The sequence below is a fragment of the Perissodus microlepis genome, chromosome 2 (genome assembly GCF_051167445.1).
Source record: "Perissodus microlepis isolate ML-2025 ecotype Zambia chromosome 2, ASM5116744v1, whole genome shotgun sequence".
NCBI lineage: Eukaryota > Metazoa > Chordata > Actinopteri > Cichliformes > Cichlidae > Perissodus > Perissodus microlepis.
In genome coordinates this window covers 15,861,857-16,006,035 of record NC_140462.1, presented here as the reverse complement: position 1 = coordinate 16,006,035, position 144,179 = coordinate 15,861,857, and the positions used below count along the sequence as shown (strand labels likewise).

General features: G+C 38.4%; 1 protein-coding gene across 4 annotated transcripts; it reads right to left on the bottom strand.

The window, feature by feature from the left end:
- Positions 1 to 51,466: 51,466 nt before the first annotated feature.
- fgf13a (fibroblast growth factor 13a) lies at positions 51,467 to 140,664 on the bottom strand. 4 transcript variants are annotated; one of them, XM_084950152.1, is made up of 7 exons: positions 140,093 to 140,664; positions 139,658 to 139,814; positions 99,361 to 99,528; positions 73,090 to 73,200; positions 68,012 to 68,115; positions 57,854 to 58,052; positions 51,467 to 53,439 (listed from the first exon to the last, which is right to left on the bottom strand). In XM_084950152.1, the coding sequence occupies exons 2-7, from the start codon at positions 139,704 to 139,706 to the stop codon at positions 53,303 to 53,305; spliced, it is 768 nt and encodes a 255-aa protein (XP_084806278.1). In that variant the 5' UTR covers positions 139,707 to 139,814; positions 140,093 to 140,664; the 3' UTR covers positions 51,467 to 53,302. The 4 variants fall into 4 exon arrangements, with proteins under 4 accessions (XP_084806278.1, XP_084806283.1, XP_084806287.1 ...); XM_084950157.1 differs by lacking the exon at positions 99,361 to 99,528 and having other exon boundaries at positions 140,093 to 140,662; XM_084950161.1 differs by lacking the exons at positions 99,361 to 99,528; positions 139,658 to 139,814; positions 140,093 to 140,664 and adding an exon at positions 78,009 to 78,252.
- Between the last annotated feature and the right edge of the window lie 3,515 nt (positions 140,665 to 144,179).

The window sequence follows — 144,179 nt, the reverse complement described above, 5'->3', positions numbered from 1 at the left end:
ATCATTTGATGTTACTGTACTGGCAAATGATTGAAGGTTGCCTGAGGCTAAAGGAGATTTCGTAGGGAAAGAAAACTTAAACCGTGGCTGACTAACTGTAGCCACGGTTACTGCTTTAAAAAGCCCAGCTGAGTTTATCACAAGTGTTGCCATGCCTAAGTTCAAGTCTATGGTTGTTCAGCCTCAGCACCATATATTACCTTGTTATTGTATGCCTAAGCACTGAAGGCCAGGAGGCAAAGAGGGGGGTTTACTGCCTCTCTATCATTGAAGAAACAGGGTTTCTTTCTGTTTTTCCTTTCAAACATCACACGGGGAAATTATTATCCCTGACGTACTGCTGTAAAAAACTGATATTTAAGCAGTGATGAATCCAGTATGGTACAGCTGAGGCCACCACTTTGCTTATAAGAAGAGAGAGAAAAGAAAATTGGATCCTGCTTGAAACCCTGGCCACTCACTTGATACTTGATGAAAGCCATTTCCTTGGAAATTTATATTAATGCCCCCAAAGACTGTATGAAGATGAGGGAAAAATATGTCACAGTGGCAGGAAATGATTCTCAGACTGTAACTGCCAACTGCAAGATAAGACATTTTTCTTTGTCACTTCTGCTTAGGATAGATTCCTGTAACAAACAAAGAGAGAGAAAACGATGGAAATCGTATTGATTAGAGAAAATAAGTGAAATGTCAAGGACTTTTCTTTATTGCCAGAAAGCTCTTCTCTAAACTCCTCCTGCTGGATGAGCTTTTGTGAATGGGCTGTAGCTTTCATCCACTATCCTATGCAAACAAGTTGTCCAAGTACCACATTGTTTCAAAAGACCTTGTGACACACAAAAAAGCGGGCAATGTCTTGGACACACATGCAAGCCCAGACTCTTTCACACCCAGGCTAAACGTTTAGCCACCCTGGCTAATTAACTGCTGTGAAAGAGTATGCATCAAAGGGAGGCGGAATTTGAAGTCTCTCTGACCAACCCTCAGGTCCAGAGGTCAGCCCTCTGCAAGACAGAAGTTAGGACGTCCTGGCCCTGGACCTCTGGACGCTAACCCTTAACCCCTGCTGGAGCATATCAAAGCCTCGGCAGCAGAGGGTTGCACAGACGTCCCCCAACAATAACAGGGAGACATCAAAGAGCTAGTTGGAAAAAGACGTGAGGAAAAAAAATAAAAGGGAGCCAATATCAAATTCCCTCTTATTCTACAGATATTCCAAAAGATGAATATAATTAATCTCTCCAAGTTGTCATGGGTCTAAAGGGCCCTTGCTGTGCTGCAGCCTCCTTGGGGCACTTGAGGAGAATTATGTGATTAAACAGACCTGTGAATTCTGGACACAGGCGGAGAGAAGAAAGCTTCAGTCCTCTTCATAATGCCCCTAATGAAGTGGCTGGTGGCTCCGTCATCCCTGGCTGGGCCTTGTGCAGCCTGTTCACAATCTGTCTAATGACAGAGCGGGGGCTGCAGAGCGCACCAGTGCTTCCCAATGAGCCACAAAGGGAGATCACAGGCTCCATTGTGACTATGCACAGGAGCTTAGCACTCATCAGACCCAATAAACCTGTCTCTAGTCAGTATAGGACACACCCCTCCGCTGCCAGCCAACAGCCCCTCTCAGCACACTCCTTCAGTTGTCAGTCGTGCAGTCTATCATTATGACATCGTCATGTCATGGCCTCATCACCTACTGAAATGCAACTTGCACTCTTTGCCACTACTGTTTATATTTACTTGTTGACATTGGAATAACAGGCCTTTTTTTCTCTCTTGGCCAGTGGCGGTTTGTGCACTGTAGTCCAGATAATGTATGGGTATGTATCTGCATACACTGAGTGTTTACTTGCCTGCCCTTTTGCCTCCATTTTAAACGGGGCCGCTCCTCTTGGCCTGTGCTGCCTCCTGGAGCTCCTGCCAAACGTATGCAAATGAGCATGTCCACAATGGTGCCCACAGCTGCATGCAGTCAGCCAAAGACAGAGGACAAGGCAGCCATCCCTTTCATCCGTAACCCCTGATCCCATCTCAGTGATACGTCATTTTCACCCCAACATTGTTCCCCTCCAAAGAACCTTGTCGCCTCACAGCCCAGATACCCACTCCCTACAGCTTTTCTGTATACACACTGACGAGCCTTTGGCCTGGTTCTTAGGAACACGGGACAAAGTGTCTAGAATCTGCTCAGACATTCTGCATCCTGATTCACATACCTCCACCCCGTCAATGGCTCTTGAACCTTTGTGAGGCCAAAGTGAAAAAGGAAATGTGGGGAAAAGTAAACAACTTGTGTCTTTTTTTGGTCTCCACTTTTTGAACAGGCTTTCCTCTGGGGTCATTATTTGGGCTAAAATTACTGTGCAGAGCGGACAAGGACAGAGGGAGGGAGGAGTGAGGAGGAGGTTTATCCAAAAAGAGTGGGGGTAAAGAACCTGATTGCTTTAATCTCAGTGCTCGCGGCGCACCCCTTTTCATAAAGCTCTTTGGCCGTGTGATTCAGACCCAGGCCCCAGTGTTCTGCGCCCCACTATTGTTCTCACATGAAAATCAATTCCCTTGAAGACCCTCCTTAATCCCGTTTTTGGCGTCAACAATGGCCACTTGTGCACGGCCCTGATAGACTAAGAGCTGGGATGATGCGGCTGTCTGCTCTGATTCCAGCCCATTCAGGTAATGGCGGCCTGCATCACTTTGTAGTGCCAAGCGCAGGACTCGACAGGAAGACGTTTACGATCATAATTTCCTGCAGAGCAGAGGCCCGGGCACCCTACACACCCACAAGACTTTTAATTAGGGCAGACAACCACAGAGATTAGAGATCTGCCTGTAACAATGACTGTCCCTTTGAACGGGCCTCAGCCTCTGTCCCCACTGAGCCCATATGGAGGGCATAGTGCCATGATCAGGCTAATAACGATCACTTTAGCAATAGCACACAGCAGTGGTCTCCACACTGGACCATGTGTTATGTAGATCGGCACAGTACTCTATATATACTAATACATACACCGAAAAATAATTATGATGTTGGCAGTCAGACTCAGCTAAACTTCTAAATAAAAGAGTAAAATAAAATAAAACTTAATTTCTTTTTTCATCAAAATAATCAAAAGGAAATCAAAGCTTCTGAGGAGTCCTAAGGGCAACTCAGAATGGCTTCTGTTCATAACTCTGTTTTCAGTTTCAGGTAGATTTTCAGATGCTCGACCCTCTTTTTTTTGTCTCGAAGACAAAAACAGTCATGTCTCGGCCTGTCAGGTGCTGGTTTTCGACAAGTTCTGATGTCCGCTCATCTTTTTATTGGATTCATACATCAAAACAGTGCAGTTTCCGTGATTGCTGGACTTCAGATATAAGCTTTGATGCAGCCTTCCTCTAACTCTCCAAAGACCAACAGGGAAGGCAGCAGAGAGCAGCATCACAGCAACAATCCCCCTTAATTACAGTCAGGGCTATATCTAAAAATCCTGATGAGGGATACAAAGGCCTAAGTCTACAGAAGAGATTTCATTACTCGTTCTTCTCCTTACCTTTTCTGTGTTTGGCAAAAAAAAAAAGGAACAAAGGAGGAACCCTACTGATTGAAAACTAGCAGAACAGTGAAACAACAGGACACAACTGATCGCTCATGCATGGCTGGGATTAGGATAAAAGTAGAAAGAGCATGGAGAAGAAAGCACACAACAAAAGAAACAGGGGACTGACAAACTTTTTTTCTTTTTCTTTTGTGGTGAAAAGGATGGAAAAAAGGTCTGGTCATATGAAAAGATAGAGAGAGAACGATTACCAAACAGAGGCGGTCCTTTTCAGCCTCTGTACGCCTCCACTCTTGTTCCTTTTAACCAGCTACATGAAAGATGACGCTCAGGTCTCTGGTGACCAATATGACACAAACACAGCAGATAAAAATGAATTGTTTATCATGATATTAGTATTAATCCATTCATTATTTGTTTAAAGGCAAGCTGGTTGCATGCCAGCTATCTTCAATGTGAATTTCTAAGAGCAAAAGAATGGGACATTGTGATTCCCATTGACCAACTGGCTTGTGAAAGTTGTTCATTGCACACTAACTAACAAGACAGCAGTCTTTTCAGCCCCTGCCTCCACTAAGTGGAGATCATCCAACAATACTCTGAGTGCCTCCCCTGCTTTTGGACTCCGTTCAAATTGTATTCTATTCGTTATTTATCTCCCTCAACAAAAAAGGAGGGGAAGGCAAGTGATTAGAATTTCTGTCTTTGACTTCTTCTCATTTAAGGGGGCATTTGTGAATGTGGGGAGGTGATGGCTACGCCTTTATTTCAGCCGGCTTGTTTTAAGTGGTGCACCACTAGTCCTCTCTCAGTTTGGACTAAGGGTGAGTGCGAGGGCACAGTTAACTTGTCTGAAGGTGAATGAGGTCATATTCCAAGAGTGAAATGAAGCACAAACTTTCGAGATTGGCTCTGGAAATCTTATGGCAATTGTGTAGACATAAGTAAAGCTTTAACTCACAGCTAAACACATCGGAGTGGCTGTTGTGTGGCATTCAGCGAAAGGTACAGATCCTAAAAGAGCGGGTTAAAGTGTAGTTGCTCCTTTGTGAGACTAGCTTTAGTTCTGCAGCTTTTAAGGCACTGCTGCAAGTGTAAAAGCAATAACTATATTTGGACTTCTTTTTCTCGTTCCTGTTTATTTTTCTCTTTTCTTCTGACACAACATAAAAAAATGATGTGGCAAACAATGCTCACATATTTGGCAAAGATGTCAAAATAAAGAAACCACTATTCATCTTTTATTGCAAATTGTTCCTGTTTGGTAAAAAATAAACACATTATACATTTCAGCTTTTTAACTAATTTGCTGAGGAAAAGTATTAAGGTGATACACAATCATTCAGCATGTTTTCCAGCTGCCGCAGAAGCCTCAAGCTCTGCAGGAACCAAAACAACACATTACATTTTCTATACCACACTGAATTAAGACAGTGTGGCTGCATTTTAGTTCAGTCGTGAGATGTGAAATGTTGTCTTCAGTAAGCAGTACACAATTCAAATTACCACACTTCTGCAAATTTGTTGCAAAAAGTTTCATCATATTGTTTTGGGAAAATGGCAAAAACTAAAAGAATAGGGCCTAAGCTGAAAATAACGAGAATTGAATATTGTAAGTTAGCAGAATTGTGAGCACTGATGGATGTGAAATAAACCTACAACAATAAGAGAACTAAAAATTGGTTTGATAGATATTGTGTGCAGCACCACACCAGTGCGTCTCTGGGGTGCACTAAAATCCCCAAAATACAGCTCAGCATAAATGAAAGAGATGAGTCTTTAAGTGGCTGCTGAGGGAAAAGACTCTGTTGCATTGACCAGCTGTGCATGTAAAAGCAAAAAATAAATACAGCAGTGTGAAAGCTGTATACTTTGTAACGAAAAATAATAACCGTCTACAAAAAAGAAATCTAATCTAAGGCTTTTAGTTTGCTCCCCAATAGACTTTTCATTCTATTTGAGTCAACACATTTTATAATAAATATTTTATTCCATTCATCTGAATGTTCACAATTCTGTAAAAAGAAACATTTAATCAGTGCAATGGGATCTTACTTAAATAATTTTTGATGATATAGGTTAATATTTTTTTTTTATTTCATTGGTTTTAACCAATTGAAGAAGTATGTTTTGCCAAGAAAGTCAATGTTTTACTTCGGTTTTCCTGCAGCACTTGAAAAATGAACAATATTTCTAATACTGGAGGACAAACAGGTTAAAAGACAGTATTTAGCATACACAAATGTGTAATAATTAAACACCACAGAGGCCTCAATTTCATATGTATGCCTGAACATAATCTTGAGATCATTTCTGCCAGTCGTCTTATGTTCAATTTACAAAAGATGTTGAGCTTTACAAAAGCTTCCCATTTGTAACTCCCACACGTGCAAGGTATAAATCTTGATTTAAATTCATAGTATCGGGTTTGCGAGTTGCCTTTATATTATGCAAGCTCAAACAGTGGTTATTCAGGAGAACCTGTGGACCAATTGAGAAAAGCAAACTTTTTGGGAGAAGAGATGTCAGCAGTGACAGAAAAGTCTAAAGCCGAGCAACTTTGAATATTTTGACAGACTAAACAGAGTAAGGTGCACCATCCCCACAAAAACAGTGAGAAAATCAGGTTGGGCCCAGCCATTGTTGAGAGGTAAGACCACTTCTATGTCACATAAGGTATATTACTAACTTATATGTCAGTTGCTGCTTAAATTAGGATCAAAATCAATCATGAGTCCATTTTATAAACGAGGCCTCACACCTTTAGGTAGCAGCACAGACACTGTTGCCTTTATTCATATGTTTACTTAAGTGCTCCTTTGTCTTTTGAGGAAGTTCTCTCTATTATAGTGAAATATAAAACACACGTGTTGTCAAAGAGGCGTTTTGGAAAACAATAGTGTCTGTCCTTGAATGCATGGAGTCTATGGGGGATTTTTTTTTGTGCCACCCCCGATTCTCTCGCATCTCGTAGATGGCTCCTCTAATCGCCATGACTGACTGACCTTTAGGCCGGTCCCCTTCTGGGATTTACAGCTTTCACTGGCTTGACCTTTGCCACTCAACACTCCTACAGACACTCCCTTCACATGAATTCAGCCTCGAAGCTGGACAAGAGCTACTGCTGGCTGACGTGTAGGCTGCCACTGCTACCTCAGCATGTCAAAACCTCTCTAGGTGGTATGATTCAGTCAGTGGTTCATTAACCCCCACCTCCGACCACCCCATCTGCCCCCCACCTGCATAAAGAAAGTTTCCCCTTTGGCCTGGAGCTAGGTAGATCTGCTTAAAGCTAGTCCTAATGACGTGTGCCATGGTAGGAGAGGCTAAATGCCACCGCCACATGTGGGGATGATTACAGGAAGTGGTTCAGAGTTCCAGGGGACCTCAGGACTTTGAGGGTGGGAGTGGGGGAACTCAGTTGGGGCACAGAGGCAGTGAATTCCCAGAGGCCATTGTATGGAGCAACTCAGCAAAAGCCTCATCTTGGCCAGGTCACGCAAATTTAGGAACCAATAAATTGCAGGTCTGATGGGGGTTGTGCTTTCTTTATTCTTTAATTAAACAACAGCCGTGCTTTGTCTCAGCAGAATTCAAGCTAAAGCTAACAAACAAACAAAAAAGGAGCCTGTGCTCTTCTTGGAATGGTCAGTACTTTTATAAGCTGCACAAAACTGCAGTTTCCAGGGTTTTGAATAAAATTCACCAGACTTAGGGTGACCCTTATTTGATAACCCTAGTCAGCATAACCCTCCTATTTCTAGAAACACAGTAGCTAAAGCAATACAGCATATCCTCTTCTGGGGAGCAGTTAATCACCCCTGGGCAAACATGTGTACTGAAGCGTGAAGGCCCCATTTCTTGCACACTTCATAATGAATCTTGTTTTACTCCGCTGCTATTCTTCACCACACTGACCAGCACGGCCAAATCAGAGATGGTATTTCTGTGATCATCTACAGTCACTAGAAGAAGAAAAAAATGGACAGAGGGACAATATGATAAAACAATAAGAGTAACAGATTTGCCCTTTGCCCAGCAAACTGTTTCAACGGGCTGGAGAAGCATCTATGTCAGTTTTTATTTAGACTTGCCAGAATGAAGCTCATTTTTCCCACTTCTCAGTCTGTATACTTCAAAGGTCACAAGTTATTATTTATTGCTTTGTTTGACTGCGGCTAATGAAATCCCTAGTGCCTTAATAAAACAAGTTGGTAACCTCCTTCCCAATGAAGAGGTCGTTTCTCTCTTTTCTCACAGACAAACAAAAACAAAACAACAAAGAGAGGCGGTACATAAAGGAGCTTTGGTCAGATGGGTCACATGCTGTCCATTGAGTCTCCGGTCCATCAAGACCATTCAGCAGGCACTATAAAACTGGCAAGCTGCTTAAATACCTGACAGTAAGAAAAGAAACAAAAACAAAGAGAAAGAGGGGGGGCAACAGATAAAATAAATAAGACAGCCCCTGTTACTGATGTGTATAGATGGTGCCGGAGAGTCACTGACAATTCAAGAAATGTGGCAGTGGCTACAAAAGACGGCTGGAAAATACTGAAGGAGCTTGCTGGGCACATTTTTTAGTCCTTTCCCACTTGGACCCCCTTTTGAGTCTTTGTCTATGCTCTGAGCCCATGAGAAAAGTCAATCACAGACACTTGGGTGAAGATTCTTGCTTTTCCTTTCCTTCTGGCAGTTAGTTCCTCAGTATTAAGCCTAAGCCAAGATACTCAATGTTTACATAACTAATTAAAGATGTGGATCTCTATTCCAGCAAAACAACAATTAAAGGAAATACTAGAAATACAGTGATTTTCCTGTCATAGCCTGATTAAGATGTTACTCATATTTTAGCCTGAAAATATGGCAACATCAAAAGATGAGTGGAGAAGAAAGATAAATACTGGGCAGTCATTAAAATCCATATTTATGCAGCCCAATTTTCCTTGTGAGGGAATTCAATGTGTTGGTTAGTTGGCTCCATTTGATCCGTGCTGAGAAAAGAGATGTCTGAACCTCCAGGGCTTGCGATCCCAGGCTAATGCATGGGCAAAAACAGTCAATTATATTGTAAATTACGGGGAGAGCGGCATCAAAACGTTTGAACGACAACGTTTTTTTTTTATTTCTTTTTTTATAGGTTATAAAATCTCTGGATTGCAAAGAATCGTGGAAATAAACAGGTTGGACCAGTGAGCATTTGGAGAATGATATTTATCAACAACGACGTTTAATCGCAGCCAGGTAATGAACAATTTGTGCAGTAATGCAGCACTGTTCAAGAAGACAAACACACAAAATATCATCAAGTTAAAGTACCTTTTAAACCCACACACCACACGACAGGGACACAAGAAGTTTTTCGGAAACTATAAAGAACAAAGTTTACATCAGTGTCTCTTCAATCTGTTTCTACATCTGTGACTCTTTTTCTTGCTCTCTAAAAAAAAAAGCTAAACAGTTGGATGTTGCTTAGCCCTTTTATTTCCCAATTCCAGCCGAGTAAATACACAATAGTATACACTCCCCCTTTTTCAACAGAGCCCCACAAGAATTCAAGATTCTGCAAAACTCTCAACAAAGACTTTCTTGCCTGCAAACGAACACTAGTATTAAAGTTTACTCTTTATTTGAATGGGAAATGGCTTCATCTTCAAGCCAAGGAATATATCTATGTTCCATTTTTTGCCATTTTTAGCTACAACTCGGGATGCATGTGCATTTGAGTTGTGAGGCGTGCATTTGTGCGTCAACCTGCTCAGTCTATGTCTCCAACCCCATTCTGCAGGTCACAAATAATAACCTTAAAACAGTCTGCTGACCTTTACACACTTCTGACCGGCATGGTGTGACCCTCTAAAAACAAACAATTCACGCCTGTAGTCTTACCACTATATTGTGAGGCATAAACCAAATTTTTCACGCTATTTTTCAAAAGTATCTCATATTACATGGAGGAAAATATAAATTGTTTTGCAAATTAATACTGAATGCAATTGAAAAATTTGGATCTTATAAATACACGCCATGCGCCCCATGCTAAGACAAACGATAATGTGTGCACATTTTCATTGATCTGGGTACCCTTCGCATGTGCATTTCAAAATTGAAATTCCACTTTGTCACTGAGACCAGTGGGCAAAATCTAAATACCAGTTAATTCTCTGCTTGAGATAGCATATAGATGAGTAATCATCTGTCATAATCTTAGCAATGTTTCTTTCTGTAATGGAATAGATATTATGCTATTTCTTGCATGATGAGATGTGGTCGGCTCTCCCTTTGATCTTGTGCACTCACTAGGAAGAGGCAGATTAAAAGGTTCATGAAATCAAAATAAATCTTGGATTGGTTTTTAGTAAGGTGCTAAAATAAAAAAAATGTGAAAAAGCTTCATGCAAAACAGTGTACATGTGGTGGCAACACCAACATCTGTCTCACGCTCATATAACCTGGTATATTTCTAATGTCCTCATTTGAAATGCACTGCCAGCCAGCATGCTGCAGATGCATTAAGGGATCACATGCAACCTGAAAATCTACACTTTTAGATTATGCTTTAACATGTGCCCAGAGATCACAGTCTATAAAATAATAAGCATGTCTTTGGTGATATTGCTGTGTGGTCAGAGGAAAGATGAGGGCTCCTTTTAGTGCTGGGCTAAATTCAGGGGGGTGGCTATTTGAAGTGTACACAGAGAGCTTGGTTTGATTGGAGAAATCTAGGGCTTCACAGAAGAGCTGCCCCTGGTACAGGAGGCGGAGAGTAGATATATTTTTTTTTCCTGTGGCATTTTTCCCCCATATAAGAAAAAAAAGATGGGCACTGGAGCTAGGCTGGAACGTGATCATAGGCCAGCACCAGACCAGAGAGCTCCCCATTAAGGTTTTGGGTTATAAACAGCATCTGTTTCAAATGGGGCTAAGACTAGAGGAGCTCTCATTCCCTCTTTCCCTCTGCCTGTACCACAGATCTGGCACAAACCATGAAGTCTCTCTATTCTCCCTTTGCTTTTCCCATCTCATCTCATTGCGTCTCTTTTCTCTTTCCTCTTTCCTCTTTAGAGTTTTTATATGCCTCCTGCTCATTATGGTCCTTTTCTTTTAAAGAAAGGGATTTATTTAGTGGGTGGAGGTGCGGGGAAGCTGAACACAGTATTGGCATGCATACTGGTTCGAGTATAGTGCAATAACTTAACTGCTGCAAAAGTGACAGTAAAAACCACAAAATCACCAGTTTTCTGAACTGGCTTCTGTAACCTTTTCCTTATTATTCCTGGAAGGAGCATTAAGAAGGAGAAGGTCATTTCAGAAAGAAAAGAGAATTCCATGTGGTCTTGAGGTGAAAACAGTCCACACAATTTTTTCAAATCTTAGGTAAATGGCTTGATATTATAATTAATAATATTTTACCTCTATCTTAAACTGAAAAGAGTCTGCCAGCTGAGGCCACTTTTCTCACAAGGACAGTCAAAAAGGCAGTGTGTTGCCCTCTGCTGGACAAGATATAAAACAGCTTGCTGAGACGTTTCACTTCACAGTGAAACAGTTTTCTTTATTAATCAGATTCTAATGTAGACATCACTGTTTTTTTATTCTTTATTCTGTTGATCTATTGATCTATTGGTGTATAATTGAAGTGGTCAATGGCACATCGGCCTGGTTGAAGAGGTTGAAGCTGCAGCAACATTTGTAGTATGAAAAACAACTGCTGCTTGAACCTGAAGAAGGCTACAGGCCAAAACACATCAGTCAAGCAATAAAGTTGTTTTTCATACTACAAATGTTGCTGCAGCTTCAACATCTTGAGACTTGGAAGCAGGTGAACTTGTGCCAGAAACCTCTACAGTATTTCCAAAGAATTTGGTCCGGTTGTAAATGTTTTAGAAAGTCAATTTCAAATACACAGATAATTACCTTTCTGTCAGATGTTTTGCATCTATCTTAAGACATTACAAAACCTGAGACAGGTTCAAGTATCTTATGCTCAGAGCAAACAGGACGTGTGTTATATTTACACCAAGACCACAGTAATCCTTTATGTGTGGACTGGTATTAGAGACTAGCATGAAAGGATTCTTGGGACATGCATTTTTTAACAGACATGGACATTTAACTTTTATTTATTAGAAATATATTGACTATTGCTGTTCTTTGGACTGATACACTGAGAAAAAAAGAAATGTCACTTCATTAAAATCCAGCGTGCCTTTGTTGGTAAGTGATAAGGTGGCTGATTTCAAGTTGAAAGACTGGAGAGAGGGTGGAGGTAGGTCTTTGTTCCCAGCTTGATGAGTGTGTGTGCAGAGCTCTAAGCTGCACGCTGAACACTGTGTATTAAAGGTTACGGCAGATTGAGGTGCCTGGAGTAAGAGGGGGAGAAGAGAGGGAACGGGGTGAAAGAAAGGCAGAGAAATAAAGACTTTTTCTCAAAGAAAATCACTACTTTCTTCTATTCAGTAATGACATGACACAAAGTTTCTGCTTTGTTTCTCGCTTTTTACAGTGTGACAGCTGAGCTGAAATAAGAATTTCAGTTGGGGGAGTACGTATGTACACTCAGCCGCTCTCTTTCTGACATCTGTGTCAAAATAAGCCCTTGGAAAACATATTTTTACCCGTTCCGTTTCCTTCAAATCATCCAAGAGAGAGAAATTAAAGCATGTCAAATGGCTCACTGTGTGATTTAAAGGACTTTCTGACACAACAGTACTACACTGTAATAGACTGTCCATGATGCTTGGAATGAAAGGTGGGTGAGCACTGGCTTACACTATCATAGGACACTGTCTGGACTGAGACTGCCAACAGATGGTCACCTGGATTAATGGAGTCAATTAATTCATCCCATTATGTAATTAAGGCTGGGGTAAAATGAGCAGAGAGGGTCAGCCTTAGCTTCCTCAGAGGTATCTGTTTATCTGCTTTAAGTCCTGAAAAACTAAACAAAGCAAAAACAACAAAGCAAACTAGGAAATCCAACATTTATATTTTGCTGCATTCCCTGTATCTCACAGCTAGCCAGATATAATCATGTGCCAAAAATGTGTTCAAAAATCATGACAAAAATTCACTTAATAAGTGTAATTTCATCCTACATTTAGGACTGCTTTTTCCTTTTTGCTATGGCACACCCTCAAAAATGGCAACGTGTCTATAGATGTTGATGCAAAGGTCTCATTTTTATTATTTTAATAATGAACATTTTAAAACTGAAAAAAATCAACTGCATTCAAACAATAACTTTATGTCCCATACAGTAAATACTCTATCTATAACGTAGTAAATCTGTTGTCATGACACCTCTTTGCAGTAACCTGTTTGTGTCCACTAGAGGGAGATCTAGTGTAAAGGTAGCAACTCCCATTTAACTCTGATCTGCTCCCGTGCACACACTGACTTGCTGAGAGGGGATCTGAGGTGAAAACACTGTTTTGAGGGCACAGCTGATGAAATGTTGAATCACAGTGAGAAAGGGATGACATGAAAGTGTTGACATCTTACTGTTCACTCCCTGCCTTCCTCCCCTAAGATCCGTGAGCACATCCATTACATCTGGATTCAGACAGAATTAAGTAGTCTTCATTATGTGGCTTCCTGCGTTACTGCAATAGCTTTTTCCAACCATCTGCAAGTCTGCTTGCATATTTAAATTTGCTTTATTGTATAATAAATCCTCTAATTGCTCATGTGGTGAGAATGCATGAGTATCGGGGCTGAAAAAAGTCAATGAATGATGCAAAGCATTTCCTGTCAGGATCAATACATCTAGACTTAGGCTGCCACCAGTTACCTCATGTTTCAATTATAAACCTTACTTCTATTATGTTGAAAGCTCCCTTACAACATGTGTACCGAAATGCAAGATGAAAGAGTACAACACTTCATGAAGAGCATAACAGATTATCTACTTGAGCTTTAAGCCACTCAGTTCATTCCAATCAGAACAAACTGTTCTGAAAGCTAAACACTTGTCGTTGGATGGTATTTAATTCCACCATTTATATTAGGGTATCTTACAAAAGTGACATTGTGTTAATTTGGCTGAAAGGGCAAAGATAATAGCAGAAAACCTCTCAAATAGGGACTTCGGAAAGGCATTTCCCAGTGGGAGGCATGCTCATTGGGGGGTATGTCCGGCTGGAGACCTCCTGTGCACTTGGGGGTGAAACACACATACACACAAGCACACACACACACACAGATACGACCATTTTGTAAGCTCACCTACTCCTATTAATTGCCACTGTGTAATCTCCCAGGGTCTCCACACATATTAAGAGCAGTCCCTGTGCTCATTTAATTTAATGTAGGTTAGGAAGAGAAGATAAGAGGCCGGACAGTTAAGCTGATCTTTCTTGCTGCCCCCTTGCTTGGTATCTTATTGAAACCCCAGCCCAGCCAGAAAAGAGGATGTCGTCTAAGACATGACTAATCTTGGTAAAAAAAATCCTTGTCTGTTCAGTGTCTGAAAACAACATCATCTGTGAATCCATTGACCTTTCTGTCTGTTTGCCCTAAAATACTGTCATTTGGGAGCTGGTGGATTAGACTACCTGTTTATGGGTTTGAGGAGCCTTAAGGTCTGAGTGATGCAAGAAAATAGCATGGACATCAGTGTGGCCAGTGGGGTGTCTCTTATTGCCCTTTGCTGGATTGCATTTGCTACATCAAAGAACCTTGCATTCTCAGTGCTTACACCAGAGCAAAGCTATCCGGTTTGGAGATTAGTTCTCACTGGGAAGCTTGAGAAAATATTGTTGGTGCAGCTCACTTATGGTTAGAGTAGGTTAGAAGGTAGAGTAGAATAGACTAAAATAGAGTAGAGAGGCGGAGGCGAGAGCAGAGAGAAGAAGACATGAGGTGCGATGAGGTGACACCGTATTTACTCATTATATTTTTAGCTTAGAATTTTCAAAGTCAGCCTGTGAGGTGCTGTAATTAAACATTTCAAACTTCACTTGGAACTTAACATTCCTCAAATAGAAACATTACTGCACTGTGAAAGCTTTTACCCAACGTAAGTGGAAGAGCTGAAGGACAAACCTGTCTCCCTATCTCCTTTGATCCAAGCGAGATATGACAGTCGGGTGACATGAGTAAGGAATGTGCCTCTCAGGTGTTAATACTGTGCTGATGTCATGTCTTAATATGCAAATATACATAATATTAAAACCCCCTCCCTTATACTGTGTAGGTCCCCGAATCATTAGGTCCCATGAATTGCAGGGTGGGGCCTTCATGGATTAAGCTTGTTCCAGTGTGTCCCATGGATGCCTGATGGGAATATAATCTTGGGAGTTTGGAGACTGGATTTGGCCATGCTCATCAAAGCCATTCCTAAACAGTTTTTCTGTCTTGGAGGAAGAAGGTTGCTGGTGTTAGGATGTAGCTTTGTCCTATGTATGTAGTGTATGTCAATGACAGGGCCTGGTGTTTCCACGCAACAGATTTCATTGTAGCAATGTTCATTTAACTCATCAGGGGTTTTAATGCTTTGGTTAATTGGTGTGATCTGTTATATATCATCTTAAACATAAAAAAATAATAAAAATAAAAATAAAGGTCTGTAATTTAAGAGTAAAAATAAGCAAGTCTGCATTTTTTTTTGATTCACAAACATTCCCTTTGTTTTGTTTGAACCAATTTGTTCATTTGTCAGCAGATGGCAGCATTGCACAGAAAATGCAGCCCAGAATTCAGAAAAATGTCACAGGGGCCTTAATTAATTCCATCTCTTTCCTTGATGTATTTATATCTACTGAATTTTTGCTCTTATTGGGAACAGTTGCTTTTCTTGCTGCCACATTTGCTTTTACTGGCATAACAATGACAGAATGCACAAGAGCATGTTTTGACAAGAGTCTCCTGAGGCTGTTATGATGTGCACCTAGGTCACTCTTATGATTTCTCTGCAATACTATCTGTTTGATCAGTGAAAATGAATGGACAAGTTGAGTTCCATAATAAAAATATTATTTAAAAAAAGCTTTCTGCTGTCTTTTTCCCCCCAAAAGAAGTACAGATATGTTAGAGATTCCTTCCTGCAAAGAACACAGCAAATAGCTTGTAGTGCATGTAAGTAAGCTGTTCTGTCCCTTATCATATTTCCACTTGAAGCAAACTTACTCGAAGCTTGTATCTTCCACATGGAGCCCTAAGCCCACTTAGTCGTAAAGAGCCTTTACTTGCTCCCGTATCTTATCACGGGGCTGGTTAATGACTATGCAGAGTAAAATGGATCAGCCTAACAGGCCGTGGCTCTACTGGGAACATTTCCACTTATGAGTGCTAACCTCTAGAGCCACTTTGTGTAAGCACTAATACAGTTTGTGGCTGGCTGGCTGTGGACCCGTAATGCACCAAAAAGGAAATAGAGGCTGAGTGAAATCAGGACATTGGTGCAAAAATGAGATGATGTGATATGACTGAGGAGGAAAGAGAGGAGGATGGCTGGTGCACTGAGTCAGTGGAAGAGATGTGAAGCTGCTAAGAGAAACATGACCCCGGGGCATTTTCCCCATTGCAAAGAACTGTGTAAAGTGAGATTAGCTGGACTGCAGGGGGCATTAACACTGGAGTCTCTAGCGCAAATAGCTCGTTTATCAGAGTCTCGAAAACATCCCTTGACAAGATAAGGTGTGTGGTACTTTACCACGCACACTGTAGCTGGCAGTATTCTCTAGACTAACTGGGCATTAAGAAAAATAGTATACTTGTTCATATGGTCTTTCTTCTTAAAGTGTAAAACAATAATCCGCAACCTGCCAATCCATTTCTGTTTTGCAGAAATCCAACGAAATCTTTTGGAAGCCTATAGCATGGCTAAAATTACTCTCAAGAAAATAACAAAACAAAAAAACTGTTACTGTCTCTGAGGGCTTTCTCCCCAAAACAAATGGCAATAGTAGAATAAGCCTTTTGTAGCCAAAAATAATGATAATAATGATGAAAAAACATTTTTATGTGAGTTAGTATGTGTGTGAGGAAGGAGGATTTTAAGTTCAACATTGTTTGTTGCTGGTTATAAGAATAGTCATATTAACAATCAACTGCAAACAGAGAAAAACATTTGTCATTTTCATTTTGTATATGCCAGTATTCATTTTACCCTTGAAGAAGATGAAAAGTAGCTGCTGCAGCCTTGTAACACAGCTACCCACCACAGGCAGACATTTGTATGACACTGTGTTTAAAAATGCATTTTTCCACAAAATCTTTACACGACTCTGATCTTCTTCCTTCTCTTTCACAATTTTTCCACACTGTTAAATTAAGGAAGGGCATACTTTTTCTCTCCTGCTCAAACTTTTCTTGACACAGAGGTCTTGCCTTGGCCCAGTTCTGTTTCCTTCACGTCTATTAGGCATCCAGGGTCTTCAGCTAAAATTAGCATTTTCTTATTGAGCTGCCTTTGATCAAGGCATGGCATATACCCTACCTTCTTCACACCTGCAACCTCCGAAAGAGTCTAAATTTATCTGAATGACCAACCTTGTTTATAAGATGTAAACCGCTCTCACAAGCTCACGCTTTAAGGTTTATAAAGAAGATCTCTATCTGCAGCCTGACATCCAACGCTGTCAGCCTCCACAGACCAGGCATGCTGCTATTACATAACCACAATCTGAATATGGGAGAGAAGACAGGAAGAAACAGACATACTGTACTGATGATAATTATCTAGCACTCCATCCCAGTGCTGTAACATCCTGATAATACTGAATGTACAGTAGATCAAAGACGCAAACTTCAAATTCAGATTTCTCTAGATGCTTTGAAAAGTGACTAGCTGTTATCTCATTCGTGAATGGCATTTATACTAAAATAGTCTCTGTCATTGCAGAGAAGAATTTCTGTAGTATTTAATATCTTTTCAAATAATGGCTAATTAAATGTTGATTATTCTGTAATCTGACTTCACACCAGTTAATAAGTGATATGTCCTTAATAAAACAGTGGGCAGATAATTTAAATTACATTACAAAGATAAGGACAGTCTTCATTTCTGTGTCAATTAAAATTCACACAGCTGCAGTTTAATAAAGCAAAGACTAAGTTGAGATGTGACCTAGACATCAAAGAGGAATAACTATCTTGATGAAGATATCTTATCAAACTCAGCTATGTGGACTTAAAAAAAAAAAAAAGATGGATGTGCTCTATTGATTTTCTGGCCTGAGTTTTCTCATTTCTTTGAGGTACAATGGTGCATTTTTGTTTACTCTCTATTGATTGATGACAATAGCTTTCCCATCTAGCTTAGCCACCTGCCATCTGGCTGAAGTAAAAATGAGTTTGTGACGTTGTTGTGGGAGAGAATTTCTCTTTGTTATTTGTGGAAATGCCAAGTGTTTATACAGTGTGAACAAATGTGAATACAACCCTTAAAGTTATCTCTATTATTTAGCAGAAAAAGGACAATCTTCCTGTCTCCTAACGTTTACATAGAATTTGTGAGACATTTGCTCCATCACGGTTTGTATTTTGAGGTCTTACTGTGTCTGATTATGATGTTGCGTCCTTATGGGAGCAGTGAAGTTAGGGTTAAGTGCTGTCAGGGGTTAGGTTAGGGTTAAGGGCATGAATGGCATGATTGGACTTGTAAATCAAATGAAGGGGGAAATGAGGCAGAGAGAAAGTGAATGTCAGTCTGTTTGGAAGGAAGTTCAGCATTTTATTTTCCCTGTGATACATCTGAAACTTTGTGACCAAAGGCTTCTTGGTACTGAAACAGCTCAGTGGGCCAGATGGAAGCCTAGAAAAGAGGCGTTGCCCTCCCATGTGTCAACAAAGAGTGGACAAGACAACCGCAGACACGGAGTGCTTCCCCTATGTCTCTACAATACAACAACATAAATGCACACCAATAAAGACCACATAGAGCCTTATTATCCTCACAGAGCACTTTACTCTCACACTGCATGCTTTCTTGTGGTTCCTTTGAAAGTACAATTGGAGCCAGAGCCCTTAGACCCTCCATTATGGAACCAGCTCCCAGTTTGGATTTGGGAGACAGACACTCTTTTTATTTTTAAGATAAGAATTAAAACCTTCCTTTTGATAAAGCTTAAAGCTAAGGTTGGATCAGGTGACCCTGAACCCTCCCTTAGTTATGCTGCAATAGCCTTAGGCTGCTTACTGTTATTGCACTGAGCACTTCTTCATTTAATTATTTTTATTCCCTGTATGTTCCTACACCACTACTGTATGTAATCATCAGTAATTATTAACTCTGGCTTTTTTCTCCCATGCAGCTTTCCCCGAGCGTAGTTGGTTGGATCTTTCTTTCTGTTAAAAGTTTTTCTTTCCCACTGTTCATATGAATATCATGTGATTCTTGGTTTCTTTATTGTAGTGTCTTTAATTTAACTTGTGATAAAAAGCACCTTGAGGTGACTTTTGTTGTGAACTGGCGCTATATAAATAAAATTAATTGACTTGAATTAAAATTTTAATGGAAGGGTTCTGAAGTTAGAGACTGCTATCTAATTAAAGTTAACAAATTAGTTACCTTTTTCATCACTCATGGAAATATAAATATTGCAAAGTAGTAATTTGCACATACAGTGTGCATGTTTGTAAAAATGTTGTAGTAATAGGTAATACATTGTGTTCATGACTATAAATGCACCTTTGGTTGCACAGCTATATACAAAATGTGTATGTTACATGTTTGTGTTTGCAGAAGCAGTCGAATATAATAGTCTAAGGAGCTTGGAAAGAAAACCATCTGGACTTGAAGACGTTTCACCTCTCATCCGAGAAGCTTCTTCAGTTCTAAGAGCATCTGGTGGAGAGTCCCAGATTTTAAGCCCTATGGGAGTTTCCCAAGAGGGTCATGGACCCCCTATTGGTCCTCTTCTTAATCACACGAGCCAAGGTGTGAAAACGGGTGTGGGTCATAATCTGAGCATTCCTTGCTCACTTCTCAGATGAGAGGTGAAACGTCTTCAAAGAGACTTAAAGAAATCCAGACGCTTTTCTTTCCAAGCGCCTTAGACTACAATGATCTGGATGACTGAGAACCTTCACAAACTGTCAGATATAATGTTTACGTACTTTATTCTACACTAAAATGGCTGATTGCAACCATCAGGAAGCTAAATGAAAATTTATAAGCAGTGCAAGTACAAGCAGTGGAAAGCAAGGCAAACTTGCTACACTGTCATTTGTTTGCAATATAAAAATATATATGTATATATATATATATATATATTATATATATACATATATATTTTTGCTTGCATGAACAGTAAAACGTTCTGTAGAAAATGGCTCCTGAAAAAGCACCAATTTCTAGCTTTTATCAAGTCTCTATTAACAACACAAACAACTGCAATGAAGTCTAAAACATCTTCCCTTGTAGCATAACTGATTAACTCTGGAGCAAAAAGCAGAGTACTTCTACAGTTTGTCATAGAACATTAGACGTGTTGTTTGAGATTTAGCACCCTGCAGTAGAAAAGAACAAAAGGTTTCAGCTCATCCACATGATGTCATATTATTCTGTCAGATGGGCTGGCTTTAACAGTGTGACTAATTCAGAAAGGGTAGACTCTCAGTTTAATATTTGCAAGAACACTAATCAACTGAAATGTCACAGTCATATTTAACTATTATAACTTTCAGCATGACACTTTCTTCCTTAGTTCCTTACAAATAATGTTTGTGTCCATCTGACTATTTGACCATTGGCGCATTTTTCTTTCCTATTGCCTCGAGGCCTCGATCTCCCGGTCAATTTTCCCAACTTTCCATCCCCCCTGTACCTCCTGATCTACCCACAGGATCAGTCTCTTTCTCAGTGTCTCCCAGTGTGGCTCCTCAGCTGCTGTGCACGCTGTCCTGGGTGACATGAATTAATGATAACAGCAGCAGCTTCACAGAAAAGGCTCTTCGATTACATAATCCAGGCAGTTCTGCAGCAAATCCACAGTTTTTTTCCATTTAATCCAGAGTACCTTCTACGAATGACCCTTTTCACCTTCTTTTCCCATTGCCAGTGCCTTTATCACTCCATACAACAACTGTTGCAGCAGGTATGCAAGCATATAATCTATCTATTGAGGCAACATAAAAAGGCATAGTCTGATTTCATTGTTGTTGAAATTCTTTTTACTTTTTTACAGTTTTTTTTTTTAAACTAAAATCAAGTCAAATGATGTATTAATGTGCTTTCACAGAGGTAGGCATCTTTCAATGAATAATTTCAGGGCAGAAATCTTAAGTGCTATCAGGAGGCTGTTGTATATGATCTCAAATTGAAAATGACCTGCCTCAACATCGCCAGAATGCCTGAATAGCATGAATATCCTCTACATCATGATCTCATTATGCATTTTCTGCAAAGCTACACAAAAGATTGTAACTAGACACTCTCCTCTATTAGGCTTTTGTTAGAAAGCCCTTTCAAAGAGCAGGTGAGTCACGATAACACACCCTCAAATCTATTCGCAGAGGTATTCAACAGTAGAGGTTTCAACATAAAATGGGTGCAGAACCTTCAGAACTGTGCTACCATCAATCTAAAAATTGTCCCTTCAACTTTTCACATTGTAGGCGCTAAGATGGCTATTACTCTTTACAAAGTGATGGTATCCCAGTGAATTACCTAACAGTTACGTAAGGTAAGTACAAGAAGTAAACACAATTACTGTTCCAAGATGGGATTATCAATTTATTATATTAAAAAATAAAATAAATTGATGCAGTCATGTTAATGTATAATGAAACCACATATCATATATGTTAAAGGAATGAGCTGTTATTATTTGCACTACTGATAATCCCCCAGTAATATAACAGATAAAAAAAACTGTTGTTTCCCTATAGAAAAACAAAGAAACAATTTATTCTTTAAAACTCATGTTTGACATTTAAACTTTTCATGTCGCAGTATGGTTTCTACAATTAAAGCAGGCATTAAACACAGCTGAATTTCACAAATAAACAACCTACCTGACATGGACACCACAGTACTGAGTCATTTACATAAAAAAGACAGTTGCACTTGCTATAGTTTACACTCTTTTTTGTTGTCGTTGTATCTTTGTTTATTTGTTTGCAAAAATCCCAGTTTCTTCTTACTGAGTCCCCTCTTAAAATCTTTCACGTGCCCCTTTTACTTGTCCTCATGCCTGTCCAACCTCCACAATTAAAGTTTGCCATTTAAACTGTTGGGAAAACAATTAGCAATGGTTTAGCTGTAATGGTTACGTTTCCTCTCTCTCCTGATGCAGTTATCGCCCAATCAGATGGTATAAAGTTCTAAAAATAGGCTGTTTCTGTCATTGTATCGATACATTGTGCTGCACTGAATGAACTGAATTTCATTTACACAATTCTACTATTTTACAGAATTACACAAATTACAATTGTGCCAATTTCTTTGGTTAATGTATTCTGTGTTGTAATTACGATATCCAACATGGGTTAAATGCTACAATTGTACTGCAAATGCTGTTGATGCTACTCTTTTTTTGTCTCTCTTTTTTGTGCAGTTATGCTTTGTGGCCAGGGTGAAATATCTCCAGAAACTCCAGCCTTAATGTAGTGGCAAAAAGTAATTCTAATCCCCTCTGACCTCTGCAATGATGGCAAGTTTGCACAGCTGTTAAAAAGTAGTGAGAAGCAAGAACAAACACAGTTGCTGTAATGGAAGTGCCATGAATAGTTCATAGCAGTTTTCCTGTAGGCAGCAGCAGCATACCTTGAGGCCTCTGAATTACTGCTTAGCTTTACAGTGGGAACTCCTCCAAAATTACATAATGCAGCAGTAGTGCACTTTGTTTGCCAATATGCTGGAACATGATGGTGCTCACATTAGATTAAATTGGGATTCTTTCAGTGTTGAACACACAAACACTTTCACCACATACACAATAGATACTGTTTGCTTATACCTACATCTACATATACATACATTACTGTATAAACTAGACTTTCCTTTCCTTTAATTTCACATCTGAGAGTAATTACTTACTTGCCTCTTGCTGTTTAAAGGACAAAAACACGTGGACATTTGTGCATGTTTGTGAAAGTCGATTGAATTGATTTATCTAACCAATAATCCTGATTTGTGATAAAGATATTTGCATATGATCACAGCTTAAATGCTCACTTTAGAATACATTTCATCTCTCTGCCTGCTGGAAAGACATCATGGAATCTAAGCTGATTAGCAGAAGACAGAGACCCTATATTGTAAAGGAGAACAAACCTTGAATGAAGCAGGGACCTAAAATGGAGGCTTAGCAGGAACACAGCTACTGAGCATGTAACCCTAAATCCCCTGTCTAAATATTTCCATTAAACAAGCCTTTATTTAGACATCATTAGGGAGGTGCCTTTCAGTGTTTGGCTCAATGCTTATTGTAGAATTGAATCAAAGCTGAGTTTGAAAAGAGAAGGGCTTTTGGGAAGAAGAGGGTTGCATTGAAACATTGCCTCCGTCATGTCTCGCTGCTTTTGTCTTTTATTATTGCTGCCACCACCGAATGGCCATAAACAGCTAATGAGACTGTTCAGGAAAGGAGCGGAGTAATATGAAACCAGTACAAGCCAAGAAAATGTGATTTAAAGTGACTAATCATCAAGATGTACATCTGGAGCCTTAACCAAACTGTGACCTTTAGTGCCTGCGTGGAGTGGCTGTAATTAGAGTCGAGAACTTTAAATCAATACAATGATGCACTACAGATTGTATCCAATGTGTCACAAGACTAGATTGATGAGGAAAGGCCTTTAAACCTCTGGGACGTGTTGTACGTTACTGTTGTGATGAAAATCTAGCTAAGTGTGAGGTGCTCTATTTACCAACTAATCTATGTACTAGCTCTATTTTTGACTGCAAGTTATTACCCAGAGAATGCAATTTACAAAATTAAGTATAATTGTCAGGTAGCTGGCAAACCCCTAAAGATCAGAAGCCTTGATCTTGATTAGGGTTCCCTTTGGAAGATACATTGTGGAAGTATTCTTAAGTGGGAGAAGCCCAAATCCAAAACATATTGGAGGGAATTTAAGTTCCATTTGGCCTACAAACTTCATGGAATCCTCCATGAATACAGAAAAAAGATATTCTAATAACCCACTACAAAACACAAATAAGATATATAACATGTGCAGCTGCAAAATAATGAGCAAGAGGTTAAAAAAATACAATTTGTGAACATTTTCCTTTAAATAGTCCAGTCATTGGCTGATCCATATTAAGTAGACCTTTACACTAACATTGCTCCCAGACATTGCTCAGAGAGCTTATTGATTGTGGTGGACAGCCAGACACAGCATCCTCACTCACAAATAGAAGAATTAAACATGTCCTTACAAGACCTGGGTATCTGGTACAAGTTTGGAGAGGGATAAACAATTTTTTGTAGAGAAAAATGAGAGAAAATACGATAAGAGTTTGGCCTTCACCCTTACAGTGCTACTTATGGTGAATTGTTCTTGCCTGTGGAAAGTGGACTGCAGTATTTCTGCATGAAAGAAAGGCCACTGAAAAATATCACAGATTCACTGCTTATGTCAGGCTGGAAGATACTGAATAAGCATGGCCTGTCCGAACTCACAATAGTCCGAAAAATCACCACAGCCAGAACGCTGTCATGTTATATCGATCTGTCCATGTAATATTTTGCAATTAATCTCATCATGCTGACATTTTCTTCATGAGACATTTTTTTTTATCATTATTTACTTCATCTGTTCTCCTTGCAGCGATGCTTTTCTGTGATTTTTGATAATAAGAACATTCTTGTTTATCTCTGTGGTATGACAGCTACAGTGCAGAACAACTTTGAGGGCTGCTTTCTAAATTCCAAGCTACATGCCACACATGACTGCACCCACTTCATGAGGCTTGTTTTTCTTTTTAATCCAAAAATGTGTCAACCAAGAACCTGGTTATTCTCCCCCAGACCCTCTAGACACTGATTAAGTATGATCAACCATATTCATCACTATTCAAACAATATCTATCAGCCTTTGTGAATTACCTTGAATTTTCTCCATTTAGGACCACAGAATTGGGTTCAGAGTTGGCCATGTTTACATTAAAATATGTACCTATGAAGAAAGAGTTAGCTGACCCTGTATTTTGTATAACCTGAGTGTAAGTCTATTTATTACAATAAGCTACTTTAAATAAAGTTCAGTCTATCAGGCCAACATGCTGGGCACTCTGTGCAAATTACATCATCCATGTAACTTTAACATATAAAACATCAACAACATGCTCAAGATACTACATATCAAGACTGAAAAAAATCTGAGGAGTCAACTGCAGTCTCCATGACAGCGAAATTCAAAGGTGGGCGTCAAACTGTTCTCCAGGGACTGGCCCCCGCAGTGTGACCCTGATCACAGAAATTTAAGGAACTGAGCTACTCGCCTTTGTTGTCCTGACCTGAAACCAGGCTGTCGGAGGCCCGCACTTCTGCTCTTGGCTATAGCATTCTTAAAAGCATATTAAGTCTTAAGATGCTTTATTAAGGAACACAGTCGATACACAATTATAGCAACTTGCATAGTTTTTGGTGTGGACTGCCAGTGGGAAGAATGTGTGGGACTGGATCTGCATACTGTATTTGGCTTTCTGTGTATGAGCACGATGTGGTTAAAGACGCTTAACATATAAAACATGTATTTGTCATAAGTAGGTCATGAAATGAGGAAGAATTGGTGGGCTTACAGATGCATTTGCTGCATGCATGTACTATGTGGGTGTGTGCATGAATGTATGCAGGAATATATCTTTTTAATGCTTCCCTGTTCAGAGACTGACTTCAAAGTTTGCCAGGACAAAATTGATGTAAATATGGATATAATTGTACATATATATTAACACACTTAAAAAATATTTGTGCACTTAAATAATCTAACAAAAACTCCAGGGACAACGATGGTTGTGAAACACTGTAATAAAATGACTCTAACTGTAAAATTCAGGAAAGATTGCTAGCCAAACAAGCTATTCTGTCGAAGTTGTATGATCGACAGGGGTACATTTCAGCCCCCTGTTGAGGCGCAGCGGGTGAATGTGTAAAGGTGGAGTACTCGGTCTCATAGTCCACAATGCAGACCCCCTGGGAAGGGTAATCACCATGAGGCCAGCAACAGTCAGCACAGCAGTAGCCCCTCGCCACAAAGGCACTCCTCTACAGAAACATGGCTGTGCTTTTGTGCTCCCCTTCTCCCTGAGTGTGTCCCACTCCAGGGGGCTTGAGAGGCACCACAGGGTGCCCATTAAACCATTAGTAGTGGAGGACAGCCCTGACAGCCTGATATACAAATACGCACACACTCACAAATACACAAGCATTCAAGATCTACACATGTACTGCAAGTATGCAAATGTCCCAAGCTGGCAAAGCCAAAGTATTGTTTATTTAACATCACTGTCAGCTGTTAAGAGCCTTAATTGCAGAATAATCTTTCATTTTTATTTGTTCCCTCTCTCATTTGTCAGCATAATAGCTCATTGACTTTTTCATTTACTGGGAGACTTGCTTATTGAATGCACCATTCAAGTTCAGTTGTTAACTGCCATGCTCCACACGTTAACTGAGATTTATACAAGCATACATCACAATAAATTATAGGAAAAAAAGAGAAAAGTTCAAAGCAGCACAATAATCATCTCTATAATAATGGCAACAGTGATAAAAACAAACCATAGAATGTTAATGATACTTTACAATTCATCACTGATTGTTAAGACTGGTTTAAGGGGATGGATGGTTCATTAAATCTGGAGATTCAGATTCAAAACTGAATGTCTCATCTAAAGGCTTGTTGTCCTAATTATAATAGTTTCCTCAGGTTTTTAATTAAGAGGCCATACCAAGAGGAAAGAGAACATTTTGAGAGTTAAGAGACAAACCTTAAGAGGTATATGCCATCAAAGTTTGTCAGCATATTGTCTTTTTAGACCAGCTATGTAGTCACGGTATATATTTGACAGAGCAGAATTCTGTCATCAAGTTCTGACATAGTAAAACTTTGTGGCCATTAAGAAGATGTGATGGAAGTGGGGTTGATTTAAATACATTCAAACTGTCGAGCATTGCATTCCAGCCTGGGCTTGGTAGATTACTAATGTCTGCAAGCTTTCATACCTTTCATATCTTTCTACGGAGCTTAATTGTTGCAGAAAGTTTCAGTTTTTGCAGTCTTTTGAAATTTATAGTTCAGACATTACCACTAAAAACTAATGCTGTTCTACACCGCTGTTTTGTTTTTAATGCGATCTCTCAGCCATGACCATTAAGGTAGTCATGACATTGTCATTGTTTACAATAATGTCCTCTCACTCAGTCTAAGAAGGAAAAAAATCTGCCCATGACACCTGGCATGCTGAAGGAATGCTGAAGTGTTTCTATTCCTCAACACTTGCCACAAAGATCACTTGCTTACTCACTAATTTTAACACACAACATACATTTTTTTTAATCTATCATTAACAGTAACAAAAGGATCTCAAGTCTACAAAATAACGTGTATCAGCAACATCATATTCATTCAAGTTAGATTCACTTTATATACTTCCCCCTGTCTATTACGTTGTTGACATCATGTCAAAATAATGGGTAGGTACAGGAAAAGAAGACAGCTTCCAAGATGCGATGACATATTCTAGACAGTTTCAAACTGCTGAGGGTGTCTATTAGAGTAAAATAGCTGTGATATTATTAGAAACAATTCATTATACGCTATCTAATTAACTGAGCAGTTGGAACTTAAATTATTTTTCAGTTCCAAATTATCTGTAATTAATGAGTGTTTCTAGAGAACAATGATAGCTTTTCTTTTTGACCATAAAAGACAAAACCCGGAAATGAACATACGTGTTGTGTAGTGGTGGGATTGAAATGTTTGTAGAAACTTCACTATGCGTCTTTCTTTATTTATTTAGAGTCTTTGCATTCTGAACATTCTGAACTGTCAAAAATATTTCACTGAGAACACAGTGGAGAAAGACGACTACCGGCACATATCTCAGAGATAGTTGGGAAGGACCAGTAAGATATTTTTCAACACAAAAGGAATAGCATATTGGACTGGTGACTATCATTTGAGTCATGCTGTCATCAGAATGATCTATAAAAGTGGCACAAAGGCTCGCTATACTAACACTTGAAACTGTTGCCAGAAGAAGTAGCCTATAGGCGAGCAGCTATTATTGGTCATGGCTTCTGTCACACTCCTGAATGTTGTTAGAACTCAGGACTTGTTTATGAAAAATCCAGTGAATCTTTATAGTGGGGAGGTTTTTGGTAGAATTATATTCTGGTGTTACTGCAGATTTATTTAAAACCTGCTTGTGTCTGTCATGAAGTTTTATGATGTGACATGAGGCGACATGTCCATATGGTGTTGGTGTTTGTACGTGAAAAAAAAAAAGAAAACAGGATCGTGACAGTCAGAATTGCTTTCACAAATACGCCTCATGTTAATGTTAATGCAACTTCTCCACACGCTTTAAACTGTCCAAGTTACTTGCTTGTGGTGGCAGATTTGTCTCCGAGCATCTAGATAGTCAGCTAACAGGATTTAATATTGTATATGTATATGAAACATATATGTGGTAAATATTCTATACAGGACTGAAGTAAAATATTCTCTTTAGTTATGTTTTTGAGGTCCATCAAGACTTACAGTGCACAAATCATGAGAACAAAAGGAAAGGCTCTGTTTCTAATTAAAATTTCATGACTTTAAGTTTTAAAAAACCTTTCACTGCATTTTTCAGCATCACATGGTACAACATACCAAGTTCAGCATAAATAGAACACAAACTATATTATATTCAATATATAATATTCAACAAACTTTCATAGAACACATCTCATCTATTTAATGCTCTTTTTCAACACATAACATTTATTTCTTCCTGTTTGAACTAAAAATAGCTATACCTGACATAAGGGTTCCTCTGTGTTTAAGGTGAGTATTGGCAGGTGGACCGCAATGTTATTTTACACATGCATACATGCAATGCGGTAGCCTTTACTGCAGTCACTGTGTAGAATAGTCCATATATTTTAGCGGCAGCTGGTAAATGCATATCTCATTGTGTTTCTCCTGTTTCCTAGAATCTGCTGAGCAAAGAAGTGGGATGCCTCACATGCTCAGGATTATTAAACAGTTAAAATTTAACAGGTGTAATTTTTAACCTTTTTTGTGGACACAAAACCTTTGAATGTGCCTGTAGTTTCCTGGTATTGTGTTTTCAGATAGTTCTTTAGTTTGGGTCTCTCCAGGCTTTGAACACAACTCATGTACTCTGTTTTTTACTAAGAAAAGCAAACAAAAAAAAAAAAACAGCTGGCAAATTCATGAATGATTAAAAGCTACAGCTATTCAAATGGTGAGGTACAGTGGATTGGTTACATTAGCATTCTATAACTTTTTAAAGACCACAGAAAGACACTTTAAAATAAACTTGTCATGGCTGTGTGCAGGCAGGCAGAGAGGAAGGACCCAAAATGCAGGACTCACGGAGGCGAAAATGAACTCGGAATAAACTGCTTTATTGCAGGCTGCTGATAGAACAGAAGACTAACTAAACTGGAAAATATAAACTAACAAACAAGCAAAACAGGTAGCAGAACACACAGTGTAAACTGAAGGTGATTAGACATTAACGACGCAACAGAGAACAAAGGAAACACAGGGCTTATATACACAGGGGAGTAATCAGGGAATGGAAAACATGGCGGAGACACAGCTGGGAGGGATTGGGCTAATGAGACAGGAGGCAGGTAAAACTGAACACACCGACACCAGACACGGACCTTCAAAGTAAAACAGGAAGCAAGAAACAATTTACAAGGACACAGACAGACACTGAACTTAACCTAGAATAATAATCAATAATATAGAAACATACCAAAATATAAGAAACTGAAAAAGCTGGGTCAAAATGACCCAGAACCGTGACAAAACTCATACTTCAGTCTCTATTACTCCCTGATGTATCCATTCCTATTTTTCTTTAGTGATGCTCACTCCTGAAATCATTAACAGGCAAATGGATCACTGAATGTGCTTGTACACCAGGGTTTTTAATAGTTTTGCAATTTTCATTAGTTTTTTTTTTTAATTTATTTTAATAGGTAATAAAATAATATCACTACAGTAATCAAATATGACAATTTTTTCACCTCAGCATAATGCAGCTGGTAGTAAAAATTGCTCCGGGTCTTGGCAAACCTCTGACTGGTTCTCTGTGAGAACACAAATTTTGCCTATGGATACAAAGTTTATAGTGGTTCTGATGCTGCAGCTCACACTCCAGTATTTTGTTGGCAATGTATCAACTTTGAATTTATGTAATGAAGCACCTCCTAAATCTGAAATATATTTCTGCTGAATTAGCCATAAACAAGCTTTGAGCTTGTTTAGCAATTCACTTGAACCAAAATTACGAACACCCGGTGCTGCAAGAGTTAATAGTCTCATTGGGGCCAAGACATATCTTTTATAGTTGCCTGGTATCAATGGTTGTTCATCTGCCCTAATTTTTAAAATTTCAGGTTATATGTGTAATGGTGAAATGAGGTATTTTAGTATTGGCTTGACTGCAGATATCTAAAATAATGAAATGGGTTTGAAAGTTAATAAACATGGGTTTGGATATTTTAAGTGCAGTGCCTTAAAGGATGCATATACTGAACAACCACACAGTGCACTTCATAAAAATACACACATAAATACACAATAAAACAGAAATTATAACCCTGATTTTGAATATAAAAACCCCAATATTGCTGGATCGTTGTCTACCACGTGTCAGTGAGAGTCAAGCTACAGCTCACGCCACAGCTCAAGCTACAGCTCACGCCACAGCTCAAGCTACAGCTCACGCCACAGCTCAAGCTACAGCTCAAGCTACAGCTCAAGCTAAGTCAAGCGTCTATTTGTGAATATTGTTACTCATTCTTGTTTCCTCGTCTACAGACCTCCTGGATTACCTTCCCCGTGTGAATCTGTGTGTCAAGTGTGAGGAAAGGAACCGCGGTCGTGTATGTGGAAAGTTGGAGAGCAAGTGATTCCCCCCTTTGAATTTCCCTGGAACCCCGTCCCTTACATTATTGTATATAGCACTGCCCTGCACTTCCTGTATATACACCTGGTGAACTCTGTGAATAAATCTTTGTGTTCAGCTGATTCAGGAGTCCTGCATTTGAGTCCCCCGCATTGAACCTTAACAGTTCTTTGCTTTGACTGTATGTTTAGTTATATGTTTTTCCATGTTGTCTGACCAAGGTGTCTCATCTCCCCTTCCTGTTTACATGCCTCCTCCTTGTGCTCTGTTTCATGTCTCCCCTGTTTGTTATGTTTGTCCGTGTATGTTTCTTCATCCCGTCATGTCTCGTCCCCTCTTCCCGCATCCCCTGTGTTTAAATCTCCCTCTTTCTCTCCTGTTTTCTCCCTCTGGTTCTCCCTCGCTCTCTAGATATCTCGTGTCAAGCTTGCGTGTCCCAGGTTACGTCTCCCCTTGTTTCCTGTTTCATTTTAAAAGTCTTGTGTTTCCATGTTCAGTGTGTTTAGTTTTGCTTCCCCTGTGGCGTCATGTTCATTTGTGTCAGCTGTGTTCCCCATGCATTTCCACTTCCCTCATTACCCTTCTGTGTATTTAAGTCCTGTCTCCCTTTGTTTAGCGTTAGGTTGTCTGTTATTCTCACCTCATGTTCCATGGATGTCATGTTTCTCTAGTCTCTGTATTCTCATGTTCTTGCCATGTTCATGTTTAGGTTAACGGTTATTGTTAGAGCTTTTCCATGTCCCGTCTTAGTTTTTTCCCAGTTTAGGTTATCGTTTAGTTTTTCACCTCTGTTCGCCTGTGCTTTTGTTTTTGTGGTAGTTATCAGCCAAAATAAATGCCTCGCTTTTTGTTAAACTTTAGTCCTGCCCCCCTGTATCTGCTTTTGGGTCTGCTCCTCAGACACATCGGCCATTCCAGCCATGACATCCTCCAGGATTTTCCTACAGAATATTTTCCCAAAAGTCTTGGGGATCATCAAGACATTTTTTGGCAAATGTAAGACAAACCATTGTGTTGTTTTTGGTCACCTTGGTTGGGTGGCTACTTCTGGGGAGGTTCACCACTGTTTTCAAGTTTTCACCAATTGTGTATAATAGCTCTTACAGTGGTTCGCTGGAGTCTCAAAGCCTTGGAAATGACTTTGTTCCCCTTTCCAGACTGATGGATCTCATTGACTTTGTTTTCCTGTTGTTTCTTTAGAGTTTTTCATAATGTGTTGCTTTTTTAGATTTTAGAACTTCTTATCTTTGTGCATTGTCTTGATTTGACAAGTATAGCAGTAATCAGACCATGTGTGGTTAGTTAAATTAAACTCAGATTTCCAAAAGAATGTGGTTAATCACAGTTAATTAATGATTTAACAGTTTTAACAACACTGTACATATGCTCTCTTAGCATCCTGGCACTTGGAACTGTGCTAGGTAATGAGCTCTCACAAAGTGTCTCCATACACAAGTCAATCAACCTGATATCACAACAAACCATGTAATAGATGCACCAGTCCATGTCCGTTTGATGCTTTGACACTCCAAAATGTGAAATGTACACGCATGCAGAAGTTGCAGTAAGTTGCAATAATTTGCAGTGACAGCAGAAGGAGATTTTTTTTCATGAAAATAATCACGGGGAAAGCATTTAAACAGACATTATTAACACATTTACATGGGTATACATATCAGTTGCCGAGCTTAATTGATTCTGACAATTAAGGACGTTGGAATGTATTTAATACATTTTTTGTTTACTACCGACTTTGTGGCTTTAAACATATTATCTCCCTCTGCTGGTAATGCAATTTGTGCATGCGTGTCCATAGACTGGTGTATCTATTACATGTATACTATACATGTATACCATATACATTTATACGAGTGTTTATTACATCGATACCACAGACATTCAATGTTTTATTTTGGCTCTTTGAATAACTCTGTCAGGTGACGCAAAAAGTCCTGCCATTGACCATTAGAGACCATGATTTATAGCCGTTTGGGAAATGCTAGCATTCTCCAGAAATGAATTACCTGCTGCATCCTTGGGAGTGGATCAATACATTGAGTTCATGGACTGGTGTTGTAGTGTGTCGCACATGTGCAGTACAACTGATTAAGTTTTGCATTTACCAACTCTTCTCCATATGCTCTCATTCTTGCTCTCTGGTAAAGTGCAGTTCAGCTTAGCCTAGCAGCAGCCTTACGCCTGCGGTGAGTTTCTTAGCTTAATTTCACTGGCCTTCTCCATCTCTGTCATCAGAGGGCTGTTTTTGGACCTGGCTAGCACATTATTAATAAAGCTGATACATTCTCATTTGGCCAGCCATGGGAAATGAATTATTCTAATGGGTGTAATTCCACTGTCACTTCAGTTCCCCCTGCTTTGCATGTGGGCAAGATAGATGAGATGTGTGATTGAGTGGAACAGTGACTTTGATACAGCTATTAAATGTTCTTAAGCTGAGTGAACAAGACTCAACTGTCTGTGTGGGGTCTGTAAGAAAACGCTTTCTCAGAAGCATATACGGTATTTTATCAGGGTTTTATTTAAGCAAGCATTGTAAGACATGCAATGTTCAGTGTAGGGAATCATTTAAAGCAGACCTTTTCTCATGTGTAGCTCTATATGTGTATTTATAGGACTCAAAGACTAGGATTCTAGTTTGTGTATAGTAACACTATGTTGCTCTATATTTATTCCACCATGCCTTAGCATCAGTGAATTCTTTCTTTACTATAAGTTAACCACAACCACATTGACAACTATGAAAATCTTCTGCTATCACTTGGTTCTCTCTCGCTCACTCACTCTGTCAGTCATATGTTCAGTTTAACGATGGTTGTGAAGCTTAATTGCTTTTATAGTAATATCAACTTTATTATTATTATAATTGATGTGAGTGTAAGATATATTCGCAATGAGAGGTCCACCAGATCTTAATTTGGCCACTCCAGAACCGTCTTTTTTCCAGCCATTCAGAGTTGGAGTTGCTGGTGTGTTTCAGATCATTGCCCTGCTGCATATCCCAAGTGTGCTTGAGCTTCAGGGTTTATTTAAGGATTTTTCAGGATTTTCTGCTCTCTACCATAAAATCCTGAAATCAGATATTCTCATTTCAGGATTTTATGGTAGAGAGCAGAATTCGTGTTTCCACCAATTACGCAATTTGTCCGGGTCCTGAAGTGGCAAAGCAGTCCCAGACCATCACACTACCACCACCATACTTGAATGTCACTATAATGTTCTTTTTATGAAATGCTGTGTTAGATTTATGCCAGATGTTACAGGATGCTAAACATTCCAAGTAGTTCAACTTTTATCTCATTTGTCCACAGAATAATTTCAGTTATGTTTTCCGACAATGGTAAGACAAGCCTTTGTGTTCTTTTTGGTTCAAAGTGGGTTTCGCCTTGGAACTCTCCAATGCACTGGTAGTTAAAATCAGAAGATAGCCAAAGACCTGGTATCTATATTGTACTGGGATGGGAAACCTTTTTGATGATTGGTACATCGTTCTGTGTATTGGCCTACATCATTATTGGAAACTATGGCTGTGTTAAACTGAGAATTCATTTTCATTTTTTAAAAAGTAAAAAAGGAGATACATAGGTCCACTTTAATTCTTTTTTTTTCTCTTTTTTGTGTCCCGTTTGGATCTTTAGCCATCATAATTGTTGTCTTAAGGCCAAGAAAGATGCCAAGCGGATTTATTTTACCAAGTGGATCATCATGGCCTTGCCATATTACAGACACAGACAGTCGCACTCCCCAAACATACTCTATATCCCAGGTCCAGGTACCCCCGCCCTCAGAGGGGCAAGCCACACCTAGACCCAGGAGATGTAACCCTTCTCTCTGGGGTGGAGGCAAGCGGACCACCTCCTGGTCCACTTTAATTCATAAATTTATATATATATATATATATATATAGTAGAAACTGTGTATACAAACTCACCTCTCTCCACAAAATCTTTTGGCTGTTCATTCATTTGTGGGAGGTCAGTCAAGCCAGTACTGCCCAAATATGAAGAATGCTGTTTGTTTATTGTGATGACTGCTCCATTTCCACTATCACCCTCTCCAAGCCAATCAGTGCACTGTCCATCTCTTTCTCTGTATAGCTGTCTGTGTCTGTCTTTCTCTCCGCTCATTTTCCTGCCAGTGTTTTGGTTTAGAATAATTCAGCTCTTCTACACCCAACTTTGACGAATGCGCTGTCCGTGAGATATATTAAAAACCCAGCAACCAGTTGGCATTGCTTAGTTTGGTAGAGAGCCATATTCTAATTGGAAACAGTGTCACCATGCTGGACTCTAATTATGGTTTCCATAGAAACTGCAGAAAAAAGGATTTCTACAGTAGAGGTGAAGAAAAAAATAAAGGCTGCACAATATGGTATGCTATCATCTGTGCTTCTCTTGCTCACATACTGTCATATTTTGTGTGGTTACAAAGAATTAATGCCCCATAGTAAGGAGATGGTAAGTTCTTTTCTGCATTTCATACTGCATGCTGTCTCACTATGTTTAGACATGTCTTACGAAGGAAGATAGCACAGGACTGCGAAGTTATTAAAGTTCAGAGTCGTGGGCTCAGTGATCCTCTGGTTATTGTTTTCAGCTTCCACCTCTGCTTATCTGCCTTTCTAAACTTTCTCAGCTAAAATAACGTGATGCACACATATGGAATCTTAAAGCACAATGGAAGCATCTTCCAATAATGTGCATTCAAATTCATAATTTAGCAAATGTAAACTGATGCAAAACATTTATGATCCTAAAATGATCAAATAAGATAGAATTATATCATCAACATCCAAAAGAAGTAATGCAGATGGTCATTGGTATCTAAAACCAAAATGCATTTCAAAGGTGCATTTTCTTCCTAGCGAAAAAAGTACTTTTTGGTCTGTATTTCTTGCAAAAGTTCTAAGTCTACTAATCGAAATCTCTACTTGTATGTAGTTGACGTCATTATGCTTTGGTGACGAAGATGCTGTCACATAAAAGGCTAAGAGTCTGCTAAAATCAGTCACAACTCCCCATGGAGTAGTGTGATGTGTGTAAATGTGTGCATGTGAGTCTGTGTGTCTGTGTGAATAGGATAATGATGACGGGGATGATATGACACATAGGCGAGGGACAGCGCCTGTGTGTTCCTGGAAACGTGCTTTGCTCCATCTGCTGCTGTTAGGCAACCAGCTGCCTGCCTCCCATCGGTCCAGCAGCACCAGGCACAGCTACTCTGAAACCATGGCAACCAACTCTCTTCTGTGTGCTGCCCAGGATGACCCTTCTCCTCTTTCCCCCTCTTCTCATCCTCTTTTTGCAAATAATGTCAAGGGTCTTTAATTTCTAAAATGATTTGTGAACTCTTCCTGCTCCTCTTGTTTAAAATGTGCTCTTCAGATGTTGAGAAATGCAAAGCAATGTTGTTACATGTGTTGCACTGTAGTCCAATAAAATCCATGTGCTGTTTATATACAGTGGCACTGGGACTGAACATAACCTAGTGCAACCAAGTGCACCCACTTGACACACCCACATACACACAGGCACATTAACTTTGAAACAAACTATCATTCTCTTTCCCTTGGCCTGGAGGAGACACAACAAAATAAAAGATTTCTTCCAATTACTAGGGGCCTTTCTCAATCTCCTGTTGAGAGATTGATTATCAGCGCTCACAGTTTCAGGCACCTCCCATGCTCACCATCTCTGTTCTTACCATCATCATCAGACATTTTACATTACCTATTTTGCTTAATAGTCATGAAAAGAAAAGAAAGCAAAGAACAGGAAAATACACACAACTATATGGATAAAATTCAGAATAATTCATAATCAGTGAGTAGAAGAGTTATCCCTGTTTTTATACATGATGATGCATTAAAGGCTAAAATAATAATAATAATAATAATAATAAAAAAATTATTAACTACGTTGTGGTTCCCAACCTTACTTGATAACTCCCTGTTACTCCAGGAAGATTTGGATGAGTATTTTCCATGAGCATGAAGTTCCGATGCCAAGAATGCCTGATGTTACGTCTCAGCTTCCATTTACCAAAAATAATTCATCAGCTATGTTTTTTCCTCTCATTCATAGTGAACTACCGGTATAAAGTGCTTGGCTTTGGGTTTTGCTAAACTGCAAAGAGTCTTAAATATTACATTTTACACATCATAACTGTTGATAATTCCCATGTTTACATCAAAATAATACAAATATCCAAAGAATTTGGTTATCATTTGTTTATATTGATACACAATGTATTGCTTAGCAATAGTTCAGCAGCAATATCTTAATGCTGATTAAGACAGCTGTTTGCTTAAGCTGCAGTTACTGATGTGCTGATCTCGTAACAAATTAAATTTTGAACAGGGAAATGCAGAAATTCTCTTAATCATAAAATCAGCATGCATTTTTTTGAAATGAACATGATTAAAGTACATTTGTTTACATAAGGAGCATAAAGGTATCCTTGCAGGCCTTTTAACGAGCTAATCATTAATGATTTTAAGTTATTGCAGTGCCTTGTTAACAGAAGTTACATATATATTATTTGGATAATATAAATGTGTACAAATACAATCTCCAGTCACGAATCCTATTTTTAAACATGCATTTTTCCACATTTTCATTTTGTTACTTAACCACAAAAAGACGAAATCAGTAATTCCATCAATAATGACTAATGCTAACTAAACCTATCTTGCTTTGATTGGAGGAGACAGGGGTGTCTATTTTCCATCAAACTATTTTTTTTTTTTAAAAAGTCATCATCCATCTGGTTTATGTGTTTATGCTTGCCATGTATAGATGCACAGGTATAGGTTGTTTCTGACAAATAACGAAAAATTCAGAAAGTGCACCATGGATGTTGTACAGCTATAGTGACACATGTCACTAAAAAAATCTACCAAAAAGAGGGCAGAATCATTTCATCAGACTTGAACAAATGAACAGCTGTCACTGCTTAAACATCTGCTGTTATTTCACTGATTAGGATGTAAGTATACTTGAAGCATGCCTCATTTTTAACACCATAGCGCACACTCTTGCTTTTCTGCCATATGTGCCATGTAGTGTTTAATTGCTTTCTTTAACACACCAAGAGAACAAAAGAAACATTAACAGCAGAGAACAGGTTCTCAATCCATGGTGACAAAAGTTTTCACTCAAAAATAAGTAGGCTCTGCTATTTATTTATTTAGTTCTTACTTTAAACATGTATCTCTACAGTATATGCTATGTAACTTTGTGTGTGTGTATTTGTGCTTTTCTGTATTTATTCTGTAGACTCATATTACGAAGGGGTTTTACTAAATGGCAATGTTGGAAAGTCTTGTGTTTTTGTGTGGGCCTGTATTTGCAAATCTTTGTGCACAAACATACATATGTGATGCTGATTAACAGCGGGCGACGGAGATGCCTTCTTCTTGCCAGCTCACCCAGTGATACTGGCAGACAGAACTGCCTCTTGGTGAAACAAGCTAAACTCTCTGCTTCCCAACGTAAACACTGAATGGCATTATGCAAATACAAGATCAGATATTTCACTAAAAACATATTCTATGTACATATCCTGTGTAAAAAAAAAAAAAAAAAGAATGGTTCAGCGGGATTAAGCTGCCATCGTAGTACTGAGGTCATTGATGTTTAGGATTTTCAAAGGGCCAACTTAAACAATAAGAGTGTGATGTCCATGTAAATTAATATTAATATATTAGACTAACTGATATTTTTAGTGGGATATCATGTAATTAAATCAGCTTGGTTTATATTAATTAAGTAATTTAGACAGTAAATTATTTAATTAGTTATTACATTCCTTCAACATGGTTTACATTTTTACAAGTTCTCAGTAATAGGTGTCATTTTGAAACAAACACTTTTTTTGTTTTTTAAATACTGACCATAACAATTTTATGTGAGCTATTTATACTGATTGTTAGGCATTTTTTTGTGTGTTATTTGTAAAGGTTGAGCTACCTAAAAATCATAAGCCTAAACAGCTTGATTACTGCTATGTTACTACAAACTTTGATTTCAAGCAATGTTTAAAACTACACATTTACTTATTTTAACATTTTGGCACAGGTGAGACATTTTAACCCTCACATCAATAATAGAGACATGATAAATAACTGAAAAGGCAAAGGAATGCTTGACTTCAAAGTCATTTGAAGCGACTACTTTCAGCATTTTATATATTTGGAAAGATTTTCCCTCTCACTTTCCCTCTCAAGTTGATGAAACAGTCATTTTACTCGATTATCATCGTGCAGGCACACGTTAGCAAACAGTGTATGGCCTCAGATACACCATTTAGGAGTAGCATTTAAACCTTGTGCCTAAAATTCTGTAGTTCCCCCTTGTGATATCAAAACAAGTTCTCAAGCCAATCCTGAATCATTTTTGCCATGCAGCATGGGGTTTAAAGAGGCTCCTGCCTTTGGGGAACGCCAGTGAAACTCAAGGGATTTGTATGGGATCTGCAGTTTTCTATGAATATGTCACACTAACATTTCCATGAAAGCAGAAAACTGACTTTTCTAGCAGAACATCATCCTCAGTCATGCTGCCTTGGGTCACTTGTTTCCTTCCCATAGTGCATTTTGCTGCATCTCTTCCACAGATAAATGCACATGGCTGTCAGGATGATGTCAAAGAAAATGTGATACAGCCATGGTCCGTAGTCTAGTGATGACGTTTGTGTACCATTTAAAAGCATTTTCAGAGCAAGACAGGGGTCAGCCTGAGTACTCTGGCTAGACTGTTGCTTCATAGATATACTTGTACCGCCATTTGCTCCCCATATGCATTAATGAGCCCATGACCCTTCAGCTGTCCGTATTTAACCACTTTTTGTAGGTACTGACCAAACTCTGAACCCCCCTTTTTTGTGTGTTAAGATATATCAACCTCATGCACCAGCTTTATCAATCACGTTTGGCTTTGCTTTTCAGTGACATCTGGTAAAATGGAAAAACACTAGACTCAATAAGATGGTCATTTTGATTCTTTTGGCATTTTAAAATTATGTAATTCTGTTAGAAAAAAACACTATCATGTATTTTGTGACTTTTTCTAAAATGGGTTTATTCGTCCTCTGGTGAATTTTGGGTCTGTGTGGGTTACAAAGAAAAAAATGACAACGATTTGATGACAGTCATTTTGACCTTCATAGAAATTGATGTAAAAGCTCTGCTCAGCCGTCACAGCAAGCCTGGTTGCTCAGCAACACGTATAGTTTAAACAAATTTAGAAATGAAGGCCACTATATCATGACCCAGTGCTAGCTCGATGTCATTGATAGATAAATATATAGGGCTAGAGTTAGATAATGGACAAAAAATTATTACAGGGCTGAATGGGTCTGGGATGGTTGGGGAAAAGTCGAGCAGAATGGAAAATAGGAAAGCGGACAGGTTGCTGTCTGTACAAAGCAGTGGGGAACCTTAGTTCAACCAAGCACAGTACAGACTGTGGGAAACTAATCGAAAGCAAGTAAAGGGTGAAATCCAGAGCAGACCGACTGAATCAGGCCTCAGAAGCAGAGCTAAGAAGGTGAATGGCTGAAGACTGGGATGGAGCAGAGTGGATGAGGGATGACAGAGGCCATCAGTCTGGTGATGGTGAGGCACTGATGTACAGTGGGAAAAACCTTCACTCTTCTAATTTTATAATAGTTTTTAAAAATGTGTCCCTTATTTTGTTGTCGCAAACTATAATGTACGTTTAAAAATGTGGTCAATGACCTATTCAGTCTGTTTCACAGTGAAATTCAAATGTATGTTTTTTGTTGTAAGCCCTGTGATCTCATTTGTATGTGATAAAAACACACCACAACAACGTGATGGTATACCTGCTACTAAACTGATGGAACTCATCATTATACCATGGTGTTAGTGTGTGTAGCCATTTACCTGGCCATTTGCCAGGTTTCAAAACTGGCGTGTTTGATTCTTGCAAAGGTGTTGCTCTCATGACTTATTCAGTGACATCGCTCCCCAGCCAATCAGTGGCATGCAAGCTGTAGATGTCACATTCTCGGCTCAACTCAGGTCACTTGGAACACCAGCAAAGTAGATACTAAAAAGTACCTGGTACCAGGTACTACCACCTAATTTAAAACCATAAAAACTGAGTGTGGTCAAGCTGAGCCAAACAGGTACTAGTAGAAAGAGGCCTCAAGTGGCAACACCTCAACAGGTACCAAAGAATTTATATTTAAATAAATAAATACAGTAAAACAGTAATGAAAGGGAAAAGACTAGTAGTTTATTTCATGTGAGCAGTTTTGCAAGACCAAGTTACTGTGTTTGCATTGCAGGATCAGTTGTCAGATATAAGATGCTAACCCTAAACCTACAACCCTTAAAAATCTAACCCAACCCTTAATTCCCTGATGTAACCCTAACCCTAAAGCCAAAACTTCTATAGGCAAACAGTAAATATCTCTATTTATATTTTACAATTAAATTGATTTTTCTCCCTCTCAGTTATAGCTAGAATACCATATGGAAACTTTACAAATTTATTACATTATTTGTATTTTTTAGTGTTGAGGAACAGGCCATTTATAGCCCAATGTTTGATAGCGCTGAAGTTTGGTTATGCGTTTTGGCAAAGCAGTGTGTGTCTTAATTAATTCTGCAAATAAATACATCCACTTTATTATAATACTGTTACAAGGAACAAAAGTAACTCATGCACAAAACTCAGTACTTTACAAATCACTTGCAAAAACGAACACTGCATTCAAAACAATGTTATCTCTTTCAAGATGAAAACCCATAAGAGTAGACATGTCTAAGAACACCAGTGTTGTTTTTAGAAAATACTAGAAAAAACAAGACTGATAACCTTATCAGCAGGCCTTTAATATCTTGCTGTAGCCTGTGGTAAACTTGTTTCATATTTAAACGATAGAACATATTATTTCCAGAAATGTCAGCAAAGAAGTTGGTTATGTAAAACATCATTTATATAGCGATGAGTGAAATTTATAAAAACTCCATCTACATCATCTCATTACAATGTAGCCACAGAATCCCCCAGAATCACAGGTAATTCTTTTCCTGGCCAAGCAGTGATGAAAGTATTGCCTGATGTAACAAATCCAGCCTTAGTATGCTTCAGTAGTTAAATCCCCTCATTGTTTGTAGGAGTGGTATGCACTCATGGGGATTGTTCCTTCCAGCAGAATGCTGAAAACTTACACTCAAAAGATTTGATAAATTGCAAACATGCTATTGAATGAAATACAGGACAATGTGCATAGCCGATGAACCAGATATATAGTAGAACAAGCTGGGAAAGAGTTAACCTTTAATTCCTCTAAAGTTTATATTATATAACATAGTTAAAGAACATGGGCTATCACAGTAGCTAGGCTAAGAAGAGAGAGCAAAGAGAGAGCAGAATTATGGCTTCATGTTGAGAATGACCACCACAGATGTGATGTTTCCTTTGAGAGTGTTGATGGAGAACTATAGAGATTAGTGCCAGGGATGACCTGTGACAGAAGGATAGCAGCAAGGCGGGAGGAAATGGGGAAGACTACGTGGATGTAGTGAAGTAGGATATGCAGAGGGTTCACGTGACAGAAGAGAGTGATAGAGATAGGGTGAAAGGGAGGTAGATGTCCTACTGTGGTGACCTTAGGGAGCATCTAAAAGAAGAAGAGGAGGTCTGAGTATGTGCATAACTATTCACTATCTAAGTTCATCATTTATACTAAGTCCCACTGTTGACAAGACAAATCAAAATAAAATTATCAGTCAGAGTGATAGTGTGAAAGCTATTTCCACAGCAGTACACCACTTGTATAAGCAGAGACAGTCACTCAGCGAGAAAAGAATAATATGAAACAGAAAGCACAACAAAGCTGCAATTGGAGGGAGAGAGAAAGTGATTGTGCATAAGAGATAAGAGCAGGAGATAGCAGAGAAGAGAGCCATGAGAGAAACTGAGAAGTCATTGTGACTATGTGAAAAGGGGGGAGGGAAACAGTGTAGAATATTGAGGGATGAAAGAGCTCAAAATAAATGGGTTGGAAAGACTGTCATTGTAATTTTTTGGATCAACAGTACTAATAATCCAGGCATCATGACTGGACCAAGCTTAAGTATGGGCTAGCTATTACTCACAGTTACTAAAAAGTGTAACTGTTACATCCTGTTTTAGTAATTTCCCATTATTAAAGTGAGTACTTTACCTTTAAGTTTGGGTTTTGATTTGATAACTTTAACCAAAATATTAAAAACATCAGCGATATCCAAAATCAAGTAAGTATTGCCAATGTAAGAAGGGAAAGAGAATTCAGTGGAAAAATCTGTTGATGAAACTCATCAGCAGTAAGAAGGCACTACTTGAAAACTGAGAACTACTTTTTCTTTCTTGAAAGGTCATAGCTGTAATGAGAGTCATACTGAGTTAGTATTCTCTTTCATATCTATAGATGTGTTTGTTTTCCTTTCTTAATGTTCTTAATCTTTTTGGTGGACACATCTAATACCAGTACAGGGATTATGATGGTACAGATACAGCAGATTTTTTTCTGAGTTGGGAAACCAGCAATATCCTTGCTGCCTTTACAGAATTCTTTTGATTCTTATGGCCAGCCTGTGATTAAAAAAAGAGGATAACCTTGGATGTAGCTTTATATTTGCCCATTTTTCACTGTAAACCCCCTCAGCTTTCATGTCTTTAAATCCTCACACCATTCTCCTACCATATATTTGATGTCAAAGCCACGTATCTGCAAGGATATTATATGCAGAAGAGGAAATAGATATCACAAACTGTGTTTTTTTTCTTAGCCTATTCCACCAACATGATAAGGGCAGCAGTATTGATTAATTCCCTGACCTCATCTTGTGCATGTCAGTCCTGCAGGATATTAAAGCTGCACTTTTTTTTTGACTAGGACACGCATCATAGATGGCATCTTCAGCATCTTCTGTTTTAGTCTTGTTGTTTACCACTGATAAATGTTCAGTGTGATATCAAAACATTATGACACATTTAATGTGTCCTCACTCTGTGATTTTTCTCAGATATTCTGAAAATATCCACTCACATCTGTCTGATCAGGCATCTTACAGTTAGATTGGATTAGTTGTCATTACTTTTTGCTTTTTTTTTTTTTATTCCTTATGTCTCATATATAATTTGATAAATGTGCTCCATGGTAATAGAAGTAATGGAGGACCAACAAAAACATCCTCACACAGCTGTTTACCAAATGCTGTGCTATTAAGTAGCAGAATAGAGGAAGAATACATTTATGCTGCAGGTTTAATGCATATTGGATGCAGCTGCTCCCTGCATGCCAATTCTTAGTCTCTTATTATTGCTGGGCTGCATTATAAAAGAGGTGAGTGCTGCTTGCCTGACTCGCTCACTCCTAGTTACATAACACCTGACCTCATCCACTGCAGTGAGGCAAGAGTTGGGATTCCCTCCTGCACGTGGAAATAAGCAGTGGGGAGAAAGGAGTGAGACAGAGAGGAGGAAGGGGGAAAACCATGTTGCATAAAGAAAATAAGGGTGGTCACTGATGCAAGGAGAATGTAAAAGAAAGGTTTACTCACATCCCTTCAAAATGCAGATTAAATGTCATCATCCTAAATGGATTCTGTTAACTTAAACAACACCAAGAAATGAGTAATAGTTGATTCTTGACTCTAATGACATCTTTAATATACTTTGTTCTGTATGAGTGACTGACCGTGGAAATTTAATAATAAGAAGGGGTGATTCACAGTGATGGAGATGACAAAGTGAGTAGTTAACCATGGGAATAGTGAGCCAAGTGTTTCCTATGGTCCTGAGGGCTCGGCTTGGCTTTCTATGACCGGTTTGATTGATGTGTGTTTCATTGTACTGAAGCAACTCCAGCTGGAACAGGTAAAGAAGTAGTGACAGAAAAAAATGGAAGATTGTTTTTGTTTTTCAAATGTACCACAGTTGCATAACACCTCATGCCAGTTATTTGGACAGCTATTGAATGAATCCAATTAAACAAACAACAAACAAACAAAATTGACTTTAAGACAGAAAAATAATTGATGATGTAAGAATGGATAAAATTTATTTATATAGCAATCTGGTTGCAAAGTGTTCCAGAGGCTTACACAGAGCCCCGAAGACAGCAATATCTGTTGGATACAACACAAGAAGAGTTTTAATTGCATACTATATTCACATGGACCTCACAAAAATGTTTCAGCATGTGCCATATTCATGAAATGTTCACACATCTTTTTTAAGAAAATGATGTAACATCTTTTTTCTTGGCACGGTGTGGAGGAGAGTGCCTGAAAAGACAAAAGACAGTGAGGACATGACCTCGGATAGTGGTTGCTATTTGAACCTGCAATATCAAAGTGGATGAAATGTTTCTGATCCACTTCTCATACATAAGTTCTCAAACAACTATGTGTTGTTTTTCCCATGTAATCGTAAACTCTCACAACAACCAGACAATAAAAGAAAAGCAGGAATAAAAATATAGCTGGTCTTTTATCCATTATGTCCCCTGTTGTGATATAGTCAATGCTGGGTTTCTTATTCAAAAGGATACTGTATCACATATCACTTGTTACATTTCTTAAAAGTGATGCAGTGCATTACTTATTTATGTTACTTGTTGAAGAAAGTAATTTGTTACATTACTCATTACTTTCTCGTTCCTCCGTAAAAGCATCTCAAATGCATTGTTACAAAATTACTAGTTAACAATGAAAACCTTAGGCTACTGTCGCACACCGACATAAATCCCTATCTGGATAAGGACACACATACAATCTTTCTTTTAGTGTTTATTTAGGAACACAAAGCCGACAACACAAAGCAAAGTTGAAAGCCAGTCCAAAATGACTTTAAAGTGATCAGCGCAGTGTTTCTACTTCAGAAACGTGAAACAAAGTAAAAAATATGAAGCTAACTGTTAAAAATATTACAGACTTTAACCTGTTATTTTACTGCATTGATGAAAAATGTAATGCGATGAAAATAATGTGTTTGCTTTGTAACATGTTACATCCAGCATCCATCTTTTTTAATTGTTTAATACTGTGCATAATTTAAAAGATGTATATTATCACACCTTTTGAGAATCATTTTGTCTAATGTACATAAAAATAGGTCTTCTAAAGATTGTCTAATGTATATAAAATCAGGCCTTCAAAAGATGGTATTATACATTTTAAAGGCAAAGTGCTATGTTAATTAGCTGCACAAAAAGATGATCTAACATCTTTGACAAGAAACATCAGGCTTTGGTGTCAGTTCCTCAGTTTAAAGAGGAAGAGCTTCATGCCAGATAACATTTTCCACTGACATTTAATTATCCTTCAGGGAGAAATGCATTTTTAATGAGCTGGAGATAGAAACTGTCTCTAGACTTTAACCTTAATAGACGAAGAGACAAAACAGCCACAAGGAAATATTGTAATTTATTTACATTTTTGCTGGTTTTGTGCAAAAATGATACCAGGCATTTAGTGATCACATACTAATCACATGCAACAACAAGAAGATCATGTGGATTAATTGCTAAACTAGTGTTTCCTTATGTGTATTGACCTTATGTGGGTTTCCTGTCCCTTTTTTATTTGTTCCATTTCCACTTTTTTTTTTTTTTACTTTAAGTTAACTTTAACTAATTCTTAAATCACTTCAAAGAGCGCTCTTATAATATCTTAAAGCTGGGAATATAAAATCATATTAATGAGGACTTTGTCAAACCTTAAGAAGTGAAATGTACCACCTTTATTTACAGCTTATATAAAGTTATCCTTTGTGCATGTGTTGCTGGATTTTTATCCCCTTCAGACTTAATCCAGTTTTCCTTGTGCCTTGAGAATAGGTATGCCAGAAACCTGTACTCTGTTGTTGCAGCTGCATGTAGCACGCTTTAAACTAAATTCAAATTTCCATGTTTCAAATGTTCCAAAATGCCATTCACTGCCAGTTTTAAATAAGCTATAGAAGTAACGGTATCAACTCCCATTTATATAAGCATTTCACATTTTACTGATGACTCAAAGCACTTTTCATGTGGTGTTTTATTCTATATGCTTTAAGCCTTCATCTACTTCAACTCAATGGACAATTGAGAATCATCAGTGAATTTAACATGCATGTCTTTGGACTGGAGGAGGAAGCTGAAGTACCCAGAGAGAGCCCATGCAAGCACAGGGAAGGATCCATGGAGTATATCACTGTGAGGTGACAGTCCAATACTGCTGTGAAACTAACCTGGCCAGCATTAAAAAAAATGACCAAAATTATGTTAATGCTGACTATAATTAAAATAAACCTACGCTATTACACATTTTCAAATTGAAATTGAAATTCCTATGCTGCTATAAACACTTTAAAAACACAAATACTTACATTTTGTGACCAGCTGGCATGACCAAAACAAGGAGATAACCCCAGCAGTACATGGGAGGTTGGCAAACATTGGCGCCTCCAGTTTTCTTCCTATTATAGAACTAATCAGGTATTTTGCTAGCTGGTGCATTTACCTCTTGGAACAAACATTCACACCCACACATGTATGCACATATAATATGGTGTGACTGTGTGGCAGGCCAAACATTGTTTCTCCTTACATTGTCCCTAATTCACATCCAAAGCTGCTCAGTGTTACTAACTGGAGATTATTCATGAAATAATGGATTGTTCTCTTTGTCTGGATTATGGTTATGTTAATCTGACTTTCCTGACTGAGACTGAAATATGTGACTCTTTTTGGTGGGTTAAATTGCTTTGGAGCTTTTCTGATGCTACATTGACCATCTTTTTTCTCTTTAGTCTAATTGCTCATAATGTATTATGCAGTCTTTGACATACAGGTGGACTGCGTGCAAAACATAAACCCAGTGCAAATGATGCCAGGTAAAACATCCAGAAGGTCATGATGTACAGCAGACAGATGTGCAAATTAATACACCATTACTGGATTTTACAAACATTGCTTAGATGGGACAAAGGGTTTTAAAAAATGGATTTCCCATCAGCTTTTGTGTAATTTGTCATACTGTGTGGTCTAATTCTGTTATCTAATTCTGAAAAAATGCATTATGCTGTAACTAAAAGCTTAGATGATGATGCAATTTCCCTGTTTGCTAGCCTTGAAAGTAGCAACACAGTTTTCCGGTAATATTCGGTAGGTGTGGTTGTGTCCAAGGTTATTTAAGAACTTGCCAGAATTGCTCTGGTAACTAAGATCATCCTATTAGCTTTCTGTTCATGTAATTCCAGATTAACTCAGGTCATCTACCTACTGTAAGATATTAAGGGTTTGAATACAAATCTAAAGAGCTGCCTGAATCTTAGAATAATTTGTAAAAAAAAAAGTGTGTAAACTAAAAGTATGAAAGTAATATCTTTTTTTTCTTTCTTTCTTTCTTTCTTTCTTTCTTTCTTTCTTTCTTTCTTTCTTTCTTTCTTTCTTTCTTTCTTTCTTTCTTTCTTTCTTTCTTTCTTTTGCATTTGATCTCTGTATTTGATTTAATTGAACAATGACCATGATGTGGATTTATTGACTTTATTAAAACCAAAAAAAATGGTTCAACATATTTAAGAAGTGTGACGGGAAAAGAGAAAGCCCCACCAAGGCGTTACAACTGTCTGCTGATGTCAGTGTACTAGACACCAAAACTTGGGAATATTACTTTTAAGGAGTTATGTTTTCTATCTAATTTGGCATTCAGCATAACTACTGTAAATTGTCAGCACTCTGTAGGAACTATGACCCATAATATTAAACAAGAAAAGAAGAAACAAATCAGATGATCCTCTATGTACAACCACTTGGTGATGGTGAGAAGGAAAAACTCCCTTTTAACAGGAAGAAATGCTGACTGAATCTGCTACCATTGACTGGAGGTGGTGCATTCATCCAACCAATTTACTTTTACCATTTTCCAGCTCCTATCTCCATAAACAATCCATATTAAATAAAATTAAGAAGAAGACGCTACACAATACCAACACTGTACCTTTAATGGTGGTGTCTGGTGCTATTTGTAGTGGGTGTTCTCAGCGTACATTCTGTGGGCAGTGTGTCTTTTTTGTCTTTTCTATCCCTGGTGCTCTGATACGGTGGTAGCACTGATAAGCCGAGGTGTGAGACACTTTCTGCTGAGGGTAAAATGTTGAGAATGAAGTTGTTGCTTTTCCTGCGCCTACCAGGGCACATGGGGAGGATGATGGAAGAGAGGTTTTTAGAGGGACAAAATAGCAGCCAACTCTATTTGGATTCTCTGCTCTCAAAGGGCACTGAGGTGCTGAGGGCCTGGCAGGTTTGGCACATTGAGGGTTAGCAGCAATGCGTTCCATTCTATTTAATTCCTCGACCTGACGCTTTTTCCTTGTATGAGCTGAAGGCCTGCAGAATGTTAGTCAGCTTATGTTTCTAACTGTTGCCACCTGATAAACACTTTTTGGGTTTTGTTTTGCTTTTCATGTGAAAGCTCAGGCATACATGCCAGGACTATATAGTGTTTTTACAATGACTAAACCCAAGTGTCAGTCATTTCTGCTGTTTTTCTTCAGAAGGTCTTATGTACAACTTTCTTTCCTCATGCTAGCAGATGTATTTATTTTTCTGTTACTTTTCTATAACATTTCGCCAGGGTTTGGAGCTATATAGCTTAGCATTATTCAAGTGTGTTATCTGCAGTTTTCTTCTTACTTTGTTTTGGTTTAGTCTGTTCTCAGGAATTTCAACTTATAAATAAAGGTTAACGTGAAAATAGACCACTTCGTAACAAAGCATAACTTCCATTTACCCATTTCATCTGCAAATAATTGTACTGAGAACGATTTGTAAATTGTCCACAGCAAAATGACAAACAGAGAACGAGGAGCTGCAGCTGTCCCTCGTGGGAGGTTTCTCCACCAGCGAGTCAATTAAATTCAGTTGTCTTTGCTGCACTTAACTCATTTTGCTGTAAGTAACACCGTGTGCAGAATGTAAGGAGAAAAAAAAGAACTTTGATAATAAGAGTAATTTCATGTGTTGGCTTCCTGACTGGGTAGAATTTTTTTTCCCCACCCAATAAACGAGCCGCCACACACGTATTCTTTAGTAACCTTGGTTACGAAAGAAAGTGGATAAAACTGGTAAATCTAAAGATCAATGCATATCTTCTATATGTTTTGTAGGGTTTTCATGGCTATTTTGAAGTACTAATGAGTAGTAACCAGTAATATGCACATTAATAACAAATAGCATTACAAGAACAACTGTGGCCCTGCCATTAGGTTTTTATGAAGCACATTATAGTGACATTCATTTAATTTCTGTTTGGGTAACTAATGTTTGCCTGAGAATTAAAACTGAGCGACAGTACAATAGTGATGGAAATGACAAAGACCAACAGAAACGAGAGACTGGGTGAGAAAAAGGAAGCCAGTCAGCCTGCGGTGGAAGTGATAAAGGGTAATGAGTTATAGCATTCACAGGTACATGGTGATCACATATATCACAGCTCCGTCAGCTCTGCCTGATTCGTGACAGAATATTTCTGCCTGATCTCACTCACAATCTCAAATGATTATACACTGAAGTGGCAATGGCTTTGCTTGAAGTCTATATGTGTGTGGCTGTGTTTGAATTAGACACATGCATTGCTCTGTTTTGGGGGGGGGCTCCATGCAGACTTATCAGTCTATCCAAGTGAAAATAAGAGTAACTGGTCTGCGAAGGAGAGAAAGAGAGAAAGTGGCTTCTTTTCAGATCAACATCTCTGAACAAAGCCTCCGTTAATGAATTGGACTGTCCCATACTAATGAATGGAGTCTAGAGATGGGCAAAGGAAATGAAGGGAGTAGGGGGATGTCAAACTACATGAACGATGAAGTCGCTCATATCAGGGCCCATATTACAGAAGCCTATTAGTCCTCCTGTCTCTGATGGCAATGGGCGTAATGAGGTAGTCTCCAAAGACCAGACTGATGCCTGTTTTAACACTCACACTCCAAGGATGACGAGAGAGCTTATTCTGAAGATGAACAATAGGCTGTGATAACCAGAAAAAGTCTTGTTTGCTCCTGGAGTGTTGTATAATTACAGAACTTAAACTTTATCCCAGAGTATGAATTTCTTTAAGTTCATTTTTAAAATCTTGACATGCGACATTGCAATCAGAGGAATGTGACCCCATGTTAAGCAAGATGCCATTTCTCATATTGAGTGGTTTTATCATAATACAAATAAACTTGGTAGGTTAACACACCGTAATGCCGTCATTTGGAGTATTCTTCCCTAACTTAGTTTTCTTAACTGCCTTAGGTGATTATCCCAGCAACCCTGCGACCCTGTTAAGGATAAGTGGAAGAGAATGGATAGATGGATATTTTATTGTTATTAATATTAAGTAAAGACTTTTTGAATCATTTTTACTATGACCAACTCATATTTAGCTCCTTGGAAAAAGGCAAACGCAGTATTACTTACCTAATAATTTTACTCAGCTAAACCAGCACTTATTCAGGCAACAGGAAAGGTTACAGCTGTGAAGCAATTTCCAAATACCCAGTCTTCTACCACGTTGACGAGATATTGATTTATTTTTGATAGAATAAGCCCTTTAGGCCTGTGTAACACTCAGAGGCAATTAAAGGCTTTTTCCACCTATGTATGACACATTGATGTTCACAGACAAGAAAGATGCCAGGAATTAGTTTATGTTCAAGAGTTTCTCAAGGGTGAATGTATTTCTGGGTACAATAAAACACAGATTTATTGTTTAATTGTAACAATCTAGTGTTCTGTATGACTGCAATAGCTAATGAGTGTAATAAATGAAGTAAACGACTGAACAAAGAAGAGGACTGACACATTTTAAAAGTATATCTTAATATAAATATTTTATTCAGTGCATTTTTGTGTATACAACAAATAATAAACAACTGGAAGTTATCAGACAGCCACAATGTCTGCCTGTATATGTTGTTTTATCAGAGTATCTGTCTGGTAGTTTGGAACACATGATCCAACATGGGTTAATACACATAGCCTACATCATGCAGCTCTAGACCAGAATTTCCCTGCCTTCTCCCATGCAACAGATAGGTTCACCTAATAAAGACCACCTCCAGAGGAAACCAAGAAAAGAAAGTCTCCCAGAAGCATGTACCAGAAGGAAGTTATGTAGCTGAAGGGAAGCGTACATAGCCCACAAAAGGGTCCTTTTTGTACATATGTGTTTGTACATGCCCAGTGCAAGAAAGGGAAGATGTTCATTTTTGTATGACTTTATCTTTTTTTTCTTCACTTTTACAAATATGACGTGTCCTATAAAATGTTAAGCCACCTAAAAGTCCACAGTATTTTTTTTAAATATAGAAAATATTGTCACCACAATAAGTTACTCAAACACATAACAAGCATCCTGGGAAGGGTCATTCACCATCCTATGGTGAAGTGTATCAGTCAATAGAAGTCGACAAAAAAGGATGGTTGGGGTTTCGAAGTATGACACAAGCACAAAGGGAGGAACCGATTACGAGGACAAGAGCTAGAGACATTGTGACACTGTGGTAACAGAAGGGAATGGGGACACAGGATAGTCGTTTCATACCTCAGTCATCGAGTGTATCATCAAAAAGCACGTCAAGCACGCTGCCAACTCCAAAGTGGCTAAAATCACTTCCTTTGCCTTTTTTTTCTTTTTTCCACAAACCTTTGCTTTCTCTCATCAAAAATGTACAATAAAAAAACAAAAAGATCCAGCTTTGCTTTTATACTGACTTGGCTTTCAGCGGCTTAAAGGGACACTCTTTTTCTGTCTTTGGTTTGCTGGAACCATTTTTCATTAATGAACAAAGATGCAAATGCTTAACGATGGCAAGGGAAGAGAACAAGAAGGAACATAATCAGTTATTAAACAAAATCTCACAGCTAATTCAGAAAATTAGCAAAAACTAAGGTGCAGCTGTGGCATCTCCAAATTTTAAAAAAATAAAATAAAGGAAAAGGTAAAACTGCAAGAGAGCCACACTGCCCCTTATATCTCAGGTCAGTTGTACATAGGCTTCATTTTCCCATGCTAGAGAGCTCAGTCTCTGAGCGTGTGCACTAGGACGCAGGAGAGCTACCATCTGGCTGGCCACAGTCTCAGTAGCACTAGGCTGTACCATACCAGGGAGTTTATAGGCTTTGTATTCACAGAAGCATGGATGAGACAGAGATCAGGGCTTGTACGGTACCACTGCAACCTTGTAGGCCAGCACCATTACTGACTGCCCTGAACACCTGCATGTCTAACTTCCCGTCCCTGTCTAACAGATGCACGCGGGCTTGGTGTCTGCATGAAGAAAACTTACTGTGCACAGTAAAGTAATTACCAAAATAAGATAAAAATGAGCTAACTGGTATGCAATCATCACAAAAATAGAGTGTCTAAGGTCGTCAATAAACCTCAAGCCCAAAAATAATGTTTTAATCAGTTCCTTAAGTCCAGAATGATCTATGTGCTGTTAAGTTTCTTACTGTTGATGCTGTTTTGATGATGACCGACCAGGATGATAGGTGCTTTTGATTGACGGTGTCTGGTTGTTTATGTGTGATTTGTTGTCCTAGCTAGTCCTGAACCGCTGATCGGAGAAACAAGTCTGCTTGGATTCATGCTCTGCTAGAGGTAAGGTTTCACGGTTCGGCCCCAGGCCTGGGTTGGGCTACCAGGCTACGTTGATTCGTTCTGGCTCACAGCTTTCCCTCCGTTGAGGACTGCTGAGGCACTCCGACTCTTGGTGGGTGTGCCACTGCCAGAGCGGGAGAACTCTGTCAAGTCGTGGAGAGATGGCTCTCTGTACATTGCAACTGTGAAAACACAAGAAAAATGCAAATCAGGCAAACTGACATGTTTTAACAATATTAGTGAAAGAGGCAGTGTTTTGTCCACTGGTTAAATGTCTTGTTTTTTCTGACATAGCCTCCCTACAACCAATATATTTCCAGATCAAAATACTGCCGAACATATTAATTTCATGAGATGTTATCTGTCTCACTTGTCACCATGCTGGATTACATCATCCATTACGGCAATTAGCCTAAAAAAGGAGAGCTACCACAGCTGAATTACTGTCTCAGGCAGTAATAGGTGGCAGCTAGGGAGGATAGCAAAGTTTAATTGTTTAGTCAGCTTATTAATCAGATCATAAGCTATAATTACTCCTATCACCAGAAATACAAAACTTGTCTTTTTTCATTACTTTCAAACATAAATATCATCATGTACCCAGGAAGGTATGAAAAAACAGATAATATCTATGTATAGCATGTTGTTGTTGCTGTGCTGTTTGTTTTCTGTGATCTCACCGCAGTTGTTCTTGCCATGCTTGACAATTGTTTTTGCACTATTTTAGCACATAAACTTTAAAATTTGATAAATAAAGAGATTTACATTTTAAAAACCTGTGTCAGTTGAATAATAGCTCAAAATTAGCTCAAGTATCACTAAGAGACCATCCTTCTGCACACACATAAAACTACCTGCTATATTATTGTTTAAATGACAAAATAATGTATTTATTTGTCTTAGTCTTTTCTATGCATTAAAAACCTGTTCATCTAATATTTTGTGACGTTATGGAAGATTGCTCTCAGCTTATCTGTCCAAGTAATTTTTGGCACCACGTTATAGTTCCCTCCAAACTGCTGAATCAAGTAGACCCTCTTGGTGCTGAAGTAAAAAGAAAAATCTTATATTCACAGCATGACATTATAAATTCAAGAGTTGCTAGTGCTTCAGCTTTGCTGTGTGTGCAGCACTGGTCCAGTCTGCATTTAACAGCACCTTTTTCAGGAGAAATATCAGTAATCTGAGGTTCATAGTCTTTGGTTTCAGGATGTTGTCAACATCCTTCTGCCTAGCATGCTATTTGATGTTCATTCCTCAGGGAGTTTGTGGCTGAAACAGCAAACCCAGTCCTTCAGACACTTTACTTAGTCCAGCATTTTTTGTGTCAGCGGCAATCCAGTGCCCATCCTTGTATAAAAACATAAATCATTGGGAGGATTCGGTTGGGAAACTGCTGATTGGTTCCAGTCTTGTTTGTAACAGCAGGCTATTCTGTTATTACAGTGATAAGTGACTGACCTCAACATTACGGTACTAGATCATTGCTATCCTCAACACCTCTGCTATTTTATGTATTTAAACCCAGAACTAATCATATTGTCATTTTTCACATTTCTCCAAACAAATCACCTAGTAGATGCTACTCCACATAAAAGCAGGTGTTTGCTTCATGTATCAGGAGTTTTTGGGAGAGTTTTAAGAGGATTTTCCACTTGGACTTGAAATGACACGAGCTAAACTCGCTACATCCAGAGGAACGCAGTATGAGAGGCTGTAGGCTGAGGCTCACAGATTGCAACCAGAAGAGCAGTGAGTAATGTCTGAAAAAGATGTCATCGCCAGTGTTGAGACAGATTCTTAATTGGTGCCCTGTAACACTTCTCCCTCTGAATGATTTCAGAGGGAATGATTCTCCAGTGCAAAGTTATTTCCAATCAACTCGCTACATCTGAAATTCAAATGAAGATTTAATAAATATTGTGCACTACAGGATACTTTAAAGTTTGTACACAAGAAGGAGTATTACAATAGTGTCTCATATTATATTTGTTATTGAAAAAAAGAAAAAAAAACTATATTTCCTCTCCAAGTTAAAATGCAGCCACAGTCGATAGTTTTCGGTATCAGTTACAATTACTGTGTCACATAGCCTCGATCTATCCTCGTTATTCAATTCTTCTCTTTCTCTGTATTTGTCTGTCAGCATAAAGCAAGCCAGTCATTCACCAGCTATTTCTCTTCAGTGTGTTTGAGACCCTCTGGGTGGCCTGTTAAATGAAGGGGAAAAGCTATTATCGTGATCTCAGAGGGCAAATATGGGTTCTTAATAAGATGCTGGCTGGGGAAGCTTCCCTAAAGACACGAGAAGGGGGACCATCGATTCAGCAAATAGAAGAAATGAAAAAATTAACTCTAAACTGGAATATAAAGCACTCTACTGCAGCTGAAATACTGAACAAAATTCCTCATATACTACAAAGGTATTCTTTTGTGTTAAGATGAGGAATGTGGCCAGGAGTATAGGATGTTTTATGATTTGGTTCTTTATTGCCATTAAAAACGTAATATTTTAGGGGGGGATTTAACGTGGGTGAGTGGCAGATTTGACCCCAGGCATCTGCAATAGCCCTAGAGCTTATAGGTCACCTGCTCAACCCAGTAAGGTACACCAGCACCCGAGCGATGGCCAACTTTATGCTGTCTATGATTGCATAATAACAATAACAACTTCCTTAAAGCAAGCAAATGCACACTTATATTGACAATATCTTCGACTTTAAGAGGTGTGCATAACAGCTGAGTCCTTGTAAAAATCTTCCTCATTTAGTCACTTTTGTCAGTTATTTGCAAAGTTTACATTGTGTGACAATCGAATTGTTCAAAGTGAAGAATACGGCCAGCGAAAGTACGTTCCAAGGACATGCACTTTTAATTAAGCAGAGTTTAAGAGCCAAACAAACTTTCACACGACTGTATTCTGACAGAGACAATGTTTAGCAGGTGAAAAAGGACAATTTGAAACATTTTGTCTTGTTGCTGTTGCTAGCTATTATTACTGGGCAAAAACATTTTTGTAAAGTGTCAGGTTGTCTACAAAAATAAAAAATAAAAATGAAAAATGTCAAAGCAGAATCCCAATTTGGCTGAAAACACAGAAAAATGAAATTTTCAGTCAAAGTCAAGCTTCAACATTCCAACCAGCTTCTTGGTCTTTTGCTTTCAAATGTGTACTCAGCTGAAGTGAAAATAAACTGAACTGTGAAAATTTCTACTTTACAGGAACAAAGACCTGCTATTACATCAGAATATGCCAATAACTGTGTTTCATGTGCAACCATCTGATGTGCCACAATCTCAAACATGAAATTTGAGCTGCAAAGCAAAGATGAGTTCAAGACTAAGCACAACAATCTATCTCCTCTCCAGTTCTACAAACTATGTATGAATATGAACAATTTCCCCATCTTGAGGAGGTGGTTCTGAACCAATCTGAACCAAGTTCAAGCTGCAATTATCATCATCAGTACTACCATCACACTTCAGACACCCACCCAAAAAAAGGTTGGTCCAGCCACTGCATTTCAGAGACTAGTGTGAAATACAATATGTGGGGAATATCTGGCTTTTGAAGTATGTTACAAAAATTGAAATGCCTCTTAATAGGAAAAAAGACTACCATTGATTTAATATTCAATCTAAGTTCTTCAACTGTACAGGAAAAAGAAATATGTGTCACAACATAATTTTTTTCCAAAACAGCCAGTGTAAAACCAACCACGTACCACATTTAATGTAATATAATGCTAACGTATTAACGTAAGTTTGACATGCTGCCATGTTTATGACAATTTTATGAGTTATGTTGGTAAAATTAATGTTAAGCTGTCATAGCAATTTCTCAAATGACTGCAATTTTGTTTTAAAAATTCACAACTGCATCAGCGACACTTAATAACAAGAGCTGTAAACATTCAGCGAGACTCCCTCATACTCAAGATATGTCACGTGTCATAGTTTTGGCACATCCTTAAAAGTAAATTTTTATATTTAAACTTGATTATCTAAATTCAGATCATTATTTTAAAGCTCAAAAATACAGAACCAGATGACAGGATCTAAACTGCACTTAACAGTCAACAATATAAAGAAACTGCCCTCTTTTCTGCATTGTTTTGAGTATTTTGCACTGCAAGCCTTTGATTTCTTACTGAGACAAAAAATGAAGACCAGGGTGTTTTTCTTTTGCCTCACTAAAAAGAAAACAGTTTCTCTCTCTTTGTCTATCCCTCTCTCTTCTTTCTGACAGGTAAATCTGTGTCTTGTCAAAGATGAAAGGACTGTGGCCTGTTTCCTCTGTTGCTCATGGCCACATTACCACATACATATTCTTTATGGGTGGGGTTCTCAGTGAATTTACAGTCCTGCATGGGGACTGCTAGTGAAAAGTGTCAGCCTTGCTCCGCATTGTGCCTGCAATGGAGTGTGACCAGCTTGAGCTACTGTTACCTCTTACACTTTTGAATATAACCAATTAGAACATTAATGCAACCAGGTATGGATAATACATTCCACAAACTAGTTCCTATCATATAGCAGATATATTCTGAACCTTAGTATTGAAAAGTAAAAAGTAAAAGCTCTGGAAAGGCCTACCTTTTAGAGGTTTGGGAAGAAAGTGGGCTGCTGGCTTGTTCTTCTTGACATGATTCCCCTTCATGATTTCTCCTTCCTTGTTCAGACCGAGGTACCAGCCCCTGCCCGACTGCTGCTGCCGGTATATCATGGAGGAGTATGTCACATAATAGTTCTCGAACACTGACTCCTTGAATTTGCACTCCGGTGTAAAGTGTTCCTGTCAGGGGATGAGGACAATCAGATATACAGGTAGTTGGACAGTAGTTTACGAGATCTAACGTTAATTTAAACTATATCTATAAATGGAAGCAGATGAAATACAATAGTTAATTACTTGATAGTGAAACCTAATAATGCTACATGTGCTGCACGTTCGACAAGAACTGTATCTTAAGTTTCAAGCGTCTGCTTTAATGTGCCATGATAATCTTCTAAAATCTATCCGTTCCATTTACTGTAGTGAAGAATGTAGCATAGATAACAGTGATATGACAGATATAGAAGAGTATTAATAAAACATACAGGCAGATTGAATACTATATTCTTATTTGGTCCAAGCTGTTAAATATGTATGAGAAGATCATTATCTTTCTGAGTTAGGGAGCTTTATGTGTACGTGAAGTTGCACATGCATCTTTTAAGGTTTTTTGAATACTTCTTTTCTCTGTCACTGATCTACTGGGTGTGGCAATTTTGAAGTTCATCTTCTGGACTCCATACTGTGCAAGAGTTCATATGCCCTTTGAGTTAGGTTTAGTATCTAGCACTTGTATGGGTTTTTCTCATTATTGCTACAACAGCATCGCTGAGGCTTATTTCCCCTGAGACAAGTGCCTATGTGTGCGTGCGTGCGTGCGTGTGTGTGTGTGTGTGTGTGTGTGTGTGTGTTGGTGGTGGTGGTATCTGTGTGTATGTGCTTAGCTGAATGTTTGCAGTGTTTGTGGAGCTGCTTGGATGGTAAGCACAGAAAACATTGTCTAATCTGTTAGGAGACAATTTCCCTTGAGAGAGATCAAGGGACAGTGCGTACAACTGTGCATAAGGCAAGTAGGGCAAGATTGTTCCTGCTTTAGAGTTTTCTTCTTTGGACACTTTGAAAATGGAAGTACATAAAGTACATGCAAACACCAGTATGTGCACAGTTAGTCATATATAGAATAACCAGTAAAAAATAAGGATGCCTCTCACAGATAAGAGTTAGACTCAGTCTTAATCCAAGTTAAAAAAAACAAAACATGACAGGTGAAAGTGATGACGTGTCTCCAAGGCCAGCAACCCAGTGTGAGAGCATGACAAACAACATGTCACTACCAGACACAGTCATCTGCAACAGCGTATCTTTTTTTTTTAACAGTTCAACAGTGTCACTTTTGTGAGCAGTAACAGGACTTCAAAGGGCTGAATGTCATGTGTGATGGTTTGGTTTGAAGCGTGTATACAAGGCAGTTAAAGCACACAAAAGACTGGAATTTGTTGAACTTGTTAAAACAGCTCTACCACATCACACTGAGCCTTTTGTCACACAAAGCCTCAGAAGTCACTCAAGACATAAAATCTACACCTAGCTACAGTAACTGAGAACCAAGCTCATTTATCACCCCCTCTCACTGATTTAGCCTTCACAGACCATGCATCAAAAATCTCTGAAAGAAGCAGAGTGAAAGCGAAAGAAAGATGATGACACATCACCTTAATAAGATGTATCCAGTAAGCTCAGACCTGGTTCTCAGTTATGCTTCAGCATCATGAGTACCAAAATTCTACTGATAGATCAATGTTTCCACTACCATTGCAATAAGAGACACTCTTTTCTGCATATCTTATGTAATTTACGGTCACACTAGTCTCTCTCCTTGCCTCCATTCTGGGCTTTTCTGACTTTGTGTCTATGTGTGTGTCTTTCTACCATGTAGTGTCGAACTACCCAATTACCAGAGTTACTAATAATCTTGTATTCAAATGCACGAGAACATATTAAAGGCTTTTATTTTTGCTTTGTATATTATCACAATCATCTAGCTTTCAAAAATAAAAATTAGAGTGTAAGATCTTCAGTCATGTCCGTGCAGCTGTAGGCGGGCCTATAAGTTTAAGCAGTTATGTAAGTGGCTTCAGTGTGTTCTTACTGGATACCCAAAGATCATGCTTTATTTTTAAAAGAGCTAGAAACTCCACATCAGGAGGTTTGAGGTTTGAGGGGCGGTTACAGAGCAAGTCACAGGTTTTTCAGTCTAAAGACTTGAGTTTGCTTCCTGATTTTTGCAGTTTATCCATGTATTCTTTCCAATTTGTTATTTTTTTTTACCACTTGTTATAATTATTCCTTCTTAGCATTGCATTGGAACCTACTATATGAAAATATGTTTGCTTGTTTTTAAGTTAAAATATGCCCCCTTGTGATGCCAAGGGTCCTTTTCTATGCATCTTTTAGGTTGGAAACCTCTCTCTCACTACTTAAGACCAGTGTGTCAGGACACAGATGAAAATGTCACCCTGTGCATAATTTTGAGATACCAGAAGTTTTGACAAATCAGCATTTAAGGCCTCAAGGAGGAGAAAAAACCAGCATATCTCAATTGCAGCAGCCTCCTTCAGCAGGACAGTCACTCAATGAACTACAAAAACTACTTTGAACACAGAGCCCAATGATCCATGGGTTGAAGTAGAACAAGCCTGAGCTGGCAATCCATTAGCAGGGGCACAAGGGGCAACGTACATAATATTATGCTGGTGGTTTTAATGTTGTGGCTGACCAGTGTAGAAAGACTGAGCAGCAGCCATCTCAGTTATGCACGAGCAGGAATTGGAACCAGAACAATAAGCTACTCTGAAGCCAAGAGTTCTGTTCTACCTTTAATAACAAGCCCATGTGGATTTGGCTCATTACTCTCCTCCTGGAGAAGAATAAGTCCGAGTCTATTGATAAACAGACAGATACAGACACACGCACAGTTAGAGCCAGGATGGAGGGGAGGCTATTGGCCATTACAACTGTATCTGAACCGATCTCTGGACAGAAGCCTCGCTCAAACTGACGCAAAGAGGGGCCAAAATGGCAGGGGATCCCCATTTCTATTCTAACAGGACTGTGATAGACAGAAACATTCAGACTCTTTGGAGTTCACTCCAGTAGCATTTTCTTCAGTCAATGGCATGCTGATTGTTCACTAAAACCAATCTCCCAGTGAAAAAAGAAGAAAATCTTGCATCACTTTAATCATGACTCGACTGCTAGACGAAGCAGGGGGAAATCACTTTAAAAATAGAAAGCAGCCTTGTCATCTCTCCCAAAGCATTTCTCTATGGTGGATTGGCTAAATAGACCTTTAACGATTCCATAGCGCTGCATGGCCTTTTCACTGTGCAGCTATGAAAAGTCATTTTCCTAATGCTTCACAGCTGGCAACCTTACTTGGAAAAAGTTCAGAAAAGCTGTTTTGTTAAAGATCACGGAAATGACTGAAGTAAATCAGATGAAGTAAGTCTCCCGTGTGTTTGATATAACCTGGACAATTACCCCTGCTGTGCTAGTACATTACCTTGTTCCTAGTAATGAAGCCTGGAACTGTTAATAATTTTTTTGCATTTAATACAAATGGAATAAAAAAAAAATCAGTCCTTGTCTATTCATATATTCCCTCTAAAGAAGCTTTGTAAAGGATGCTTTTATTTAACTTTATAGACCCTCTTTGTATTAGCATGCTCTTTGACATGCCTGGTAGGCAGAATAGAGATGGAGAATTAAAGGTTATCTTTTCACGATTTATTATCATGAAAAGAGGGCCTTTTTATTCACACATTTTTAAAAAATATTTCCCTGTTCATTAATTACACATTGAATTGTATGATTTGTGGTTCACAGGTTGGCTATCCATATACTCTATGTTATTAAAAAGATGTCAGACCAGTAGTTCTTAGTTAGTAATTGAATTTTTTTGTGTAGTTTTTTTTTTATCATTATTAAAACTTCACAGCGTTCATATTTAGGTTTATTAAATTTTGCATTTTGAAAATGACAAATGAGTTGCATCAAAAGAAAGTGCAGCTCTCATTTCAGCAGTCACAAGCTTATCCAAATGTAGTTTTATAAACAAAAGGCTTTTATTGTCAAATAATATCGCATAGAAATGTCTTATTCCATTTACATACACAGAACCATCTGCTGTTTTACAACAGCTGAAGGCATGGTAGTATTGCCTGAGCACGGTGTAATAACTGCCCGTAGGAGGGAGACATTTAAAAGCTGATGATGTGTTAAACATACTGTGCTAAAGGATGTTTCCTTGTCATTTTTAATCTCCATAATGTAAAATACATTGACATGCATGGAAAGACCCACAATCTCCATCTGGGGAACCTGCACACACACACACACACGCACACACACACACACACACACACACACACACACACACACACACACACACACACACATACAATTAAACAAATCAAAAGTGGTACAGGTAACCGTTAAATGAATATTCCATTAGCAAGGCAATCATGTCAAGAAACACTGTCAGTTACGATGCACTCTTAAATTGTTTGCTTCAGGGGAGCAATTGCAGCCCAGTAATGTTTTTCTGATCCAATCAGCTGGAGGAGAAATACTAGCATAATGGAACTGATCTCCTCTGTAAATATACTGGCTGGATTTCGACGAGACGAGACAAGCCAAATCAATGCTATGTGCGTATTCAGCTGCCATATCAAAACAAAAATGACACCAATTATACCAGTGCATTCAGAACTGAGTGTTGTTCTTTGCAGACACATTAATTCACAGTGACTGACTGGGCAGTGGAGGCAAATCTTACTAAAACTGTTTTTTCACTGCCAGTGAAACTGGACTAAAAGGGTTTTTTCTGGGGGTTTTTTTGTTTTTTTTTAACTTTAGCTAAAGAAGAAGAACATACTGCCAGTGGTGTTCAGTTGTTTGGGGATAAATTGAGATTTTTAATCTAGTGGGAAAGACCCTTGCAAATACCAAACACAAACAGGCACACCCACACAGGGTACACATTTAATTTACAAGCACAAGCACATACACACAGCACAAAGTAGTTAATGACACAGCTCAGTGGAGTGAAACCATACAGCAGTGGCTATTTACCAAAGGCATTGTGCTCGCTAAATAGCTGAAAAGGCGAGCGCCAACCACATATCAAACAGGAGCGCAGTAAAACACAAATACATAATGTACAAGGACATAATACACTTCTTTGATACCCTTCTATGTGTAATTTTATTTGCTGTGCAGTGCTAGTTCTGGAGAGTGTTCACGGGATATTTTCTGTAATTACAATTTACAGATGACTCTTGAATGCCTCACATGCTGACAGCTTGTATTTGTGACTGCTGACACAAACCTCACAGGCAGTAGATTGTCATGAAAAGTGAGAAAAGATTTCTTTTACTACAAACACATGTTTTGGTTTAAAGAATAAAACATGCCCTTTAATGGCCTCTGAAGAAAAATATTCTGAGTTAAAATGCATTTCTAAACATAGAAACAAACATAGTAGTAAGTGAGACTTCAAAAAGAACCTTTTTCTTTTCCAACCCACTCTTCTGATGATCTGTCCTTTAACTTTTACATTTTTTGGCACTTTTTAAATGAGCATGCAGGACTTCACAGAATGTATGACCATTGTATAGATTTAAATGTCAGGTATTTCAGCCTATAAACTTCAGTAGTTGCCTGATAAATATCTTCACCCCAAGAGCCCTGAACTCTCCATTTTACACGTATGCTCACACACAGCAGTCTAGACGAGACTCAACTGGAGCCATAGTGACTCACACTAATTCAAATTTGACCCACCAGGAAATTAATAACACCACTTCTAAGGCACCTCGTGAGATATGTGCACACACCTTAGCTCAGGATCTAAAAACATGCTCTATCAGCAAGCATTGTTTTATCGATATTAAAAAGCAGTGAGTTGGTAACTGCATGTTTTTGTTGATTCTTTTAGATTATACCAACAACAGTTATTCCTTGTTAATAATATTAGTTGAATTCTAATGCAAAACATGCTTCATTAATTCTGACAAAGGAGAGAAGCAAACAGGAAAATAGAGGATAGTAAAGTAAACTACATATTAATTGGATCTTCCTCTCCCACACGTTAACACTGATAGATGAATATATTTTCACTGGTGCATTCTGTCTCACCCACACATGTGCATTCTTTTTTCTCACTTTCCATTTCTCTCACACTACCTTTTTCTTGGTGTATGTGTTCTGCTCCTAAATGTACGGAACACGTCGTAATGTATGATCAAATACACAGGGAGGCAAAGCAGTCTATGCTCAAAAAGGTATTCACTTATTGGGATCAAAGGAAATGCAGAGCACTGGTTGAATCTAAAAATGCATATACATTTATAATAAATGACAAAATAATATTAGTGTCTAAAATGTAATCTGTAATCTGCCTATATGTGAATTTTGGGAATCCCCTTTGTTTTATTACAAACATATTTCCACACTTATTTATGCACAAACCAATGAATGCAGAATAACTATATAACTATATCTATAATATAGCAGCACCACTCAATTCCCAACCCAGAGCACATTATGATTAGGATTCTCCCTACAATAACTGACTCCTGGCTTAATGTGTGGCTAGAAGCCAACACTTTACCAGAGCAGCTATCCCAACAACACAAATACTAATTGCTGGCTTTCCATTCACTTCAGTTTCATTACTAATTTAGCTGAAATAGAAAACTCAACAACCCAATACTTATCTGCATTCATGCAATTTAAAAAAGAACAAAAAAACAAAACAAAAAAGTACTCTATTTCATCTGAGCTCTTTTATATCTCTTTATATCTATTACATATAAAACAGCATATGTAAAATACTGTTTTAGCATTTTGCCCTGGGATTCCCTCATTGGATAGAAACTGAGTTTTCAATATGGTGATCTGGATACGTGTTTCCCTAAAAGATGTACATATATATAACTCACATCATCCCACAACATCTTTTTCACTTATAACACTGATCATGCCGCCACACTCAGCCAGAATCTCACCAGGATGAGAAAAAAATGGGGTAAAATTACATTACACACTATCTAGTGTTGTAATGACTCATTATATATGCAGATGTCTTACCAGTGGAAAGTTCTTAGTGTGATTATATAGACTTTGAATTGGATTTTGAGTTCAACAAGAAGGCATCAGTCAGACATGTCAGGAAAGCTGGTCAGAAAGTTTGGAATAAATGAATATCATCTGCATAGAAGTGACAGAACCAGCAGTACCACCGTCAAATAGTCTATTTTGTAAATGTGTTTTAAAATGTTATTTCAAATTCACAACAGAGTTGTTGCAATCAAATGCAACACATGTAACCAAGACTGAAACGTAAAAAAAATGCATACTATGCCGACCTAAGGCAATAGATTGAGAGTGTTTGCTAGCGCTGTCCTTAGAAAACGCCGTTTTTACCGTTTCTTCCCGCTGTAAACACCACTGTTTTGTTCAGAAAAAGTTGAAATGGAGATTCTGGGTCGCTGCATCTTGTTGCTGTGTCATCTTAAATCAGTCATGTGATTTTGACGCGCCGGCGCGTCCATCGACCCCAGAGGGTTAATTTTCATGTAACAACTATTGTTATGTTTTTAATTTTCAGTCTGTTTTTTGAGGTCATTATTTTTATGCTAACATTATTTTTAATGCAGACAGTTTCTCCTCAGTGATGTTTTTTTCCCCTTCAACTTCTGTTAATGTTTTGGCATGTAGGAAAGGTGTTTATAGAAGGGGATAGCCAGAGCACAATTTCCATATAATCTGCATAAAATTTGCATAATGCAGAGAGATTGTCACTCTTCCTGTCTGATGTCTGCCTAAAGCACGGATATATTCATGCCTACAAACTGATAGAATGGTAAAAAAATATTTTAATAAATAAAGTGAGTATCTCAGAGACTTTCAGTAAAGACTGAAGGCTGTTGAAACTTTCTCACTTGACTGTAGATTTTTTTAAAAGGTCATATTCATATCATCTCAAATGAGTTTAAGTCTTTGCTAGAGCTGCTGGTTTGAATCTAACTGTTTTTTGCAATGCCACCTCTGCAACAGGCCAATCATTTTGTTTTAATACATATAAATTGACTGGGTTATAGTTTACTTTTAATTTGCCAGCTAGCATTATTGCTTGCTTGGTCATGGCTCAGGCAGTAGAGCAGGTCATTTACTAATTATAAAGTTGGTTCTTTAATCCCTGGCTGCTCCAGTCTGTATGCCAAAGTATCCCTGGGCAACATACTGAACCTTGATTCGTCAAAGCATGAATGTGTGTGAATGTTACATAGAAAGCACTTAGGCATAGAAACAAAAGACTGAACTGGTGAATGAAACATGTATTAGAAAGTACCTTAAGTGCTCAAGTAGAATAGCAAAGCACTATATAAGAACCAGTTTATTTACTGTATGTACACATACTAAATTCTGCCTTACTGGATGTTGAACCTGCCAGATATTTTACATGTTTGTAAGACGTTGTATAGCAGCAGTAATACTGGCCTCTAAGGGGGATATCAAAGGCTTATCTGCCTTTTACTATGGGTTAATTAGCAAACACAATTGAGTTACTGTTAGTTAATGCTCAAGTGGATCTCTGTAAAATGTGCATATGTTTATTAGTCAAGCAAACTTTAAGCCTGATCCATTTTATTTTAGGGGGAAAAACTGCAAAGACAAACAGACACACTTGCAGCTTGGAAGTTCCACATGAATTCATAGCAGCAATTGCTTTGTCAGGGAGCCAAAGGCTTAAGGCTGATATCGGCTTAAGAAGAATGTCCCAGTATGTCGTAAACAGCATGCAAACTATCCCTGGATTGCCAAACTTTCTTCAGTCCCTCCCACCACCACTTAACCTTCACACCAAAGCACCAGCAAATCTTTGTTCAGTACCAAGAAGAAACCTCCAGAGCTGCAAAATAAAGCCAACACAAAAGTGGAAAAACCTGGAGTTTAGTTTCTCCAAATGGTAATCAGACTCCACACACTTTCATGTTGAAATGTCCAGCTTAGCAGCGCTGAAGAATTATATTTACGTCAGGTACAGAAGACATTTTTGGCTCTATGGATAGTTTGCTTTTTCATGGGATGATCATTAAAGTGGACTTAATCTGTGTGCTGTTAGTGCCTTTAGGATCATTTTAATGGATTATGTGACTTATGTCATGGCTTTTGTTTTGGTACAGTCAACTAAAAAGTTTGTGTCTTAGTTTTGGTGAGTGAAATTTCAGTATTTTGTTACTTTAGTTTGTTACTTGGCACCAATTAGCTGATATGTCTGACTATGCATTGTAGCCATACAGTAATGATTGCAACTTGCTAACTAAGATAGCAAACAATAAATGATAAATTTGCATTCCACTTTTCATCCGTCCAAGTTCACTTGTGGCTCCAAAAAATCAACAGTGGCCAAAATATTAATCACGGTGGTGTGTGTGAAGTACAAAACCAGCGAGTGACTGTGGCTACATCTTTTATGCTGTTCAGTACTAATGTTTCACTGTCAATATTTTCTTTTCCCATTTAAGGTTTTAGCTTTATTGCCAATTTCCAATTTAAAGTAATGGTGTCAGCTCCATATAAACCTATTTATTAAGTGGTGCTCGTGTGTGTGAAAGAGTACATTCAGGCCAGAGACAGAGTGGCCAGGAGGTTTGATCGTCTTCTTTGTTCATCTCATTATTTTCAAAATGTGTAACAGAGAATTTGTCAACAGCAACTGCAGAGTAAAAAGTCACAAGATCATTAGGTTTGTTGTTTCCAAGCTTGAAGCCATTAATTATTTAGGAGACCTTTTACCATAAAGAACAATTCTTAGTAATTTGATTATGAAGACATTCTGTCTACAAGGAATGTGTACATGGAAGCCCTCTGGGTGCACATCTAACCAGCCTGTCAGTCTTCTTAGTGACACCTGCCACTGAGAGGTAGTACGGTGGTGGCATTTGCAAAAAAACAAAAAAACAAAACACTAACAGGGACATTAGGCAGGCAAACAACTGAATGATGCACTTTTTCACTGCTGAACCTGCTTACACACTCCTTGAACTTTTTATTCATGTTAAATTAGACCATTTTTTGTTTTGTTTTGTTGTGTTTTTCTTTTTAGTCAGGCTTAGTATGACGTGTCTTACCGATGTGTACAGGAAGCCCTCACTGTTCATAGCCAGATAGAGTTTGGTCTGCACCCCCTGGATGGCCACAACTCGTAGCCCCACTGGAATAAGGTTGAACATGGCTAGAAAGAGATTGGACAAGAGAAACAAATGATAACAAATTTATTCTGCAAACAGTACACTTATGTTAAACAACATATATGGTAAATAACAAAAAAAATGCAACTTTGGTACAAGTTTGAAGTTGGACTGAAAAAAATGTCAATGTAAACCAATTACAATATTGTTTTATGATTTTATTGTTTCACTGATATTACAGCAGCAATGTCATCTAACAGTAAATGGGGTTACTATGGCCACAAGTGCAGGAGGACATGTCATGCTGTTTTTAGTAACTGTAGTCAAAGCACAGCCAGTACAGCAAAATGCAATCATTGAGAATCATTGACAAATCCACTGGTAACAGTAACAAAGAAAGCAACCATATGTTTATTGTTTTAGCTCTTGTGTTGCTAATTCTGCATTCACATTGAAGAAAGAAAAGGAAAACCTTGCATAACTTTGCATGCATAGACCACATACAAACACACACACACACACACACACATATACAAAAACCTGTCTATGACCGGAGGGCTGAAAGCAAGTTGTGAGGTTGACAGAGCCAGCAGCAGCCCGGCTGCTGTGTATAGTATATCTCTACCTAATTAGTGTTAGCCTGTATAGTGTGTGTGTGCGTGCGTGTGTGTGTGTGTGTGTGTGTGTGTGTGTGTGTGTGTGTGTGTGTGTGTGTGTGTGTGTGGGCGCACGTGTAGATTTCATAAGTTGCTGGCACTGAACACCGCAGGCTGACTAGAGGAAAGCACATGAATGTCCACCTGAGAGTCTCCATGCTTGCTTCTGTTCCCAAAAAAGGAAACTTCTCGCCTATTGTACTGACTATTGTTGGACACACTCCCAAATTCCACTGCTGTGGGTTGTTGTTGTAACATTTGATGGTACTAAATAAAGCAAGTAAAGTCCATAGAAAAATAATATTTCTCTTAAATTTCCCCTTTTGAGTGTCAAGAGTTTATGTTATCACATTATAAGAACTTTTCGATTTAGACACACGAGAAGACAAAGTAAACTTCTGTCAGTTGAGCTGTGAGTCAGTGTGCTTCCTTACTATAGATCCTCTTGTCAGCCACTTAGTAGATCTGTAAAGTCCTTAGAGCAAAGCACACTATAGGGGTTTTATGATAGGCTATTTCTTTTGCTCTTAATAAAAAAAAACCCTACTGACTCCCTTCTCTCTGGGTTTTTTATTATATACAATGCTCAAAGGCATGTGTGATATATTTACTTTGTACTGCATTTTCAGGTCATTTCTGGTCCTGTGAAAAGTCCCAGAACCAGTCACTCTCTAGTTCTGTCTCTTTCTTATCTCTCTACTCCTTCTCTTCTTTTAATCCATATTTTTGTTTCCATCTTCAGTCACCACATGAAGTATTCTTCCGAAAATACACTCTTGTCTGTTCTAATATCCTTATTGACATGTTTCAAATCATCTATCCCAGCTATCCTCCTGCTTAATGCTAATGAATTTTGTTTATGCATGGCGGATGCTCTTCCATGCATCCACAATTTTCAGAGACATTCTTAGTTGCTTGTGTAGTTGAGTCAGCTGCAGAGTAAAAAGTCACAAGCCCATTAGGCTTGTTGTTTCTGAGCTTGGAGCCATTAATCAGGAGACATTTACCATAATCTTCAGTAATTTGATTATGAAGACATTCCGTCAACAATGATTGTGTACATGCAAGACCTTTGGGTGCACATCCAACCATCCTGTCAGTCTTCCTAGTGACGCCTGCCACTGAGAAGCACTGCAATGGTGACATTTGGAAAGAAAAACACTAGCAGGGCTGTTGTTAGGCAAACAGCTGAATTATGCATGACTCGTTCACTCTTGGACCTGCTCACATACTTGTCTATTATAATATCTATTATGACATGTTTCAAATAATCCATCCCATGAGTGTATTTCCAGCCATTTAAAATGACATGAGTTAGATGGTGACTTGGCTAATCACAAGTAATATAAGCAGCTCTCATAAAGTACTTTGGTAAAGTCTAGTTTATAATGTCCATATTATACAACAGTTATCATACTTTTTCTCTAATCTATTCATTATATAATCAGACCTTGTGTTTATTTCTCCTAACAACTCGAACATTGCTCACTGCTGCTGAATGCTACATTTGTATGGTAGATTTTCTTTCATGCAATTCTCAGTGAGATTTTTAGATGTAGTATATTTAAGTCAAATTGTTAATTAACTTGTCTGGCTAAAGATGCATCCCCTCTCAAACAGAAATGAAGACCGTCATCATTAATGCAGCTTTCAAAAAGATGGCACTAAAAATCATAATGATCTATATTGAAGACGTAAAAATTACAGTCTGGTGCATGTTGATGTTTTATACAGCTCAAACGTAGGACCTACTACAGAGTTTCTGCAGTATTTTTAGGTGTACTCTAACTTGTGCATTTAAGCTGATAAATATGATTGCCAAATATATATTTAGTGATTAAGTGATTTTGGACCTGTGTAATTGTATTTGGACCTGTGTAATTCAATTTTGCATCGACTATTCCTTGTCTGTAATTTTGACCTGATTTGATGGCTCCTTTTCTCTAAAACCTCTTGCTGTTCTTGTCTTTGTAATTGCACCCTTCTCACTGCATCATTCCGCTGAGTTTTCTGCCACGATACTCCCACCAAGATGCGCACATACACATCTGCACTCTATTTCATTTCAGAAGGATTACCAGCTGGTTTACTGATGGGGATTTTCGAGAGGTGAAACTCAATTACTTCTTGGATCCTAGAAACACCTGAACACACTGGAGAGGATGATAGGTCTACCACCCACTCACAGACCTTTCCTGCTGCACAGAGGAATATGGAGTAAGAAGGGCGACGAGGCCTGAGGGATAGTTTTCACAATTGCTTGCAAGCTGTCTAAGTTCCACGTACTAACAGCCATGAAGTCACAGAACAGTCGAAAATTAAATACTTTCTTTTACTCATTCTGGGAGCAACATGACAGCAATTAGAGTAGCCTGAATATGACAATATGACAAAGTATTGAAGCTTAAAAGGAAGCTGTGGTGACAACAGTGTAAGGCACTTCTGTGGTGAGATTAGTGTTGAACTAGTGACTCATTGGTTGAGGAAAGTGGGTTACTTAAAAAAACAACAAAAGGCTGAATTAGATAAATAATAAATAAGATTCTTGTGATGTGATTTGACTGTGTACGACATAACTGATGTGTTACACATTAGGAGCCGTGCCAATTAGTTTGCCCTTTGGGATTTAGAGTATCTAAAATTATGGATTCAAACATCTAAATCTATTTACAAAAATGAGGTATGAATGCATTACTGCTAAGACAAGATTGACAATAGTGTGTATGCTGAACCGTAAAATGCCCTCCTTCTTTCCTCCCCAAAAATGAGTTGTCTCATTGTAGTGCTTGTTTTTCCCAGTAGGTTTTCTTAGTTGTGATACAACACAAGAAAATATCTGATACTGTATAATATTGGAGGAAAAATCCATATTATTCTGTGAGACTTGTATGTCTTATTTGTGCCACTGGTTTAACAGCCACACTTGGTCTTCTAAACAAGTGGAAGTGCCAAACATCAAATCTTTGTTTGTTTTTTGGTTTGATTTTTGTTTTGTATTGTTTTGTTTTTTCTGTGTATCTCTGTGTGTGTGTGTACACATTTAAGAAGGTCCTCTCCCACCATCACAAGATACCAGTAGCTCCAAGAGGACTGTGCTCTCCGTCACCATGGAGACAAGCGCACCCAGCGCCTAACAACGCTATTTTTGGAGCAGTGCAAAGAGCTTCACTCTTTCTCCTTTTCCTATTCAGCAGCAATCTTTATTTTTTTCCTCAAAACTATTTTAGTCCCATAATGCAGGTCAGCTGTTGCATAAGTTAATAAAAATGAGACCATCCAGATATTATGGGTGGGGTGGTCTGTGTAAGAAGTGAAGTGCAACATTTTTTGGGTGCATGTTTGTTTAAGACGTTTCATAAGCTTTGCTTGTACTACTGTACGGTGTGCTCTGTGTATTATGGAACTTGGTATTCTTATATTTAAGAAACAAACTTCACAGGAAATGATAAGGTATTGTTCTGCTTAGAAAACATCCTACATCCACAGAGTTGCTATTTATATGTAGGAGACACCAAGGGACTCAATGAATACTAATTCAAAGGCCTCAGTAGTGTTTACATCCACTTAATGGTGAGATTACACAGCACTGAACAAATCCTGTTTCACAGAATACTGTGCACACTTTTCCCACGTTGTTAGATATTATTTTCACTCAGCAGCTATTTTATAATTTTAATCTTTCAGGGATATGTAGTAGCGCTCATTGCACCATCTAATTAAAAGTTGGTCAGTGTCTGTTGTATTGTTACGAGACAAGTGCCTGTGCTATTCCACTTCCATTGATCTCTTTAATCAATTGGAAAACAAAGAGCTAGTGGGTGTGTGGCAACGAAAGGAATGCATCCACACATAGTGTAAGGCAAAACTAGATCTCATGACAGAGGCAGTGTGTAGGCGTGAAAAGCTAGTTATGACCTGTGTTCAGTTTGGAAAAGGATGATTTTGATTAGATCAAATTAAACAGGGTCACTACTTCACCGCTTAGTTTGTATACTTGCAAACATGTATACAAACTTAATATTTTCTCTGTACTAAGAAAAATTTAATGGCAAAAAAAAGATCCATTTTGAACAGTTTAAAATGCTGCTCTCCATTAGAGTTAAAAGAAATTCAGCATTTAAAGTCAAGCCTAAGAAACCCACAAATAAGGAGAAAAAAAATATACCAGCTCTCCTATAGCAGTTTAAGGAACATGGGCTTTATGACAAACCTGAAACAGTCCTGACACACTGCAAGATGAATATAAGTGGTGTAACCTCAATTATAGTACATAGTATAGCATAGTGCTGATAAAAGGTAAAGTGGATGCATGATTGAAAAATAAGTGGAATCCATACACCAGTACAATGGAGTGAAACTTACTGTAACCATTGTCCTCCTCCTTTGTTCCATCAATGGTTCCATCTGCCTGCAACTGCAGGTGGAAACCTTGTCGACTGTAGAGTTTCGTCACAATCCCCTTCAGCTGGGGCTCTGTGGAAGAAGAGAGCAGAGAGGAGGACACAAGGATGAAACCACAGAGTACAAGGTGGAAGATAAAGTCGTTCGTAGGTTTGTAATGGGACATACTGGCGCTTGCATTGTACTGTTTCCAACAGCTTTTCAGCTATTAAAACCACAAATAAAAGAAAACAAAATAAATCATTTGAGTCGACAGGTAATTAATGAGGCTGAGTGGCACACGTGATGGGAGATTTTAAAAAAGGAGAAATAGTTACAAATGAATGTGATGTTGTGAGACACCTGTCAGTCAAACAAATGCAACCAAAATGAGCAAAAACATGCTGGAAGAAGTATATTCACTTACTTTGCTCTCATCTTCTCGTGGAAAAGAATTAGAGACTACTGTAATTATGTCTTTCGAGACAGCATTAGAGACAGATTCTGGCCTCAGTTAGAGAAGCTGCAGTCAGACATGTTCAACTGACCATTTAAATGGTAAACTATTTAAAAAGTATTTGAATGGCAAACTATTAAGAGCTACAGTTATATCAAATTGTGTTGTGTCAACATTTTAAAAAGCATGGTTTCCTCTGCAAAATCTAAGGGCCAGTAGCTTGACAACAGAGATGAGACCAAAGATGGACAAGAGTATCCAAATAAGAAATTGGTTCTGAGGGTATGAAGTGATTTAAAATGGCTGAAATTATGCAAGTAACCCCTCTTTCTCAATCCATGTTTCTTGTCAGTCTCTACTCCATCAGACCTGCCCAACAGATACACAGCTACAAAAGCAAAAAGGAATGCTAATAAAAATCTAAACTAAAAATGATATATTAAATGCTCTCAAAATGTTTGAGGCATACTTTAAGAGACAAATAGCACCGCAAATTACAGCCCATAATATTTCTGTCTAATTTTGCATGGTAAGGAAAGAGTTAGATTTCTGAAATATCTGTTGAAAGCCTTGGAAAAAAGATGACATGGAATCAAGATAGTTTTACAAAATAGAAAAAGCCTACACTGCCGTGTCCATCAACAGAAAGGTCTTAAAAAAACCCCGATAGTTTTAAATATTAAATCTGTTTTGCCTGTCTGAGTTACATTAGTGTCTGATAAGTGCTAAGTGCTCTTCAGTCTTTGGTTACTGTCCCAAGTGGAGTGTCCTTTACTGTTGTTAACCACACCATTCAGCTGTCCTATCATCTCATCCATCTTTCAGTGCTGTGATCACCAGCCTTACTAAGGTTGCTTTCGCTGCGCCAGGGTTTATTCAGTCTATGAAGCAGGGATAGCGTAATAATTGTGGTATAAAACTTTGCACATAGACATAAAGGAGCCTAAATGCATTAGCTCTACAGCCGCATGTACATATAATGTATTTCCTTAAAGATGAGGCACCATATACCTGCCAAAAAGACAACACCCATTGCTTTCCCTACAGGATAACTGGAAATTGGATGTTAGAAAGATGCAAAAACTGCAGGATAGTCAAAGTGTTATATAACCGCATGTCTTAACTTTCAGGTGAATTATACACAGAATTAAAACAACAACAATGTGAAAATGAGTGAATTGGATAGAATAAAGTGGGAAGAAAATACAGAGATGAATGTTGTAAGGCTATAGGTTCATACCCACAAGCATAAGGAGACTGACACTATAGCAAGATGTGATGCCACTGCAATAATGCAAGAAATTGCAGCCACTTTGGACTTGGATTTACATCTCACAGTAGAACTACATACCTAAAATACAAGAAATTCTTAAAAATACTGTATCTGCCAATGCTTTTATTCCTGCTGGATAAGTTTCAACAACAAAGCATTTGGCAACAGCATGCAGGAAATATTATTTGGAGCTAATTGTGAGGTTTGCTTAAAATTCTAAATGAAAGTTGGGACCTGCTTATTTAAATGTGTGCATCTGAAGTTTAATATTAATCTGTTTTTAAGTTCTGCCACCCTGAAAACCAAATATTATAGCCATTTTGGAAACTAAAAAGAGTGAAATTTATATTACTTTTGATGGAGTGATTATCTAGATTAACTGGAACAGCAAATCTTATTAATTTGTGACAGTGAAGTCTTATGCGATTAATCACCTAAGCCTTTTTTACATCTAGTTCAGTAGATAGGCAACGAGCGATTGATTTGATTTATCCCTCACTATTATTTGAGATGCAAGGCGACTTCTGTGTTGATACACTTGAAAGGAATCCCTTTCAATCTTGCACCAACTTTTTCATCCATCTTTTCCGAGAAAGTGAGCGTTACATAGTAAATATATTTTTTAACTGCATAAATGGCACTCGTAATAAGAAAGGTGATGATCAGAGTGTGAGATGTGAGAGCCTGATGAAATTGGAACAACAGACCTGGTCGTCTCCTTCGCCTTTTCTTGGAACCAAAGAGTTTGACTCGTGAAAAAACGTTCAGTCGACTTGGTTTTTCACAGCTTCCTTTGGTTTTACTGGGGCTGCTAACGCAGCGGCAGGCATTAGACTTCTCCCGCTCCCTCGCCTGCCTTTTCTGCCTTATGAGGGAGCTGGCAATCGCTGCCGCCATAGCCAGTTTGGCAGCTCTCTGGGGGGAAAACTTCCAGAGAAACGGGGAAGATATCACCCCCTTTGAATCCAAGAGATTGGATTCTGAGGGGAAATGTCCAGAATCCGATGCAACAACAACGATGTGTTAAATATGAGCTACTGTAGAGCTTTCAAAGTGCACTCTAGTGAAAATGGAATAGTCCCAGGGGTGCAGCGAAGATGGCTAGATGATTTCCACATGGATCATTTTGATCATTAATTTAGTCGCTTTTCAGAAACTGTCCGTTGTAGCCTCGAGAAAAAAGTAAAACGTAACGAAAAGGATAAAAAACAAACGTTCCATCCGAAGCTGTACAAAGACTTTGGTCACAGCACATTGCATCTTCTTCCGAATGTATCATTTTCTCAGTAGAAAATACGCAAAAATAACAAATACGCACAAATACAGTTTGGTGAGCAGTTTTCCGCTAAACTACATGGTCGCACACATGGTAGTCGTGAATGAAGCTCGCTGCGCAGTCATAGGATGGAAACACCTGTTTGCAGACGCCTGGGGAGTGTGCAGTGCTCGTTATCTGATTTCCCTAATCTCTTGCTGTAGCTGCTACTGTTAAGAAAAAAAAACAACAACGAGAAAAACAAGGAAAGGAAAAAGGATTCAGACCGATTTTTTAAACGACATCGCAGATGATGTAAACGAATAACAACAGAGATCGCATTGTTTTTCTGTCTTTTGTTGAATCGAAGCAAGACAAGGTAACAGCAGGAGCTCCCTCATTCTGGGTCAGTATCCGAGACCGGCTCAACTACAAACTCAGCTGATCTACCGAGAGCATCCCACCTACAACCAAGAGAATGAGCAGTGGGGAGGAGGGAGAGGACGGGGAGTCTAACTGGTGAGACACAAACCAAGTCAGTGTGCACACTCACACACGTTTGACTTACAGTAGTGATAATTCATATTAGGAGAAAGGTACGTAGACGTGTGGAGGCGGAAAGTCCAGAGAGAGAGAGAGAGAGAGAGAGAGAGAGAGAGAGAGAGCGAGAACGAGTAGATGAAGAGAGAGAGAGCATATTAGAGACCTTTCTGATTTCACTTGACAGAAGTGGACAGAAAGTTACTCAAAAACTAAGAACTACCAATATAACTCACTTTCCCCTATGGAAATATGAGAAAACAGCATGTGAAAAATAAATCTGAGGTGAGAACGAACTCCCAGCCACATACTACTTGAATTATATGCATTTTAAACATTTAAAGTTGTAGTATTATTAAATATTTGTTATTTCCAATGCCCACCTAAAGGTGCAGATGACTGTAAAGAATAAAACCGTAGGTAGTATTTCCTGACGTCAACTGTTCAGTTAATGTAAAATGAAAATAATGTATTAAGACCCAACCAACAAAATGACAGTAGATTAACCACCAGCATGCATCCTTAAAATGTCATAAATCCTCACTTAACACTAAACATCAAATCATCGTGGTGAAATTTTCCATTTCTTAATGTTACAGGAGCTACAGGTGAATTATGAATTGACTTTATGAAAATCGAAACTTAGTGTCAAACTTAGTGTCAGAAAAAAAAAAACCCGTAGTCTGGAATCTAAAGCTGAAAACAACTTGCCACGGTTTTGTTGTTTTCCAGCCTGACTTACAGCGTCCGTTGCTTTACTGAGAATATTTAACAGACTAACCAATGCTGCCATCTAGAGTTCTCAAGCAAATCTAGTTTTTTAAAGTAATTAATATTTTATTTATATCCACTGCTTTATAAATGAGACCAGTAACACGCGTCAAGTTTATAACTAGAGTTGAATAAATATGAGCTTGCGCATAACTAAGTGTAAAATCTGGGGAAGTAGAAGTGCAATAAAATCAACTGAAAGGCATTTAGAATTAAGCTCGACAGAGTATAACCCCTTTTTTTATAATTCTGAAAATAACTCGCTTAAAAATACCACATTTGAAAAAAGTTTGTTCAAACAAGATAAAATCAGTGAAGCACATAAGTGAAGATGAGATCCCCAGAGCTTTTTTTGTGTGTGTTGTTGTTGTTTTTGGAGCAATCTCCACTTCAGCACCATGGACGGCAACTTAAATGCAGTAGGATTCAAATAAATGGACCAAATGGACCAGACGACAAAACACAATAACTTTACTAGAAACACTTTTCCAAAAAAAGAGAGAAATAAATACGAGTTTAGTCCCAATAATTAAAGATAATTGCTTTTTCTTTTCTTTTCTTTTTTTCAAAGCAGCAAAAATTCTAAAACAAAATAAACAGCCTACCTGAAACTGATTTTCTCAAGGGAAAGGTCATATTTTCTCAACAGCGTAGCCAAAGCAGTGACTTGGATACTTGCAGTCCTTGGGTGGTGAAGTGAAGGCGAGTAGACGATATATTCAGCAAAGTTCAAACCATTGTCAGACAACTGTCAGAGGCGTAGTGGAAGAGAAAGCATCGAGGCGTGGCCATCAACAGGAAGATCGTTATAGGACATTAGCGACAGGCCATTATGACTTCTAAAAAGCTCATTAAAGATTAATTTAGAGGTCTTTTTTGTGCGCCAAACGCGTACGCGTATTCAGTGTATTGCTCCGCTCGGAGGGGAAGTTGGACGAGCGGGGAGCAGATTGAAGACAAATGAACAAAAAAACGCAGGCGAAGCTTGTACTTCCTTCTTGGGGCAGTGCAGACTGTTCTCATATTACAAAAAATTATGTAAAATGATCCGATAATGCATTGACTAAACCTGTTATACAGGCCTGTCTACTTTTGACGGAAAAATATCGATAAGCATTCAGCAGAGACAACAGTACACATTAGACAAAGTGTATTTTTGTCCGCATTTGCACTCAGTTCCTTGAAACTGTTCCTTTCTCAAAATGCCCAGTAATACTGAGGCTGACCAAATATAAGATGGGATTGTTATTCATTATTGCAGTATACATTTCTCTCAGTGCAAACCACGAAGCATGCTCTATTGGTTTAATTATACCATTTAATTTGAGTCAAAGTACAGCAAAATACAGTGAAAAGTGACTTGATCACGAACGGGCCTAAAACCGAAAGCAGAGTGACGAGAACTACAACCTGAGTGATGAGGGCAGTGTACTCTGACTGACCATGTGCGCTTTCTTAACACTAGATGGAGCAAGTGGCCAGGCTATAGAGCAATCAATGCACCCTAAAGGGAAAAACCTACATTTGTCTTTGTAAGTAATTTTAAATTTAGTATACAGCAATAGAGAAACACTTAAGCTCTAATCTAAACTTAAATCCATAATGTAATAAGGTGGAGTATGTCTATACTATTATACCAGACATGCCCCCATATTTTAATAAAATAACTATTATTACTAAAGGGCCAGTAATTGTCTCCTTTTTCTCCTTAAGGTATAGTTAAATTTAAAATCAACACACTACAACTGACTTGTACTGTTGTTGTTACAAACAATATTGAATATTGTAAGATTACCTCTTTAGCTACTACAGATTATTTAGATAAATGAAATACCTACCATGGCGAAACAAACAAATCATCAAGGTCAAGAGTGCAAATAAATGAAAAAAATCATAGTAAGTCTTCCCTAATGAAATTCATATATAAATATATTTCAGGGGTTTTGTGGGCCCTGAATCAGAAAATATATATTTACTGGGAGGTGGAGTGAAACAATTATAACCGTGTTACATTACAGTGGTCTGCTAGAAAAGCTTGGATACCATAATTCACATGGATATTAGTGAGTTTGACACGTACCACCCACTAGAACATTCGTGCACACTAAGCACACCCACCATGATAAAAGCACTCCCCGACAGGAGCAGCCTCTCCCAACTGGAAAATGTGCCATCACACTACAAAAATAGCTCTGAAGCGACTTGAGGAATTGATCCAGCCTCCAAACCCCCAGATCGCAACTTAGTCTGGACGTTTCTGAACAAGATGGATTCACAGGGGCACCACCTTGCAACCTAGAGAGCCCAAAGAATCTGATGTGTCCTAGTCCCAAAAACCACTGTAAACCCACAACCCTGTGTCCACGTCTGATTGATTGAGAATTGTTTGAGGAAAAAGAAGGAAAACTTGCACAATATGTATTAGGTAATCGCTTTGATAGATAACTGTAAATTGTTCGCACTCAGTTACAATATACTGATTTACAAGAGAGGGGCTCAAATGGGGTGAGAGTTGAAAGTATTTAATTTTTCCATTCACCATCTTCAATGTGCTTCATAGATAGCTCAATATAATGGTCTAGAGACAAAACTAACCTTTAACCTCGCACGTTCTAGTATAGGACTGCTAACAAAATATAATTATAATATTAACATATTATATCAGTAATAAATATCCTTTAGAGGGTCATTATCTGTATAGAAGTTTGCACCATAATGTATGCTAGCTGTAGGGGACATTTTCACTGTGATTAATATCGCAATGCAAAACCAAATATTGGCTGTTGTAATCAATTCTGCATACTTTTCATATTTCCTTTGATTTCCTTCCTCCTCACTTGAAAGGCTAAGCTTTTTAAACAACAGAATTACAGATACAGACAAGAAATATTTTATGTTGAACATGTGTATTAACGTACTGTAGCTATGCTGTGGTTGTCAAGAAGCACTTTGTGATTTTTATCTTTACTTTACTTATTTTACTTTGTAATACTGTACGCGACAAAGGACTAACTAAATAATGAAGCAACTAGTTAAGCTGATTGGACTTGGCATGGTCTGTGACTCTTGCAAGTTAAATAGGGGTAGTTTATAAGTGAAAAGTTACAATATACTGTAAGTTTAGGAGATTTGCTGAATATAAACACAGAACAGCAGCTTTCACCAATAAGCTCACGTTTTGCATCAGTTGTCCTACTATTGATAAAGCCAGACCATCACTCAAGCAAACAGTGTTGCAAATCTGGAGATGACTGGATTTATCACTGACAGTTAGCAAGACAGAGTGAGGTGATGAGAGTCGAGCTGCTGTTTACAAGCACACGAGATACAAAAAAGGTCCCTCTTGCTGTAGTGCTTATCTTTGTAGCAGCCCTTCTATGAAGGAAAGGTGGGATTGGGTGTGGGGATGTGCAGTGGCACAATAAACAATGCTAACCATAAAATAAAGTTATATTTTATAATGCTTCTTTAAATCTTGAATCCATCATTTTTGTTTGCGAAGATGTTTCAGAATAAAACATACCTCTACTCCACTTTTGTCTTTGTATATATATATATATATATATATATATATATATATATATTTTTTTTTTTGTAGGACAAAAGTGCAATATAGCTGTACTGTGCTCATTTGAAGTCTTGCTCTCATGAATTATGCTGTCAGAAAATCAACAGATTGGTGATAACACAGCAATCTCTGGCTTTTATCCAAATGCAAAATCTGTTCCTTTCTCAACAACAGAAAGAAACAGAGTGACCTCTGTAAACAACACCTATAGACACAGTAAATAAGACAAGTCAGTAAAACACAAGGGCACACACAAACACAGAAGCTGTCTGTCTATGTGTGTGTTTGGATGCTTGTGTAGCAGTATGCCCTGGGTACATTAATTATTGTAGTGCCCCAGAATGCCAGTCTACTGTAACCTCCCTGGGGCACCTTGCCTCTGCTTTGCCCACACACATGCATTCATACACAAAGGAAGACTGAGAAATAGCTTAAAATAGCTAAAAACATACAACTTTGATAGTATCTATCACAACTGTAGTAATGCAGAGTCTATAGGGTAGTCTGCCTGCACCAGAATCTTAAAACAGAAAACATACAGCATACTTTTTCCCCATTTCCTTTAATTTTCTGTAATATATGTAAATGTTTACATTAATATCTAGATTATCTTTACTTATAATGCAGACACATTTAAACTATAAAAGATGTTTAAAAGCCAGGACTTGGGGGGGGGGAATGTTTGTCCTGTGTATACATGTAACTGTCCAGCAACCACAAAAGAAACCCAAAGGGTCACCCTGGTGCTCCATCATCTCAGGCAAAAAAAGTGTTAAACATCAGAGGAAAACTAGGAGATAGCATGTGTATTCCCAAGGTTGAGTGCTGTGTTAACCTTTATATTATTAAATATCACCCAACAATTAAAGCTATCTCGTCTTTTTAATAACCCAAGGCTGTCATGATAACACCTAGCTCTTAATCATTTTTTCAAAATGTGAAAGAAAATTGGCCTCCAAGGGCAAACACTGAAAAAAACTACAGCGGTTAACCTTGCCAGTGGTGTTTAATAGAGGGCAAAGTTGCATGGTACGATGTGCTACTGACTGTATCAAGATATTTAATGTCAAAGTAAATTGTTATCTTCACGCACCATTTCAAATGGCAATAAGAGGATATTTAACCTTTTTGTACAGCGCGAGGGGATTAAGTGAAACATTATAAGGGAGACAGGAACAGTCTCATAAGCTCAGAGAGTTGCTGCTCTAATCATTTAGCTCTTTGGCAACATTCTCCTGGCTTTCTGCTCTTTGCGTGCGTGTGGGTAACAGTCACTCCACTACAACAGCAGCTTGCAGCATGCTAGGCCACCAGTGCCATAGTGATACCACGCATTGCCATGGAGACCGCACATACGTAATAGGGTGTGTGTGTGTGTGCGTGTGTCTGTGTGTGCCTGTGTGTGAAAGAGAGACAGTGAGAGAGAAAATGGGGGTTGGGTTTTACAGAAAACTATCATTCACTCAATGTTTCAGTAGAGCATGGTTCTACAAGTCAGTCATGGGTGACTGGCAGACCCATAGCAATAATCGCGTGATCTCTCCAACTCTTTCTGAACCAGAGGGCTGTGCTCACTCTATGAAACCAAGGAAAGGAGTCGGTAGACTGAAACTAGAGGACAATCTATTATTTCTTCCTGTGGATGATTCAGGATCATCTCTAGAGCCCCACCATGGGAACCAATATCTATTTTTTCACAAGCTTATATGCTAAAACATTTCCACAGTGGCTGTAATGCCTAAACAGCTGATGCAATTTAAAAAAGTTTGCAGCTCAGTTAGAATTATTAAAATGGTGTCATAGTCCAAATATTTATGGACCCAAGCGTCTTTTTCGCTGTCTTTAAGTAATTTACATTAATTGACAAGGTATGTTTGTTTTTAGTTGGAGTGAAAATACGATAAAATATATATTTTTAAACATCTAAAAGGCATTAATAAGATCATCTCTGAGCTTTTTCCAAGTCTGCTTCTCATTAAATCACCAGTTCCATCTCCACCTCTCTTTTAAATGCTAAAGCTAATTAGGAACAGACGGAATGCCTGGCATTTGTCAGCTAACCTCTCCCCTTTTGTACAACAACCATCTTCAAAGTCTTTATCTGCTGATTAGCGCTGCCATATTTTCTCTCACACAGATGACTACTAAGCTTTTTTGTACCCAAGTGACAGGAAAATAATTCTAATTCGTATATCAATGGAAGCTAAATATGGCAGTGAGACATAGGACCTGAGCACTCTGCCAGACACTTTGTGCCTGTTTGTTTGATAGCAATACAGATAGATGTGGAGATTCGCTCCTGAGTAATTGCCATCATTTAGATGTTTATTTGCATTCTGAAAATTTGCAGCTAAACGTGAGGGATAAAATTAGACAAAGATTGTAATTGTGATTTTCAAATAATATGACATTGATATTTGTGTTGTTATTTAATTAAGTATTTAAATTATATTAACTATTGAATATAACAAATACTGCCATTGTGATGGTACAAACAGCACAGAGATTAGGCCATCTTTCTGCTTTTTACTGAGTGTTTAACTCATTTAGTTGTCTGATTTGTAGAGAAGAAATATTCTATGTTTAGAGTCAATTACAGCCTTTCATTCAAATTAGGAAGGATGCAATGCTTAAGTTTTTAAAAATAAAACGACTGACCTTGAGGTGTATGGTACGTCCCGATTAAAAATCCTCTTCAGTGTGTGACAGTTTATATGTTTGTTTAGACATAACATGTCCTTTACAGATGTTTGATATACTTCACAAAAGAAAAAACACAGAATAATACAAAGAATACACTGTTGAATCTGTTTAAATATCTCTGACTGTAGCTGTCACTTGTTAATTTACATTTAGACAAATTAACAAGTGACAGCTTTTGCTGGGAGCAACATGGGCTTTCATGTTCTCTGACCTTTGCTCCTATTGTGCCTCAAAATGTGAGCACATGCCTCTGTTCCAGTCTGAGTGTATGTGTGTACAATATGTGTGTAAAGGTTCCTAGGCTGTAATGATGTGGCAAAATCTCTGTCATGGTGTAAGAAATAGCAGCATCCTGCTCTGGATGACTAATGGGGCAAATGTTCCCTCATTATTTCAGCACATATGTAAATATGAAACGATCAGCTAAAGAGACTACCAGTTTTCTTGTCCTCTTACCCTTACTTCTTTTCAGACTTCAAAGATGAGGATGATTGCTGATGATTTGCTAAAAAATCTCCAAGTCACAGACCCTGAAGACCTTAGAGTTAAATCATGCCAATAAAAAAAACCTAATTAACCAGCTCTGGCATGCCTTATTTGACCCTCAAGGTGCTCTAAGCAGGTTTGCAGAAAAGTAGGATGTATGAAAAATGTAAATTGAAATGTAGCATCTATGTTTTACGCTGGCACATATTTGTGCAGTGTATGTAGATGAGTCATGCATTGCATGACCCTGCAGTTTTCAGGTCCCACGTGAATTATGGCTGAATCATAACTAACTCTGCCGTAGGCAAAGGAGAGGTTCTTAAAAGCTTCGGTGACAGATTGCTGTGTACGGAGTCCTGAGCAATGTGAATGTGAATGTTAAAACTGCAGAAACTGTTCTTACAAAAATAAAGCTAAAATACAATAATCATTTAATAAACTGCACTCAGGTCAGGTTATATGAAATAAAGTTTAGCTCCAGAGGAATGTGGAGGACCAAGTTCATAGCAAATCACAGGCTTAGATTAATATAAAATACCATATATTATTTTTAAGTCTTTTTTTCTTTCATTAATACTTAACTCCACATTGCTTTCATTTGGCCATTTAAGGCAGGGCACTAGGAAGATAAGATTATACACCATGATTTAGATGTGCATCAACTTGAATATACTTCTAGCTGGCCAAAACTAATAGGAGTCTCTAAATGCCTGTTATCAGAACAAAATCCAGCATCTGTCCTTGCCAGCATCACAACAGGAGTTAGCTGGAGGAGGGAATCAAGTGCAGGAGATGCTCCCTTGCCAAAACGGATGGTTGAACAGTCACATGGGTGAATCATAGCTAGATAAGTCAGTCGAAGCCCTTGGGCAATATCCACCATGGTGGGACAGCTACGAGAAGATGGAAAGAAAATAAATGACTAAAACACTTTGATTTTCTTTCAGCTAATCTCCCCTTCAGTACCCTGAAAATCGGCTCCTGTCAAAGTGAAGAGGGACATCTGGCATCAAACATGGGATACGCAATATTAGTGGCTTCACTCGTCTTCTAAAGTGATGGGTAAGCCACAGTACTATACATACATGATATTTCCCAAATAAGCAAAATTGCACATTATATAAAGTGACTTATAGAGCATGAGATTTACAGCTTTCATACTACATGTTGGATGAACATAAGTATATCATTAACTGCTATTTCTATGGAACAGTGACCATGGTGCTCATTGAGATATGAAACCAACCAAGACATTTTTTAGCCGATCAATAGCGATTAGCGCGTGTCTGAAAGAGGATATAGAGAACTCAAGGATGTATGTTGCAGAGTTTCTGAAACTTTGTATAAATAGCTTCATGCTATTTATACCCCATCAAGTAGGAGCAGTCTTAGTCCCAGAATACTGTAAGTGAAGTGATGTTGTCCTACATAGTTTTTTCTCCAGTACGACACATCAAGGATGAGTATGGAGTATGATTAAAAGCATCATCTCAGACACCGGCTGGCTTAAACTGTCTGCTTACTGATGGAGACACAAAGAAAAGCTCAGAGGCTGGCAGAGCACAAGGTCATGCTTCCTTCCTTTAAGAGTTGCTAACTTTAGACACATTTATTTTCTTGAAGGATGGGCTCTGTCTAAAAAAAGATGATGAAAGCAAAAACATTTCTATTGATTAAGCTAAAACTACACTTACACTTAATATCGTGTCGTGATTTATAAATTAAAAGATTAACTCTTACTTGAGATAAAAATGTTTTCTTGTCTTGTGTTTTTTAATAAGGAAGAACACTGATAATTGTCTGTATCTTTGTCATTTTGTGGCAACTTGTCTCTGTTTTTATAAGTTTGAGTTTTATTTCGTAACTGTGTTTTGTGTTTATTTGTCCCTCTTTTCTTTTGCTTCCTTCACAGCTCTGTGTATACCATTTTCAATGTACACTCCCACATTCTTTGCACTTTTTTTCCAGATGTTATTAAGGAACTCTTTTATTTCACTATCTGTCAATTTGCCTGCAAGGAGATTTTTAGCATTAATCAGGTCTCTGTCCTTAGAAAACCCCACTAACTGGCATCAAGAATAACTGAACATTATGCAATGAGGTCAAATGTGCAGTGCAGCGAACTGGATGTGAACAATATGAAGCTCAATTTAGTCTGGCCACACACTCTGGGTTTCTAATGCACCTGATACATGTCCTCATGAAAGGTCTTGGTTTTTCATTTCCCTGGGGGGAAGCTATGGTGCAGTGGCGTGTCATGAAGCCTCATTAAGGTTCATAGACAGGAAAGATCAAAAGAATGGCTCTTGTCATGCATACAGTAAGTGTTGAGTGGTTGTACTGTATATGGCATCCCAATTGTTATAAAAATTATGATAGTGTTTACAAAAGATCCGAATGTATGTGAACATGCCAGTGTGATTGCACGGTGTCAGATTAGGATGGATTTTTTCAGTTTACTTAAAAGCGTTAGAAGGAACAGATTGACTAAGCTGAAAATGACATGACAGGGGACATGAGTCAACTGATGGAAGTGGGTGGGTAAATAGGTCATGTTCCCTATCCAACACAGAGTCTCTCAGCTTTCAATTCCATACCCCATTCCTGTTAGTGAAGTTAGCACATAGAAAAATCAATGTAAGCATAATGAAAATGAATGGCAGTGGGCTAGTGTTTGACATATACTGGTGGGAGGAACCCTACACAGATAGGAAAAGATGGAACAAAACAAAACACTAAAGCAGCAGTGATGCTCTGTGGTCTGAAGCAGGCATATATTAAAGAACAGAATTAGATTTGGAGAATCATACTTAAGTCTTCAGACAAGATTTTTTTTACATTACATGCTTAGTGGTCAAGTAAGGAGTTTTTTTAGCAACCTTTAAACCTGAACAAAAGTGTCAAAATAAAGCAGATTTAAGAGTGATAGCATGTTTTTTAAGTGTGAATTGTTCTAAAGAATCAGAAAAAAATGTGTTAAATAATAAAGGACAAACTTATGTGTGCTAAAGCTACACTAATAATTAGCTGTTCCCAATTTTTCCCAAAGTATTGTTTTCTAAGAACTATAAATTAGACAATTTCCCCGCACCACTATGCATATGTTGCATAACTGTAGGTAAAACTCGCTGAGACACTGACATTTGATAGTCAAGAATCAGCTGCTTTTGTAGCAATGACATGCTGGCCTGACTTCACTCAACATGCTCTTATATTAATAAGAAGTCTCTTAGTACTGCTGAATCATATTTGTAGCACAGACCATGGGGAAAAGGCCACTGGAGAATCTTAGCATGACCTGCGATATGCACCATCATCCTGGGTCAATGTGTGTGTTTGCAACTGAGGAGATAACATCAGGAGATTATAACATATTAACCAACGCTTTGGCAGTCGTAGCACAAGATTAGGGAAGGGATGTTTTGTTGGACTGGCCTGATGTGGTGATGGTTTATGTGTGATGTTCAGTACTGCTGATGGACTGCTTCACTGTCTATGTGATTGCTACCCATTACATCATTCTGTGGCCTGTGACATCCTACTCACACACATCAATAGGGACAAGCAAAGCGTACACTCATCATACCTACTATTCATCATACACCGAAGAAGCACTCATGTTATTACAATACACGAGCGGTGCCTCTCAGTTGATTTGGCTGCAAACAGTGCCCACTTGTTCACAAAAAAACTACCCGATTGGATATTTATCAATGTACTACCAACCTGCGTTAATGCAAACAGTTACAGCTTTTGCTACTCCTGTTCAGATACAGAAAAAACAGACGGTGAGAGAGTGGTGAGGTCATGTCCCACTTCCTGCATTAACAAAAAGTAATGTAAGCTATTATTAGTGGAGGAGCACTGAATCTTTATTAACCTCATTCACATACGATGAATGACTAAGCCCTCTGCAAATAGTAAACAAAAGTGGATGGATTCTAGTTGAATAATGGAAGGTAAAACTGTACTAAGTTTTAACATTTCCTTTTTTCCTTTTTTGTAATTCTAAAAACTGGTACTGTTTGTACTGTAGATGCTGGATGGGAGGGCTCAACTTGTGTGCAACACAGCTTGCAAAAGAATTGTAGAAATCCTGGGAGGCAGATGATGTGCTGTATGTGGTTCTGGGAGCAGGGGGAGGTAAGGCAAAATGCAGTTGGCGGGTCAATGAAGCAACAGCAGAATGCACTAAGGCTCGGAGAAGGCTTTGGTGGGATATGGCAGAAGTCTGCACTGGGTTGCCTCAGCAAGACAAAGCATGGTTGACCAGTCTGTCTTCGATGTCTGCACATATGTATTTGCATGCACATCTGAATCCTGCATTATTTGATCAGCATTTGACAGCTGAGGTTAAGCACATCCAAAGGGATTCAACATCTCTGTGCTGCTGTTTATTCAGTCCAATGCACTGACCTGTCCCTCTTGGTGACTTACATGCCTACTGGAAAATTAGATTTCAGGCTTCAATAATGACTTCACAGCATACTGATGTAAGATACCTGACAGAGGTTATGTGCTTGTATGTAGGAGCAATGTGGGGGAGGGGGGGAAGACATAGGAGCACTACACTCTGCTGAAACATGTTGAAGGCTACTGGTTTGTATAGCAAGGCCTTCAAGTTACCTACATTTTTGAGTTTATTTTACAAAGACACACCACATAATTAAGAAGCACTGAACATCTTAAACCTTAAGTAGCATGCAACCACTAAATCTATAGATATCTACAAGTCTAGGATACCAATGTGAACACCCAGTTTGATGCAGTGTCATGATTAAATCGATGATTTGACAATTTAAGCCTTTTTTTTTTTAACTACAGCTGGTTCCTCAAAACTCTGGAGGAGATAGTCATATCTACACTGTGCTGACTTGGAATTAAAATGTCAACTGTGGAATGCTCTAAACACTTTCCAGACATAAACTCCACTGAAAAGGAGGTAAACAAACAACCTGTCTCAGATTTGTGCAGCACCCCAAAATACAACAAAATAAATTGTGAAATGGGGGTTGCATTAAATACTTAAGTCTCAGTTCCCTATAATCCCTTTTGATTAAATGTTCTTAAATGTCAGCTTACAGCACCAACTTTTCTGCAACATTTGGCAATATCACTACACATAGTACACCCTCTGTATGTGAAGGACAGCAAAACTTTTCTAGTCCTTAATCTGGTTTTGTCTGCCTCAACGGAATTGCCAAGTCATTTTAGGGGGATGGCAGGCGACATGATGGGAACAATTGGGTGTCTGTATGAATCTTACCCAACATTAGCCTTGGATGGCAAGCTGGCACATTACTTGGTACCCCTGAGAGTAAACACTCAAGGGTTTTACATAACCCCGCCAGCTCCCAAGATGACCCTCCAACCGTCTCTACTTGTCTATTGTTCTTTCAGTCTCAGCTGTTGCAATGTTTCAGCACTTGTAGTGTAGTGCTTCTGCAGATTAGATTAGATCAGAAGGTCTTAGGAGCTTTTAATGTCTTTAATGGTAATCACACTTTTTTTAACAGTCATCAGTTTGCCACAACTGATGATTTCTGATAAATATATTTTAAAATGATTTCACTCTGTAAATACCGATCAGATCCTTCTGAAAGAAAAAGCATCCAACCTCAGTTTATTTAGTTATTATTCAGTATTCAGCTGAGTGTCTGAACTCAGCAGTAAAACCTGTCTAATACTAAACCTTTAAAACTTATATGTTTATATGCATATTTTTTAAGCATATAAACATAATATTAAATAACATGCTTAAAAAAAAGCACATTTGGTTATCAGACAATTGAAATCAAAGGTTAAAAGGGGTTGGAACAATCTGGACAATCTGGCACATTCAGTTAATGAGCAATTAAATCTGGAGGCAGGTTAATGCATGTTACTGCCACATGAGTACTGCAGCCTGGCATTCTTTCCCATGATGGCATGGGGATATGCTCTATTACCAAGAAAATAATGACATCCCAAAGCATGGGTTCACCCTCAACACATCTGCTTTCTCTCCTTATCCCTCTCAATTGATCATGGTGCAGATGTGAATTAAGTTGCGATTGTAGTACTAATGTACTCATGTTACGAGTATAATTTGTTTTTATTCTGCAGTTACAACAGTAACTAACTATATATAAAACTACAGCTAACGTTTATAATTTACTGTATATAATTTCTACATACCAATAATAGAATGTAGAAAAACTTGCTGAAGCCAGAGTTAATGAGGGCTAAATAACACCACAGAAAATGATTGAACTTGTTACACTGTGGGTGAAAAAAGAAAAAAGCTACAACTGTAGGTAAAAGGAGAAGGTTTAAACACTATTTTCTTTGTCTTTTGTCTCACATCTAGGAGGATACGGGTAATTTAACTTTTGTTTTAGCTCTAAGAGTAAACACAAAAGAAAAAATGGACACAATAAGGACGGTTGGGCAGTCTCTACCAGTGAATGCCTGTGCTATGACTTGGCAAGGGGAACAAGCTGTTGAATAACTAGCAGTGCCATGCTGCAGTGCTGGCAGAGGACCAAATACAGTATAGTGTGCAGTGTATTGATTTTGACTGGTATTGTTTGAGGTTCTTATGTAGTGGCAGAAAAATTGTAAAATAAAAGCAAAAAAACCCCCCCAAAAACCACGATTTCCATCCAGGCTCCATTTAGAATATATGTATTGTCCATTTGAGTATTTTGCTTCAGATTCCAATGTGGGATTTAAATTTAGTCTCAGCTGCTATCAATAACAACAACGCTTTCAAAGATGCAAGACTCTCAAACTGTTATAGCTTATTTTCTCATAATTATCTAAAAACAAAAAAAAGGAAAAGGAAAACAATTTAAGGCGCATTAAGAAAATCGACCCCTACACTGTTTGTTTTGGCAAGAGCAACTTATTTTTTAATTTACAAATCACCAACTGCTAGTTTTTAAATATATATTATTAGCATAGCAAGGCATTGTAAACTGAAGAAACGGTGATCTGTATAAAGTGCAATGTTTACCAATGCAAGAAGGAAGAGAATGAACTTGTGTCGTATATAGGCACAGTTTTTCAGTTGTAGTTGTAGATGAGGTCACAACAGCATCACAGAAGCAGCCTGTTATACTACTTAAAAACAGAATGCCGTGTTTTTGAACTGTTAATATATTACATCCACTGAACATCTTCTCCTTCTCTCCAATAAGTGACACTAATTTGTGTATATCTGTAATCTCCATCCTGGCAGCTGTCAGAAGCCAATTTGCTCGCTTCTCATTAACGTGGTGCTGACTCAGCAGCGTGCCTCATTGCCCCCATTAAATAGCTTAATGCTTGTTTACTCTGAGAAAGATGTACACACTGCTTGTGTCACAGTTACTTTAACGTGACTCCTCTAGTGTGTGGTTTAGACTCAGATTGTAGTCAAACATGAACTTTAGTGAATAAAACAAAGTCCATTAATGACATAAGCTGGGATTTTAGTGTCAAGCTGGGTGAAGAAGTCAGGCAGTGATGGGAACTGCTGACTTCATTAGACCGACTAATGTGTGCCGGGCAATAAACAGACGTGAGAAATTAAAACAGACCGTTGCTGCTGTCCTTGGACTGCGTGAAATAAACAATTGTTAATGTTGCAATGAACACCCGCTCCTGCTGATTGTTTATGCTTTCAGCTTAAGCTTCAAAGGTGCCAGAAATTAATGCTACATTAATATTTCTGCCAAAATCAGAGAAACATTTCCATGAACATACGTACTATTTTTACGTATATGACTTTGAAACCCATTTGGAGAGTAAAAACATAAATGTGATCATTTTATTTCTAGGTTTGTATGTCTGTAAGATTTAAGTCTAAGGCCATGGTTCTCAGCCCAAAAAAAGTGTGGAGCACCAGCTCTGGGTTAGGAGTGAGTTGCTGCCACAAATGGTGGAATTTAAGTATCTCTGGGTCTTGTTCATGTTTGAGGGTCGCATGTAGATTGGTGTGGCATCACTGTACCAGTCTGCTGTGGTGAAGATAGAGCTGAGTGTGAAACATAGGCTGTTAATTTACCAGTCAATCTATACCAGCATATGTGGTTGAAACCCCAATGACACCTCTCTGGACTCATAGACAGACGAATGTAACTATTTTATCCACGTAGAATAAAAGTTTTATCAGACTTACAAAGTGAGAAATATTCATCAGATAATTGCAAAGAGAAAGGTAATTGCATTTGTCCTGGAAAAAGTAGAAATTTATTCTAAGGCACAAATTTTCTCTTACTAGAAAGTTTAATTATAATATTTAGGTGATGCTGAAGTCCTCAAACTGACATTGAAAGCACACGTTTCTGGGAAAAAACTTTGGTTTTGACTTCTCGTCGTATACCAGAGGTGATGTGGAGGTTTTGTCTAAGTGGCCAGAATGGGAAGTACTACTCCAATTTGTAGAATTTTTAAGTATCTGTACTTTACTTGAGTATATATTTTTCTGGCAACTTTTTACTTTTACTTCCTACATTTTAAAACAAATATCTGTACTTTCTACTCCTTACATTTTCAGAACAGGCTCGTTACTTTTGGTTGAACAGCATCATTTATAGCGTTAAAGTGGGCAGGAAGGAGTAGAGGTGCCCGTAAGTTGTGTTTGCGGTACTTCAGCATCTAGCTAGCTCTACAGATGGAGAGGAAGTATCAAGGGAGCAACATTTTTTAAAGTGTCAGGTAATTTTATATTCAACATTTCTATCAGCTCAACAAACATCAGCAAACACACAAGCTGTTTGTGCAGTTTGTCACACAGTATGTTGCTAGCTAAAGGTCCAGCTACTGTATTTTCTAGGGAGAGAAAAGAAAGAGAACTTCACTCAGAGATGGAGAAAGATGCTGGGAGACAGACGGGACAGGAGAGGAAGAAGAGAGGTTTTATTTAAAGATAAGGATCACTCAGGGACACTTGATAAACTGCAAATTTAAAGCTTGCATGTAATGTCATCATTTTGCTCAGATATTGGATCTATGTATGATGTGGTCTAATATATTATATATTTTCATTTTGTGAGACATCCTGGAAATTAAACTAAGTATACTAACTGTTTTTTAAATGTTGCATGAAAATTCTGGTTAGATTTGTGCAGAATAAACAGGTTTGCTTGCTTTAAAGCACTGTGTGTGACTGGTGCACAGTGGCTGTGGTTCTCAGAGTCACATTTAGGTTATATCAAGTGTAGCGGAGATGAATTTGCATTTAAGATGAGAATGGTTAGATTAATTTGCTGAATTCCAACTTTATACTAACTGTTTATGGTCTAGTATAAAGATAGTATAAAGACCATACTGTCAGTGTAGAGGATGGAAATCAGCCATGATGGCACTGAAACATCTGCGTACATCTTGTTAAATTCATTTTTGTAAATCCACAAAGAGCAGCCGTTCAGCTGATCACAGCCTGCGCACTAAGAAAACCTAGTGAGGCTCACATTAGAAATGACTGTGAATTCTTTTCCCTATGCTGAGCCACTACACAGATCCTAGCATTCCCCCAATCTGCTGAAACCCTGGCTGTTCTCATTTTACTGCTTAGGTGTGGAGGCAAAAGAAAATAGTTTTGTTTTTTTTTAATTACCTTTTACTGCATGTGACCTACATAACAGATTAGAATCCGAATTTAGATTAGAATGATATTTGTATTCTCATACACTAATAATATTTTATTATTACATTAATATAGCACAAGGTCTCGCTGTCGTTACCCATGTGAGCATTCAAGTCTCCCAGCCGGAAAAGGGTGGAGTGCCCACTTCGGGTCGGGGATGAATTCCTGCCCCAAGTGGAGGAGTTCAAGTATCTCGGGGCCTTGTTCGCGAGTGATGGGAGAAGGGAGCCGGAGATCAACAGACGGATTGGTACTGCACCGGTCCGTCGTGGTGAAGAGAGAGCTGAGCCTAAAAGCGAAGCTCTCAATTTACCGGTCGATCTACGTCCCTACCCTCACCTATGGCCACGAGCTGTGGGTAGTGACCGAAAGAACGACATCGCGGATATAAGTGGCGGAAATGAGCTTCCTCCGAAGGGTGGCTGGCATGTCCCTTAGAGATAGGGTGAGAAGTTCAGCCATCCGGGAGGGGCTCAGAGTAGAGCCGCTGCTCCTCCTCATTGAAAGGAGCCAGCTGAGGTGGTTCGGGCATTTGACAAGGATGCCTCCTGGGCGAGGTGTTCGGGGCATGTCCCACCAGGAGGAGGCCCCGGGGCAGACCCAGGACACGCTGGAGAGATTATATCTCTCGGCTGGCCTGGGAACGCCTTGGTGTTCCCCCGGATAAGCTAGAGGAGGTGGCTGGGGAGAGGGAGATCTGGGCTTCTCTGCTTAGGCTGCTGCCCCCGCGACCCGGCCTCGGTTAAGCGGAAGAAGATGGATGGATATAGAACAAGGTTCAAAAACGGTTAGTAGGGGCTACTTTTTTCTTTCTTACTTTGAGTACATTTCAGAGCTGGTACTTTTTTACTTTAACTTGAGTAAAGAAGTTTCCTCTATTACTGGAGTATATTTTAACAATAATATCTGTACTTGTAGTTAAGAAAAGAAAGTCTGCACTTTTGCCACCTCTGTAAGTGGCAATACCTATCATTCTGAATCAGAATCAGAGAAACATTATTAATCCCTCTGGTACACAACTGTGATGATATCACTGTTTGTATGCAACACAAGACATGAAGTGGGTGGCTTGACTCTCTCACGAGGGCCCATTATACCCACCGTTATGGTGGCATATGCCAAAAGTAACATCACATATGCTGGTGCAAGCTCTGCTTAGGCGTCATTTCGGCTGGTCATGAACTTCTCGATTTTTGTAACGTTGTGCACATGACACAGCTGGCTTGGTGACCACAATCATGTAAGTTTTTAAAAATAAAATTCTAATAATATCAATGCAGAATCTCATAAATGTTCAGATTATACAGAGGGAAATCCTACTGCAAGTAGAAGAGATAAGATGAAGAGGAGAAAACTTCGCTCCATGTGTTCGTTTCCTTCGTTTCACGTCTTTTATTGGTATACCACTGCTGATGTAGATGTTTGGTCTTATCGCCTATCATTTGGGAGAAAACTGTAACAACTCTGGTGTACCCTCGATACCATTATAATTCATGACGGGGCTGTGGTGTCATATTTAGTTCATGACACAACCAGACCCTATTAGGCCCCATTACAGAGAGGGCAAGGAGCTTGGTCATTCGGGTGAGGTTTAGAGTAGAGCCACTGCTCCTCCACATCAAAACGAGCAAATTAAGGTGATTGGAGCATCTTACTAAATGCGTTTCAGGCATGTCCTACCAGTAGCAGGCCTCTGCATTACAACTCTTGAGTGACTTTAATTTGCACTCTTTTTATTCTCTGATCAAAATGACTAAGAAATTGAAGTTTGTATAGCAGTTGTGCTTACATCTGGATAAGGCTAAAAGCACATAAGAGAAACATAAGACTGAAATCACACAGTAGGACTTTCATTAAATTCAAAATACACATTTCTCCTCTTACATATGATCAGAGAGGTTAGGTAAATGCAGAAGAGCATGCAGTGCTGATATGACACTGACGCTTTTCTGCTACCCTGGGCTCTCCAGGTACCAAATCGCATTATCATACACATGATTTATTCATGCATAGTCTATTTATGCATCAACTTGGAATTATTGCCTTTATGCGGAAAGACAGACTGCAAAGGACAGAGAAAATTAGACAAGCTGCTACTGTGGAATGAGTGCATCTAATGGTTGCATGTTTGGTCTCGTTGATATTGCAGTAATGTGCAGGCCGCAGTGGGATCCCCCAACAGACTGTGCTATTATCAGCAGCAAAAGTAACCCCCTGAAATGTAATTGCAACTTTGTGGTGATTCACCATCATGCATAAGTGGGAAATAAATGGTGCTACTACTTACTCCTCTGGTATTTCTGTTTTCATTTCCTTGGCAGCAGATTAAATATTTGTCAGTACAGTAGAAACACATTAGGTAGTAGCGTAAATGTTGCACAGGTCCTGGTCCCCAATGTGTCAGCATTACAAGTTCAGCGACAGCTGTGATTGGTTCAAGATATCAAGCTGTTGTGAAAAGAATGAAAATAAAAGGCCTAACGGGATGGAAACCTGCGACTACAAACAGGCAGTTACTCTTTGTATCCAGCATGGCTACAGCTTTTACAGAATGGCACCAGTGACAGCCTTGCTTTCTGTGTAAGGTTCTTTTTGGGTGACTCTGTGCCCATTATAATTAAAAAAGAAACAATTTGCACAAACACAAAGAGAAAATCCTAGAAAAATTAAGTTTTCTTACGTAATTCTTTGGCTAAAAGTTGTGTATAAGTATAAGTCTATAAGTTGACAATGACTAAGCTTTTCCAGAGATCAAGGACTGTGGATATTGTCCCTCATCACTTCATCTAAAAAATGATTTAGAAGGACTCTCCCAATAGCCACAATTTAAAAACATTATTCATCTATACCATAACTTATTCAAGTTCCTCATGTGCATTTGAATGCGAATGTGTGTGACACCTAAAATGTCTATGTGTGTGAGAGACAGAAAAAGAGAACAAGAGACAGGGATACATATGATAAGACAAGTTTGTGAAATGGGTATCTCAAAAGTGACAGCATGTGACATTTCTTTCTGCAACACAGTCACATTTCTACGTCAGTTAGCATTTTAAAACTCCTGCAATTTAAAGTCAGCCAATGTGAAAGAATATCTTGTGTCTGAAATGGACAGGAAAGCATAATTCAGCTGGAAATACCTCTACGGCTTATTAAGTATGTCACACGCAAATACTATATATATGATTTAAGCACTTTACTTCCCAGATTGCCTTAGAAAGTTGTCTGTCTGTGTATATATCATATAGCCTCAAACTATAAAGACAAAGTCTTGCAGTACTTTGAATTATGGATGGATATTTACACAGATCTGCTCCTCAGGCACCATCTTTTGTTTCTACTGTGGAGACACAGAACAGAGCTAAAGAGAAAAACAGAAGCAGAAAACAATGATTTGAGTATAAAGAGAAAAAGATGGTTACACAGACTGAGTCAAGGAGAGTTTGGATAATTCAGAGAACAAACTCTTTGACAGCAGGCGACACACAGGCCTGAGAATGTCACGCATGTCTCTGGACATGTAAAGCTAATATACTGGTCCCACTTCAGCCACTTTAGTGTAGTTCTGGGATATGCGTCAGAGGAATTGGATTGACTTTCTTAAAGCCTAGGTAATTAATGGATCTTGCCGTTCATACTTCTTCAAAGCAAGTGTCACTGTCCACAGTTCAACAATCTACTCTTGCTGGCACAAAAGAAGTCTTGTTTTTACTATTTATTGTGATAGTTTTTATTTACTGTCACTGATGTAGTTTAACCATAGAGGGAAAAATGTAACAAACTGCAACAGCCTGGGCTGCAGTCCACTGTGACTTACAAAGTCTGTTAGACACAGAGCTAAGTATTCTAGAAGCTAGAGTCCATGAAAATCATTAATAAGCAACACAAAGCAGTTGAAATGTTGTTGCCATGGTAACAGTGTGATGGGACTGACTTTCTTGCCCAGATTTCTCAGAACGCATAAACGTACATTAAATGCCGTCTTTTCAACGAATGTAAAAGCTAATTTGTTGCCATTCTACCAAAAAATATAAAACATTTTTGTTTTGTTTCTTAATGTGGGAGTTTGTGCTTTTGCAAAGATTTTCAGGAGACAATTACATATTGTTTATAATCTGTGTATCTGTCTACACAGCCTGTTCCATAGATCAGTTTAATAACACAGTTTCCATTCACATCATGCATCAGCATAAATGACATCCTCATGAACAGCTTACGTAAGAGCTGTAGTCTCCCCTCCTTCCTTTGTAAATTCAGTCACGTCCAACTGGAGCTGCAGACAAGCTGAATAATACATCTGTAATTCTCCAGCCAGACCTCTGTTAGTATACCACTACTTTATCTCTCTCACCCTCACTTTCTTTCCTCACAAGGATAAGAGCGTGTGTGCAAGTCCTTCAGTGAGTAAAGAGAACGTTATCAACAGGTCAACTAATATGACAGGTCCAGAAACTCTGTGCCAAACATGACATTTAAATACAGCAGAATATAGACCAGCACACTGTAGAAAACGTGTGAGAGAGTTCATCTCTTACCAATCACGATGTCTGTAAAGGAAAGCAATTTCTACAATTGTAATACCATACAGAAGGTTGAATGATAAATGAGGTAGCCAAAGAACCTGAATGCCAGACAGAGCAAGGTGCAGTAACATGCTAGGAGCAGAAAGGTTTTGTTTTGTTTTATTTTGTTTTTTATTTTTCTTATACATGGACTTCTCTTAACAAATTCTGCGTACTTGTACTATATGCAGGTATATTTTCTCCCCATAGCTGCATACAGCAAGTATTGAAGCAGGAAAATGAAACATGGAGGACATGTAAAACAAAATAATGTTAGGCAGGGAGAGAAGGAAGGAAGCAATGGTAGGCTGCAAAAACCAAGACCACTGAACCACAGGCAGAAGCATAGGAAACACGGGAAGGAAGGAGCGGGAGGAGGGGTTTGCTGACTTGACAGTCTGTGGATGAGTAGATCACTCTTTAGTCATGGATATGAAACATAATCTTCACAGCCTTGTGTTGTTTCTTTTGTTTTGTTTTGCTTTATTGGGCCAGTTTAAGTGGAAGCACATACTGAAATCGCCTAGTCATTGAACTCATTAGGGCAGCAGCTGCCTCCATCTATAACCCCTTTTCTTTTTGCACTTTGTTTTGGTCTGTGCATGCGCCTCAGGGTGGCAATGACCGAGTTAATGGTTTGGGGTAGGGAGGGGTGGACAGGAGCTACAGATGCTATGCTCCTCAGTCCAACATAACGGGTATGCAGGCAGACACACATACGCTCACACAAACACGCACTAAACTGGACGAGGCCCAGGGAGAGACGCCGTCCTACAAGTTCTCTGCTAGCGAATATCCCCTCAGCACTGGGTCGTCTAATATGCCCAACACGCACACTTGCACGCACGCCTTCGTGCGCAAACACACACATGCAGAAGCGCACCAGATGCTCTCTAAAAATGGAACAGAAATTTTGAAAAAAAACTTTGTTTGGAGGGACAGAATATGAAGAGGGGGTGAGATGAGAGTGGCCGAAGGAAGCGAGGAGCATCAGCAAATCAAAACAAGGAGGGGTGAAAACAAACCTTCGGGTTCTGTGCTCTCTTTGTGGACGACTTGCTTCAGTGGGCAGCAGAAGATTTCGTGACACTTAGCACGAAAGGGGGACCCTTTACTCCTTATATCCGCAGAGTGGATGGAATCCTGCCGTAACATAATGTACTCCTGGGTACCTGGGGCAGCGTCATCCTGGACTGCGGTGTGCCATAACAGAATGAACTGGGGTTAGAAACCACATAAAAACAAAAGAAAACAACAGCAACAGCAAAAACACAAGCAAATAAAAAGCCATTAGCAACAGCAACAGCATTAAATAACAGTACTAAAATGCATACTGACAGGCAGAGCAGGGAGAGAGAGTACAGGAGGATAGAAGAGAATGAGAAAGAAATAGACAGGCTCAGATAAAGAACACTAAGATCACAAAAATAACTCAAATAACAGACAGACAAATAAACAACAGTGGGGGTTGTGTTATATATATCCTTAGTCTCTGAAAAGGAAAAGTGTTAAAATAACACAAAGAAAAGATAAGGGGACCAAGAACAGTTCAATGTTCAAACTCAGTGTTATGGCAGGTTTTTAGCAGGCACTGGACCAGCACTTAAATGAGGTGATTGTGGGGTTGGGAGAAGATTATTAAGTTGTGGGCAAGCCAAAGCAGGCAAACGTGCAGTCTGCTACAGTATATATGAAGCAAGCATCCCAGAATCTTAAGGCCCCTTTCTGACAACATATCCACCCCATTTATTTTGAGTAGGCAAGCAAATGCAAGGCCATGCACAACCCCCCAGATCACACTGGGTGGCCACATTTGCTTTCATGAAATCATGCTTGGGACAAGTGACATTAAGGAGAGTTTTTATAACTTGACTCTGCACGTCTCTGTAGGATTTCTGGGGTCTTGTGAAGATCCTTGTGTTTCTAATTCGGTCTGGACTGGGCCTAATGCATCCGTCCTCTTTCAGGCACAATGCATGGGCTTTAATCATTGACCTATTTTCTCTCTGTTGATGGATTAGCTACAAGCAAATCAGTCCAAATAAATTGTATCTTTTTATCCTAATGGATTTCAGTGTCATGCCTCTCTCTGACACACTTATTATTAAATGAAAATGACAAAAGAGAAGGCCATTAATCAGCTGCCTCCACTGAACCACAAATATGAGTAATACCCTGTTCATCTATGACATGTGTGACCAACATAATTATCTTCCATTTGCAGAAAAATGGTTTTACATATAACTCATGACTCATTTTCCCTCACATTCAACTGATGATCTGATATTAAATCTTTTTGTATTGCATGTAAACTTCAGTCAGCCTCATCCAGAGGGCTAATCCATGAATTGATAAATGCACAAACACGTACACAGACCCTCATCTTGAAAAAACATCTTGTACTCTTGTTTTGACTGTTTAATATTATACCTGTCATTTATTGACCTTGATATGTTGTAACCATATGGAGGAAATCCTGACAGAGCAGTCTGCAATCCACTATGACTTCCAAACTCTAAGATTAAAAAACAAACAGCATGACAAAGTATATAAGCAGCACATGGCCTTACTTAATGTTTTCAACTAGTCTTCAAGATGACCTATAAGTTACTGAACACTGTGTTGTAGAGATGAAATGTTCTTCATCTAGTCTATGTGCTGCACACCAGCAACAAATCAACAATCCCAAACATATAGCTAGACTAAAAAAGGAAAAGGAGTCAGAGCCCTGAACGTCATAGACGTCTGTGGTTACAAGAATCAACACGAGGCACCCAATGCCCTTACAGCCAAAGAAAGCTGTTGCAAGTTCTTTATGATGCTGAAGAACAACCAACCTTCCAAGTAAAAACTATGCAGGTGTACGTGGACTTTACTACTTTAAAGATCATGGGTGGTTCCATAAAATATTAATTTGAGTTTATTCTCACTCACTCATTCTTTTAACGCATATTTTTATACTTTGTTTGAAGTCACTTGGAAAAGAAAAGCTAAATAGATTTTTTTTAAAATGTCCTAAAGCATCTTCACTTTTAGTAACTGAAATGTTTTCAGAGTGCTGTATTGTTATTAATGTACTCATAAATTGTTTGACTTTTCTGAACTGTTGATTATGGTAGGGTTGAATGGAAACAGTGGACTCTGTATAGGAGCAATATGTCTATCAGCAAATGGCACTCAGTGTGTGATTATAGTTCAAAAATCCAACTTAGGCAACATTATGACTATGATTAAGATTGTTGTTGTTAATGTTAATAATTATAACTGTTATTATTAAAATTATATATATATATATATATATATATATATATATATATATATATATATATATATGTATATATGTGTGTGTGTGTGTGTGTGTTATATAATTGTAACAGGAATTATGACTTGATAATAGTTACACCCAGACTCCAATCATAGTGGAAAAAGCCAGCTTATTAGACTAAACAACCTTTTAGCAAGACCAGAGTCCTAAAAAATGACCATAAACTGTAAGGTTCGTACAGGACAGCCCTTGCTTGGCACAGTATGTGTCTCCTCACATATTTAATAGATAGACACGCAGAGCATATATTCAATTTTCCACACCTGGAACAATCAGTTATCACATAAATTGTGTCCTGCACAACTCAGCAGCATGTTTGCTCCTCTTTGATGCTCTCAGATAACCTTTCTCAAGTAGTTCAACTCAGCAAAAAATATATTTATATATAACTTTTCATATAAATAAATAGCTCAGACTGATTCAAGTAGCAAGACAAAACAATGCCAGAAAGGAGTCAGTCAAGAGAATATTCAAATATTCGCTCCATCTTTTAGCAGTTTTCTGTATGTTTAAAGTCTTAATATGTTTTCTTAAATCATGTTACAAGATAATAATGTTCCAGCTCTTAATTTTGAAGGTGGCAATTCTTATTGTTTCCTTTTAAAAATGTGCTAAACATTTAATCTTTGACAGTTTAGCACACAGACACTTTCACTATAGAAGCAACTCTTCATTGAAACATATGTTTAAATATGATATTTTACAATCAGTATAGATTATTCAGCATTAACAGTATTTTCACACATGTAGAACCTAACCATGCCGTATGAGTTAATATCACCATAACAAATCATGGCTTGTAATTCATGCTGATAATAAACCAGATGGTCCCTCTTTTCTTTACACGAATTTACTCAAACAACTTCTTCTTCTTTTTTTTTTCATTTTTGAACCACGGGTCAGTTTTCATTTGTGGATGCAGCAATAAACTGTGTTCGGTGTGATTCTTCCAAGTATACGTAAGAAGTGATTTCAAATATAGAATTGCATTTGTTGTTAATGCAATACCACCAGAGGGCCCAGATTAGTCATGGGTTTTGAATGTGTCCCTTGTGTACCAGACTGTTTGAATCTTTAATTATAGTATGGGTTGTAGATGCAAAATCTTCAGCTTCTTTGCAGTTTATACTAAGAAATCTTATAAGATATATGTTCTATAAAAACTTTGGATATTATTGGAAGGAAAGGTTTTCTGTTTCTCTTCCTTTGGCAGAAGAGTGGATGTAACACAAAGTGTTCCACTGACTGTTCAGCAAAGTGGTGGAGAGGGCGGTCCAGGTTACCCATTTATTATCAATAGCTATTTGCCATAGTTCAGTCAGCTGGGTGACCTCTGTGTCAGCTGATGGGGGAATCCAAAGAGTGTATTGATTCAAACTGTCATCAAACTCTCATAAAGTAATCTCATCTTTTTAAAAACTTGTTTCCCACATCAAATTCAAAGTGCGCATACACATAAATTTTCCCAGTTTTAGCATTTTATATGTTGTTTTTGTACTATTGTACTATTGTACTATTGTACTACTGTCCCATGTTTGCTTTGTATTCTTCACAAGAAAACTAAACATAGACTCTTTCGCCATTATTATAATTATTCCAAAGCTTGATAGAGTTAAGCTGTAAACCACTTACTACATATTTAATCCTTTATATCATTTTTACTAAAAATACCTTTCTGAGGTCACTGCTGATGTAGAAAATGGGAATGGGTGTAAAAGACAGGGAGAAAAGACTCTTGAGAACTACAACAAATGTCTAATTACAGCCAGCAATTATTAATGAGCCAGCTAACTGTTGGCTCATTAGAGGTAATAAAAAAGAGTGACGATGGGGCTAAGAGGACGACTGCAAAGGAGGGGGTAGGCACTATGTTTTACAGCTTTCATCCTCTCCCCGGCCTTGATGAAGAACGCATATTTGGGAATGAAGGAAGCATGATGGATGATACAGCGAGGCTTGGTACCTCACTCTCCATCAGGACAGCCACTCACAGACAGAGTGAAATGTCAGCCAGTTTCGTGATAGTCCGTGATCTATAGATACCAGTGCTGCCGCACTGGACCTTCAGCAAACTGCAATAGATATTCCTGCCCCTCTGACAGGAATAAATCTAACAGTAAGGAGAAATACTTACAAATAAAGTGCAGGGCAGTGCAGGATATATCTTGCTTTGGTTAGTTGAACATCTATTTAACACCCCCTACCATTAGGTCATGTGTGCAACAGTACAGTGGATGTGCTGTGTATTTATAGTATGTAGAATAAAGTAAGTAAGGCACAATAACAATGTTGTGCTCATTTTCATATTTGGGTTTATTGTTGGGTTTACTGTGGGACAAAGGAGCAGGCTTAATATGAACAGGTATTATTGTTCACATGCTCAAAATTCCATCTGCCATGTTCAAATGAGGTTCAAGGACAACCAACTGATGTAGTGTCAGATCTAGAGAAATGGCTTTGACTTCCATAGGTGCACTGGTAATTTGCACCAGTTACTCAAGTCATGGCTTATATCCATCACGAAGGCGACGCACATGCATCACGTGCTTGACAAATAGCATACTCACTAAATTAGAATCAAAATTAAGCACAGAAAACGGGTCTGTAGCCTGAGGTTTGTGTTTCAAAAATAGCCTGGCCTCAATGTAGTTTTACAAGAAGCAGAATCTAGCACATTGTCTTCTGGGATGCTTTTGGTTCAGCGTGGCTCAATCTCAAGAAAGAATAGTTTTATTTTGGTTGTAAGTCACCTTGCAGGCAGCAGAGAAAGTAAGTCGAGTTGAACTGGAGGTTTTCTTTGAAACGCAGAATGAGCTTGCATTTTTATTCCTGCTCTATCATGCCTCTGAACTGTCACACTCACTTTTTCTTTGTCTCTTTTTCTTTTGTTTCTTTTTTTTTTACATAACCAGCAACTTTATGGAGCGGTATGATAGTCTTAAATAACATAAGCTCATCTAATAGATAACTTTTCTAATTACTATGAATCTGAACCAGCCAGAAAAACACTAGCAGCTTTATTTTTTTATTTTTTTTATCTTTCTATATCTACAATAAAGCCTAACCAAGGTTTCTGCATTGTACGGAGCCCCGCAGGGGACATGGGAGAAAAAAAAAATTAAGACGGACTTTTGCGAGATCTCGCAAAACTTTTGCGAGCTCTCGCAAAACAAACTTGGGATCTCGCAAAACTTTTGCGAGCTCTCGCAAAACTTTTGCGAGCTCTCGCAAAACAAACTCGGGATCTCGCAAAACTTTTGCGAGATCTCGCAAAAGTTTTAGTCGCATTCTTCGGACGCCGGCTCGAAGCCGACCGGGAGGTCGAGGCACGATGTGCCGGGAAAGCGGTGTTCCTCCCGGCTGTAGTAGGTCTCGACCTCCCATTAGCTCGAAGCTAACAGGAGGTCGAGACCTCCCGTTAGCTCGAAGCTAACGGGAAGAACGCGGCTAAAACTTTTGCGAGATCTCGCAAAAGTTTTGCGAGATCCCGAGTTTGTTTTGCGAGAGCTCGCAGAAGTTTTGCGAGATCCCGAGTTTGTTTTGCGAGATCCCGAGTTTGTTTTGCGAGATCTCACAAAAGTTTTGCGAGATCCCGAGTTTGTTTTGCGAGAGCTCGCAAAAGTTTTGCGAGATCCCGAGTTTGTTTTGCGAGATCTCGCAAAAGTCCGTCTTAATTTTTTTTTCTCCCATGTCCCCTCCGGGGCTCCGTAGCATTGCTTAGCCTTCATTATGTCTAATAGCTGTTATATTTTATAGATGAATTAAACTTTTAAATTGTGGCTTTAGCGTATGGAGAAATGTAAAATATTGTGTATGTTTTCAGATAATTTGTCATGCTCCAGTAGTATTATAGTATATTAAAACTTACAATGGTCAATTAACATCTTCAAGAGACTATGTTGCCTGTACAACAAGCACATTGTGTGATATAAAGGATTTCTAACATTTTGTCATGTGACCTACGGAAATGTTTTAGCAACTATTCGACTTATCACACATAGAAGGTCTACAACTGAAGTGAGTTACTTGAGTTACTTTTGGTGGCTTTAATAGGTTAATAAAAAGAAAAGCCTTTTTAAAACTGCTGTATATGCAGAACACTTGTTTCTCTTCTTCTAAAATTGCATCAGTGGTCTTAGAACATAATTTGTGACCCCTGTTGAGGTGTCTTAGCAAGTTACTGTAGGAATTACTGTGGTAGAGCACTATCAGAAGTTCTCATAGGATTTTCTGCTTGCAAATTGGTGAAATAAAAGTGTATTTCTGAACAGCGTGACATTGAAAATAATAGGGTTCAGTATAACAGACTTCCAATGTAGGGATCCCTTAATAATAAGAAGTATAAAAGCTATCATTTATATTTAAAAATGTAAATATTGGTATATGTAATGCTAGACAGTATAATATACATAATAGCACCATAACCAATAGCACCAATAGTTATCCCGCTGGCACTCAAACAGTGCAGTATTGCACCTACCATAATACTACCTACTACGCAAGTGAATAAGGAAGAATAAGAATAACTAGCAGGGGTTGACAAAGTTTTTGTCAAAGAAAAAAATAATGGATATTTATGAGAAGTCTAGAAAGATCATTGTAAACCTAAGTGCTTGGTTATTCTTAACCTTACTATAAAACATGCCCTGAGAGTAATTTTTTACATGTAATTTCACCTTTTTTGACACTTTTTTTCTCACCTTTTGCTCTAATGTGCTACTTCGCATGTATGCACAAAAGCATTTATAGACGCACAGATGAACATGTAAAATTTTTCATCTCCCTCCCCGTCATGCATTCAAATATTTCTGGGTTCAAACACGCACTCATGCTGAGAGAGATTAATGTTAAAGATCCATTTCACCGCAATTAACAGCTGACGAGAGCAAACTGGATCATAAAGTCTATACTACTGCCTGCTGATTAATAGGCCTTTGACTGCGGGATGACTGAAACATTGTAGGAGGTGGTTCAAGGGTAATAGGATCAACAAAGCCTGAGAGGTAAGTGACTCCACGTAGCTTATGATATATCTCATGTCAAATCCACTTCAAAGTCGCATACGATTTATACTTTCTTTTCACATCAACCCCACGCTCGCTGTAGAACATTACGAATAACGTTACACTGATGGAAAGAACATGTAGCTTGTCCATCACACTATATGGCTTGCCGGTGTTTAAAAGCATATACTTTGATGTGCAGTCATCTTCCCAGGAGGATTTTAATAGGAAACATCTGTCTTTTAAGCATAAGACGATTAGCACAGTGTCTATCTCATCCAAATGCCCTTGGATTTGAAGAAATTAACCAGGCATTGACACGGTAAGAGTGGATATTAAAACATAAAATACATAAAATCTTCATAATCAATTCTGGAAAAACAGACAGTCAATCTTGTTGTAAGATTTCAAAAAATAAAAAAATAAATGTTTTGGTTACATTTTTGATGACATTAAGCTGCCTGTGAAGCTTGTAGTTGATTAATTTTCTGGAAGTGGCCGATTGCAGCCTTTTTGTTTTATTAACCAGTTCAGAATGTGATATAATAAAATTATTCCTTAGCCTAAAAAAAAATTCAAACAGTTGCTGCTTTCAAATGACATGGCAAGTTCATTAAAGCACTGCAGAAGTCTGTAGCAGCTGTTTGACTGCTATTGGCTCCAAGCGGAGCATTTGTTGCTTTTTGATGAAAAAACATGTGATATAGCTATGAATGGGTGAACAGAAAGATGCCACTCGTGTTAATGGATCGATGCACTTAATTAAAGTGGGCAATTGCTCTTCAAAAGCACACTGGACCATGTGGTGCACAGAGAGCAAAGGGAGAGAAAAATAAGTAGCATGTAAAACACTTTGCAAAAGCCATAAATGTGTCCTTGAGAGGTCCAGTGGTATTTGTGGCCTTAGATGCTCTATACAAAAAAAGGAGAAATTGCTTGCTGCCAACAGAGCACTGTCATCTGGTGAGTTGGATAGAAGGAGGTAATCTCAGTGTGAGACCAGAAAACAATAATTAAAAAATTCAAAAGCTGTAAACTAGCATCAGTATTTGACATAATCAATTATTTAAACCCACTATATTTGTCATTTCTTGTTGTCCAATAGTATTATATAATGGCATGCAGTGCACCTGCCTTCTAGGTAGCAGTGGCAGCAGTCATCCAATAACTAACTGCACTAACTAGTGTCTGAGTTCATGGTTGACTAAGTGCAAATGGCAATCTCACATTCTATATTACACATTACCAAAAGTTAGTATGAGGTCATCGGGTCTTGGGTCAGTGTTAAGTAAACTCTACCTCAAACTACACAGAGGTAAAGAGCAAAGTAGACAAAGTACTGAGCGGTTCAAACACTATATCACTAAATTCAAAGTTAAAATTTGAGAAGTTGTGTAACTGGATGTGAGTACCATATAATCATATCACCACTAAGCCTTCACAGGTTGTGACAAGACTCTTTATTAATTACTGCACTGAAATAGTCCTTGATCCAAGCCTTTCTGCCAAGAACACAGTCTCTGGCAGAGCAAATATGGAGGGCAGCATCTTCCTGTGCCTTCTGCCAACCAGATCAGATCCCAGATGGGCATCAAAACCTATCGTACTTTAGTTTATTAATGCACATTTACAGCCTTCACTGTTGTTAGAGGAGGAAAGGTAGCAGAGGGAGAGGGGGCGGAGAAGGAAAGTGGAGGAGTAAAGCCATTTGCACAGTTTTAAAGAACAAGAGTACGAGGTGGAGAAGAGAAAATCAGGGTGACCTTATTAGTGTGAGTCTATTTACTGAATTTCTGCAGCAAACATGCTGAAGAGTCTTCGTCTTTTATGACAGCTGTGGCAACCAAACACTTTAATTAACAAACACCTCAGACACTACAGAATTAAATGTTAAAAGAGTAGTGAAACACACTTGTTTTACAGGGTTTTTTGTTCATTTTTTGTTGGGGGGGGGGTTTTCCAGCCAAGTGTTGTTCACTCTGCAAGAGTGAACATTACAAAAAAATTACAGAAAATGTGTTTTTGTTAACCTCATTGTGTTGTGACTGTGTTGTTAAGAGCTGCAGTAAACACTGTTCCATATGTCTTCTTTGATTAATATGCTCTATAAAAGTCCTGCAGTGTGTGTTAATAATGTGTGGGTATTGAGGGGGAGTTTATGAGGAAATGAAATTCAAATAAAAAGTTATGAGCCTCTGGTGAGACCTGGAGATTTATACTGCAATCCATGGTTTTTAAAGCCACGTCTGGTATTATTCCTTGTAGGAGCTTTAATTATATATTCACAATAGTTTTTTAAGTAAACATGCTGTAGATATGAATATGAAGGATAAATAAAACTGGGTAAAATTTGGAGAACATGTGAAGCAAATAAATTTTTTTAAAAGCACGGGGATCAGTTAATAGCTTCTTTTAGGACAATATCAGGTAATATAGCTAACCTTTTCTGCTATATTAACACGGAATTAACATACTGTCAAATTCTAAATTGACCCAAGAGTCCCAGCTTGCTTGCCCTTGATGTAGGATTACATAAGGGATCCAAAATCCAGACATTCAGAGAGAAGAGATTTAGGAACAGCTAATCCCAAAATCTGAATCATGAAATATATGTGATTGATTTTTGGTGCCTCTGATTCCTCATGGTGTATTTTGGAAGGTTCAGAGGTAGTTGTTTAACTTGTATCATAAAAAAAAAGATATTTGTTATGTTTTATGAAAAAAACTAAAGCAGTAGACTGCCAAAAAAAGGGGCAAAGTTCTGTCTCAACTGTCTGATGATCTGAACTGGAACAAGTCAGGTTATTCCAGAACAGTATGGTGCAAGAGTAACAGGAGTCCTTAAAATAAGGGAAACTTGATCTTCTATTGGCTTGTATGCTTTGCATTAGTATTTACTCAGTGTCAGTAATTTTCAGATATTTGATATTGTTTTACCCCTAACACTGATCAGCAAAACCAATTTCTATTTTTTTTTTTTTTTTGATGAAGATGGTAATTTTTTCAAAATTTATTGTAATATAGAAAATAGCTAAAGACGCCCCAGTAATACAGTTATGCTTACCAAGATGGTAAATGTAAAAGGTAAATGTAGAGAATATAATATACCACTTTGGAAAGTTTGTCCTAGAAATTAGATTATGTATTTGCAGATCCATTAATTTCTCATTGTGTTATTAGAATATGAATTGAACTACATATTCCAGTTCTTGTCATGTGACAATTGACAAATCCTGTTCATTCGCAGCTGTTACACACCCTCAACCTTTCCTACTACATAAGCCAACATCACAGCTGCTGAACCATCATGTGCTCAACACACTCTCCCAAACACACCCAGCTACATTCTCAAATGTTCAACCAGTAAAAAAAATGGCACATGGGGACATTTAAAAGTGGTGTTGGTAGCAGTCATCAGTCATAGTATTGCCAAAATAGTTCATATGATGTTCAGCATCACCCTAGATGCCATATTCACACAGAAAAAGAATGTTTCTTTTCTGGTGCTTTGCTCCTGTATAACAGTGTCTGCATTTGTGAAATCACAATCATTTGAATTTTTGTCTGTTGTTTTGACACTTTAATAACCGTTTAAAGTAAAACACAGATCCACCTTTTTTTTCTCTTTTCATCTGTTTTATACCAAGTCTTAGTCCCCAGCATAATACGTCAGTGGGAAATGGTGACCGGCTCACTTTGTCTCCCTGTCTAAATCCTACACAACCTCTGACGATGGTCTGCCAGCACAGTGAAAAAAAACCTACCTCTTCTGAGGCCTCTGTCACTTTGAAGAAATCAAACTGGAGCTGTTGCACGTAACACCCACGTCACAGCACGACAGCGCCGACAACAATTTCATTCCGGCTGTTTATGATGAGCTCATTGTCTCTGGTCATCTTGGCTCTCGTGTTTCTCACAGCTGACTGACTCAAATGTGATTGTGTACGTTGAACAAGCCTGCATACTGCAGTTTGCATGGGAGGGAGTATCTGGGAAGTCCATCTGCCCAAAGGGCCTAGGGGCATGTGAAGACTATGCTTGTGTGTGTATTTTTATATTCATGTTTTACCTTTATGAGCCAGGACAGTAACGGAAAGTGAGGACATTCCTGCTATTCCTCTGTTTGACCTATCAAAAGCCCATCTCACAGTTAAGTCAGAGTTAGGGCTTTACACATAATACGTTTATGTGTGATAATAAAATGTGCTATATAAACAAAACTGCCACTGCTAAGTGGAGGGCATTTTAGCCCATTGTTAGATCGTTGCTAAATAAGAACCTACAGGGGTCTAATATTTACTTGGATGCCAAATCCTTGTGGTGTAGGACTTTACAAGAGAACACATACATCATACTAAGATGTGTATATAGTTCCAAGACATAATCGAGACTCGACAATAGCTAAAATTATTAGCCACCATTTCTTACTGACATCTACTGACATCTTATGCTGGGTACTAAGGCTTGGTACACAGATGGAAAGAAAAAATGGTGGATCTGTGTTTTATCTTTAGCAGTTGTTTAAAGTGTCAAAACAACAGACAAACAACAAAACTATTGTGATTCTACAACTGAAGACACAGTTATAAAAGAGCAAAGCACGTTACGTCCTTGATCTTTTTCTTGCTGTTACTGGTTTCTTGCAAAGTTATGCACTTGTTGCCAAATCACCACTGATTCAAAGAAATCATAACAATGACAAACTACTATCAAGTAAGATCACAAGTCTAGTTGTGTTTTAGATGCATAGTTCATCGACTCACCTGTGTTGTATCTAAGTATTTTTTTGAAAGTGACTTTCTATTGGCTGCTAGGGCTTTTTATGTGTTTGTTTGGCAACCGCCTTTCAAAGGCCCTCAAAAATTAAAGTTGTTCTTTATCTGTGGTGCTCTCTGCATGTTTTTTGATCTTATCATTTAAAGTTATCATATGGTAGTTGATATTGAATATATTTTTCATACAGTCCCCCGCCAAGAACTTTTTTAAAGTGCCCATCTTTTTACAGTTTCCAGGACAACTTCCAAGATGTTTCCGTGAAACAAACTACCTGGTGCATTAAGTTACTGTAGTTTTATGTCACAGCTTGAAAACCTTGTTTTGCATAAAGCTAAATAAAGTTGACTATTTATGGTTCAAATATTTTGCCAGTTTAACTATAGAGAGAACTTTTTGGGTGGGTTTCCAAGCAGGTGTGGCAATGTCTCTCTAATTTATCAGCATATCTTGTGTTACAAGGAGGGTGGTTGAATCTAAAACTTTAAAAGCAAGCAAATGTTTGAAATGAAAGACAGTGTGATAAATAAAGTATGTCTACAAAGTGCTGCAGCTGAGTGCAGTTCTGGTTCTGACTTCTTACCAGGTTGACATTCTGAGTCTGTGCGTGTGTTTTTGTGTGCGTGTTTGAAAAGGATAGGATGGGCATTAGATGACACAACAGTACCAGCATTTTATGACTACACAGAAGCCATTACAAAGTTGAAGAGTACAGTGGAGAGAGAGGGAGAGAAAGAGGGATGAGTGTAGGATTTAGCTTCACACCAAGACATAAATTATGCATTCGGGCCATCCAGACATGTAGTTGTGTATCTTTTATGAATGCCTTACAGAGGCAAAGCAAGTTTAGCTAACATTTCAGTGCTACACATTAAGTGAGAGAGAGAGTGAGCGAGAGTGGTAGATGTAAAAGGGGCATTGGGGGGGGGGGGGGGTATTTTAGCAGTAACGTCTGACACAACCTATGATAAAAGCCAGTGCAGCAAAAAGAGTTCATTCCATCCGTCTTATGTGGGCACTGCACTTGAAGGATTTTAAAAAGTGATACATGGAGTAGAGTTCTCCCGCTCTCGCAGTTTGATCCCAAGTGAGCGTTTTACAGGAATTGCATCCAGTCATAAACAAATAGGGCAAATGGCACCATCTGCACAAACTGGAAGAGGGGGTTATCATGTTAAGTCCTGCAGATAGTGACCATTAAAAAACAGGACCACTATAAATGACCACACTTTTTCATCAAGTGTCATCTCCTTTGATCTTAAAGAAAAGATACATGTGTGTCTGCATGTAGCCAACTATAAGTCCAGGTGTAGTTGTACTGCCAGTAGTAGTAAATATAAGTGGAAAACTGTGCACATGTGCGCGTCCAATGCTGAGTCAAGCTCCAGGCTAGGCTTACTATCTAGTGTTTACAGAGAGCCTGATCAGAGGGATTACAATTACACAGGAACTGCTTAAGACAGCTGCTTTACTCAGTGTTATCAAGCCACCCACACTCACCATACGCTGACACCTAACAACACGCACAAGTGGTAAATGGAAATCTACACCCTTCCTGGTATTTACGAGCACTTAAAACAGTAACAGGTGACGATCTGGGGTGCTGGTAGATTTATTGACAACGTTTCTCCAGGGATTACTGCATCCGGACATATTAAACAACAGGCAAGTAACATAGCATCAGAAAATACCTTTGTTTTTCAGTCTGTATGTCATATTGCAATTTCTTGTAACTATTCAATTTTAAGGCACTAATAGTGAGCATCATTCACACGTATGTATGAACAGTGTAGACTTAAACAGAGACAAAAAACATGGGTTTTGCCAGTTTGACAGTGTTTACTGGGATTGGAAATGAAGACAGAAATAGCTTAAGCCAAATCAGATCAGTTCTTATACTTTTTTTTTTTTTTTTTACAGAAACATTTTTTACAGTCACTCCAACTTGTTATATATTTGAACAATGAGAGACATCTGTCTTAATCTTGCTCATCATTTGCCCTAGGCTAGGTAGCCTACCTAAACACTCTCAAAACACTCGCTTACTAAAATACATCAATTCAGCCCAAAAATCAAATAACTTTTTTTGTTGCTCTATTTAAAATGTGACAATTTGGTTTCTAACAAATGTGGTTCAGCTCAACACCTCCCAAGAAAATCAAATACACTAGTTTTAGTCTGATCTGCCTCAAAATAAGCTTTTCTCCAGTGTGACAGAATGAAATAAAACTACATCATAGCAGTTATCCAGCAACTATTTTTAACACAACACAAAAAGCTGCCAGAATATTTAGTGATATCATGTGAGAATAAATGTCAGCTCCAGGGAGGGGAAAGAAAGCACCAGTTGTTGATCATCTCCATGATGTTAAAGTGCTTCTGTAACTGAAAACGACACCTGCCACACTTTTCCAGAACATTCTACACTGCAGGGCTTGAGCAATAACTGGTGAGCCTCACCAAAATGCTCCAGCTTCATTTTTATATGCTTTCATTCATTTCATTCAGACATTCACCCACTGATAGATTCTTGTTGCCTGAATGGATTGCTGAAAATAAAGTACCTGGCCCATGCCTGCATCCTCTTCCTCCTGTAAAGAGAGATTACTGTGTTCTTCCCTCATTAATGGTGCCACAGCTGTTTGGTTTTTGTGTATTTAAACAGCCAGCACTGATGAGCAGGCACCAAGGCCACAAAACAGTAAACCTGCTTACAGCATTGCAGATAATTGCTATGACAACACCCACAGTGGATAAGACATAGAGCGGCTGGAATAGAAACAAAGCAAATGTTTGCAATGTTCAATCAAATGAGGCAGTTTTTCCCATGAGATATGGGCTACAGTATGGTCGATACTTGTTTAATGAGGAACTATTGTATCAATTAGGCACTAATTACTCCATTATAGCTCTTGTGACTTTATAGTTGGGTAGTTTGTTAGTGGGATTCATCCAACAATTAATGCCATGGTGCCATGATTCAAATGCTGCTGACACTGTTGACAAGAGCAGAGTGTATATGTTCTTGTCTGTGCTGTTAACTTCACTTTTGTACACTGACGTTAAGTACAAGGCATGTTTGTCAGCTACATCAGCTATACTGTTATAATAATTATGCGATTGCCATATTTATACAGCAGAGGCTGTTTGCAGCAGTGATGGTATACTTTGATTTCATTTCTTATTTTAGTTACAATATGCTGTATTTTTATATTTTAATTATTTAAATGTCATTTGTATTAAACCTATTCCTAAAATGTTGCCCAGATTTGCAGCTTTCCTATTAAAAAAAAAAAGAAATGCATTTTCCTTTAAAATGATGCCACTGATCATATATCATAATTGTCATGTGATGACAATTATGAGCGTTCTTGACAGTTTCATAGGTCAGTTTGTACTAACAGTGCTGCCCTTTAGTCCTAACAGAAAGCCAAGTAAAACACTAGAAACCAATGCCACACCACTGCACTAGACCAATGAAAATGGCACTGAGAAAGATTCTTGATGCAGCATCCCTTCCCTCATGTTATTATAGTTGTATTGCCACAGCTACAGGCCAGATGTCCTATTCAGCTGAGATGAAGAGATACTAAGAATAAACCCAGTATGCTTGGTGCTTGATAATAATATTACAGCATAAAAAAAAATAAAATCAAAAACACACTCACACGCATCAGGAGTACAGGATTTGAAATCACGCACCACGGCAAACTATCACAGTGATCGGTAAAGCTACAGATTTTGTTTTGAATCACACCCAAAATTTGACTGCATCCATGACAATTTACGCAGATCATTGAAAGTCATTATCAGCTCCAGCTCCTGCGCTATCAGTGTCTGTCTTTCTAAAGACTTCTAGCTCAGTCTTCATGGTAGCATACAAAGGTATTGTGAAATAAATGGTTTAGATTTTCCTTATTATGCTGTTTAACTGCTAATAAGGATGGTTTTCAAAGCAGTAACCAAATAATGTAAATTATGTATTTTGAGGAAATGATTTTGATTCTTTGAGTAAAAAAATGAAAAAAGTGCCAGTCACACCTAATTTATCTGAAATATACTTAATGAGGCTCTACATGTGCTTATATTGCATTTCTATTATAGCTGCAGTGATAGAGCTATACATTTTTTTGTTATTGGGTATACTTGTGTTGTTTTTGTACAATAGTAAATTAAATATTTGTAAGTTTTAGGCTGTTATTAGGACACAAGAAGACATCTGATGGCATTTTATACTCTACAATATTAGGATTGTTCTATTTCCAGCCTTATGTTGCTCTCTGTGTTTCAAAGCCTCTCTAAGACAACCATAATCCTACATATTTATGCAGCCTGTATTCCTGATAACAAGTCAACCAAAAATGCAAGATCAGTGGAGCACTTCTTCTATATATTAATAATACAGCCAACAATTAAGAGCATACTTTCTCTGTAATTTAATTACATTTCAATGTATTTTAATTTACATTAGAATGTAATTGTATTTGCCTAAAAGCTACATGTAGTGTAGTTGGTTACTTCATGGTAGGGACTTCATGTTCTGCTTTACCAACTTACAAAAAAATAAATACTATCAAAATTTAGTATAGGTAACATTATAATGATGGAGATAAAGTTAAGCTACTGGCGCACACCCCAAACACCCCAGTGCACTCACAGTGTGACATAGGGAAATATTGTTTGTTTTTCCACAAAATTACCAAGAAAGTACACAGTAATTAAAATTACTTCCTGTAAAATACCATGAATTTAGGCACTACTTTAAATGAGTTTTGGACTTCCTAAATATAATCATAAAGTATTTTTTCTTCTTTCCTGTAAAATACATGAAGTTATGCCCTACTTATACATGTAAAATTACTTACGCACTAACTAAAATTCTCCATGCAATTCTTAAAGTTATTTACATAATAATTTGTGTTTCTTTTCCTGTAAAATACTGGAAGTTATGAACTACCTAAAATTACTTATTAATGATTTCTTTGTTTCCTGTCCAAACCTGGCGTGTTGACCCTGATGAAGGCCACAGGCCGAAACGCGTTGGTCAATTATTAAAGTTGTTCATCTTCCCTCAAGTGTTGCTGGAGTTCCTGCATTGTAAACCTGGCGTGTTACCCACTTATTATAGTGTACCTGTTTTTCAGTATTTGTAGGAAAATGTGATATAATATAAATATAATAGCGTTTAATTACAGGAAGATTACACCCTTAGTCATGGGTTGTATTATAAAGTATCTTTTTTTTTCATTATGATACATAAGATATTTGGTAACTTTAGACTTCAGCGATGCCGCAGAAAAGAAGTTTAAATCCCTTTAGACACATTACATACAGTTAGACCTTAACAGAACAGCATTTTAGATGCTTTCTGATTCCACGACTTATCAACAGGATTTTTAAACAAGGGTGAAAAGACCAGGTGCTCTTTTTAAATACAATAGCTGTCTGCCAGCAATCTGGAGTCATGGATCCGTCAGATTGTTTTGAGTACAGGTTTTCGTTAAACTGTTGTATCCTGCTGTTTCCTATCTGATGTTGATAAGGGCTCTGACATAAAGTCACAGCCCTTATTAATGTCAGAGCAGCAGACCTAATCCAGCAAACATGAACATGCTACCACTGGCATCAGTACTGAGGAGCTTACAACGGTACACATCATTCTCACAGACTTACAACTGATGCTTTCCCCACAGTCTATCAGGTCTAAATCTAATGCAGACTGGATATGCCTTTGTCCTTCATATGACCTAACCACAAACACTCCATTATGGCTTGACACTATAAATCCCAGAGGGACCCCGGTTCAGTACATAAAGCACCTTTGCTCCAGCACAATTCCCTTAATTGAACTTTTTCATGTTACTCTGATTACCATGATATGTCAAAAAGCCATTAGGGTAAAGTAGCCATTGCACACACTCAGCTTTTACTGTACTTCTAATTCTATCTAGTATGAACTGTCAATCGCTGTCTTTAAACTGTAAAAAAAAATGCATGTATGACATGCAGCATATAGCACAGTAAAATTTGGCAGCAAAGTTGAGTGATAATGGTTAGGAACTCCAATCGCTAAAGTGAGCAGCAGTGCTTTTCCGTGACCTTTCTTGCTGCTAGCTTGATTTTCACCAGCCACAGAGGATTGTGTATAAAAGGGAAGAAATGATGAAAGATCTCTTTCAGGGTAGAGGCGATCTAATTTGAAAGAGGCAGACAGATGCAGAGTAGTATAGTCACAGACTATACGCATACTACAGTATAAGACACAACAACCGGCTAATATGTATATGGACTATAAAAAGACACACAGATTGCTCTTATGGGAAAAACGTTTGACGGTTATGTACATATACAATAATCTGGAAGGTGATCATTGTATAATAATGTTCAATAGTCACCTTACTTTTCAATTTAAATACCAACAGTAGATTCAGATTTTAAGAGCATGCTTAAATTTTTCGTAAGCAGATGATTGTTGGTAATAAAAAAGGAAATAAATATAGAATAGCAGCCTTTGTGAACCCAATGACCTGACTACTTTCTTGAAAATTTATAGAACCCACTTCTGCACCTCTCCACCTGTCACACGTCGGCACCTTCAGAGCTCATCCACAAATACTAATACTTCAAATACTTTAGCAGTAATCAGCACCACATCCACAATCATTCTCTTCATTCTTGGCCTGCCTTCAGCCTACTCAGTGACCTGCCCCCTGACCTCTGCCATAAACAGGTGTGATGACAGGCTGTAGGAGCAAAGCTGTGAACATGGCACAAAGTTAAACGCATGACGACAGCTTAGCAACCAGTGAGTGTTTTAAAATAACTCGAGTTTTTTGGCCCAGCAAAATAACTTGATAATACTTTAACAACTAAAACGTACTGTGGACTGTTGCACTTAGACTTTTAAGAGAAACATTTAGGAAAATGCTGATTACTGCAGTTTGAAACCTGACTTTATTTTAATCACCGTCGCTGATGAGTATTTCGAAATACTTCAATGATGTCATACTTTGAGACCAGCATATGTTTCACATGTGGTCAAACATTTGTAGATCCTTTAATGGATTCCAATCTGCGACATTAATAATTGCAAATGCCTCGCCAAACTTAAACTTCTCTGCAAGAAGTGTAACTTCTGCAGGACACGAGTGAGTAATAGGTTTTACTGCTGTGCCAACTGGGGTCCTAAAAGCCATAATCATTTTATTATTATTAATGAAAACACTTTATTTGAATACAACATTTGGCTCTTACAGTGTAGTAAAAAGCAACTTTACATTTTTAAACGTATTCCAGTGTAACTGTAGATATAACTTTTAGGGCAAATAAAATATTAATTTTCTCTGTCTTTGGCAACAACTGTAAACAGTGAACACACACAGCTCCAAGTGTCCAAAGGATCAGGGGAATACAGTCCAGAGCAGCCCAGTTTCACAGTATTTTTTTTTAAACTGGTCCCATAGTATTTACTGGTATGAATGAGAATACACACACTGCAGCATATACTGCATGTGTTTGACACAGATACAGTGGATGCTGATCACCTATTTACAGACAAGCGTGCTGTGTTACCATACTTAGAAAACACATAGAGGAGCCTATAGCCTATATTATGACCTAGATGGGAGAAAGAGGGGCAGTAAGAAGACTTAAACACTCTTCTCTGTCTGCTGTCTCAGTGGAAGTGTAGAATTTTCCTTCTCCGACACACTTATCAACTTAATGAGGGCTTGTAGGTATCGTGCTGTGGAAAAAGTATTTACCACCTTCCCAATTTTGTACTTTTTTTGCATATTTGTTACATGTACATGTTTCATACTCAAACAAATTTTATTACTAGACACAGATAATCCAAGTAAATACAATGTGCAGGTTTTAAATGATGATTTCATTTATTAAGAAGAAAAAAACTGGCTAAACCTACCCGGCCCTGTGTGACCCTGCCCCTCATTGTTAAGTCAATAATCACCTCATTGAGAAATTGCTTAAATAGAACCTGAATGACAAAGTGAAAGCTCTCAAAAAGCAACAAATCATGCCACGAGAAATAAAGTCGGTGACATCTATCAGTCAGGAAAGGGTTACAAATCTATTTCTACAGCTTACAGCAAACCATCAAGAGAGCCATTTTACACAAATGGATAAAACTTGGAACAGTGGTGAACCTTCCCAGGAGTGGCCAGCCTACTAAATGTTCTCCAAGAGCACTGACAAGTCATCCGGGAGATCGCAAAGATCCCACAACATCTAAAGAAATGCAATCCTCACGTGTTTCAATTGAGCTTCATGCTCATGAGTCAAGATAACAAACAGACAAAAATGTCATCCACAGGAAAGTTTCATGGTAAAGACCATTGATGATCAACAAAATAAACATTGAAGTTTTTGAAAGGTTTACATCCTGTTACATCTGGAGTAAAGCTAATACAGCATTTTAAAAAGAGAGAGCATCATACCAACAGTCAGACATAGTAGTGCTGCTTTGATGGTCCAGGGCTGCTTTACACTTGAGTTTCAGTTTTTGTATGTGTTTCCTTAAACACGTGTGAGAAACAGAGTGGCACGTTCATCCCCCTTCAGCTGTCATCGCCACCATGACTACCTCACCAGTCACACAAGCCACAGGCCAAAAGCCTACTCATTAAAGTTAACTGGCTAACACGTGAGCCAGTGATTTAACAAAATGAAGGGCTTCACAGGAAACTGCTTGCTGCACTCAGCTCTTTTATGAGATGGGCTGAGCTGTACAAATTTCTGGGTAGAGGGGGTGATAACTGTCATAAAACGTAAAGGCAAAGTCCTCTGGAAGAACTTTTGCTTTGTAAAGTTAAAATGACCAGTGTGAGCTTAAATGGCCTGAGTAACTGGGATGGTCTGATCTGGTGTAATCTGGGCCGGGTTGTTCTGGGTCTGTCTGTTGACTGTCCCCTGCTCAGCTCTGCCAGTCTGTACCCAGAGGGCCTGTTATTTTGGGAGCTCAGCTGAGAAGAGATGACAACATCATGGACTGCTTAAGCTGCTTACATTTCCTCAAGCACTCCCAATGCACCCTGGGATCTACACTCTTGTGTTGCTACACTTACTGTTGCTCCACAAGCATTGAGTGTATGTGAGCAGGCACTGTGTTGCATTCTCAACCAAAAACCGTTCAAATCTTAACAGTTACACAGGAAGAAAAGTCCCGTTAAAAGTGATAAAGAATGATGTCACAGAGAAACATGTTGGAAGACCAAGCAATATGCAAGACGTACGAATAAGTAAAGTTTAGGATGGAAGAGACTGAAGACAGGTGGGGTTGAAGTGACGCAGAAGTGGTATGATGTAAGGTGTGCATTTGTATAAGTGTTTGTAAAGGAGTTACAGATATCAGACACAGATTAGCAATGAACGAGAGCTTAAGTTATCCATGATTTAGGAGCTTTTTTCCATAAGATGTGCAGGATTTACTATAAATGATTTAAATTAATTTACATTTTTGTATTATTAATGAAAAACTCTTATTAGATGCTTATTGCAGACTGCTTATTGGATGAACCCTAGCTGATAAGGTCTTTACTATGTAATCAAGAATCCTGTAGCTTTAAGCAATTTTATGTGATTTGCATGTAATGACTCTTATACAGCACTGCTGCTCTCGTTTGGGTAAAATCTGTATATGTACAGAGGGGAGGTAATAGGTTAACGGGGTTCAGGCCATGAACTGTCAGCGAGCTGATATTTTAACAGCAAACATAATTCCTGTGTGCCTGGCTCAGGACTTCTCAGCTATCATTGCTCACCCTGCACTCAAACATCCAGCTCTCATCCAACGGCACAGACAAACCACCATAAAACTTCTGGCCCAGGATATTACAAGCTCATTGGCCTGGAGAGTGACATAAAATTTAATGACATGCAGTGTAAGTGTCGCTGAGGAAAGAAGAGGAGGAGTTAAACGGTATGTTACACAGAGTTCAGCGTTAACAAAGTAAGTTGGAGTGGCAGGGATAGAAGGGGAAAGAGACAGGCAAAAGGATTTAAACCTACATGTGACAAAGCAGTCTACAAGTGCATCACTTTAATTTTAGACTGGGCTTAAGAGTTTTAAATATTTATTGAAACCTACTTGTTTTACAGTTGGGTTTTTTAAAGGTCCATATTACTTAGCTAAAAATTAGGGTTTTTTTTCTTTAAATAGTTTTTACTTCAGTTCTGGAAAGTAACCGGCCATTTCTAAGTTGCAGCATTACTGTACAATAGATGCAGACCTTTATTTACAATTATCTCTGTTTTAGGGTGGCATGGTGGTTCAGTGGCTGACACTGTCAGCTCACAAAAATAAGGTCCTGAATTTGAAGCCAGTTTGGATGTTTTCCCTGTGTCTGTGTCGACTCTCTTGCGGTTCTCTGGCTTTCTCCCACAATCCAAAGACATATACGGGGCTAGGTTAGGGAGCCTAAATTTCTTATAGGTGTGAGTGTAGATGGTTGTCCGTCTCTATGTGTTAGCTCTGCAGACTGGCGACATGTCCACTTCTGAAGACTATCATCAGAATACAAGTAAATGAGACAGTCAACCCTACTCAAACTCAGGGCTTGATTTTACCTGTGTGTTTTACATGTGTTTAATCCTGATCAGTTTGTGAATACTGTAGGTATGAATGTTTTTCATGTTTGCTAACTCCCCTAGGTGCAAAGGGTTAAATTGGAGGGCAGATAGATGGCAAGATCAGTCACAGATTATCTGTCCAGACATTCATCACCAATCAGACTGCTGCTGGTGCAGACAGCATCCTACTCCACGGCATGCTTCAAAGTAGGAGAGACAGAAAGAGAGAAAGCCTCCAGCTAGAAGAGTCACACGAAGTAACCTCACAAGACCGCATACATGGGCCTCTAGCATGCAAACTTTGAGCATACTTATATTAGCAGTCACGCAGCTTGTACAGAAAGGTTAAACCACCATATGGTGCTACTCACATGCAAACATAATTTAATCTTGTGCCTTATGTTGGTTTTCTTCTGCATTCCTTCATAACTACGTTTATAATTTACCGCTTTTAAACTGGAACTCATTTCAAAAAGTCTGTTTCTCACCCTGTGCTGCTTGGCTTCATTTCTGGGAAACTGAGAAATGATGCTGTGCCTAGATTGTTTTGCATGTTTACAAACTGTCACTTAATTGATGCTAAAATATTCACACTACACAACATGCATTGATATAATATGCATACAGACATTGACAGAATCTCCTCATGTGATTATGGACTCTGACATACACGCTGCCGCACGGTATTCTCTGTAATGTCTGCAAACCAAGCTTAAATTACTTGTCTTGCTCCAAGTTGTGTATTAGATGACATGAAGGAACATAAGACCTCTCAACAGTCTCAACATTGTTCAGATACAGCAGATGGTGAAGTAATTATTTCTATACTGGCTTACACAACCTCTGCCTCTAAGGGTTTGCTTTTACATACTTTGAAGTAAGGGTTCAATCTCTAAGATTTCAAAATAAAAGCTGGAAACTCAGTTTTCACCATCCCCATCTGTAGGAAATAAACTTGGTGTGCACACAGGCCAATAAACTATAACAAAAGCTGACAAAAATGTATTGTATCTGGCCATGATCAGTGTTCTTAACAGCTCCCTGCATACTTGTAAGTTGGCAGGATGCAGTTTCACCTTTATGAAAAACTGCAAATAAAGCAACATTCAGTGTATTAAATTCAAAGTTCAGAGTGTGAACAAAATTATAAAAACATACACTGCTTTAATGAATGTCTCCCATTGTCGGGTCATTTTTCTTCCACCTTTCTGTTTTCCATGCCTCTTCAATCAGTAGACAGGGTGCCATGACACAACTACTTATTAGTAAGAAGCAGTGGGCAGGCAGAGATCACTTTGCAAAGACAAACAACTTAATTAGTGGTGGCACAGCTTTAATAAGTTCAGCTCAAAATAGTTTGGAAAAGCTGGTGAAAAAACAGCACTGTAATTATGACTGTGCAAGATTTTGATTCCCAATTTATAGGGGAGGCCACAATTACTGTGTTTGTGGAGCTTTCACTGTATTGTTGGTATTCTCCTGAATGTGTGGTCAACAAGTGTGTGTGATGTAAGAACTCACTGTTAAGAAGTTTTCAGTTATGTGAAGCTCATCTGTCTGGGAAAAGCCAGAGCAAGCCTGCATATGTAAAGTCCTTTCCACAAAGAACACTTGGCTTTTAACTTCTTCAGTGTGCAAGACTAAAGTTAGAATTGTGGTCCTCAATTTAATCCCGGTAAAGTCTACAACATAGTCGTCTACGTCATTTTTTGCACTGCATTACGCTCGTGTGCTGGTGTATCTGCCCTGCTCTGTCAGCACGAGAGAAACTGAGCTGATCATGTTGAAATTGGAGCTAATAAATAATGAACAACTGAAATGCAGGAAAAAAAAGGACTTCAGAACAGACTGAATCTATACATCGATTGTATGAAGCCTGAAAATGAGAAAACATACTCTACATTGGGAGAACATTTCATATTGCATTAGCATTATCAGCAAGCTAAATACAATAGCAGCCTATTAGATTTTAATAGCAGTACCCCAGCCATGTGATAATTAATCCACTGCACTGTGTTTACGCTGCATAATACTACCATGTCGCATGTTGCACGTCATGCTACAGTGTAGTATAAGCATGCATGTGTATTTCTGTGTGTGTGTTCACATTCCATCTGTAAGGTGTATTGAAAGAATTTTGCTTTGCCTTCAGTACACACTCAGTTTTTTATCTGTCTAAAAATGTGCTACAAAGAAGAGCAAATAGAGAGATGATTAAATAAAACACTTCTGCACTGCTACACAGCTGCTCACACAGGCAAATATATACGCATCCCACTAGGGTTTTTAGTCTTATTCAGAGCAGGATGAGAAGTGCCGGAGCAGCAGTCATCAACTGCACAACGATAAATTCAACTTTTTTCATCATTCAACTCTCTCTTCGGTATAAACTGTGGATCGCTAGGGCCAGGTTTGGGCAGGGCAAATTTGCACCGCTTCCTTTATTCAATTTGTGCTACCAATCTGTGGGTAATTAGTGCTTTATTTTAAAGGTAATGGCTAATTACTCAATAAGGGACTGGGACTCCCTTCCAACATTGCAGTTCAGTGGCAAGAGAAAGATTATAAAGGTTCAAAAGTCTTTATAAACATTACAGTTTATAAGCAAATAAATAAATATGTGGAAAAAAAATCATATAATTTCAGGAGATAAAGTTGCATTATTGGATTATGGAGGTAAGTTGTGTCATAGAGATTTTTAAGCTAAGTTTCTCTTACTGTGTATTTTGGGTACAGTATATACAACTCTGTAAAACAACATGGTTCTATTAAATTTAATGAAAAACCTGCTGAGCTAAGTTGCCTGTCACAGCGATTAGCATGTTGGATTGGACTCTGGCAGGGGTCAGGTCACTTGATGCAGCAGGGTTAGTGGTTATTACAGAGTAGGCAGCTTGATTAGCCTGCAGGGTAAATACCAGATACTTCCAAGTATGTGTTTGTGTTTGTGCTTGTGTTTATTTGTGTGTGTGTATGTGTGTGCGTGCATGCACGTGTGTAAATGTGGATTGTATGAGTAGGTGGGTACTATTGTTTTGCCAAGGCCAAGACAGGATGGCAACCCAGAGCCAAAGACAAGAAACCGGTAGAGCAACTCAACAACGAAACTGAGCAGCCATCTGTGCCTCTGAGCTTTGAAGCATAAATTGTTGAGAATCAACCCACCCACTCACACAAGCACAACCTATACACGTCTATACTATGTAAAATTACATAACATATTCATCAGAGAGAAACTGTGGATTTGTAGAGCATGTTGTGTGCATCATGCCTGAACATTTCCCAATTTGTGAGGGAAAGAAATCATAATGTAAGACCCATGAATGAACAAAGGAGTTAATGGATTCAGCTAAAAACCATTTTTACAGTTGCTACTATAATTAAACATTTGCTTTGTCAATGCATTACAGCCCTGTACATCTGTAACAAAAAACATACATGTTCATTAACAGAAAGTCCTTATATTTCATTCAAACATAACTGCCAACAGTTATGTTTTTGTTTTGTTTTGTTTTTAAGATTAAAAAAAGCAAGAAACAATAATAACGGCAATCATTTTTAGTGACCTGACAGACAAAAATATTACTTTTATATTATTTTTTGGTTTTCTAGTGTCTCACAGCTGAGAAGCCATGCAAGTGCTTTTTTTAATGGGTGTGATGATTTTAGCGAAAGTGTGAGGACTGCCTCCACACAGTGTTAACAACACATTCTGTTCCTCCTACCAAATAAGCCCACAGGGTTCAAGTACAGTCTCTGAACAGACACACCAACATACACAATACATCAAATCAGAAGCATGGGAGACAATCAGATTTATTTATATCGTTCACAAGGCTCATCTCAGCACTTGATACCAAAAGCCAGAATGAAATGTATAAATCACTTTTTTAAGTGGATGTGTTTGTTTTCACTGGTAGCATGATGTAATCTTGTGGAACAAGGACCATGTGTGAATCTACAAATGTTCTTTTTTCTCAATATTTCCATCCACGGTAGACCTACTAATTTTGCCTTCAGCGCTGACTTAATTTTTCGTGGCATAGATTCATCCACAGATTCATCCATAGGTACTGATGGAAACATTCAGAAATTTTTGTCCATATTGACATGAAAACATGACACATTTGCTCTAAATCTGTCTGCTGTGCACTCATGATGCAAATCTCCCATTCCATGACATCCCAGAGGTGTACCACTGGATTGAGATTTGTAACTGTGGGGAGCCATTGGAGTACACTGATTTTAATGTCATGAAATTGTTACACTGTGGTCATAAAGGGATGGACATGGTCAGCAACAATACTCAGGTAGGCTGTCAAATTTAAACAATGCTCAAACTGGTAATAAGGAATCCAAAGTGTACCAAGAAAATATTCTCCAAACCATTTTTATCATCGCCGTGAGCATAACCCACTGATACAAGGCAGAACTAATTCAGATTCAATATGGTGTGCGATAAGGGATGCTCTTCTGCAGATGGTTATTTGAGTTGCTGTTGACTTCCTACAGTCTTAAAGCAGTCTGTTCATTCTCCTCTGTCATCAACAAGCCATTTTTGCCTAGAGAACTTCCGTCACTGGATATTTTTTGTCTTTTTTGCGCCATCTTCTGTAATCCTTAGAAATGTTTGTGTGGAAAATTCCCAGTAGATGAGCAGTTTCTGAAATTCTCAGAGCAGCCCATCTGGCACCAACACCCATGCCCATTAAGTCATTTAAAGTCACTTAAATCACCTTTATTCCCCATGCTGATGCTTTTTTTTTTCAGCAGGTTGTCTTTACCAGAAAAGCTCAGAGTTACTGCCATGCGATTTGCAGATTAGATATTTGTGTTAACAAATGGTTGAACAGTTGTGCCTAATAAAGTAACCGTGAGACAGTATGTGAATGTTTTCATGTTCTCTGAATGCATTTTTTTTATCATCAACAATTTTTATTTCATTTTAAACTTCGATAACAGAACCAAAAAATAAATACATAAATAAATAATTTAAAAAAAAAACAACAAAGGGAGGTTATCCTATTCTTTCTTCGCACACCAATCCCCACACCACCACTCTCTCATTACTCCTCTTGTCCACCAACTTACAGAAAGCCAGCTTGTAAAGGGGGACCAAATACAATCATATTGATGCAATTTATCTAATAAACCATAAGTCACTTTTTCGTAAGACGCAAACTCTCTGAATGCATTTTTGTCTTCTTTTTTTTGTAGCAATGCTAGCACTAGAGCTGATATTTGAGTATTGATCATTTTAATCATTATTAGGTATTAGTAATCATTATTAGTATTAGAGTTCAAGGGGATTTCTTCCAATTTTTTATTTTGTCCAAATCTAGATTTCAACGTATAAAGAAATCTGTAAAATTGGAACCTGTGAAAGTCTCCAATTTTATACCTTATTTATCAGCTAATTTTGTAACACGTAGATGGAAGATAATGTTTTCTTCTAAAATGCACATATAGTGAACAAAGCAAAGATTTATTTAGCAAAAGTATCAATAGATGTAAAATTCCTCTTCAGAAAAAGTAAGCACATCCTCAGCTTTTGAAGCCAGTTCAGCCCCATCCACCAGGAAATGGTCCTTTTGAAAAGGTTTGCTACTCTTCCTTCCAAAATGTTTTCAGTTCAGTTTAAGATGTTTGAGCTTTTGCTTGCATGTGCTGCTCTCTTTCAAATATCCTACATTTCAGCAGAATTCAGATCTTTGACTACCCATTCCATAACTCTTCATTTCTTCTTCTTGAGCCATCCCTGGGTGGATTTGCTAGTGGTGCTTAGGATCAAAGGTATACTTACAGTTTAAGCACTTTTTTGATTTGATGTGAAATTCATAGTTAAATCACATAATGTTCCCCAGTCGCCAAGTCAGCAAAGCAACTCCAAATACTAACATTTCAAAGCAACTATGTCACTGATTCATCTGTCCAGAGCACATTCTTATTGTACATAATTTTTCCTGTTTGTAAAACCTCTTTACAATTAAAGATGTATCCAATTTGACACCATCAGTTGTGACAACTGCATACAGATGAGATGACATTTTTGAGTTATGGCAGACTTTTTTCATCAAAATGTATGTTCTTGTATTTATACAAGTTGGCAGTCGTGTGAAACACTAATAATCTCGTGAGCATCCACAACCAGTTTTTTCCCTGAAGTTCTCGTGGAGCAGCTTAGGTCTTGGTAGATGACATCACACACTTTAACAGCACAAAAAACACTTGATGACATGGAGTTAAATAAGTCTCCCTAATCATTAGCACCTACTCTGAATCCTGTGACACTAACATTTCTATATTTGAATAATGTAGAATAAAGAATGATGTAGACTATTCTTACTTTTCCATGAAAAATGTCAGCTTTTTCTCTCATTGAAATTCTAATTGATTCTGTGTCACATTTTCAGGTAATTATTTTAAAATGTTTACTTGCTCAAATGTGTCCGAAAAGCCAACAGTCTTCTACACAGGCTGTATATCGATCTGTATGTGCATAGTACAATACACAGAATACTATCACAATACAAACATGAAAGAAAATCACATTAAATCTACATCATAAACTGATGCCACATGCTGTCAATTCTGATTTACAGAGTATAGCCGAACAGAGAAAGCCCTGCAAAATCCTAAGATAACTCTGGCAGACCAGACATAAAAAGCATTAACACACACACACACACACTTGTACCATGTGAAAACAAGAGCTATTTCTGACTCTGCTGTTTGGGGATTTCAGTTTATTTCCTGCTCTGTCAAACATGTTCTAAACGTTGGTGCGAGAGTCACGTCTTTGTTCTATAAGACCAGGGGAAACAAGTGACCACTTGATTACACAGCACAGCAAACACATGACATAAAGGTCAGGAACACAAAGGAGTGGGTACACAACTGCAGAGCATTGTGCAGGATGCATTGGTGTTCTCATCGGCTCTTCTGAAACTATACACATCTATTACTGATTAGAAATATAAAATTAAATAAAACTGGAATCAGCTTTATTTTAGGTGACATTGCTACTATAAGATATTGTGCAAGGTCCCCCAGTAACCAAAGGAACTGAAGCAATTTAACATTGTCTTTGTCCTAATTTTCCACTGTAACCTTTAAGCAAAGCTGAAATATTTTGGCATTATTGCACGTAACCTTTTCATCTCGCCTACAGCACTGTTCATCTTCTTTATGCTGGCCAGTTCTGCTGTTATGTATTACTGTTAGATCACTGACTGCCATCTCTCTCTCTCTCTCTCTCTCCCGCTGTCTCTCTCTCTTAACTCTCCATCTCTTTTGTCTTTCTCTATCTCAGTGCTGCAGTGTAGGCAGAGACTTGTCTCCTCTAATTACATTGAAAACGATGTGATCATTCAGTACAGATAATCTCTAATGACATCTGGCAAAACAAAGAAAAAAGTTTTAAGGCAGGAAACTGAATCACACTGCCGCCGAGGTTAACGGTGGGGAAACTGTAGCACCACGGTGTTTGCTTTCAAGCAGTTTTAACCGTTTCCACATTATCAAGCATCCAATCCTAACGCAGCTTGTACAAAAGTTTCAGGTAGGGTAGTACTTAAAGTGCTATGGTTTGTGTCAGGAATGCCTGGAAAAGACTTTGTGTTAAGACTAGCCCTCGTGTTTCCAGTGAGACTTCATGTTACTCTTACAGAATGGATCTCGTTCCCCTCGCTTTCAAATTTCCATCCACCCTTTTCTGTGCTGAAGGTCAATCACAACAATTATAAGGGTTGATATGATGACTAACATCTCTGACATTCCTCTGTTGCTCAGTGCTATTTCACAACATATCTGTTTTGTTTTGTTTTTTTCTCTGATTAGTAGCTGAGCTGTCCAGTAACATCCCAGGGAATTGTGGCCTATGCCTTTAATAAACCCTGAAGAAGATTTCAACTGAACTGAGAAGATGAAAACTATTTTGCATTTGTCTGTCAATGCCAGACTAACTTCAGGGCAGTTTATTGGAAGATGTTCTGGCTGTGGCTTCACATTAAGGTCACTTTTTTTCTGGTAAGTACTGGAAAAAATGTTGTGATTCACAATTAAGAGTAAAAGTTGCCCATTAAAATGTAAAGTTTTCCTTCTTATGTTATATGATTTTATCGGGCTATTAGCATGATGATGATTTCATGCGGAGAGGGCATTTTACCACTCTGGTTGGTCAGTGTTGCGCTAGTTTTAATTGGTTTTCACTATATAATCCTGGGCAACATAATCTATGAAGAGCTCGGGAGCTAAACCTTACATATACTCTTGAATTGTTAGAAGCACTAATCCAAATTACAAATTTATTAAGAAAAACAATAGGGGGCACTAATTTACTGTTGCCTTTCCCTTTTCATTTTATAATGAGCTGTGTATCAGCATGCATTTTTCTTTGTCCGGGTCACAGCATGCACGTTTGCAGCGCTGCGTTCAGTGCATGTAAGCAAGCCACCTCGATATCCTCCACCCATGACTGACGACTTCCATGCTTATTGGGGCTTTGTTGCCGTGGCAGCGTCTCATTATGTAAATGATGTCTCCCTGATGAAAAGGAGGCAGGCGCAGCCGTGATGCTCACTGCTCCAGACTGTGTAAAATTGGCTTCAGGGACCAGTGAAGGAGCATTGCTATATTTAGTAGTCATCTTAACAATGTCTTTCTTCTTTATTCTTTCTCACATCTTTGAAACAGAAGGCCCACTCGCATTTAACACTTGTGTCATCTTTTTCACACAGTGAGTACTAAAATATTACTCCAAATGCACATAAAGGCACATTACCAACATTTTCAACAGTGGCTGTGGCATTTACATCTTCAAGGCTTAATATGTCGTATTTCTAAATTCGTGAAAGTTCTTTCTGTTGAATAGTTTCCTAAGAATGTATTATCCTTCCTTTCTCTTCCATATATCATCACTGTCATGACCCAAGCTCAAAGGGTTTTATTCCAGCCCAATAAAAATGATCATTTTAATGTTATAGCCAGTTTTTAAAATAGACAAAATATGTATATGTATATGTATGAATTAGATGCCAGCAACATATTTTAATAATGTAGGGTTAGGTGATAGATACCAAAAGCTTGGACAAGCTTTCAGCATCAAAGTCTGACTCTTTGAGGAAAAAAAATCTTAAGGAAACTGTGTAAATGAATAAATAATTCTTGTTGTAGAATGAAATTGCAAAGGATTTGGAAATGTCATCATCTAGGTGCCATAATATGATTTAAAGATTTCAGAGAAATCTCTGTGCGCAAGGGATCAGGCAGAAAATCAAATACTGAACGCTTGTGATCTTCGGGCCCTTACATGGCACCACATTAAAAACAGACACTATCTTATAGTAGAAAATACTGTATAAGCTCATGAACACTTTTGATCATACTTCATAAAAAATGCTTTTATCTTTCCCAATCTAACAATATATCGGATCAGTTAAGTATTACCCTTGTGCTTCCAACACTGATATGTTTTTCTCATAGACAGTGAACTGCTAAGGTAGATCACTGATACAAGCTGAAGTGTGGCCCTGCCTGTAACTTGCATGTGAAACAGCTGCAGGACTGGAGGAGAGCAAGAAGCTGGTAATCCTTTTAACTATTCTCTGCACGTTTTGCAGAGGAGATGGTGGTCTGCTGCTTTGGAGTCTTCCGGTTGAATTCACTCTACAGAGACTACAGCCTTGTCTGGCATTAAGAGACTGTCAATCACTAATCTGCATTCTGTTCAAACCTGAGGCAATCATTTGCCCTTACCATAAGCACTGCTGGCCAGTTAGATGCTGTTTCCCAGACCTGCTCAGCCTGTAGATCCTGTTTATTACCACTGGTTCATCCTTATCTTGTCCCTTTCCTACCTCGGCTTAATCCCCTTTATAATTATCATCAACTTTAATTAGTTAATGTGCAGAGCAACTATTAATCCTGAGCATCATTTCAAATACAGAAACCAAGGCCATGAAACCTTTGAACGTGACATGATGTTAAAGCATTAACAGAAACATTTCGGTGCTGTCACTCTGAGCCGAAAATGTTCCCTTTTGAATCTTTATTTCACAAAAACTTTATGTGACACTGTTCCCGTCCCACTAGGCTCCGTGGATGACAGGACACATGGCTTCTATGGTAACCTTGGGATGCTGTAATTGCTTCTGTGACCTCTTTCTGCCCTCAAAACATCCAATAGCTCCTCATTCATTGTCTGTTGTAGTAAGTACAGTATTTACAGTTAAAAATATGTTGCTAAAATGTGCTTAATGTAATTAACAATGTCTATACTTAGAAGCACAAATTGCTCAGCAATAAAAGATCCACTTGGTTCCATATGTTTGGGGATAATTGGAAAGAACATCTGTGGTAAAGCTTCTGCAGAACTGCACGTGTTGCATACTGTACACAAACTGTATGTCACTCCTGCCACATGCTCAGTTGAACAGATGAACGCTTTCCTTCATCTCAGTCGGGCTAACAGCACCAGATCTGCGCTGAGTCAATTAACAATCAGAGCTGGATTTTCTCACACCTGGCAACAGTATTATATGAGGAGGACGTAATTCTGTTTGCCATTTGTCATCTCTAGATGATGAGCATAAAAAAGAAACTAAGCAATGCTATTTAAACATGCTTTCATTATAACAGCAGCGGAAAGGAGACCAGAAAATGATTCCATTTTCTGCTGATTTTATCTTTGTTAAATTTAGCAGATAATAGACCACTGGGAAAAATGTTCTTCTTCCCTCATTAAATCCCTGAGCCAACATGAAGGTGGCTAACCTCAACTTGGCTTAATGACATTAGCAGCTATAGGAAAGTGTAAGTAGGTCCAATAATCTGAAGCTCACACTTGCGTAAAAGTGGTTTATCTCATACTTTTTAAGTAAGCAAAACACAGCAATACCAATCTGAAATATTTCTGTTCTTTCCTTATTGAGAGAGATTTTTATTTTGTTATCAGCCAGTTTGACACACACAACCACAATTATGGGGGATTATCTTTAGATGGGATTAACTGCTGTAACACGGAGTGCATTTCTGAAAGTAAAACTGCGATAATCCAAAATCCACAGGTAGTGAATAATCCCATACCTATTGTCCAGTGTTGGGAAGGTTACTTTTAAAATGTATTCCATTACAGAATACAGAATACATGCCCCAAAATGTATTCTGTAACGTATTCCGTTACGTTACTCAATGACAGTAACGTATTCTGAATACTTTGGAATACTTAATATATTATCATGCTTTTTACAACAACGTGAATGTACTATTGCTGTGTGATTTATTACTATTACTGAAGGTCCGCGACTCCGAACTGTAGTAAAGGGACCTCTGACTAATACGGCGGGGTCCCTGTCGGCTCGTAGCCGAAAAATAGCTTTACTTTGTTGTGTGGGTCAACTTTTCTTGCGAGAGACAGAGAGGCGTTGAAAGACTGCTCCAACGGAACTTATTGTTTTCGGAGGAAAACACGAACACAGTGTACAGTCGAGTCTTAATAGCTTACTTACAGCTGGGCTCGTCAGGCTCTCTTCTTGGCTACAGTGGTTATTATTATATTTACATGCTTCCAGCTCCCGTTTTTGCTCGATGACAACTCGTACCTTTCCACTCCCCTTTTTCTCCCTCCTCGCGCTCACAGACCCATAACGTGTATGGCAGTCCATTCTCCCTGCAACACGGACTACACTGCCCATGATGCTACATTCTTTAGAGCTATGCTTGTAGCATTCTGCCTGTTAGCTTAGCACAACAACAACAACAACGAAAAGGCGCTCTCTCACCCAGGAAACACACAGTCGCAGAGAGAGAGAGAGAGCGTCGCCCTGTAACCATGGCAACCGTAACGCTGCCGCCTGGAACAACAGAACGTAGCTGTCAAACAAAACCCAAACAGTCCTGACCCGCGACAAAATGAAACAGGAAAGTACCGCAGTGTAATCCATTTATTTCAACAAAGTAACTGTATTCTGAATACCACCTTTTTAAACGGTAACTGTAACGGAATACAGTTACTCATATTTTGTATTTTAAATACGTAACGGCGGTACATGTATTCCGTTACTCCCCAACACTGCTACTGTCAGACTTTTAGTCCACACAATCATTTTGATGAAATGATTCAAGTGACGCAATAAGATTACTATCATGGACCATGTTAGCATTAGCAGGCCATAGTCAGATCTGAAGAGGACTTTGGAAAAGAACATGTTGTTGTTGTTGTGTTAAAACGCACTCGTTTTGTGCAGAAGTCAAAAATAGGAAATGGCAAAAACATTAATTTTGATATTTTATCTGTTCGCGTTGTGTGACAAGGAAGTCAGTAACTTCTTTTTGTGTATTCCATTTAATTTCCATCAACTGTGCTGGTATAATGGCACTACCTTAATAACTGGAATAAAAACTACCTTGAACATCATAAGAACCCTTTAGATCCCGGATTCTCATACAAATTCTTATTCATCCCAGTTCCTGTACCAATTCATGCACACCCCAAGCCGGGCTGTGCACTGTATATTGAGCCTTGTTTTTCATCCCATATATTTACATGAGTTGGTTGTTAGCAAACTGTCAGAATTTTCAGCTCTGGACACATACTTACTCCTGATCCTAATTTTGGGGGGATAATGTTAATTACAAGACCATGTTGAGTAACTTTTATTGGAAGAATTGGAAGTTAATACAATGAACATAATATTCCCAAAAAATGTTATTATCATTGTTAAAAAAAAAAAAAAAAAAAACACGGCCCATTATTTTTGAGATTAGATTAACAGATAATCGCATGCTTGCTAAACAGCTGTGATATTCAGCAAAGAGCATTCATGGCCTTTTTTAAGTAATAAGGATTAAATGTCTTTAGCCCCTCTTAGTCACAATATTTATGGAGGAAGCCAAGTGACATGTGTAAATTAACAACCAGGTATTTCAAAATATAAAACTGCAAAGATTAGTTGAAAAATGCAAAGTGCAGTATAAACTATAGGGGCACTTTAAAACCTTTCTATCGGCCATATGTTTCTACAGTCTGAAAATACTCATGTGATCTTTTCTGAAATGGCAAGAGGTTCACAGGAAGAGCCAGGCAGAGCAGGAAGCAGTGTAATTGTCATTTGGGACCTTTTTTCACTCATCGTTTAAGCACAAAAAACAATTTCAGGTACTATGTTCCAACCCCGTGAGCTTATTACACGAGCTTATTCACATGAGTTTATTCACACGGCTGGTAGTGGTCACTTAACTTTAAAATTTAGTACTAGGCCAGCTTACACAGCTTACACAAACAACCTGCGGGTTTGTTTTCTGAGGGAGGCCAGCCTCTCACAAAAGCCTCACCTCAGAAGACACGCAGCTCTGTGGATTACCAGCAGCAGGCGGACTAATGCACCCGCAGTGAAGCATTTAGAGATTTTAGGGGCAGAACATTTCTGGCAGCAATGACGTAAAACATAGCATAGTTTCCATTTCAAAGTTGAGAAATGAATAAGATTAAAATGTCTTCATCCTAAACACGTACATTCAGATGTATTTCACTGCTAAATGATCAATACATAACCATTTCCAACAATGCAGCTGTCATGCTGAACCAAAACACACCTTTCATGTGAAAAAAAAACGTCCTAGGAACTCTAACGAATCACGCACCAGAAACCAGTCACAGGGGACCCTGAGTCAGAAACCCAAGATTTGGAACTGAACAGACAGGCCTTCAGCATTCTCAAACACCGATCAGCACACAATTCAGCAATGGAAAGTGGCAGATCACTGATGCCACTCGGAGATCTGAGTGGCATTAGACTCCGCTCAGGAGGTGAGCCAGTTTCCTTGAGGTCGTGTAGCCGGATCTGCGTCAGTACAAGCAAAGCATCTGACAGTGCAGAACCACCCACTTTCACACATTAACATGTTGTCACTAACTTCAAAGTTGGGACAAAGTTGGGACAAAGTATGGTACAGACTTGTAGTGTAATGAAGAACATAACCTGTTTGGATTGACATAGAAAAGAAAAGACAATCTATAATCTGTTCATTCATGTTACCATTCCTAAAAGAGATCCCGACATACTCTGACAAGATTAGAATATCCAAACACTTCAATATCAAGGGAATGTTAAGCTATTTAAACGTCACAATTTTGGTAGTACAGTCACTAAAAAGGACATAAACTGGGGGGAAAGATGAATTTTGTGTTGATACAGTATGCTGAATAAATATTATGAATCTGAGCCAGACAAATGTGAGAAAATCCTGTGAGTTTACAATGTTGAAACTTTGTTTGGAGTCATTTTTCACCCTGGCGTGACTTTTGTTGGACCCCTGCATGTCAAACTCTTGCACTACAAGTTGATCTCACAAATGCCAATCCTGTCACTGCATGCTGTGTCTAATTTTTGTTAAAACATCCCGAGAGAGTTCACAACAGTACGGGTGCTGAAGGCATTTAATAGAGTCTTAATGATTAAAGCAGTGGATCCTCCCTTCACCACAGATTGTTCAAAGGAGATTCTTGAAGAGCCTCATTAGATTAAAAGAAGTTAATGACACTGTAGACAGTATTTGGTTTTGCTGATGAGACCAGAGCAGGTGTCAGTGTTGTGGAGGATAGAGTTGCCTGCACTGTGATTAATGAAGCAGCTCCAAACTGTTCTCTGCATATCTATTGATTCATTTCTGTGGCTGGCGCTGAGCTGAATTAATCTCCCTGCAAATATGCAAGACTTATGTCTTCTTCTGCACTTTGTCCTGCAGTCTGAGCCAGACATGAATCGACTGGCTGACACTCATAGCCCAAGAGGGGGTTTATCAATGCACTGCGCTAGGATCAAGTCTGAGGAAAGTAACAGAAGCACAAAGGTTTTTGTTTTTTTTCAGAAAAATGGAATCTTTAACTGATTATAATGATAAATTAGCAAAATGATGATAAAAAGCAATCAGAGAAATGTACGTTAAATTGGACCATGAAGTAAAACACATACGGTTCAAATGTTTGTATAACCGATGGAGAGTTAATCATCTCAACTGTTAATGCATATGCACGAGAGTTATCTGAGAGAGGCTTCAATCCCTGGAAAGTTATAAAGCCGAGCGAGTGTATACGTCATGCTATGACACATCACTTTGTCCGCACAACTAAGCTTCACAAGGACAAGGGGAAACTAACACAACGTGATTCACTGGTGTTGATACTGGTACTCTACACAGAGCCATGTTTCTCTCTTTCTGTCTCTGCATGTTTTCTGTTTTCACGTGCTTTGCTAACAAAATAAATCCCTGAGGGAGTCGGAGAGAGAAAACAGTGCCCTGTCACAAAACTGAGTCACCAAGAAAACACCCTGTAACAAAAAGTGACTTTCTTACTGAGTGACAGTTTGAATAGCATGTCTTTGTGGTATGATTACTACTAGGACCCCCACAGAGAACATTACTTGTACTTGTCAGGATTTAAATCTGTCTGTAGATGCAAAAACGAGACGCTCGTGCTCGACCCCTCTTTTTTTTTTTTTCTAACCAAATAATGTTTTTGTAAAGATGTAAGTATTCAGAGAACTACAACTGCAAAAGACATACTACTAAAATAAAATGAAAATATGCCATCATAGGTAATTTAAGCAGCTTGGCAAGAGAGATTTTTTTTTCAAAGTAAGAAAAAAGGGGGTATCACTCTGTTCAAAAAAAGCAGGGCAGCGAGAAGCTTCTGTAGTCCAACAGCTTGCAGGGGGAAAAAGGAGCTGTGGAGATGGCAGGTGGTTCCGGCTTTAATGGACTGTTTCCCTGAAATAATTTGTGGGACAGGTGGTTGCCAACATTGGCAGGGTCGGTGGTGACTTTCCCCATGCGGTTCTCGGCTCTTGTGCAATTCAAGTCTCTGATGGAGGGCAGCTGGTACCAAATGACCCTCTCAGCAATTCACAGTCTACTGTCCTCCCCCGAGCCCCTTCTATTTTTTTCCTCTCACACGAAAGCACGTCAGCTACACCACATTTGTGTGTTTTTCTGTAAATTTATAAAAGGAGACAAGCCTTAGTGAACACTCATAGTTAAGTTGAAGATGTTTTCCTGTCATCTGATAGTTTTGGCGATAGTGCTTCCAGAGAGCGTGCCATTGATTTCCAGTGGGAGACAAGAACAAAAGCTCCCGTGGAGGTTAATCTTGAAATCAATTAAAGCATGTTTTACTCACTGCACATTCAGCAAAAAACTGGTAAGCTTCCCTCACTGGTGTTTTATTTTAGATGCAGAAGTTAGTTGTCAAGCATCTTATACTACAAACATTAAAAAGACATACTATAGACATTCTAGACATACTATGGATCTAAAGGTTATATAATATCAAAAGAATATCAATTTTTCCATTATATGTTTTGTTAAATGCATCAACAAATTAACCACAGAGGTTGAGCAGTAGAGTGTTTTAACAACAAATGCACCATGACACCAAATTTTTCCTTCTGTGCCCTCCTCCAGGAAAGCAGCTTTGGATGAGGTATGCTCAATAGCTCACTAGGCAGTAATACTTTATTAATGTCTATTAATAAAGATTAAATGTTAATTAAAACTGTAATATTCTGTAGTACCCTGATTAGGATGCATCTGTACCACATATAGTAACACCAAAAGTCAGGTGTTGCCAAAACAAGCCAATAAGTTCATTGATTTTTTTGTAAGCACTTCAAGCGGAGTCAGAACACGATAGTAGGGAGATTCAATTGCATTTCTATACTGTAAGTAAACAGGAAGACTGTTATGGGCACGCTGAAACGGTGTGAGTGTTGGGTATTTTATTCTGTCACTAAACCTGGGAAACAGCCGTTTTTACTGGTTGCAATTAAGAATTGTTTTAAGAGTTATTTTTTAAGTTATTTTATTTTAATGCCCAGATATTTACTGACGCGAAAAGTCCTGTCCTCTCTGGTGTGTGGGTTTTTTAACCTTTTAATGGAAAACTGAGCACGAGGACAAAGACGCAGTAACGTGTGTGACGGTGCGTAAGCTGTCCCGCACATCAGGACGGAACAGTTGCGATTAGTCCCTCTAGGTTTCTTTGGCAACCTGTCTCCATTCTGTCTCCATGGCAATGCCAAGGCAGTTTACTTCCTTTTTTCTCAGAGATACGGAGCCTCTTTGTTACGCCACAGGTCATAAACTCGAGCTACGAGACCGAGAGGGCTCCGCGCTTCGTGGCAGTGCAGATGTGACGAGAGTGTGCGACTCAGTATACGAGCGAGAAACACAAAGGGACCTTTCAACAGGATGCCAGTGACACAATAGGATGCCACCACCATCGCTACACTGGTTATACTGGTTACCTTATTAACATCCTGTAACACACACCCTGTAACATATTGCCTTTGCTAAATCATCTGCGTTTCTGACGATCACCAAGTCAAGGCAAGAAACGCATGTGATCTCAAACTCAACACATCGTGCAGCGTATAGGCCTGCAATAGCATATCTCAAACAGCAATATCCACATGCATCGTGCTGGGAATGGTGAACCATCCAGTGGTTGGTATTGTTTTCAGTCAAACCTCAAAGGGTGATTTGAGCACCATGCAGGGAATGAATGAGCGCATGGTCGCGTTTAAACCTGTGATTTGGGGATAAAGCAAGCTGTGTAAGCCAAGGCTCTTCTCTTACCCTTGGAAGCATCCTTGTCTTCTTTAGGCTTCGCCACTTTTCCGCTCATAGATCCCAGTTTGGATGTGTAATTCCCGAATTAGATAAGAATCGAAATCCCCTTAATTGCTGACAGTCCTCAATGAAACCGGAGATTCCAAGTGATGAGATAAGGCTTCTGTAAAGAGAAATATTCATCAAAATTGCATTTTCTCTCATAACACAACAGCTGCGTTTGGTGTTACAGCAGGGCCAAAGAACGTAACAATGGAGCTACTCGTGCTGCAAGGTGTTTCTCAATTGGGTATCAATGAAAACATTCAACTATTGATAGACACACTCACACGCCACACGACAAAGACCTCATGTAGTTTCAATAAACACAAAGAAGCAGCCTATACGCATGCCTATCTTCGCATAGCCTTTCCAGTGATTTAAGACCGCGCTTTAACCTACCTTATCTCCTCCACGTTTTCTGCTACATCAATGCACATTGATGAAAGGAAACGTCCCCACTATGAATCCCGTTATGTTGCATACGAAAAATCACGACCTACTCTATTGTGACAAGGGAGACGAGCAAAAAGCTGCGAAATGGAGCGCACTTTTGCTCCCCACAGGTCTTCAGTCAAGAAAAATTCAAGTGAACAATACACTGAGCTGTAGTGTCTAACAAACCCCGAGAGTAATCCCATCCAGTGTGGCTTTTGGCGACCAGGTTTTCTTGTCTGAGGCTTTCACGGTCGAGGTCTGCTCCTCTAAACACTCGGCAGATAGAATCAACAGGATACACAACGTGAGAGCGCTCTACCAGTTACAGCGCCCGTTCACACAGTGGACAATTGTTTTTTGACCCCCGTATGACGGCTGTGGTGAAAACGAGCTACTCGATCCATGAATGCAGTCAGCATGTGAGCTGTGATGTCGATGCGGAGAAGAATTAAAGCAGGAGGTTGTGCTGCATGGCGCGCACCATCTTGCTGTTGCTCTCATTCAGTTGCCTTTGCAGAGCTATGCGTTATCCCATTCACATCCGAGATGCGCATTTTCTAAATATATAATCGGAGGTCTTTCCTTTGACTTGATTAAATATGCATTTGGAAGTCAGTAAGTGGCTGGAGGATAACACATAAAAATAAAAACCGTAGTAAATTCTTGTTATGCTTTCTTACATACCTGCAGCTTTATCATTTTACAGTTTACATAACCTCATTAGTTACTAAGATATTTATTGCATATGACTAATACGATGGTGTTATGTAAAACAAGCTCCGATGGATCGGACTCTTAACTGAGAACATAACCCACCTAGTTAAGACTAGATAGTGGAACGTATCAGTTTGTTTTAGTTTCATGAACACTTCTCAGGTCCTTGAAAGTTTTTCAGGTCCTTGAAAGGACACATCCAGTTCTACAGCAGTGTTTTGAGAGTGACAACCACATTAAGTCCTTTCCCCCTTTTGGCACCAGATGAGCATTTTTTTTTTCCAGATGCCACCTCACATTCCTGTTACATAATCACAAGGTGAAGTTTATCACATAGGTGTCTTTTACACCGGAGAAGCTAATGTCGCAGTCCCACCACTGTTTTGAAATGCGTTTTGTCCCCATACCGCACAGATTTTTACAGGGGTAATTGGTTCAGATAAATAAAGATGAATTGTTTGAGGAATGCTTGCAAGTTTACACATTTAAAAAAAAACATGCAATACAGTTTCAATGTAGATAAACAAATAGTATACTGAGTAACTCGTTTGAGTGTGACGTGATTCACTGTGGGTCATGACAAATCGATTGTGGGAGTGAGGAATAACTCAATTTCAGTGCACTCACTGTAAAATGCATGCAATAAAGAGTTAACTATAATTATCTTTTTGTAAGTGTTCAGAGACTATCAGGCTAATGAATAAAGCCATTTATTAATATTACTGCAACATATTACTGTAGCAATATGTTATATAAGTGTCCTTACCTTGTGAAACCTGTAAAGATGAAGCCTAAAAGCTTCACTTGAAGTCACGTTAAAGTGTTCAGTTTCAACTGAGCCATATCAACAGCAAAACATATTGATTTCCATTTTTAAGGACACTATAATCTTTTTAATTAGGGGTGCTATTTTTTAGATTCTGTTCAAAAGTCTTTCAATCCATGTCCAGTTTTTAGCAGGCTCTATGTCACAACCCCTGGTCATGCAGAGCTGTAGCATGCAGTGGCAGCAAAGGGGAAAAGATCCCTAGGTTGAGGGTTACAGGCCATATGGTTGCTATTTTTAGAAGAAACTGGAACCAGTTTGAACTTTCTTCACATCTGCAGATCTTGCTGAGACATTTGAGACATACTGGGACCTGTCTCTGTGAGTGACTTTCCCTTAAAACAGTCCAGTCATTGCATTGTTTTTTAAATTGCACTCTACTGAGTTGAGTTTAGTTATATTTCTGACACAGGATTTAAAGAAAGTAAACCCCAGTTAAGCTAAATCATAATCTTTTTTTTTTTTAAATACTTTTAAGACAGAGGATGGTTATTAAAACATGATATGCATCAAGCAGCCATAACATATTTTGTAGGTTCCCCTAGTACTGCAAAAACACCTACAGGCCATGGACACAGAACCTCTGTGGGTTTCCAGGGGAATCCTTTTGAGTCTTGTGGATTACAGGATGGGGCTCGATGCATAAAACACAGATGTATGCCTATATTTTTATATCTTTAGATTGTATTGACAGTGGTGATAGAGGCTACAGAATCCTTGCTATGAAGTTATGAAAAAATATAGACAGATTAACTGTAGAGCTTCAGTTTAGTGTTTTGTTTTTTTTGTAGATTTTTTTTCATAAAAACAATGTTTTTCACAGCATAGTCACTGATGAATGTGGCTGTACTTTGATGATCTACATGATAAGTTTGCTAATTAAGATTGCTTTAAAATATCTACTCTACCGCTATACTATACCGAACAAGGGTCCGGAAGGTGTGTTCAGGTGGTGTGGTGTGCATATGTTTTAAATTCCACATACATGCAGAAAAAAAGCAACTGAATGTTGGTTTGTTTTCCTTTGTATCATTTTGAGTACTTGAGTATATACTCAAGTACTCAAAATGATACAAAGGAATGATTATAAGGTAGAACACTGACTCCCCACCTGGATACTAGAGTGGGGTATAGAGAGTGATGGTAAATGTCAGTGGCTTGTGTTCCCACTGTGTCCGTGGCCTGTGGCCCCTTTTGACCTTTCCAGCAGGGCGTCACACTGTAGTGGTACATCCATTCCCAATCTGTTTAAAGCAAAGCCAGGGACCCCGTTCAATATGGTGCACACAAACTCCTGACTCACACTCTATAACCTCTGACGTCAGTTAGAGGTCATAGAGTACCAAGCGGTATCCACCGATTCTACAGAATAACCCTGAATTTCTTTTTTTCCCCCACTGATTGTAATATTTGTGGTAGAAAATCCCCTCAGATTTCATGCTGTGCCACACTCATGCAGACACACTCAGTAAGCTGATTGATTTCATTCACTGGTGATGTGTTGAGAGCTTTGAATGCAAAAGTAGTAATAGTACAGTTTTAAAGTACTAAATTTGCACCAATATATTAAAAAAATTAAACTATCACCAGCATCCTGATTAGAGGGATTTCAATCCTGATCGGTTGATCCTGAAGGTTTGATCAAGGGATAAAGGTTATCACACATTACAACTTGGTATTGATTATCACTGACCTGGAGGTAAACAAAAGCAAACTGAAGCCACTCCCCCTCTACGCCACAGTATAAGATGGATCCCTTCACTGTACATGTGCAGAAACAGCACTGAGGCCTGAACTGTTCTCTTGCTTTACATCAGATATATACTAGCAATGTGGCAAAGAATATGCTAAATGGTGATTCTGAACATTCTGAACGCATCCCTGCAGGTCTTTGTCTCTGTTTTCTTGCATCACTGAGCACTTAAATGTACTTTCTTACTAATGAGAAGCTTGTGCTTTGCAACCTTACTTTGCGATCTAATTTTTGACAGATTTTTATGCTGTAACAGTCTCTGTTTTTTTGGGTTTTTTTAATGCCAGATTAATACGTAAGCATCACCATCTTTAAACATGAGTTTTCCACCCTGTTTACTGAAGCATCTCCAATAGATGAGAATGCCGGTCACTTCAGATTTCTTATCAAAATGGTAACTACTTGATCTTGATTTATCCATGTTCCAACAACAAAACCTCTTTCGTGGTCACTTAGGTCTTTTTCTCTTCCCATCCTAATGTAAAATCCAAATCAAATCAGCCTGCTCAGCATTTTCTTATGCTCGGCACTGGGCATAATTGGACTTTAACTGCTTAGCTGTAGCGTGGAGGGAGTGGGCAGAAGCCTGTGCGATCACTCTGGTTCTCCATTCAGTTACAAAGCCTTTTCCTTTAATTTGTCACATGTAAACATCAGACAGTTTTAGTAATTTGTTGGTAATTTGCATGAGATTTACTTTTAAAGTGAAACAAGAACAATTATCTCAACTTTAAGAACAATTATCATTCCTAAAGATA

What these genes read in the sequence shown, in the direction of transcription:
- fgf13a (XM_084950152.1), bottom strand. Translation starts at nt 139,706, where the DNA reads ATGAGCGGAAAAGTGGCGAAGCCTAAAGAAGACAAGGATGCTTCCAAG. An exon ending in GGAGGAGGACAATGGTTACA is followed by an intron (nt 68,116 to 73,089) that starts GTAAGTTTCACT and finishes ATCTCTTTCTAG; the next exon opens with CCATGTTCAACCTTATTCCA. An exon ending in TCTTCCCAAACCTCTAAAAG is followed by an intron (nt 53,440 to 57,853) that starts GTAGGCCTTTCC and finishes GTGTTTTCACAG; the next exon opens with TTGCAATGTACAGAGAGCCA.